Source organism: Mytilus edulis, chromosome 9, assembly GCF_963676685.1.
Source record: "Mytilus edulis chromosome 9, xbMytEdul2.2, whole genome shotgun sequence".
Lineage (NCBI taxonomy): Eukaryota > Metazoa > Mollusca > Bivalvia > Mytilida > Mytilidae > Mytilus > Mytilus edulis.
The window spans coordinates 33,131,822-33,252,305 of record NC_092352.1 but is presented as its reverse complement, the minus strand read 5'-3'; the positions used below and the strand labels follow the sequence as shown (position 1 = coordinate 33,252,305).

General features: G+C 32.5%; 3 protein-coding genes across 3 annotated transcripts; 1 reads left to right on the top strand and 2 right to left on the bottom strand.

Annotated features, from left to right (window-relative positions):
• Positions 1-4,819: 4,819 nt before the first annotated feature.
• LOC139488179 (transient receptor potential cation channel subfamily M member-like 2) lies at positions 4,820-67,829 on the bottom strand. Its single transcript, XM_071273628.1, has 31 exons — positions 67,765-67,829; positions 65,335-66,151; positions 64,749-64,810; positions 61,064-61,184; positions 59,968-60,148; positions 57,669-57,832; positions 57,052-57,259; positions 55,830-56,007; positions 54,067-54,217; positions 53,228-53,297; positions 50,359-50,465; positions 47,666-47,800; positions 46,277-46,339; positions 42,866-42,995; positions 40,503-40,514; positions 36,954-37,028; positions 35,937-36,083; positions 34,831-34,930; positions 33,932-34,157; positions 32,944-33,270; positions 32,180-32,320; positions 27,613-27,867; positions 26,477-26,651; positions 24,614-24,770; positions 19,773-19,960; positions 19,214-19,349; positions 17,879-17,974; positions 16,557-16,577; positions 8,770-10,833; positions 7,492-8,269; positions 4,820-6,807 (listed from the first exon to the last, which is right to left on the bottom strand). The coding sequence occupies exons 2-29, from the start codon at positions 66,136-66,138 to the stop codon at positions 10,635-10,637; spliced, it is 4,629 nt and encodes a 1,542-aa protein (XP_071129729.1). The 5' UTR covers positions 66,139-66,151; positions 67,765-67,829; the 3' UTR covers positions 4,820-6,807; positions 7,492-8,269; positions 8,770-10,634.
• A 3,440-nt stretch (positions 67,830-71,269) lies between these two features.
• On the bottom strand, positions 71,270-78,143 carry LOC139488154 (WD repeat-containing protein on Y chromosome-like). The gene is made up of 2 exons (XM_071273571.1): positions 74,577-78,143; positions 71,270-72,047 (listed from the first exon to the last, which is right to left on the bottom strand). The coding sequence occupies exons 1-2, from the start codon at positions 78,072-78,074 to the stop codon at positions 71,700-71,702; spliced, it is 3,846 nt and encodes a 1,281-aa protein (XP_071129672.1). The 5' UTR covers positions 78,075-78,143; the 3' UTR covers positions 71,270-71,699.
• Positions 78,144-79,601: 1,458 nt separating this feature from the next.
• LOC139488178 (mitotic checkpoint serine/threonine-protein kinase BUB1-like) lies at positions 79,602-116,063 on the top strand. Its single transcript, XM_071273626.1, has 24 exons — positions 79,602-79,830; positions 87,612-87,671; positions 88,201-88,345; positions 89,023-89,219; positions 92,910-93,058; positions 94,489-94,673; positions 95,039-95,118; positions 95,532-95,573; positions 95,997-96,208; positions 96,733-96,889; positions 97,666-97,761; positions 98,921-99,356; positions 101,020-101,158; positions 103,103-103,193; positions 103,550-103,640; positions 104,864-105,117; positions 106,050-106,393; positions 106,672-106,796; positions 108,772-108,858; positions 109,490-109,579; positions 113,615-113,769; positions 114,209-114,398; positions 115,089-115,195; positions 115,761-116,063. Exons 1-24 carry the CDS (start codon positions 79,697-79,699, stop codon positions 115,933-115,935), a joined length of 3,741 nt encoding a protein of 1,246 aa, XP_071129727.1. The 5' UTR covers positions 79,602-79,696; the 3' UTR covers positions 115,936-116,063.
• Positions 116,064-120,484: the final 4,421 nt, after the last annotated feature.

Here is a 120,484-nt window from a genome sequence, read left to right as displayed (position 1 = left end):
TTGTGTCGCTCACCTGTATTTACTGATGCTTTAGAAATCATGTAAAATAAGGTTAAAATCATAATTTATAGTATAAGATATCATTAGATACTATAATAATATCTATTAAAGATAACAAATTAAACTCCATGTGGTGAACCAACGCCTGTGTGAATCATTTTGTTAGAGTCCCTGAAGTGGATACCTTGGTATGCAGGGTTGTCAAATTATGCAAATAAATGCAACATTAAAATAATACCCAAAATTGACAACAACACTTCGAATGGTCTTCATTTTTATTTGCTATGGTCTACATACCAACTACTGCAGACAATCCAACAATTATATATAGTCACCAAATAATTTACAAGGGAGCAATTTTTGACAATTTTATTTTCCATAGCGGCGACAATAATCTTCCTATTGCGCTAGGAAGTAGTAACCTCCAACTATGGCCAGGTTGGAAGAGAAGCTTTGCGAAGTGGTAGGAACCATGGGAAGTTCGTCCAATTAGATACCAAGCCTTTAGAACAATTTCATGTATCATATAATAGTAAAATGAACTCAAATTACATTGTAAACAAACTTTAATTTTCTATATTTATCTTATCTATTTATAACTCTGTATTGCAACTTTCACTTTTCATTGTTTCTCTCACCATGTCAGACGGCGTCAAATTCAATGCACCACTTTGAGTACTTCAGGGATTAATTTCTGTATAAAAATTGTCCTGATGAAGCCTGCCTTGCAGGCGAAACATGTAGACCATAGCAAATAAAATTGCAGACCATTCGAAGTGTTGTTGTCAATTTTGGGTACTATTAAAGATGATAGCAAAAAAATGCAAAATTTCCATAAAATTACTAACTGAGGGGCAGCAACCCAACAACTGGTTGTCGGATTTGTCTGAAAATTTCAGGGCAGATATATCTAAATCTAATCATTTTTGCCATCAGTCAAATTTTCTATAAATGCTTCAGTTTCAGAGATATAAACCAAAAACTGCATTTTACCCTTTGTACTATTTTTAGCCATGTCTGCCATCTTGGTTTCGCGGGCAAGGTCAATGGACACATTTTTAAACTAGATACTTTTATGATAATTGTGGACAAGTTTGATTACATTTTGTCTTAGTAGTTTCAGAGGAAAGGATTTTTGTAAAAGATTACAAAAATTTAAGAAAAATTGGTAAAATTGACTTTAAAGGGCAATAACTCCTGAAGGGGTCAACTGACCATTTTGGTCATTTAACTTATTTGTAGATCTTACTTTGCTGAACATTATTGCTGTTTACAGTTTATCTCGATCTATAATAATATTCAAGATAATAACCAAAAACGGCAAAATTTCCTTAAAATTACCAATTACGAGGCAGCAACCCAACAGCAGGTTCTCCGCTTCATCTGAAAATTACAGAGCAGATAGATCTTGACCTGTTAAACAATTTTCCTCCCATGTCAGATTTGCTCTGAATGCTTTGGTTTCCGAGTTATAAGCCAAAATCTACATTTTACCCCTATGTTCTTTTTTTTAGCCATGGTGGCCATCTTGGTTGGTTGGCCTGGTCACCGTACACATTTTTAAAACTAGATACCCCAATGATGATTGTGGCCAAGTTTGGTTTGATTTGGCCAAGTATTTTTAGAGGAAAAGATTTTTGTAAAAGTTTAACGCTGGACGCCGACGCTGGACAACGCTGGACGCAAAGTGATGAGAAAAGCTCACTTGGCCCTTCTGGCCAGATCAGCTCAAAAGCAGACTTCACCAGGAAAACCTAACATTGTCCAATGAGAAACTAACCAAATAAAAAAAATCATCATTAAGCAAGAAACTATACTCCAAATACAGTTCAGATATGCTTACAGTATCTGAGAAAACAGACCCAACAAGGAATTGATTAATAAAACAATGAGAATAAGGTCAAGGTTAGATGAAACTTGCATGAACCTGTACACCTTACAGTTGTAACATATGCCAAATATAGTTAGTTGCTTATAGTGTCCATTAGATGAAACTGATTTCAGGGTCAGATGATACATGGAAGACAAGAGTTGCACACCCTACAAATAATGCATTCAATAAATACAGTTGACCTTAGTATCTTGTAGTATTTTGAGAGAAAAACTTGCACCACAAAAAACTTAATATTGACCAAATGATCAATGAAGATGAGGTCTAGTTCAAATGAAACTTGTTAGAAAGACATGTACACCTAACAATCATTCCATACACAAAATATAGCTGTCCCATATATAGTATACAAGTTCATGGTTGTCTCATTGGCAATCATACCACCCTTTATTTTTATAAGAAGCAGACTAAACCATGAAAATTTAACATTGACCAATGAAAATGAGGTCAAGGTCAAATGAATTCTGTCAAACAAATATATCATTTCATGCATCAGATATAGCTGCCTTAATTGCTCATAGTATCTAAGAAACAGAATTAATCAAGAACACTTTATATTGACTAAAGATCCATAAAAATAAGGTCACGGTCAGAGGAACCTTGCCAGACAGACATGTACACCATATTGCATACACCAAATATTGTTGACCTATTGATTAATGCAATAGAAAAACAAAGACAACCAGATGCTCCGCAGGGCGCAGCTATATACGACCGCAGAGGTGGAACCCTGAACAGTTGGGGCAAGTATGGACACAACATTTAAGCTGGATTCAGCTCTAAATTTGGATTGTGATTAAATAGTTGACACAGCATAGGTTTCTGACACAGAATGAATGTGGTCTAATGAACTTAAAATATTTTTTTTGCCTTTGAGCAATTCACTATGCTGTTGAATATGAATCCTCTCAAAAAAATGTTTGAAGAAATTTTCTTTTTATTTGTGAAATCTGAAATGATAAAAATTTAACCCCCCCCCCCCCATTTTTTTTCACACCCCTCTTTCCCTTTTTCCAAAACTGATCTCAATTCAAATTCTTAATGAAGTTTGCAACAATAACTACTCATTTAAATACATCATAAAATATTAAAATGTAAAATAAAGTGCTTGTTATCACTGAATGGTAAAGATTGTTTTAATTTATCAGTTGGTAGTAAAAGTGAATATACATTGTATATTGTATAAAACAATGATTTAAGTTGATTCAACTACTATTCTGGACAAAGAAAGACAACTCCAATTGAAAATTTCTTGCTATTGCACAATATTGTGCAATTAGATAATTCTTGCTATTGCGCAATACTGTGCAATTGAAAATATTTGCTATTGCACAATACTGTGCAATTGAAGATTTCTTGCTATTGCGTAATACTGTGCAATTGAAAATTGCTTGCTATTGCACAATACTGTGCAATTGAAGATTTCTTGCTATTGCTGAATACTGTGCAATTGAAAATTTCTTGCTATTGCACAATACTTCATATAATAATTTTGGATCCTGATTTGAACCAACTTGAAAACTGGGCCCATAATCAAAAATCTAAGTATTTGTTTAGATTCAGCAGATCAAAAAAGCCCAAGAATTCAATTTTTGTTAAATTCAAACTTAGTTTAATTTTGGACCCTTTGGACTTTAATGTAGAGCAATTTGAAAACGGGACCAAAAATTAAGAATCTATATACACAGTTAGATTTGGCATATCAAAGAACCCCAATTATTCAATTTTTGATGAAATCAAACAAAGTTTAATTTTGGACCAACTTGAAAACTGGGCCAATAATCAAAAATCTAAGTACATTTTTAGATTCAGCATATCAAAGAACCCCAAGGATTCAATTTTTGTTAAAATCAAACTACGTTTAATTTTGGACCCTTTGAACCTTAATGTAGACCAATTTGAAAACGGGACCAAAAATTAAGAATCTATATACACAGTTAGATTCGGCATATCAAAGAACCCCAATTATTCAATTTTTGATGAAATCAAACAAAGTTCAATTTTGGACCTTTGGGCCCCTTATTTCTAAACTGTTGGGACCAAAACTCCCAAAACCAAACCCAACCATATTCATAGATTTCTATTTACTAATACTAAAGTTATGGTGCGAAAACCAAGAATAATGCTTATTTGGGCCCCTTTTTGGCCCCTAATTCCTAAACTGTTGGGACTAAAACTCCCAAAATCAATCCCAACCTTCCTTTTGTGGTCATAAACCTTGTGTTAAAATTTCATAGATTTCTATTCACTTTTACTAAAGTTAGAGTGCGAAAACTAAAAGTATTCGGACGACAATAGCAACGTGATAGCAATATACGACGAAAAATTAAAATTTTTGCGGTCGTATAAAAACAATAACCATGACATTAACCAATGAAATGAAAATGAGGTCAAGGTCAGATGAACCTGCCAGTCTGACAAGTAGACCTTACAATCTTTCCATTCACCAAATATAGTTGACCTATGCTTGCAGTATATAAGAATATCACCTAACGTTAACCTTGATCACTGAACTCTGAAATGAGGTTGAGGTCGGGTGAACTCTATTTGACGGACACTTAGACCCTGCAAGAAACCCATATACTGAATACAATGTATATCTATCCTATTACTCATAAGTAAGAATTTCACATGCCAAAAAACCTAGGTAAAATAAGGCATCTTTATACAAGGTATTAAATCTCAATGTCTTCTACCTACCATCATCTCTATTACAAGACCTACTCATTGTATTTATTGTTAACTTTTTCTTGTCCTGAACATGCATGAAATATTTGCCACTGGACATTAAGCAAACAACAATCAATCAATCAATGTCTTCTACCCTCTGAAATATAAAGTGTAATACAAACAGTTGATGACGAGGTTTCCTATGTCTGGCATATTGCTACCTTGGTCAAAGTAAAACAAAAAAGTTAAAAACACAGCATTTTATTCATTGTTTTATTTTCTTTCTATAATCAACAGTTTTAATAGGAGTAAGTGTAAATGTGTAAAAAATTGTAACAACCATGACATAAAAACAATTACATGTATACATAAACACTAACCCACAAAATAAAGAATGGTAAGTTTTCCCATTTATAGGATGCAATTTTGTCAGTTGACAGATATCTAGGTTAATAATATATGAGGAAAAATGTAAAAATAGTTCATCAACACTGACTTTTGAACTCTTCCAATAAAAATATGACAATAAATGTATTCATGAAGCGTTACAATGCAATTTCCAAAAGGATTGATATTTCCAAGGGAAATAACTTGTGTAAAAATATTTGATTGGTACAGATTTTTAAAACCTGTCTGTGACATTGCTGATATATACCTTTGATATGAATGCACACTTATAAAAAAGAAGATGTTGTATGGTTGCCAATGAGACAACTCACCACAAGAGACCAAATGACACAGAAATTAACAACTATAGGTCACCGTACTTAACCTGCTTACAAGACCAGACACATGGATTTGGATTGTTTTGGACAATTAAAAAAAAGAGCATAGCTAAACCGACTAGGTACATTTTGGTTCTTATCTTGCTCTAAAAAAATTTTTTTTTTATCAATTCTTGTCATTACAAATCAACTTCTTCAGGCTTAAAATTAGCTCTTAAAATTAAAAATATTAATTTGCCAAGCTTGATTTTACCATTTTGTCGTAAACATGATAACAGTGTGTTGAAAGGGAGTTTTTCAGGTTTGTTCATGATGTCGGTCATTCCAGATATTTTCTAAAATTACAATATTTGTTCTTGGTATAGGTACCTAAATTAACTTCTTAAAACTAACATATACATAAATTGAAATTAAATATAGTGAACCAACATCAAGTGGTAGGGTAACATATACATAAATTGTGAGGTAACAATAACATGAGTTAATGCCTGCTTGTGACAAAATAAAAAAAGCCCTGAGTGCCATGACCTCTTGTACATTTTTTAAACATTAAAACTATTGTATATATTAGATATAATGCAATCCTAATTTAAAACTAACAAAGATGTATACATAATATATAGCAAGAGGCTCTGTATCACTTACAAGACTTCTTTCTGTATTGAGGCCTTATAAGTTATTTTCTTAATCAAAACCAATATCATTCAATTGACGTCAATGCCTAAAAGTCTTGCTGAGAAAATAAAAATATATACTAACACAGACCAAAAAATGTGTGCCAAGTGATATTAATAGGTCACCCTAGCACAATTGGCCAGATTAACAAAAACAATTAGTGCCATCATGAAAAAATATTTCCTAATAAATGCCAATAATTAAAAGTACAAACAAGTTTTACCGGTAATGTTATGGCACTTTTTTTAAAAACAAAGCACTTTACTCTTGTTCAGAAGTAGTCCAACCTTAAACACACATACACACTTTTTTTTTATCAGAATCTGAGTCTTCCAAGAAAGATGCGTGTTTCTGCTAGGGTAGCCCTGGGCCCGCCCCCCTTCTGTGGGAAAAATTTGGTTGCTTATATAGAGAATCACTGACGCATGACTGAAGTTCACTCAGAACAAAAATAAACAAGACTGCACACACTGAAATAACCATGTGAAATGCAAATAGACTGATTTAGTCTATGCTATGAAGAAATGCAAAGGTTTCTATGAAGAAATGCAAAGGTTTCTTCATAGGTTTTATATTTCACTAGACATTTAAAAATACATGTATCTACAGTGATAAAACACAACCATTATAAAATAACTAAAACAACAACCTTAACATGATTGTACTACTAAAAAACTGATGCATATATGAATTATTAATATCACAGTCTTACTTGTTTATCTATGAAATCAATGAACAGCATGATTCATTTCTTAAATTTTAAGATAGAAAGAAAAAATTCAAATGAACCTGATTATATGATACGAACTCTAAATGATTTTTCTTGTTCAGTTTGTTATATTAGGGCTTAAAGAGGCACTAGCTGTCAAATTCATTGTAACCGATTTGACTCAAATTCTCATATTTGGTTTATAACAATGTAAAACATTTATCCAAACTATCAAAAGTCTAAAATAAACAGTTTACAGAGCATGGGGTAGATAATATATAGGTTCGTTTCGTGTGTATTTTAGTCCAGACGCCATCTAATTAACTATCGATTTGACCTCAGATGACCATATAAGCGATGTAAACAAAAATAAAGATACGAATAGATTAAACCAACACGTGCAATTGCATTTTTATAGGTCTGTTTGATTTTATTTTATAGATTAAAAATAGATGTTTCTCATTGTTCTTAACCATATAAGAATGATTTTATGTGCATCGAATTAGTAATCAAATGATTTACCGTAGTTTCACTTTCATTGTTGACATTCTTTTTCTTAAATAACCAGTACACGTACAATGCATGCGTTGTCAATCTCTAGCTAGGGGTTAACTTGAAGTTCACATGAATACCGGTTAGAATGATGATGACGTTTTCACTTGCAAGTGAATCAGTCAAAAATTATGTTTAATCGCTTATTTCAACAAAATTAAAGGAAATTGATTGCTAAAAGCAAATTATTATTTCATTATTCCAATTTGATTAATGATTGATCTAAAAAAAATCATACTTTATTTTTTTATATATATCGTAGCTAGTGCCCCTTTAAGGAAACAAAATGCTTACTAGTGTTCTTAAAAAATCAAAACGGACTATTTTTTAAAATTTGATCAAAATATAAAACAAACAATATTTAAACATAAATGCATATAATTACTTGTACTACATGTATCAACATATTTTTTTTTTATCTCTGGTTGTACAAGTCACAACTGTTTTTTAGTATCTATATGTTTTCCACTTATTTGTACTGTAAGGTAAAAAAACTAGAGGCTCTGAAGAGCCTGTGTCACTCACCTTGGTCTTGTGCATATTAAACAATGGACACGGATAAATTCATGACATAATTGTGTTTTGGTGATAGTGATGTGTTTGTAGATCTTACTTTACTGAACATTCTTGTTGCTACAATTATCTCTATCTATAATGAACTTGTCCCAGTAATTACAGTGGAAAATATTTTCTAAAAATTTACAAAAATTTATGAAAAATGTTAAAAATTAACTATAAAGGGCAATAACTCCTTAAGGGGTCAATTGACTATTTTGGTCATGTAAACTTATTTGTAGATCTTATTTTGCTGAACCTTATTGCTGCATACAGTTTATCTCTATCTATAATAATATTCAAGATAATAACAAAAAACAGCAAAATTTCCTTAAAATTACCAATTCAGGACAGTAACCTAACAACGGGTTGTCCGATCCATGTGAAAACATCAGGGCAGATAGATCTCGACCTGATGAACAATTAAACCCTGTCAGATTTTCTCTTAATGCTTCGGTTTTTGAGTTATAAGCCAAAAACTGCATTTTACCCCTATGTTCTATTATTAGCCGTGGCAGCCATTTTGGTTGATTGGCAAGGTCACGCCACACATTTTTTAAACAAGTTACTCCAATGATGATTGTGGCCAAGTTTAGTTTAATTTGGCCCAGTAGTTTCAGAGAAAAAGATTTTTGTAAAAGATTACTAAGATTTACGAAAAAATGGTTAAAAATTGACTATAAAGGGCAATAACTCATTCAGGGGTCAACTGACCATTTTAGTCATGCTGACTTATTAGTAAACTTACTTTGCTGAACATTATTGCTGTTAACAGTTTATCTCTATCTATAATAATATTCAAGATAATAACCAAAAACAGCAAAATTTCCTTAAAATTACCAATTCAGGGGCAGCAACCCAACAACAGGTTGTCCGATTCATCTAAAAATTTCAGGACAGACAGATCTTGACCTGATAAACACTTTTACCGCATGTCAGATTTGCTCTAAATGCTATGGTTTTTGAGTTATAAGCCAAAAACTGCATTTTACCCCTATGTTCTATTTTTAGCCATGGCGGCTTTCTTGGTTGGTTGGCCGGGTCACGCCACACATTTTTTAAACTAGATATCCCAAAGATGATTGTGGCCAAGTTTGGATTAATTTGGCCCAGTACTTTCAGAGGAGAAGATTTTTGTAAAAGATTACTAAGATTTACGAAAAATGGTTAAAAATTGACTATAAAGGTCAATAACTCCTAAAGGGGTCAACTAACCATTTTGGTCATGTTGACTTATTTGTAAATCTTACTTTGCTGAACATTATTGCTGTTTACAGTTTATCTCTATCTATAATAATATTCAAGATAATAGCCAAAAACAGCAAAAATTCCCTAAAATTACCAGTTCAGGGGCAGCAACCCAATAACGGGTTGTCGGATTCATCTGAAAATTTGAGGGCAGATAGATCTTGACCTGATTAACAATTTTACTCCGTCAGATTTGCTCTAAATGCTTTGGTTTTTGAGTTATAAGCCAAAAACTGCATTTTACCATTATGTTCTATTTTTAGCCATGGCGGCCATCTTGGTTGGTTGGCCAGGTCACCCCACACATTTTTTAAACTAGATACCCCAATGATGATTGTGACCAAGTTTGGTTTAATTTGGCCCAGTAGTTTCAGAGGAGAAGATTTTTGTAAAAGTTAACGACGACGGACGACGAACGCCAAGAGATTGGAAAAGCTCACTTGGCCCCTCTGGCCAGGTGAGCTAAAAAAACAATGATACCATTTAATCAAATACAAAAATGTTAATAAATGTACAATAGGATTATATTTTTCCTGTCAGGAAATTAATATCATTTATAAGTAGTTATTGTATGAAAAAGTAACTATAGATGTTGTACTGATTAGTAAAAATTAAAAATGAAGAAAATACATTAGTATTCTATACAACTAGATACGTCTACTTACAAACTTGACAAGATAAAATATGCTTAGAGTTATAAAATACTTAATAAATAAATAAATTAACTAATTACAGAATTTTATACAAATCATACAAATGTACATGTGTGTGATAAATCAAAATTGTATTGTGTAGTTTCTTTATATCTGTAACTGCCATTTCTTTTAAGCAACACAATAATTGGTGAAATAAGTATTTGATTAATTTAGATTGTTTTTCCTTTCGATGTACTGGTATAAAAACGTAAAAAAATTCAGATCTTCTAAAATAAGGGTTTAAAAAAATTTAAATTAAATTTGTATAGATAAAGTTTAAAACTAGTAACAATAATATCAAATACATCTAAAGAAATGTGAAACGTAATGTATAAGTTTTCAGAATGAATAGAGCATTATAAAATCCCATATAAAAATATAAAATGATATGAAGTGGCTCGGATTTATCAATTTGGTAATCATATAAAAATTATATACTTTTGTAAGTAAATAATGAAAATTTGATTTAATAAACATGAGAATATTGAACATTTATAATTGAAAATTTGTAAAAGATTTTAAAACCTTAAAGATCATATTTGTTATTGGGTAAGTCATTTTTACTACAAAACATTCTTTACAGAATTTGTCAAAGAAAACTTTCCTAAGTGATATGTCATCTCTAAAAGTGGCTATATGTAAAATAAACTAATGACGCCTCAGTAAGAACATCTCTGTTATTATAGCGGTTTTTTTTTCAAAATAAATTTTGTAAAATACAACTGTTCAAACTTCAATACTAAATTGATTGTTTAGCAACATAATTTGAATCTTCTTTCTTTCTTTCTTTTTTTTTATTCTTCTTTTTCACAGTGATTCATAAATCTTTTGTAATTGGGACTTTTTTTACTGTATTCTCAGAGTAAGATGAATAATTTACAAAGTATTTTTTTTTAATGTCTACCCCCTTATTACTAGGTATCAGGATGCAGATTAGTAATATCCAGTGATGGTGTCTGTAGCTGACTCTTCTTTAGATCTATTAATAACTTCTCCATCCTGCCCATTGCTTTGGTCATATCCTGTACTTCTGAATTCACATAGAATGCTAACTTTTCAATCTGGTCTTGTAAGTTTGGTCCCTGTACAGAAGCTGTTGTGGCAGTGGACATCCTGTAGATAAATAAGTGTTTGTATTTAGCATGGCATGGAATAGTTAATTATATTATTTGAAATATAATTCATAGGAAGTGTAACATAAACATTGCAAATTTATATTATCCTCTTTCCTTTTATGAACCCTAATTTGTATGTGGATAACTCATGATAAAAACTTAACAGATTTTCATGATCAAATAACCAGATTTGGATATGATCTATGGCTAAGTAAACAAATAAGATATGTCAATATCATCAATAATGTTTGAAATGTAGATATATTTTGCACGTAATATTTGTGTGTAGACAAGTTTATCATATGTTTAGTAGTAAATACAGTAGTTTTGCATAATTGATAAATAGCCTGCTGTTTAATCCATATCGCCCAACTTAGATGCGCACCCTTTATCGCATACCCTTTATCACACCCCTACTTTTTTTTTTTTTTTTTTTTTAAATAAAGTCAGTTTTGTTTTTCATATTGTATGTGACGTCACGAACGTCAAGTTTCCATATTTTTTGGCACACTAAATGCAACTATAAAAAATTCTAAACACAAAAATAAATACAATAATAAACAAAATATTTTTAAAACAACAGCACGCAAATATTAAGGTAACCCAGGTGCTTCGGATAAGTAATTGAGCAGTTCTTTTAAGGCTTTTGAAACAAGACAAAAGTAGAACTGAAGGTAACCCAGTGCTATGGATCAGAAAACATTTCATATAATATAATACTCTTCTGTTGAAATATATGATAAAGCTTATAATACATGGCTAAATCCGTATCACATGCCGTATCACCCTCGACCAATATCATTCCTCGGGCCTAAAGGTCCTTGGGCTGATATTGATGTCTTGGGATGATACGACATATGATACGGATTTTGCCATGTATTATTCTCTATTTTATGAATAATGTATAATAAATCTCAAAATATTATGCATATTTTTCTTCCTTGTCTCAGGCATAACTGATGAGCATTATTCTAGAAACAAGATTCTGAGATTGGTATTACAGATTTACACTATATCTAAAGACATGTGACAATGACAGGTTAACTGTTTCATAAGTATTTGTGGTTATTTATAATAAGTAGAGCCAGGCGCGGATCCAGAGGGGGGGTTCCGGGGGTTAGAACCCTCCATTTTTTTGGACGATCAATGCATTTGAATGGGGACATGTAATTGGAACCCCCCCCCCCCCCCCCCCCCCCCTTTGTCCTGTGTTAGGAACCCCCCCTTTTTAAAATGGCCCCTGAGAGCCACGGGGGCTTTCTATTTGTGAAAATCATTGAAAATAGAGAAAATCAAATAAATTAATCAGGAGCATAAATGATTGTTCTGTTCATAGATTTTTTTCTACATACATTGGTAACTTTTTAATCTTTCTATAAAAATTGTGATACTGTGGATTCATTATTATCTGCTGGATACCATTTTCATGGGTTTCATGGGTACAGGTGAACCACAAATTCAAATGCTCAACAAATAACATATTTTCATTTTTAAACAGAGATTGGCAAAACCACTAAATCCAATATCTAGGAATATGCTATTTTTCACCAATCCACGAAAATTGATACCCACGGAAATATATCATATCATCAGGAATTATAAAATATCCTATTTAAAATTGTTTATGATACAGATACTAGTATCTATGGCTAAAGTTACCATCCCCATCTTTAATATATAGGAGATTGTTTTCACTGTTTTGTACAATTCAAGAACAAAAATGCAGTGACGTAGCTAGGTCATTTTTACGTGTACAACCCAAACCTTGGCGAGGAGTCCGAGGACCCCAAACTTGTCCATGTCAAACAATTTCTGGTAGTGGATTAGATCTAGGGAGTGAGGCCCCTGGAAGCTAACGAGTTGTGGAGAATGGACACCATTCCTGTCATTAAAAACTCATCAGTATAGCAACATACTTTAGAATCTAAATGGTTTATTTGTTATGTTAAATTATTCATTTTGTTAATTTGAAATATAATGGTCATTGGATTCAGAGATAATGTCAAAATCAGTAGCTTTAAAATATGTTTTAAAAGAGCTGTGGGGGTAAAGCAATTAACCAACAAAATCACCTTTCTATTTCCAAATTTTTTAAATGAACATTAATCTTCAAAGATGTTCAGGTGCAATATTAGATATTGTAAAGGGTTCTGTGGAACCCTGTTTTTTTTTGTCATGGATTTTCCCTGCAAAAAGTGAATCCATTTATCAGTCCATTACAGGATTTTAAAAAAATCCAACATTTTCTTTAGATATTTTTCTTGATCTGGAATACTAGTTTCAACCCAAGTTTCATGACAATTTATGAAGATTTATGAAGATTGATGCATTGATAATTTATAAAAAGTCATACAGTCTGTCAATCAGTATAATACTGAAAAATGAATAAACAAATAATTTACTTTCAAAACTTTGCTTCAGACAAAAATTGTATAAAATGCTTGGATTCTGCTGAAGTTTCATTTAATTCGATGAAGTTTTGACAATGAAATTGTTTAATTTTTTTAACCCCACACTATAACTGAGTACCCATTATTTTGTCCGTAAAACAGGAAAACTAACTTTAATATTATGCTCTCAGTCAGTTTAGTCTCTTGACCATAAACAGTTTCTGTTCAACTTCCGTAAAATTTCCACAAAGGTTTGGCAAATTTATTATTATTGATAAAAAAAGTTTCTCAACATACTAAACCTAGATATTGACGCCGCCGACAAAATTTAGGATTGCTCTGGCATCATAAATACAAATGTATGTCACAGGCTTGACAAAGCTGTAAACCACAAAACCAATCTCAGCAGATAATGGATTGCTTTAAACAAAAAGGAAAGGAGTTTAAAACTCACAATAGCTTCAGACTTGACAGAAAATGAACAAATAAATAATATGATACCATTTGACTGAAAAGTAAATTTCAACAATTTGATCCGCAATTACAAGCCAACGAAGAAAGAATTATGAAGCTGCTGTGCTTCTAACAAGTTATTTTTATTTTCTTCAGATTAATTTTTTTTTAGGCTACGTGCCTGAAATGAATACTTTTTCTAGAGAAATATTCACAAGCAATGTCATTAAAACCATTCCTTCTGAAAGTGTAATATACTCAGATAAGATGTCACAGATTAATGGTGCAACCAGAGACTATCCATTTCTGAAAGTTTGTAACGCTGGAATGAACTATGATATGATACTTATCAATAAAACTTGTGCATTGTCAATTCAAGTACATGTGAATTTCCCCAATATCTATACTGATTTCATACAAAATATCAATAGCACCAACAAATGCAAGAAAAGGACAAGCATAAATGAGATGTCACACAAGACCACACAATGCAAATAACATCATACCCAATGTTTGAAACATTAGATTTTCTGAAAGGCAAGTAAAGAGAATAGTCAAAAAATTATTATGAAAGAGGTAACTAAGTTTACCTGAACAATTAATGACTAAAAAGGGAGGTTAAAGAAGTTAAAATATGTGTTAGTACATGCCTAGCAAAAAAACACCCTTTCCTGCTTAGATCATGTTGTCAATTTTAAACTAAGAGTCATTCGTGTGTAAAAGATAGGTTACAGTATTTAGGTCATTTTATAAACCTCTTTATCACAATGTTATGTTATCATTCAGATGTTACACTGACAAAATAGCATTATGAACTGCAACTTCTTGGCAGAGGGGTAGACAGTGAACATTATTTTAGCTATGTACGAGATTAGGAGAATGTAAATATTGACACACAGTACAGTGGTTGATATTAAAATTTCTGATATTATGATTTCAATCAATTTAATTTAACTTTGTTTTCAAAAAGTCTTTGATTCAGTTTAATTCTATTTTGGATTATTTACTTGTTGCTGTGTTTTTGTTGCCTCAAACACTAACATTAGTTAAATGAGAGCTTAAACTTGTATATTGTTGAAGGTCCAATTAGGGGCACCTTTAGATATCTTTTTTGTGACTTGTGCTGTTAAGTTGCTGTTGCACATATCTTTTTTGTCACCTTCTCTGGATACAGTATGAAGAATACAAAATGACCAGTAAGGCCAACTAAAATTAATTAGTAGATTTTCATCCAAATTTTTGAAAAAAATGGGGCGGGTGGGAGGATTTTATTTTTTAAATTTTATTTCATATGAAACCCTTGTCACGAGTTCTTCATACCGCGGGGTATATGCTAGTGGAAAACAAGCTTGTATAATGTATATACATGCTGTATAAGGAATCCTACACTATTTTTTAAACTCTTAAATAAAAATCCCTGATTGGCAACCACTGTTATACAATGGTCATGTAATTGCCGCTTTAGAAACCTATTTATAGTATACATCAAAAAGAAAATAAATGCTCTCTTCAGTTGGACTATACCTACACCAAATTTATTTTGCTTTCTAAGCAATGGTTTGTAGTCCCCATAAAATCAATAAAATGTATTGGTACCATTGTATGCAACACAAGTATTATGAGTACAGAATAAAATGTAAACTCAGTGTTGAAAGTAATTATGATGTAAAACATGAACTTGACCAAAAAGTAGTTGTTGTTTAATGACTAAATTGAGGGTATTTGGACAGTTACAGAGGGTGTTTGCTGTTTGTCAACAAAAGCAACAGCCATGGGTAAATATAAGGGCTTGTTATAACTAAAATGCGTGTTTGTCGACTTTTTTTCCTCAATATACTGTCATAAATCAAACAAGTTCGTGCTTGTGTCAATTTCTTTAATCCAGTCATGTTTTTTGTACCAATTTGTTCTACGATTCTTGCGCTTTGGATATCATTCACAGTCCAAATTTCCTGACACCAAGTCATTGTATAAATAAAGAAAAAAACACGGTTTTCGATTCACTTGTGACTACCGCAATTTGCGTTCAAGGACAAGGCGTTTTACTCGTAACTCGAATATTTCATGCCCTTCTTGTTATCAATCTATATTCTCGGTAGATGATGTTGTCATCATAGAGCAGCAGAATATGTCTACTTAAGCATTTTCGTTAGATTACTCGAAGAAATACAAAAACGATTTGAAACAGGAAGTTTTGAATGAAACGAAATTATCGATGGTTCCCGGTAACGGACCTGCACAAATTCCGGAAATCGTATTTTTTGTTAAATAAAAAAAATCGGGGCGGGACGATTTCAGAGGGGCGGGCGGGGATGAAAATCTAGCAATTAATTTTAATTGGCCTAATAGCTCCTTAGCCACAGGCTTAGTGTATATAAAGCAAAAATCATTTAAGGGTTTAATCTGACCTAAGCAAATATCAAACCCCAAATTTTAAATTTCAATGGAAAATCCTATAAAATCATAAGTTCATTTGAAGTTTTTTCAATTTGAACTCTTAATAAATAAGTCAATTTTTCAGCCATTAATATAATAAATGTAAGGTTGACAATTGTAACAACCAAATTGTAAATTTTATATGTGCAAAGTGAACATGTCTCATATATGGTATAAAACATAAGTAAAATAAACACATTTCTTACTTTTGTATATATTGAGAATTTGAAAAAAGGCAATCACAAAAGACTTTGGAAAGTTGAGAATATAAAATAGAAGTGCAACAAGGGTTAAAGGTTAGCTTTGTTGAGTGGTCAATCCATGCTTCAATAATCTATTTGATCTATTTCAATGTTATTGGTTTTTTTTTATGTTAGTGAGAAGATTAAAAGCAATAATCCATAGAATTTAGAATAAAAGAGATTTTTCCCTTGAAACATACTGTGATGATCTGAATGAAGTTCTGAAATCAAAAGAAACAAGGATAAAAATAACATATATATACCATGAGGTTAAATAATTTCTTTCACTTTTATGTCACCTTGGCATGACCTTGCATGTTATTACTGAACATATATACTTTGGGTAAACAAGTTGTTACATTGTTGACAAGAATATTTACATACCTCATCAGACAGACATTATAGTGAAGACGCAATCAAAATGGCTTTCTTTAACTTTAGGGGTCCCAATCCATAAAGACCTGTACTAAACTATTCTTAACCCCAAACCTTACCCTAAACAAGACCTAAACCTAACACTAGCTCTAACCCTAAAAACTTAACCTAAAAAATCCCCTTACCTAACCATAACCACAAATGAACCTTAAATCTAAAGTATGAGGACCCTTAAAGTAAAAGAAGGCCATAAATATGCAGTGTAAAAAACGAAGATAAACCTTGATTAATAGTTATAGTATGTTAGTTGTGTCTGGAAATAATTCAGGTAATTATTGCACAACTTACTTTACATCTCTGTATAAGAAAAAACAAACACAATTAAACCCCCATTAGGTACCTTCCCTGTTATTAATTGCAAAATATAATGTATGCAGGTCATAAGAAAAATTGTAAAATTCTACAGTAAAATGAAATTCCTCTATGATTTGACATCATATTAGTTTGATAACTTCAATAAGATTTATACATTTGATAATCAAAGTTAAAAGAAAATCATTGCAAAGGTGCAGTATGATGTAACAATAGAGATTTCAACATTAATTAAAAAAAAATTCTAAGTGGACCCATAAAACAGGGAATACAAAAGTTTGCAAGAACCCTGTATTATTCAATTTTTACTTGAGTATTAAATATAAGTTGACTTTGAATTTAAAGTTTCTTTTTTCCAAATACTTGTTTTGCTGCTGTCTTTTTAACTTTCAATCCCACTTATTTGTAGAAGAGAAAAAATATTAAGTCTTAAGCAGACATTTAAGAAATAGAGCTATGAATTATGAAAGCTTACTTTAATTTTACTTGCTCAGGAAGACAAGTGCATATGTGCAACATTTTGCTAAATTTTAGGCAATTAAGTGGTTTGAACTTGCCACCGACAGAAGATATAATTTTTTTTATTCTAAAATCATACAATCAAAAGTGAAAGTTGTTTTCCTGAATGTCCATTTTCTAACTAACTTTCTTCTGTATATCATCTTATTATCTAAGTCCAGCTTTTCATATATTGTTACATTTTAGAATATTTTTTTCTAAATCATCTACCTCACATTAAGGTGTCTATTTTACAATGCATTTTTGTAAGACATACCTTGCAGTCAGTGGAGGCTTGCTGTCACTTCCTTCCATACTACGGCGTGATACACTTTCTTTTATTTTATCTAATTCATCTATAACTCTCTCCAATCTAAAAAAAATTGTATTTTTACACTCACAGTTGAAAAAAGAAGTCTTTTGCAATAAAAAGATAAAAGAAACTATTTCATACATTGATCCAAAACACAATTTTAAACAAATTAAAAATAAATTGATTCCAAAATTAGACACAAAGTTTCCAAAACTATCAAATCTGCCAGTTAATAAGTTGGCGCAATTATTTTCATGTCTGTTTTACAGTTGGCAAAAACTTCAGATTAATATATAATAATTTTATTTTGGATGTAACATGTCTTCTGATTGGCTGACAGTGGTTTTTTTTATCACAGTGTTTTGTTTATCAACTCATAGATATAATTTTGTTATTGACCGTGACGTCATCCACTTTTTTCATGATTTACGCCTGTTTGAAATGGAATTTAGAATTAAAGTATAAGGAATGACTGTAATTTTTTTCAGTCTATTCAAAATAACATAAACAAGAGGCTCTCAAGAGCCTGAATCGCTCACCTTTATTTTTTGGTGTCCAATTTCAAATTAGTTTTTTTATTTAAACAAATTGTGTAAAATTGTCCTTTAAAGGGCAAAAACTCTTTAAGGGATCAATTGACAATTTTGGTCATACAAAACTTATTTGTAGATCTTACTTTGCTGAACATATTTGCTGTTTACAGCTTATCATTACCCTTAAAACTATTCAAGATAATTACCAAACACTGCAAAATTTCCTTAAAATTACCAATTTAGTGGCAGCAACCCAACAATGGGTTATTCAATTCATCTGCAAATTTTAAGGCTGACAGAACTTTACCTTATAAACACTTTAACCCCATGTCAGATTTGCTCTAACTGCTTTGGTTTTTGAAATATAAGCCAAAAACTGCATTTTACCTCCTATGTTCTATTTTTAGCCATGCCAGTCATGTTTTTTGACGAAATAGAAAATAAAACACAAACTTTATTCTAGATACACTATGGATCATTCAGCTTACATTTGGTTGGAATTGGTTTAGTAGTTTCAGAGGAGAAGATGTTTGAAATAGTTTACACCAGACGGACGACAACATCGGACGTTGACGGACGACCAGTGATGGCTAAAGCTCACCATTCCTTCAGAACGGTGAGCTAAAAATGTGGTGCACACTTAAAAAAAACCCGCTATGTGGGTTATTCAGTGTGCACCACATTTTTTATGTTATTTCCATAGACAGAAAAAAAAATATAAGTCATTCCTTAAATACAAAACTAATTACAGAAGTAAGATGTATACCTATCTGATGTAGTAGACACCTGGAAGTTTAGATCATTATTCATCGCTTGCTTAGTATCATATATATAAGTCTCCATAGCCTCCTTTTCAAACAAATGTAATCTTACTTTGTCTTCCTCATCCTGCACTCCCAGTCCTATAGAAGTTTTTCATAATATAAATAGACATTACGCAACCAACAATCAATCAATCAATCATAATATAAATTAGTAAATATCTTAGTAAAGTTGTCACCCTTTTATTCACTACATAAGAGAGAAATTTATCCTAAAGTCAACTGATTCAAATGACAATGACTGATTGATGGTTCATCTGTGTAATGTCAGGAACAAATATATAAATTAATTCAAGACACATAATTGGAATATTCATAAAATAATGAAATGTAAATTTGGAGCTGATTGGGAAAAAAAACAAAATCGCTCTGTTTTATTTTATTCTACATAATTACTTTCTATCCCATGTAAAATTATTTGAAGTCAGAACTTAAAAATAGTCAAATGTAATCATATTTCTTCTAACTTTGTAACTCATTATATATACAATATGTTATACTCACTAAAATCATTATAATAAGGCCACTTCCCACAGCATATCACTATCATATTTCTGACTATTCTGAATATATGATTCAGAATAATAAATGGTGGAACCAATGCTGGTCTGTCGTAGTACTCATACACCAGAGAAAACTTGTAAAACTTCCAAACTTGCTCAGATTTATCCTGGACCTTCTGGAAGGTATCTCTGTAAAGACAACATAGATCAAGCTCAAATGAGTGTTTTAATGTTTAAAACATAAAAATGAGAAAATGGCAGGAGATAGGACATCACATTTTACCAATTGTATCAAGGGTTGACGTCAATGTGAGACATAGCCTTAGCAGCTCTTTATATATGAAGGAAAGGTTAAACTGTATGGTTGTTTTCTTTCTGTATAACAATAGTGGATATACCGTAAACTGTGTTATTTTCACGGGTGTAGAATTTCGTGATTTTCATTGAAAAAGGTATATGAAATATTTTGGCGGTTATTATTTTGGCAGATTCAAAGTTTTTATCAATACTTTTACATGTACACTTTTAAATTGGTGGAATTTATTTTTGGAATTTTTTTCTACCCGCCAAAATAAGCCAAAAATTTCCACTCCGCAAAAATAACCCGCTATACAGTATCTGGTGGTCCACAAAGTTCTTCAGGAAGACATGCCATATTAACCTGACAGATAACTGTGACTCCTAGCCGCCCACAAAGTTCTTCAGGAAGACATGCCACCTTAACCTAACAGATAACTGTGACTCCTAGCTGGCCACAAAGTTCTTCAGGAAGACATTCCACCTTAACCTAACAGATAACTGTGACTCCTAGCTGGCCACAAAGTTCTTCAGGAAGACATTCCACCTTAACGTACCAGATAACTGTGACTCCTAGCTGGCCACATAGTTCTTAAGCAAGACATGCCATATTAACCTACCAGATACAAGGCCGTAACTACCCTTGAGGCAAGTGCCTCACTAAAATTTCGACACTGATTATTTTTCTTATACTTTTTTTAAATATAATAGTCATTTGTTGATCTGTCTCAACCAGTAATTTCTATAACTTGTCATCATAATGACATTCCTTTTAAACTATTCCTCCTGGATATAACTCAGCATCTCTATGGGTGATGTTTCTCGATCACATTAACCTAGTAATGATAATCATCATGGATCTCTAGTTAAAAACAGGCTCTTGAAGAAAAAGGAAAAGCGACACTGAAGGTAAAGAAGGAATAATTCTAGTAACTGACTAGTTTTTTTTGTGAACAGAATCTGAGTATTGCATATAACTTCATTAGAACACTCCAAAAACGATAAGTAGACTGACAAATCAAGTACTGCATGGTCTTCGGAATGGGGCTGTCCTGTCTGCATATTCATTTCTCCGTTTCACCAACTTTTGACAAATCAAGTACTGGGCATCGCAAGGGGGCAGTGCTGTCTGCGTATTCATTTCACGAACTTTAATCTTTCTCTTTACAGATGAATAAAATATAAATTATATGAAGCATGCATGGATTAGTTTTTATCCATGTTTCTTTAACCTTAAAAATTGAAAGAATACCCGGTATCCCATATTCCAATTTGATTTTATTGAGGAATGGTAGAACCTTTAACACAGGATTTTGTCTTTACTTATTCGGGACTACGGAATTTCATTTCTTTATATTCGGGGTTTCGGCCGTTATCGGATATCCCAACCCCTAACCCCTAAATTTATAGATTCTGGAACTAAAATACCACCAACTATTCCCAGAAATAATTTGAAATTACGGACCTACATGTAAACGTCATAAACTCCATTTCAATTCCCCTGTCCCCATATCATATATACTTACTCTATAGAAAGAATCATATACATGTATCTTATTTCATTCTATCCCTAGTTTGTCTACTCTTTGTCAGCATAAAAGCGAGTTGAATATTTGTAACTGCGACTGTATGATGGTGCTTACAGGGAAGCTTAATTCCCTTTTGCAAACAAAACTGTTACTACCGATGCTGCTACCGAATTGCTGATGGAGAAGGAATTCGAAGAAGACATTGATCATTGTGTTGATTATAATGTGCACCTAAGTCCTTTAGAAACACAGACTGCCCTGAAATGACTGAAAACTTTGAAAAGAGCATACATGAGTGGCGAGAGATTGTGCGGTCTTGCCATGCTCCATGTTCATCGCGATAAGGATATCAGCAGACCAAATTATGGTTCTGAAACGATTTGACTGAACCGGTCATAGAAAAATTTGACAAACTCTACTGAATCGATGTTTGTTCTATGTTCTGGCAGCAGACTCAAATCAGTGATATTTGGATGATTATCTTACATATAAATTTAAATAAAGTTGTTAAAAATTTGGTGTTAGTAAAAGTCTTAAAATATGAAAAATTTATATAAAAAGTGTCCAAATTCAAAACATTATCAAACTCTCTAAAAATGCCTAGAATGCAGGATTTTGCACCATCCATTTCTTACCCTCGAAAAAAATTTTTCACCTCGCTTCGCTCGGCTCAATTATTTTGCCTCACTAAAATAAGATGCCTAGTTACGGCCTTGAGATAACTGTGACTCCTAGCTGGCCACATAAATCTTAAGCAAGACATGCCATATTAACTTAACAGATAACTGTGACTCCTAGCTGGCCACATAGTTCTTAAGCAAGACATGCCATATTAACCTACCAGATAACTGTGACTCCTAGCTGGCCACATAAATCTTAAGCAAGACATTCCACCTTAACCAAACAGATAACTGAGACTCCTAGCTGGCCACAAAGTTCTTCAGGAAGACATGCCACCTTAACCTAACAGACAATTGTTACTCCTAGCTGGCAACAAAGTTCTTCAGAAAGACATTCCACCTTAACCTACCAGATAACTGTGACTCCTAGCTAGCCAGTTCTTCAGGAAGACATGCCACCTTAACCTAACAGATAACTGTGACTCCTAGCTGGCCACAAAGTTTTTCAGGAAGTCACGCCACCTTAACCTAACAGATAACTGTGACTCCTAGCTGGCCAGTTCTTCGGGAAGACATGCCACCTTAACCTAACAGATAACTGTGACTCCTAGCTGGCCAGTTCTTCAGGAAGACATGCCACCTTAACCTAACAGATAACTGAGACTCCTAGCTGGCCAGTTCTTCAGGAAGATATGCCACCTTAAACTAACAAATAACTGTGAATCCTATCTGGCCACAAAGTTATTCAGGAAGACATGCCACCTTAACTTAACAGATAACTGTGACTCCTAGCTGGCTACAAAGTTCTTCAGGAAGACATGCCACCTTAACCTAACAGATAACTGTGACTCCTAGCTGGCTACAAAGTTCTTCAGGAAGACATGCCACCTTAACCTAACAGATAACTGTGACTCCTAGCTGGCCACATAGTTCTTAAGCAAGACATGCCAACTTAACCTAACAGATAACTGTGACTCCTGGCTGGCCACATAGTTCATCAGAAAGACATGCCACCTTAACCTAACATATAATTGTGACTCCTAGCTGGCCACAAAAGTCTTCAGGAAGACATACCACCTTAACCTAACAGATAATTGTTACTCCTAGCTGGCCACAAAGTTCTTCAGGAAGACATGCCACCTTAACTTAACAGATAACTGTGACTCCTAGCTGGCTACAAAGTTCTTCAGGAAGACATGCCACCTTAACCTAACAGATAACTGTGACTCCTAGCTGGCCACATAGTTCTTAAGCAAGACATGCCAACTTAACCTAACAGATAACTGTGACTCCTGGCTGGCCACATAGTTCATCAGAAAGACATGCCACCTTAACCTAACATACAATTGTGACTCCTAGCTGGCCACAAAAGTCTTCAGGAAGACATACCACCTTAACCTAACAGATAATTGTTACTCCTAGCTGGCCACAAAGTTCTTCAGGAAGACATGCCACCTTAACTTAACAGATAACTGTGACTCCTAGCTGGCCAGTTCTCCAGGAAGACATGCCACCTTAACCTAACAGATAACTGAGACTCCTAGCTGGCCACAAAGTTCTTCAGGAAGACATTCCACCTTAACCTAACAGACAAATGTGACTCCTAGCTGGCCAGTTCTTCAGGAAGACATGCCACCTTAACCTAACAGATAACTGTGACTCCTGGCTGGCCAGTTATTCAGGAAGACATGCCACCTTAACCTAACAGATAACTGTGACTCCTAGTTTGCCACAAAGTTCTTCAGGAAGACATGCCACCTTAACCTAACAGATAACTGTGACTCCTATCTGGCCACAAAGTTCTTCAGGACGACATACCACCTTAACCTAACAGATAACTGTGACTCCTATCTGGCCACAAAGTTCTTCAGGAAGACATACCACCTTAACCTAACAGATAACTGTGACTCCTAGCTGGCCACAAAGTTCTTCAGGAAGACATGCCACCTTAACTTAACAGATAACTGTGACTCCTAGCTGGCCACAAAGTTTTTCAGGAAGTCACGCCACCTTAACCTAACAGATAACTGTGACTCCTAGCTGGCCAGTTCTTCGGGAAGACATGCCACCTTAACCTAACAGATAACTGTGACTCCTAGCTGGCCACAAAGTTCTTCAGGAAGACATTCCACCTTAACTTAACAGATAACTGTGACTCCTAGCTGGGCAGTTCTTCAGGAAGACATGCCACCTTAACCTAACAGATAACTGTGATTCCTAGCTGGCCACAAAGTTCTTCAGGAAGACATTCCACCTTAACTTAACAGATAACTGTGACTCCTAGCTGGGCAGTTCTTCAGGAAGACATGCCACCTTAACCTAACAGATAACTGTGATTCCTAGCTGGCCACAAAGTTCTTCAGGAAGACTACTAAGTATATTATAAGTATACTTACGAGAACATGGCAATCAACAGATTAACCAATAAGATATTTGTCAGCACCATATAAATAGCTAAGAGTAAAGGCACAATGGCATTCTTTTCGGGACATCTAGTCATGGTCCCATTTAGGTATAAGGCAGGATCACTTGTACATGATGATGGCTCTTCTCCTAGTTGAATATAATAAAAAAAAAATACATTCTCTTAGGGCAAAAATATCTTTCAACATTTTGATAAAATAAATTATTTTTCATATAAAACTTTATTGTTTTTGCTGCTGTTAAGTATGAAAAATTCCAGGTAGCATTCAAAAATATCCACCTGTCCTAAGTCAGGAATCTGATGTACAGTAGTTGTCGTCTGTTTATGTAGTTCATACATGTTTCTTGTTTTTATATAGATTAAACCGTTGGTTTTCCTGTTTGAATGGTTTTACACTATAAAATTGAGAATGGAAATGGGGAATATGTCAAAGAGACAACAACCCGACCAAATAAAAAACAACAGCAGAGGGTCACCAACAGGTCTTCAATGCAGCGAGAAACTCCCACACCCGGAGGCGTCCCTCAGCTAGCCCCTAAACAAATATATACTAGTCCAGTGATAATGAACGCCATACTAATTTCCAAATTGTACACAAGAAACTAAAATTAATAATACAAGACTAACAAAGGCCAGAGGCTCCTGACTTGGGACAGGCGCAAAAATGCGGCGGGGTTAAACATGTTTGTGAGATCTCAACCCTCCCCCTATACCTCTAACCAATGTAGTAAAGTAAACGAATAACAATACGCACATTAAAATTCAGTTCAAGAGAAATCCGAGTCTGATGTCAGAAGATGTAACCAAAGAAAATAAACAAAATGACAATAATACATAAATAACAACAGACTACTAGCAGTTAACTGACATGCCAGCTCCAGACTTCAATTAAACTGACTGAAAGATTATGATTTCATCATATGAACATCAGGCACAATCCTTCCCGTTAGGGGTTTAGTATCATACCATCATAACATTTATGAGAAGAACATAACCCGTGTCATGCCAACAACTGTTTTTAAAAAAAAATAATGTGTTTAGTTCCGATGCAAAGACCTTATCAGTGACTCAATATTAACGCCAAAATATGCAATCTTTAATGACTTTTACACTAGTATTTTTTGGGGCCCTTTAAAGCTTGCTGTTCAGTGTGAGCCAAGGCTCTGTGTTGAAGGTCATACCTTGACCTTTATAAATTGTTGCTTGGATGGAGAGTGGTCTCATTGGCACTCATACTGTAACCACATCTTTCTATATCTATATATGAGCTTTTGAGTCATATATAACTTTTATACAGTAAATTTTACCATTTACTGTAGTATTTTTCATTCATATTAACATTTCAGAAAACTTCTAGATACATTCTGTATGCCATAAAGAAAGCTTTTCTCACTGTTACTATTCAACTTATGCCAAAAAAAACAGCATGTTTGACAGTAAATTTCAATAAAATAAATAGAGAATGTTTCCATGGGACAAAGATAATGCCACTGCTTGCATATAATTTTATAAAGGTACTTAACTCTAGCAAATAAAGGTGATATCACCCCAAATCAAAAATCATATGAGTTGTGTGCTAATAAATTAAGTAGTATGTTAAAGTTTCATAATATTTTTGTTGAGACAAACTGATTCAGTGATTTCTCCGTTTTCGAACTTCATCTAGATCTGTGTTTTGAGGTAATAATCTTTGGGTAACGTTTTTAAATATTTGGTTGAGGCAAACTAAAGTTAGAATTCGGAAACCAATATTGGAGACCTCGCACTAAATGAATATATTAATCTACAAAACTAATCAATAAAAAAAACAGTAAAAACAACAAAATCAACTAACCTTCGATGTTTTCTATGAAAAGTTCCCCATACATCTGCCAATATGGTAGGTAAACAATATCCTTGAGTAGACTCCAGGTCTGTGGAGCATTGGGAAATAAGTTGGCTTGATAGGTCACCCCAAAACTAAACACAAATACTGCTAATATCAAGAAGAAAAACTGTAAATCTGTGATCTGAAAAAAGTATAAAACATGCAAGTTAACAGAAATCTATTGTCATACCTACATTGATAAAAATATATCAAATATCAAATATTGTTGAAAAGCTATTTCCGTCTTCTGTCAATTTTGTCTGTGAACATAAGAGTAATTTCAGAAATTTTTGCCAGGTTTTTATTATTGTGAAAATTACCAAGGAATAAGTTGAGCAAAAGCAACAACTCACAATTTTCAATTTTGATAGCATTATTTGTCAGCAAAATTTCCAGAAATAGACACAATTAATCTTGCATGTTTGTCTATTTTTCAACAACTGCAATAATAAATGCAAGCCAAAATTTCTGAATTACACTGTAAACATATTTAAACAAGTTATTTAAGATTCCCTCCTGCCTACCACTAATAGGAAACCTGTTTTCCGGTAAATAAACCAAATTATGCAAACAAATCTTCAACAATAACTTAAAATTGAACAATTTAGCAGGTGAACTATGATAAAATAAATGTTTCATAATTAAATGACCTGAATTAATTGAACCACTTCCACAATACAGCAAACTGATTGGCAATTTTCAGTTAGTAAAATTGAGTTCTTGAATTTGTTCATCCAAGGTTAAACTAAAGTCAAATAAAGATTAAATATCATAGTATTATCTTTCAGTGCAGTCCCCACTAACACCTACAGGACTTCCTCTTATAAAAAATTTGGATCTAAATATTTAGCTTCCATGACAATATAATAAAGCAAATACTGTGGATTCATTTATTTTCGTGGGTTCCAATTTTCGTGGATCAAGGAAAACTTACGTGTTCGTGGATATATAATTTCGTGGTTTTGCCTAAGACTGCATACAAGCGTATACAAAATTTGCTTTTCGTTGCACATTTAATTTTGTGGTTCATCTGTAACCACGAAATCCATGAAAGTTGGTATCAAATTAATAATAATGAATCCACAGTACATAAAAATACATACCATTTTCCTGATCATAATCACTTTTGGTCCAATATTTTTCTCTACAAAAAAGAACTGCATTGACCTCATGATATACATGGCTAAGGTTATACTGTAGGTCATCCTAGCCCAAAGAAAGTCCTCCTTTGACAGGGAGAACCTCATAATAAATGATGACAAAAACAATATGTACATGACAAAGTCAAATTTGTTCCATACACTCCCCCACCAACTGCGTAGTTTGTACAATAGGGATAACTGTTCTTTCATCAGTATCTGAAGAGAAAACAAAAATGCATTTCAATAAGGTTATATTCTACAAATTCTATTTTTGACTTTAAGGTGGCTCAATGGCAATACATTTTGCACTGTATTGGAGGTCATACATATTTACATACCTGTACCATGCAGACAAAAACAGCTTTCAGTAAAGAATATAAACTTGAATACTGAGTATTTGATCAATTAAAAATGTTGAATCATTTGCTTTTTGCTATTAAACTTGAGAGCATTTCATTCTTGATGAAGAAGGAGAACAATCTATTATCAAATTTGGTGAAATTTATTATTATAAGTTCTAATGTCATACATTTGCTTTAAAAGTGAATTATCTAGTCTAAGTCATCCATTTTAATTTTGATTTTCCTACTAGGATCACTTTATCAATTGAGAAATTTGAGCAAAATCTTACATTGATTTTTTTATATTTAGTTTAAATATGTCAACACCTCTATTTTTGCTTATATTTCAATCTAAATGCTTTCATGCTATTTTTTTTAATCTTTAATATCCTTTGATCCCCTTATCTTTTTTCTCAAAAATGATCTCCTGACATAAACTTTCAAAATATGGAAAAACAAGTTGACCAGGACATAATTGCTTTCCTTATGATATCCTGGTACATGTATCAGCATTCAGTAAACAGGAAGTTGATAGACAATGGATGAACATCATACAATACAGCCTCATGAAGCTTGATACCAAATTTCAAGAAGCACTGATTTAAAGTCTACAGCAGCGAATGTGAAAACACATCACACAGTAAAACATGCTTGCTTATATAAAACATTGTAACAAAATTTCAGAAGGTTCTGATTTGTAATTCTAGAGAAAAATGTAAAAAAACACTTTTGGGACTACACAACAACCTAGGGACAGATAAAGGGAAGAAACAACTGAAATACAAACATATATAACCAATTTACCTCTTTGGAGGAGAAAACCTATGTTTTTCTGACAAAAGTTCTTATATCCTTAGGGAACCTTAAATCTATAGTGAAAATTTATCAATAATAAACCATAATACACTCCTCTGTAAAGAAGAAACCATTTACATAGTTAATAATAATGTCAAATGTGGATACAAATCATTTATATAGCAGTACAATATCAAGTGTCATAAAACAAGCTACATCATTTGAGGTCATTTTAGCTTTTTTGCAATAAGGAAAATAAATTACAATAATTTATGTTCTTTTACATGTAAATCATGATTTTTTTCAAAAACACTAATATGATTTGATTATAATAATCTCACACCATTTTCTTTTTTCAAAGATATACCATTTTTAACCTGATTTCCAAAGAAAAATATTGGTTATTAATTTGATGAAGTACAGCAGATAAGTGTAGCAGCTGAGAGGTCAGGAAGGTCGTCGGGCAGGTTGCTGCTAAACAGTGTCCTTGCATTAACTTGAAAACACTTCCACAAAATCATTTCAAATTGAGATATTTTGTTTTTCTGTGAATAAAGGTCAAATTTGATTTTCAAGATTTTCGATTTTATCTTTGTTGAGTTCTAGACCTTTATACGTAGCGAAAAGTTATACTTAGATTGGTTTTGGCCTTTTCATTTTTGAACCCCTTTTTACTTGATCTTATTAATGAAATCAGATTTGCAAATCTGGTTTGCTGTCAATCTGACAGCCTCTTGTAGTCTTTATTCTTAGAAATGCACAAAAATATATAGTATAATATATAGAGGCTAACACAAAACTTGCAATCCCTACCTTAAACCTTGTAAGCTAAGAATAACATATGGATTATGGCTAGCAAACAGACTCTGACTTTTGATTATAGAACACAGATACATTTTAATTGTTATTCCTTAAATATGAATTCATTGATCAAAAAGTGATTAAGACAATACAAGTTGTCAACATCAACAATATATCATCTACCATTAAAAAGAGACTATTAAACAATAATGTTGTTCAGATTACCATATGGATTGTTGACACATTGCTGTAAATAAAAGCAGGCATTCTTTTATAGTATCAGCCATTCATATTTCATTTTCTTCTATCAAAAGTACATTAATAGATTACAATCAAAGTGGACATAGTTGTGGGTATCTAATTAGTTTCACATGTAAAACAAGTGAAACTGCGAGCTACTGCTCACTGATGATACCCCCGCCGCAAGTGGATAATATTAATAGTGTAAAAATATGCAAGTGTTTGGTAAACAGGAAGTTGTCAAGTGATGAATCGGAAAACGCATCACACGGTATAGCTGACTTATATAAATCCTGAAACCAAATTTCAGAAATCCTTGTATTGTCGTTCCTGAGAAAAATGTGACGGAAATTTTCAACTTGGCTATCATGTGTAAAATCATACAAGTGTTCGGTAAACAGGAAGTTGTCGAGTGATGAATCTGAAAACGCATCACACGGTATAGCTGACTTATATAAATCCTGAAACCAAATTTCAGAAATCCTTGTATTGTAGTTGCTGAGAAAAATGTGACGAAAATTTTCAACTTGGCTATCATGTGTAAAATCATACAAGTGTTCGGTAAACAGGAAGTTGTCAAGTGATGAATCTGAAAACGCATCACACGGTATGGCTAACATATATAAATATTGATACCAAATTACAGAAAGGGTGGATGTGTAGTTCCTGAGAAAAATGTACGAAAATTTTCAACTTGGCTATCATGTGTAAAATCATACAAGTGTTCGGTAAACAGGAAGTTGTCAAGTGATGAATCTGAAAACCCATCACACGGTATGGCTAACATATATAAATGTTGATACCAAATTACAGAAAGGGTGGATGTGTAGTTCCTGAGAAAAATGTGACGAAAATTTTCAACTTGGCTATCATGTGTAAAATCATACAACTGTTTGGTAAACAGGAAGTTGTCAAGTGATGAATCTGAAAACGCATCACACGGTATGGCTAACATATATAAATGTTGATACCAAATTACAGAAAGGGTGGATGTGTAGTTCCTGAGAAAAATGTGACGAAAGTTTCATGGGACGGACTGACTGACGGACGGACGGACTGACGGACGGACTGACAGACAGAGGTAAAACAGTATACCCCCCCTTTTTTAAAGCGGGGGTATAATTAAATTTATACTATTATCTATAATTGTCCAATATAGCATTTATTACAAAATACAACAGTAATTTTTTATCCAACTGGATAACCTAGAAGATGAAATGAAATAATTTTCCTAGGCCATGCTTTCTCCATACTCAAACAATGAATATTTCAATGTTAAAAATACTGATGATTGAGAAAGAACAGATTTATAGTAGCAAAATATAACTAGCTGTATTAACTACAGATATCTGGCTTGAATCATATCATTACCGATTCATGTTCAACTTTGATGTAACGACAACATAAAATCTATATTGAAAAGGAACAGAAGTTAAATACATTAAGTTTTTTTTATTATTACTAGGCTAAGAAAATAAGATTTGATTTACATAAAGGGTCATAACTCTAGCATGTTGAAAGTGATGCCATGGTAATAAGCATTGTATACAAGTGTCATAACATTTGGTTGAGGCAAACTTAAGTGAGAGAACAGAAACGAAAATTTAAGCAATTTTTCCATTTGTAAAAGGACATAACTCCTGAATGGTAAAATGGACACCACCAAAACTTAAACTTAATCTGTGTTTTGAGGTAATAAGCATTGTATATGGTGTAATAAAATTTGGTTGAGGCAAACTTAAGTGAGGGAATGGAAACAAAAAATTCTGTATTTTTTCAATTATAAAGGGCATAACTCCAGAATGTTGAAAGTGACGCCACCACAATTCTAACTTGGTCTGTGTTTTGTGGTAACCTTTGGTTGAGGCAAACTAAAGTTAGAAAACAGACACCAATTTTTGGAAGTACAGACGAACAGGCGGATGTACAAATAACAGATGGACAAGTGTAAATTTGAATGCCCCTCTGCAGTGGCATAACACTAACGAATAGAGAATAACAGGGTGAAAAAATATAAAGTATAAAATAAGGAATGGAAATGGGGAATGTGTAAAAGAAACAACAACCTGACCATAGAGCAGAGAACAGCCAAAGGCCACCAATGGGTCTTCAACACAGTGAGAAACTCCCACACCCTGAGGAGTCCTTCAGCTGCCCCCTTAACAAATATGTATACATGTACTAGTTCAATGATAATGGACGTCATACTAAACTCCAACAGGCAAAATTTATAAAAAAAATAGAGAAAAATGGCATAAAAAATAAAGAATACAGAAATGAAGAACCCTGTATCTTGCCCCTTATTCATGGTATTGAGAATTTTCTTAAATTTAATTAACAAGTTGAAGTACCTGTCTGACTTCCTCTGTCGCCATGGTGACTGTCCACCCCCAAGTAATATACTCATACACAGATATTCCACCATCATCTATAGCATGTAAATCTGTCAGCACAAACAAGGTAAATATTCCTATAAACGCCAGGTAGGAAATCTGAAAGACGCAAAGATTAATTTTCATTTGCTATTTTTATAGCATGTAAATCTATCAGTACAGACAATGCAAATATTCATATAAACGCAAGGTAGGAAATCTGAAAGACGCAAAGATTAATGTTAATTGATTATTTGTAGCATGTTTATCTGTCAGCACAAACTATGTGAATATTCCTATAAACACAAGTTACGAAATCTGAAAGTGGCAAAGATTTAAGTTCTACCCTCATCGATAGCATGTAAATCTGTCAGCACAAACTATGTGAATATTCCTATAAACACAAGTTACGAAATCTGAAAGTGGCAAAGATTTAAGTTCTACCCTCATCGATAGCATGTAAATCTGTCAGCACAAACTATGTGAATATTTCTATAAACACAAGTTACGAAATTTGAAAGTGGCAAAGATTTAAGTTCTACCCTCATCGATATAAAACACAAGGTTGGGAAACTAAAAGAGGCAAAAATTAATGTTACAAATTATATAAGCTATCAACAGAACTCTTAATAATTTTTTTAAATGAAAGCCTTCATAAGGCACATAAGTGCAAAAATAAAATCATAATCTGATCTAACATACTTTTTGCAAAGTAAACTCATAAAAAACATTGTACACCTTACCAAATAGATCCAGAACTTAGTGACTGGTGCTGTGTAGAAGTAATAAATAGCATAAGGTATGCTGATTGTGTCCTCAGTATTTCCACAGGCACACATGGCAACTTTGTAAAATTTTCCATATTTGTTAGGCTTTAATTCTTGCTCTGTAAAGTCTATTGTGTTTTCAGGTGTTACTTTATTTGTCGTGGCATGAGGATCTTCTGACATGGCCATACATTCTTCCTCTATTATCTCTTCTTCCTCCCTTTCTTGATCTTCACCAGGAGCTTTACTGGTAATAAACTTAATCGCAGGGATCAGGAACGGTATAAAAATGCTGATAATAATCTGCAAATAAGAAAATGGTAAAATTAAAGTTTCAAGAAGATACCTCCAACAATAGTTTTGATTCAACAATTTTAAATTTGCATAGTCACTTAAAAATCTCCAGTTTTGAGGCCCGAACTCCAGCTGAAAATTTTCAAATCTCAAGTTGTTACAAGACAAATCTGTCACATATATGATAGTGGTTCCAAAAACCATTAAAAAATTATGAAATCGTAATAAATAATGTTTTTGGTAAAACCTACTTGAATGATGACACGATATGAAATGACAAATTGACAGCAAACCAGATTTTCAATATTTTCAGGGTAATTTAAGTTTGTTGAACTTAAAAAAAGCAGATAGTATGAATGAAATTGATGTATTCTGATGTATGGCTTTTAGGCCTTTTTGACATGTCATACTCTGCCCCTCTTTCAAACCTTCAAAGATCATGTCCTGACAAGCAAAAGTAAAAAAAGTCAATATCAAATTTAACCTTCATTTTGTCAACAGTAACAATATATTTAGATTTGAAATACATTCATTAATGGGTTCATAAGTAATCACACAGAAATTGTTGGAAGCTGCCAGCCACCTGCCTGCCAGCTAGCATGCCATACTTCATGATTTGAAAAAGAAGATTTTTCATTTGGAAAACTGTTTAAAATCATCTATAATATACCTTCATGTTAGATGTATAAAGAGCCATTCTACCCTTCCAGATACTGTTGAGTTTGGCCATACATGCTGTTTGTCCCATGAAATCCATCATCTCATTAGCATCAGCTAGTGTAAACTGTGTGGTATTACCATACTGTTCTACTGTCTGTACTAGCATGGATGTGGCTAAATATCGGTTCTGTATGTAACACTCTGTTATCAAACTACATGCTAGACCCTCATAAAACCTAAAAAAAACACCCATGAGCTCTTTAGAAATTGAATACCATATGTTTTTCACTTTAAGTTTAGTTAAGATAAGGTAATCATTAAATATATAAATCACTCATCATAATTAGTAAGGTAACAGCATCATTTTACTCTTTTCTGTACAATCTGTTGTGCTGTGCCTGCTTAGTTGATCTGAACTGAATGTGAACAATGACATTTTTTTGTGGATAGTTTCATCATACTTTCTCAAATAGTTTGAAGTTACTGCCTATTATTAAAATTTGTGCAGTTTGTTGCACCATGTTCTCTTTAAGCAGGTTGTATCGCTTGGACAACAAATCCTGTGTTGTGTTTAGAAATAGTTTTATCTCTTTTATTCTAAAATTAATCAATTGGGTTTCGAAAATTTTTCTCAGTCAATGTTAATGCAATCCACAAGTTACCACATTCTTTAAAATTATTATTCAAATTTAGAACCCATTGATTGATTGATTGATTGATGTTTAACGCCACTTCCAGAATTATTGTCTATTTTCCAGAGGTCAGTTTTTATTGGTTGAGGAAGCTGGTACACCCTTGGACAATTTAAGACTATTCAACATTCACATCAAGGAAATAGATAATTTGAATGCAAGGCAGTTCTTGAATGACTAAAGCACCATTTCAATAATCCATATACAAGATAGTTACTTTGAATTTTCCATGTATGACAGGCTAAGCTCCATATCTTCATCAGAATCTGCTATATTTGATAAAGCTTTGGCCAAAGCACTGGCCATCAGAGCTGAACCTAAAAAAAAACCATTGCCTTTTAGAAATTTCTGTACATATACTATAAGAATATTATGAACATACAATACAGAAGAAGGGAAAATAAAATACTTTGAATTCATTCTTATTATTATTAGCTATAGTGGGATACCAATTTTTGTAAAATTTCAATCTAATTAAAATTAGTTCCCAGCACTTGCTCTAATTGTTTCCCACGCGCGACATATTAACAACAAGGAGGAAGTGCAGGGAACTAATTTTTATTAAATTGGTAAAATTTAAATGTTCAACAAAGTACATGTTCTCTATAGGCTCGTGTGCAGATTTTCACAAAACCTCGTATTTCAGCCATGTTGACTTATTTGAGATCTTTTCTTGCTGAGCATTTATATATTTAAAATTTCTGCAATCTTATATAATACTTTTATCATATTCACTTGAGGGTCGGGCTAGGGAACAGCAAGTAAACACAAAGTCTCAGTGTTAATCATATTTTAGAGGAATGGCTAGCTTATTGTCAGATAACAAATAATTCAAGTATTTGAAGTCAAAACCATAAGCAGCATAAAATATTGAACTACTTTTTGTCACTTTACTAAACAGAGTGCAGAAATAATGCATTAAAATGGTTCTCCATTGTAATTCTACATATAACAAGCTATTGTTTCATTTTTCACAATGTATTTTGTATAGATAATGTGTGCGCCGCACAGTACAGTCTATTTAAAATATGCTATCTTTTTTGTAATAGAAAGAGTTATGCGCCACACAGAACATTAAAATACAAAATATACATGGAATTAATTAAATTCAGAAATTATCGCGAGGTTTTTATTATTGCGAAAAATGCGACAGAGTTGTAAACACAATAATTTAAACTCGCATTTTGAAATATTTTATATAAATTAAACACAAAAATCAAAATCCCATTTAAGTCAGAAATGACAAAATCGCAATAATAAATGCACACAATAATTTCTGAATTTACAGTAGCCTGTTACATGTAAAACAATAAACTAACTTACATGTATAATCTCTTCCACGTTTCCAGAAAAGCATTGCTATATCTTTCCTATTCATCATCACTGCCCATAGGAATAATTCTTTGTCTGGATTTTCAAAATAAATCTTCATTTTAGATCTTCTTTTGGAAAACGCCATATGTTTTCTATCTGTAAAAGTTAGCAAAGAAATTTAAAAAAAACAACAACAAAAATGTAAAATCCTGTAGATAGTATTTATATAATATTTCTTTATCAAAGTTGAAAGTACTACTACATTTTTTTTCCGTTTGTATTCTGATTTTCATGCATTTTAAGATGCTGCATTTGCAAAACTTTGGCATAGCATTTACTGTTGAACATTAAAACAAAATTTCAGCTGCTAAAGATAGATATAGACCTTATGCAAATGATTATAAATACATCTGACTCTTATTATATTACAGGTTGAAAATAATCTCTTCAAAAGATCTGTAGCTGTTTAGAATTTATGCAGTTATTTCATTTTGTCTTTGACTGTTCCAAAATCAAACAAAGTCTTCTACATGTACATGTATACTTTCACTTGCATAAGGGTGATAACTATCCTAAGCAGCTCATTTCATTCAAATGATTTTCATCCGGTTTTTATACCTTTTTCTTTTGACATCTCAATTTTATTATATAGATGTAGATGTTATAAAATAATTCTCTGCATAATCCTAATTATTTATTTTTCAATTACTTTATATGTCTAAAGGTCATAACTCAATATTATCAGTCAGTGCTTATTTAGAAACCCATTTTTAGACATTCTAAACCTTTTATTTAGATTGCCTTTATACATATGATTGTAAAGTATTAGGGGGACTACCGGTATAACTTGCAGTGCTACTCATGAAGACAAATAGCTTTTTTTTATTTTAAATAATGGAAAACTTGGTTCTATGATAAGAAGATATTACACTACAATTTAAATGGTTGCATAGTCCAGAAATAATCTATAACGTGCATTGGCAATAGCCTACCTTAATAAGATCTATAATACATAATTTGACTTACTTTCTGTTTCTTGTGTTTTAATATATCCTAATTTACGTTGCACATTTTCAACAATGTAAGTTGAACTGCCATGTCCTAAAATTCATTAAAAATAACATTAGTTGATAACAAGCAAAAATTTTACCATGTTTATTTATGAAGAAAAGGGTAAATAAGCAGAATACATAAAGCTGTCTATCAGGCTTGGTTTAAACTAATGCTTTGGAATTCTTGACTAAGTCTAAGTTTCAGGATTTATATTTTTTAGGTTTTATATCATGTTAACTAAGTAGGTTTACATCTGAATTTCTAAGTTCAGTTCTATAACAAAGCTAGGTGTACGGGAGAAAGATAAAGTTTTAGACACTTGTTTTAATTCATTAAAGCATATTCATAATTATTTTCTTTTTAATTGTGTTGACTTTGAATCAAACAAACATTTGGATTGTCTTTGATATAAGGGAACTTGGTCAAATGTAAATGTATTGGTATGAATTAATCAAAATTTTGACCAGTAAGTGTATCAAAAATGTGTATGTCTTCTAAAGAAGGTGGATATTAACTTTAGTTTCATCTCAAATTCCAAACTAGAGGCTCTAAAAAGCCTGTGTCGCTCACCTTGGTCTATGTGCATATTAAACAAAGGACACAGATGGATTCATGACAAAACTGTGTTTTGGTGATGGTGATGTGTTTGAAGTTCTTCCTTTACTGAATGTTCTTGCTACTTACAATTATCTCTATCTATAATGAACTTTGCCAATTAGTAACAGAGGAAATTATTTTGTAAAAATTTACCAAAATTTACCAAATTAATGAAAATTGTTAAAAATTGACTATAGAGGGCAATAACTCATTAAGGGGTCAACAGACCATTTTTGCCATGTTGACTTATTTGTAGATCTTACTTTGCTGAACATTATTGCTGTTTACAGTTTATCTCTATCTATAATAGTATTCAAGATAATAACCAAAAACAACAAAATTTCTTTAAAATTACCAATTCAGGGGCAGCAACCAAACAACTGGTTGTTCCATTCATTTGAAAATTTCAGAGTTATAAGCCAAAATCAATATTTTACCCCTATGTTTTATTTTTAGCCATGGCGGCCATCTTGGTTGGTTGGCAAGGTCACCAGACACATTTTTTAAACTAGATACCCCAATGATGATTGTGGCCACGTCTGATTTAATTTGGCCCAGTAGTTTCAGAGGAGAAGATTTTTGTAAAAGTTAATGACGACGGACGACGACAGACGCCAAGTGATGAGAAAAGCTCACTTGGTCCTATGGGACAGGTGAGCTAAAAAGTATTAGCAGAACGTTCATATTTGCTATGTATGCTGTTTTGTGGACTGTCATCTTCTTTTCATTTTCCAGTGGTGTTGTCTTTCTCTTCCTTTGTTTTTTTTTTAACTGTTTTTACTAATGTCCCTACTTATATTCCTACTTTTTTACAAACAATCCCATAGAACTTTGTTTTTCAATGATGAAAAATAATACAAACTAAATTAGAAAATGGATAAAGCATGCCCATTTTAAATCTATTACAAAAAGGATACAATACACTAAAGTATATAAATTTTGGTGAAGATATATGTAAAAATTATGATACCATGATGTACATTATCATATTATTTTATGAATAAATATATTTGCTTTTAGTAAAAGAAAAGCTGAAGCCAGTATATTAATAACTAAAATGATGGTTATAGTGTTTGCTTCTGTCACCTGACTTCAGCTTCACCTATCAGGTGTATAATAATCACTTCTATAAATATAACACCACAAAACAGTAAAATAAGCAGCAATGGACAGAAATGTTTGTAAATGCATATATACATATATGACAGATTTTTTGTGTCTTTGAAATTGCCACTTCACACATTCTACTTTGTGAGAACCACCGTATCATAGACATTTTATTCCAACTGATCCAATTAATTCAAATTGTATATATAAAAACAAGAGTGCACACGCTGAAATGTCTCGCCTTCTATACTAATCATTGATATTATGTTGATAGTCCTAAGTATAAAGCTAAGCTTTATTACAACTGTCACATAAACTTAACATTAACCAAGATAACTAAACAAAGACCAATGAACCTTGAAAATGAGGTCAAGGTCAGATGAACTATGCCAGGCAGACATGTACAGCTAACAATGCTTCTATACAACATATATATAGTTGACCCATTACTTAAAGTTTAAGAAAAATAGCCCAAAACACAAAAACTTAACACTGTGCAATGAACCGTGAAAATGAGGTCAAGGTCAAATAAAACCTGGGCGACTGACATAAAGATCATAAAATATTTCCATACACCAAATATAGTTGACCTATGGCATATAGTATTAGATAAAAAGACCAAAACTCAAAAACTTAACTTTGACCACTGAACCCTGAAAATGAGGTCAAGGTCACATGACATCTGCCCGCTAGACATGTACACCTTACAATCATTCCATACAACAAATATAGTAGACCTATTGCATATAGTATGAGAAAAACAGACCAAAACACAAAAATTTAACTATAACCACTGAACCATGAAAATGAGGTCAAGGTCAGATGACACCTGCCAGTTGGACATGTACACCTTACAGTCCTTCCATACACCGAATATACTAGCCCTATTGCTTATAGGATCTGAGATATGGACTTGACCACCAAAACTTAACCTTGTTCACTGATCCATGAAATGAGGTTGAGGTCAAGTGAAAACTGTCTGACAGACATAAGGACCTTGCAAGGTACGCACATATCAAATATAGTTATCCTATTACTTATAATAAGAGAGAATTCAACATTACAAAAAATTTGAACTTTTTTTCCAAGTGGTCAATGAACCATGAAAATGAGGTCAAGGACATTGGACATGTGACTGACGGAAACTTCGTAACATGAAGCATCTATATACAAAGTATGAAGCATCCAGGTCTTCCACCTTCTAAAATATAAAGCTTTAAAGAAGTGAGCTAACGCCGCCGGATCACTATCCCTATGTCGAGCTTTCTGCAACAAAAGTTGCAGGCTTGACAAAAAACCAATCAAACTAGATATTAATGTGCAAGAAATGGACATCCTTTTATCAAAAGTGTTATGTGAAATGCAATCACATGCCTTGTATAATCACAACTGATTAAGCAAATAATATACTCTTGTGTATCTTTCCAAAGAAATACAATACTAATGGCACACCCCTTTGGACATTATACATATGATATGAATTCACTCTATTATGAAATGTAGGTCATGATCAAAATTGATTTGTACTAAACAAAATGAGTCTGAATATGTCATTAAAATACCACAATAGCTTTCTGAAATATGTAGATTCATGCAAACTTGAGCCAAGTCAAGTGAATTTAAAACTGGTTACTGAACATTTTTCATGACAATGAAATACTTAATATTGCTATCATAGAAATTGGGTACAACTAAGTTAAAGCCACCTAAACCAGTAAGTTTTACAGCTAAACTTGTTTTAAATAGCTGTAATAACAATCAGATCAGTTGCAAGAAAATGTTGTGGTGATTCTTGGGATAAATGTCTAATCTACTTACTGTCATCTGGCCCTGTATTATTAAACAATTGATAGAAATATGAAAATGTTTTTGACCTACATGTGATGTTTAAAGAGCATAACATGTTTTATTAAATGATATGAGCAACTAAGCCCTAATACAAATAATCAGCATGCGCAATACTGAAAACGGTCCACTGTCGATATAAATCAAGACTAAATATTGGTTTTTCGAACTGGGCCAATACGGGAAAAAAATGTATTTGCCCATGGGACGTTCACTTCTGGTTTCAATTTTCTTACGCCATTACTTCACTTTGGTGGTATCGTTATGCATAAAAACTTTTGTACTTGATTTTCTAAATTAAAATCCTAAAATAATCTGGTTAAGGGGGCTCCTGGGTATAAATAATTTTTTTTTCTAATATAGGATTTCGCTATATTTTTTTATTAATGAACTTTATCATATACTTAAAAGAAAATGAAATCAAAAAATGGGGTCACCGTTCATTTACGTTCACAATCTGCCTCCGAAAGAAGCATACATTTTTGTTAACGTCCTTTTTTTCTGTTGAACTAATAGGAGAAATAGAGGTAATATCGAAATAAAAAAAATAACCTAATTACAGAAATCACTTAAATTTTATAATTATTTAGTTTATGTACAGCTTATTTGAAAACAATAATAAAAAATATAGGTCACCAATGAATTAAAAAAGATATTTCAAATTTAATGCCAAAAAATGGCATTTTTGCACCAAAGGGATATATTTGGAGCTTTTTCAGTGATATAAACATCTTAAAAGTCATCTGGGGCCAAACCGAATCGATTTTTTGGGTTGATTTTTGTACCATATCATAAAGTAATAACTAATAGTGTAATAAATAAAATTTGTAATGAAAAAATAAAGGTTTAATTTTTTGCTGAAATTTTTGTACCCATGAGCCACCTTAAATGATGTGCAATGTTTTGTAACGTCTTAAAGTCTTGAAACTGATAAAAACAGGGCCAATAGGGAAAAAAAGCGTATTGGCCCCGTGACGTTCACTTCCGGTTTTTAATCTTTATGCCTGCAATAGTAGAGGGGCATTATGTTTTCTGGTCTGTGCCTCCCTTTCGTTCGTTGGTCCGTTAGTCTGTGCGTCCGTTCAGCCCGCTTCAGGTTTAAGTTTTTGGTCAGATTTTTTTTGATGAAGTTGAAGTCCAATCAACTTGAAACTTGGTACACATGTTGTCTATGATATGATCTTTCTAATTTAATGCCAAATTAAAGTATTGACCCCAAATTTCAAGGTCCACTGAACAAAAAAAAAGATAGTGCGAAGCTCAGGTTAAAGTTTTGGTTAAAGTTTTTGGTCAAGGTAGTTTTTGAAGAAGTTGAAGTCCAATTAACTTGAAACTAAGTACACATGTTCCCTTTGATATGATCTTTCTAATTTTAATGCTAAATTAATGTATTGACCCCAATTTTACGGTCCACTGAACATGTAAAATGATAGTGCAAAGCTCAGGTTAAAGTTTTGGTTAAAGTTTTTGGTCAAGGTAGTTTTTGATGAAGTTGAAGTCCAATCAACTTGAAACATAGTACACATGTTCCCTATGATATGATCTTTCTAATTTTAATGCTAAATTAATGTATTGACCCCAATTTTACGGTCCACTGAACATGTAAAATGATAGTGCGAGTGGGGCATCCCTGTACTATGGACACATTCTTGTTTTTATAATCATTGAATAAAAGTGTTATTAACTGGCTGTTTCTGTATTTGCCCTATTATAGATTCTCAATTCATAACATTTGATTGAGGCAAACTTAAGTTAGAGTACAGAAATCATTTTTGGGACGAACGTATGTACAGACAGACAAGGGTAAAACTTAATGCCCCCGCCACTACGGTATCCATATTGGAAAAAAATAGTGATTTGTAATGTATCATTACGAGAACACATATCAAAAAATCAGATTATAGGCACAACAGAAAATGCAATGCAATTATATTCCTGAGTGATGGATGATAGAGGTACAAAACCAGCAATGTTTGCAAACCAGGGGCTGATTATAATTAAATTGATATGAAAATTCTACCAATATGGGCATATCAAAATCTGACACAAATTTCACCACATTGTTCAGGGCTCCTATTTCAATGAATATGATAATAAACAGTAAGCATTTATTGATTGACCATCATGTAACCATTGATCAAATAGTATTCAAGTTGATAGAGATAATACTTACACATATAAAACTATATATCGTAATAAAAAAATCCTTTAAGTTGATTTATATTTTTATCTGTAAATCAAAACACAATATAAAACTGCAAATCACAAAAGATAATAATCACATATATGATCTATACAAATCTACTTATATTTACATAAAAAGATGTAGTTATTACCTTTGTAAGGGTTTAAAGCCTCGTCTCCCAGAAGATGTACAATAACTTTACCAATCTGTACTAGTAAATCTGGAGGCTGTTCTGAGTATGCACTTAGTGGTCGGCAACAGAAATAAGCTCCCCAGGATTGCTGAAAAAAAATAAATAGTTCAAAATGATCAGTTTTATGCAGTGTCTATAATTGATAAAACCATGTCTAGGTTTGACTGGATTAATTATTTTAATACGTAAGTGGTGGTTTGTGGCAGGAGGGAAAACCTCTCTATTTCTGTATACATGAAATATCCTGATAAGAAACTAGCTACAAGTACTACCATCTGAAGCCATCAGAAATCATGTTTGGGTACATAGTTTTATAACAGTAACTATACTTTTAAAATAAATTAGGTACCAGTACTTCATTTCTAATAAATTAAATCAAACTATTCTGTAGATTTATAATAAGACTATATCAATAATAAAATGTTGGTTAATATAGAATTCATTTCTTTAAACTCTGAGGTAGCACATACAGTAATTTACCATGGTATTTTTTGTACACTTTAAAACCATTTTCAGGATAACACCATAAGGTCTCAATAAAAGTTGATTAGTAATTGCTTTTAAACAGTTTATTTATGTAAAGCTCTTGTTCTGTAACACCAGATGATTAAGCTAGATGAAAGAATTGTCCAGTGATATGTTATTATATGATATGGATGAAAAACATAACTTTAAGCTTTAAGGGCATACGATACAGTTACAGGGGAGGTAATGACGTTGCTAACGTAAAATATTATTTTCGCAACGTCAAACTATGACATATCAGGAAAAGATGCATTTTTCGACTATTTTTTATCATTCAAACTGATTTAATTTGAAAACGAGTGCATGGACCCCTATTTTTTAAAACGACATTTTGTTTCATTTTGCAGGCAGATTATGTGGACCAAATTTTATAAAACTGTAAATAGAGGAATTTTTTTAATTTTGATAAATATACAGCAAAAAAATTCGATTTTTTCTTAACTCATGACCATTTGATAAATATGAGTTATTTCTGAATAAAAAATGCATATTTTTTTAGGATACTTATAAAATACAAAAATTACAAATTATTTAACAAAAAACAGTTTGTGTTTATCTTTTAAAACAAAAAAGTTATGGCTTTCTTTCGAAAGGGAAAATACGGCCACAAATCCGAATTTTGAGCAAATATACAAAATTTCGACCTCATTTAACTCAAAAAGTAGCACATGAATGTATTTTTTATTACATATTTGATTTAAGCAGGCAAAAACTAGCCTATATGGAAATTTTCATCAAACTGTAAATACAAGATCAAAACTGTATCATATGCCCTTAAGAGGGCTCACGGGTCTAACACAATTTTTTTATCTAATATAAGATTTCGCTAATTTTTCCTATAAATGAACTTTATCTTATACCTAATAGAAAAATAAAAATAAAAAAGAGGGGTCACCGATCTTTTACGCTCACAATCTGCCTTCGAAAGAAGCATACATTTTTGATAAAGGTATTTTTTTTCTGTTGAACTAATAGGAGAAAAAGAGGTAATATCGAAAGAAAAAAAAAGAACCTAATTACAGCAATCGCTTAAATTTTACAATTATTTAGTTAATGTATAGCTTATTTGAAAACAATAATTAAAAATATAGGTCATCGATGAGTTAAAAAAGATATTTCAATTTTAATGCCAAAAAATAGCATTTTTGCACCAAAGGGAGATAATTTGGATTTTTTTCAATGATATTAACATTTTAAAAGTCATCTAGGGCCAAACCGAATCAATATTTTTGGTTAATTTTTGTACCATATCATAAAGTAATAACTAATAGTGTAATAAATAAAATTTGTAATGAAAAAACAAATGTTTAATTTTTTGCTGAAATTTTTATACCTGCGAGCCTCCTTAAGCAATTCCAAACCGATTCATTACATGAAAATGGCCAGAGTGTGTACATGAAATATGATTTTATTGAAGAAAATTTCATTTGGGATTATTTCAATAAATGATCTTTGTTCATATTCAAAATGCATTCGTAAAATTGCTCAGTGAAATATTGAGATTACTTTTGGTGGAAGATGGTGGTCAATGCTAGCATGCTATTGTAACATGCAGTAAAAAATAAAAGGTTCAGTAATATAATGCTGAAGTGCTTGAAATTAAAACATAAGAAAAAAAATAAATAAGAAAAATTTTCAAATCTGAGATCATACATTAAAGGTTCCATCAAAAATATAAAATAATTGGTTAATAATGTTGTGAAATGTCAGTGAACTATAAGATCACTGCATACATATGAAACGATTCACTCATGTGATGGCTGCATACTCACCAATTTAGAATTCTATATTATCAAAAATTCAAACTTTGAATATAAAATATTACTTTTGCCAAAAAAAAAGAATTGTTACAAATGGTGTGGGGAAAATTCCTTCACTAATAACCAGTTATTGTGGATTTATTATTTTTGTTGGTACAAATTTTTTCGTGGATTGAGGAAAACTTGCATTTTCGTGGACATTGAATTTGTTGTTTTGACTTAGTCTACAAACATTCCTTATTAAAATTTGTAAATCATTGAACTTGAAAATTTAAATTCATGAATCCACTATACCAAGGAAATCCATGCAAATTGGTTTCTAACGAATATTAATGAATCCACAGTACATGTGACATGATTCTGACCAATAAAAATCCACACACTTAGTGTATTAAAAGAGTATTAAGCAAGCTATTCCTGATAATTAAGAATAACAATCAATGTCAATGGAGGATTATGTATTAATTTATGACCAAAATTAATTGAAAGACATAAAAAAAGAATAATTAAAAGTAAAAAGGTAGAATAACTCCGTCATTTAAGCTGTCCCATCATTAAGTCTTGATACAAATAGGAAAACATGGGAACAAAAACAATTTCATAATTTGTATGAACTGCAAAAGAAATGAAATAGGATGTTCAAACAGAGTATCTCCTGAATGATAGCATCACCCATCATATGATTCCAAAGTTCACTAAAGTATAGTTATGACAAACACAGGTCATTAACAACCCAGTGATTAACTCAGAATCATGTATATGGGATCTATAACAAAGTAGATGTTTTTTAGCTGTTATCATCAACTTTTACTGGTTGGGTTACTATAACACTCACAAACTAAGTTTAGAAATTATAGTGCATATGAGATTATTTAATGATGGTTTTATCAGATATCAAAATTAAAACCTCGCAATTATTACTGAATTTATAGTATACCCAATTTAAAACATACATCTTCTAGATGTAAATTCAAGATAAAGACAACAGATATAAAGATCTTGGGTTGAATAGACACTATTAAAGCTAAAAAACAATTACTATATAATATCAAAAAAACCTCTAATTATACATCAGTATATTTACCTTTAAGTATGTCATGTGATTTTTTAGAAGCTGGGCTGCCCTGTCTGACTTGTCCATCATACACTGAAAATAATGTTTAAATACAGTGGTTAATGTATTTTAATTTCTTCATCTTTCTATCTTTGACAAAATAAACATTTTTAATTTCCTGAGGATTGATTTATTATCACAGGCACTATATTTTATGGATTGAGGAACAATTGTAATTTTTTGGAGGGTATTTGATTTGAAGGTTTCCAAAACTTTGTATACAAGCCTATACTTTATTCATTCTTTGTGGAACCTTTAAATTTCAAAGTTTCCATTTATCCAGAAATGGTTCTGACAAAGAACCACAACTTTTTACTTATGTGGATGCATGTAAGTTAAAGGATAACATCAATTATATGACTTTATCTCATTCTAACAAAAGTGCAAGCCGTAATTTCCTATTGTACATCTTAAGAATAATTGAATTGAATATGAATATGATTATGAATATAAAAAAACAAAACAAAAGCTATTTTCATTCAAAGTTTTCTGCATTTAGGTGTTTTATCAAGGATGTGTTCTTCTGACATTTCAGTGTCGTTCAGTCTCACTGAAATCTTGTTTTGGAATTATTTCCAAAACATGTGATATAAGTGGAAAATAGCAATAAATTTGATAATTATCACAATCAATCTTAACTCTGTGAAAGAATTGTGTATTTTCAATAAGTAGTTTTTGAGTTATGAAATTTTCAAGTTTTATTACTAATCAAGTCAGTCTTTTTTAGTGAAATTTTGAGAAAAATGGATGAGGGGTACAAAAAATGATTTTACCAAAAACATAAACATCCCATATAACTTTTTCTTTTCAAATTTCATTGATATGTAATTTTTGCAATCATTTATGACAAGGAATTTAAAAAAATATGCATTTTGTTCTTTAAACAGAGAAAAATTACAAATTTACAAAATTTACAACATGGTAAATTTGACACGAAAAAGCATCAAAATATGATAAAACTTTCTTATATTAACACCTACCTATAGTTTTTTTGAGTTGAATTTATTCAGATTGGTCCCCTTCATCTTTATAGAGAGTATGAAAAAAAGTTTAATTGTGGATTTTCACGATAATAGCCCAAAAATGGGTAAAAATTGATGAAAAATGGAAAAATCATCAAAACAGGGTACTTTCAGAGGGCCGTAGCAAAACAAGAAGCGCACCACCATTTGATTTTTTCTTCACCTATTATTGTTTTACAGTCATATAAACCCAAAAATCAGGTTAAGAAAAAAAAGTTTAATTCTAGAAATTTTTGGCTCCTCAGAGGTGTTTGTCATGACTGATTTTGTAATTAACTGGACAAGTCTATTGATTGATTTTTTCGCTTAATGGATACAAAATTCTTTTTTTACTTACATTAGCATAAATATTCCACAGATTGTTGATATCTAAGAACTGTTCCATATCTGTGGCATTCTCTAAGAATAACTTGACAAATTCTGTTCTGTTTTGGATCAATGACTTTACCATTCCATCATCAAGATTCATTTCCTGAAAGAAAAGTAAACAAATCCAATGGCAGGCGCGGATCCAGAGGGGGGGTTCCGGGGGTTGGAACCCCCCCTTTTTTTTGGACGATCAATGCATTTGAATGGGGACATGTAATTGGAACCCCCCCTTTGTCCTGGGTTAGGAACCCCCCCCTTTTTAAAATGGCTGGATCCGCCCCTGAATGGAACCTTTCAAGTTTATTTCTAAGGAATAAAGAATACTTCACGAATAATAAACCTGTTCAATGGGGTTGATTCAATTTTGCAATCTTGCATAAATAATAAAATGTCATATATATCTATGTAACATTTTAAAGGCACAAGTTTTCAACTATACACAACTTAATCAATCCAGAAGTTTTGAAAAAATTCTTAAACTTACCTTACTACATTTACAAAATATATTTTTCTGACATCTTTTAGTCAAACTTTTTTTAATTCAATAGGATTTTCAAATAAACTGCTTTGCTGAGCTCAGCTGGATATGCCCGCAGAGTTCCAACCCTGAATAGTTGGGGCAAAAATGGACACAATATTCAAGCTTGATACAGGTCTGAATTTGGATTGTAATTAAATATTTGACATATTATAGGTTTCTGAATAAATGTAGTTAAAGAACTTGAAATGAGTTATATGAATTGAATTTATATTCAAGTACAGATTTCTTGCTGTTGTGCAATACACTGTGCTGTTGCGCAATACTTAGTAAATATGTTGTGAAATTATAAACAAATAAAGTTCAATTAATTCTCAATGTCATATTAGAAATTTATGAAAATCAAAAGGGAGCTTACATCAATAGATTTAAACAATCAACTAAAGTTTCATGAGAACTGCTGACAGCATTTTTGAGTTATCGTCCCAAAACTGAAAAATCCCCCATTTTTAATTAATAAAACCCCACAACTCAGAAATGTAAAATGTAAAATTTATAAAATTCTAAAGGAAGCTTACATCAATAGATATAAACATTTCACCAAAGTTTCATAAGAACTGTTGAAAGCATTTTTGAGTTTTTGTTTGAAAACTGGAAAATCCCCCTTTTTTATGAATAAAACCCCATAACTCGGAAACGTAAAATCTAAAATTTGTAAAAAATGAAAGAGAGCTCACGTCAAAAAAATATAAATAATTCACCAAAGTTTTATGCAAATTTTAGTTAAAGCGCTTTTGAGTTAATACAGGGGTTAAAAAATCCACTAGCCTGACGCCCAGGAGTACAGCCTATAGGCCTCGGGCAACCAAAACTTGTAACCCAATATGCCCGACGGACTAGTAACAAAAAATTCTTAGCGCTTCCAAAATAGAAAGTGGAAAATCCCCTCATCACTATTATATTTTAGCCAATCAGATTTGACTACGTCATCTGGGATTCCCAGAATTTGAACTGATTTTGTATAAGGATCCTGTACTTTCAATATCGATTTTTCAGTACAGGGGGTATTGTACATTGCTTATTCAACCAGATATATATAATGTAACCAGATTATACCTCCTCATGAATAATTTATTGCAATATAAATGTGAATCCCTTTTGACAGCAGAAACCTGACTTTTGTCAGATATAAATATGTAACGTGTGCACATGTTATGGCAGCCATTTTGTTTTTGTTTAGTAAAGAAGCCTCTAGAATCATGACCTAAACATTAAGTCTTCAGAAAACTTAAATTTGATGCAAAAATATTTCATCAATCATGATTATCTTCATTGATATTCAAATGAATTTGTTTTTTAAAGAAATAAAATTTATAACAAATACAATTTCAGTTTAGAGACTGTGCTCAGTTTGTAATTTATTTATAGCCCAAAATTATCTTACCTGTGATAAATGTAAATAGGGATATACTGTACTTCGCTTATAAAACAATTATAAAAGACACAAACTATGAATGGTGATATTTATTCACATAAATATTTGTGGTCATTTAATTTATTTTAAAAAATAGGATTTTAAAACTGAAAACAAATATGAGTATTACATATAACCAGCTGATATTTCTTTTACACAAAAGCGGTGATGTATCTCATAAAAATTACTCCAATCCTTTTATGCAAGGCATGCCTTTATATAACCATGTTTAGAAGTGGTCAATACTTGTACCATCTCTGGTTTTGGTCATATATATTTTATGAATATTCAATTATCGATTAATTGAATATATTTGCTAATGGGATATGTTTTTGCTGTAAGTTTTGGGTATCCAATTTGAAAAAATCTACTGTACATCGGATAAAAATTGTTAAGTTTATAGAATTCATTGTATATTGCAGTAAACTCTGAGTTTGTCAGGCATACTCGGGCCAGTATGTCAGTTTTGTTGGGCTATTAGTTCTTCCAACAGGGTTAGTAAAATCCTGCAACCAAATAGGCCCTCAACTAGTGAACTTTACAAAATTTCTTAACCCCTGTAATGTTCGATATGTTAACGACTATGGACGGAGGGACAACGGTATGCTATAATATGTCTTAGTAAACGGGCGTATAAAAGTGTAAAAATAATTATTCCAAAACCATGTATTTTATAACTATAATTATGTTCCATTAAAGTGTGACTTACCTGCCATTTATCTCTACTTGCTAGTTTGAAGATTTGATTTTTAGCAATGTCACTCCTGTTCCAGGTAAGTGCTAGTGATAACTGAGCGTCTGTACTGGACTTATTAGCTGAAGGAGATCAACTTTATCATTATCATTTTAAGACAAGATCACTAAAAAAATTTCAATTATTTAAAGCAGGTCCTCAATTTAAGATACAAAATTACATAATTCTATGTTCCCATTTAAAACCATACTTCTTATTTTTTATTTTTACTGCAGGGTTTGTTACTTGTGCCTGTAGTGTATGCCCTTATATTTTACAGATAGTGTTATCTGCTTGTGAGAGAGTAAAAATTAAGAAATAATTCCTTCATGTCATGCTCTATGTTCATTTTAACATGGGTAGGCATTATATTTGTTGATATTTTACACTGAGCGTTAGCGAGGTGTAAAATGTGGTCAAATATAATGCTTATCCATGTTAAAATGAGCATAGAGCATGACACGAAGGAATTATTTCGATTCTAATAGGACAAATACAGTATTTTTATAGGTCGAAGCGTACGAAAATACCGTAAAAATGTGTGGCTTTTCAAGTTTCCTCCCCGAGGAGTCTGTGCATTACATTTCATATTTGTCATATTTGATAAGTTTAATCAAAGAGCTGAATAACTCTGAGGGGAAACACGCCCCCCTTCTTCTTTTTTTTGGGGGGGGGGGGTATCTTTTGATAGCCTTCATATAAAGAATGAAAAAAGGAACAGCTAGAACATGTAGAAAGGTTGACAATATTGAAGTCAATTGTTGTTGTTTAATCTAATTTTCTTTCCCTAGTTTAGGATTCAATTTGGACCAAGAGATCTGCATCTTCTAAATCTAAACATTCGATTAAAGTTGATAGTTAATTATGTAAAATTCAACTGATTTCTGTCATTTAACAACAACTACAATGTTTTCTGAAATCTTAATTGTGTACCACTGAAAAATCCATTTAATTTTAAATTTCCATTGATAAAGTTCCCAGTTACAACTCTCATCACAGGGATACAGGTACTAATAAAAAATAATATGATTGATGTAAACTGTGTGAAGCTTGTTTCCAGATCCTACATTTTGAAATATTTGTAAATTTCATGAATAAATAGTTTTAACTCTTTCACCGATTGCTGCCCAGACAGAAGCTACTCTGAGACGATGGCTTCCCTGGCTACTACTACTCAAGTGGGATATCTTCATAATAAATGTCAATAAAAACTTGTTTGTAGTTATTTGTGTATTTATTTCATTCACTAACACCATGTTCACAGTTTTGTTCCATGTTTTGATAATTTTTTCCTCATAAAATGTTCAAATTTTCAAATTTTCGGCATTATCTAGGTGAAATTCTCAAAATTCTGCTCTTCCAACCCAAATCGTAATATTTTAACCCAAAATGGCAAAATTTTGAAAAAATTTATGAGGCTGTACAAATTCCTCACACTGAACGATGTCCATTCCAAGTGTTTTGTACATAAAACGACATTTTATGTCAAAAAAGTATACTAGTTTGGCTTCAATTCTTCCATATTCTTTCAAAAAAAATGTTCCCTCATTTCAAATTCTTGTATATTCCGTAAATTTCCTCTGATTTTGACACGGTTTTCAACAAACGGAAGCGCCATGTTTACACTTTCATCAGGGTATTCATCATGTTTACACTGTTTTGAGCGGGAAATACAAAAGAGGTATTCCGATCCCAGTAAAACGGGACTCATCGTCAGCTGTCTGAAGCATGAATCCTGGTAAACCGGGACTCATCAGCGAAAGGGTTAAACTATAAAATGCAACTTTTTGTTAATTTTTTTTTTTTACCATTACAATGATTTATTTGTTGGTACACACAATTTAGTTTTAATGGAAGACTACTAATCATATACTAAATGTCACATTTTCAAGTTTTATTTTAGTGGATATAAATTACTCATCAATTGAGGTGCTCCTGATTTGGAGGAAGGTTCACAAAACAGAATTTTACAGAAAATATGAAAAAAATCGTTTCTCTCCCCAAACTCATGTTTCTCCACGAACTTTGTTTACTTTGAAAGTTGTTGACCTACAAATTAAAGTATTGCATGTTGATGTTTGAATCATCTACAGCAAACATAATTATGTTTAAATTTAAGAAATAACAATTTATATAATTAGTGTACATTCTCTGAGAATGATTTAAATAACCAATGAAGGATATCCCTGCTTCTGCATAGTGTGGCATTCCAACAATGACGTCATTATAAAATATAATGTAGGTTGGATATATTTAGAATATCTCGTCATACTGATTTTTCCGGATTGTAAAAGAAACGTAAATAGTGTAAAAGAGAGCTCAAAATACGATATTTTCGCTAGAAACAGAAGGGAAATGTGTAGAAAAGTGTTTAAAGTCAATCTATTCATTTGTGCATTTCCTTCTCATCAATCTCAGTAATATTTGTTTGGGGGTTTTCCACACTATAAAAACAAAATGAATGATGTGAGGGAATGTCACTCTGGTCAACCCCATAGGGGATTGATGGCTTGAAGCCGTCTTTACCCAAAAACTACGAGCAGGGTAAATATATGTTATTTTATAAAAATATATATAAAGTTTATGCTAGCTGCTTAAATGTATATATTTTAAAGGATAACGATGGAAATAACGTTAATATACACAGTAAGTTTGTGCGCATGTGTCAAACACATTTTGTGCTCATTAGAACACGGCTTTGTTTACAAAGCGTAATAAGGACGTCATATTAGAATTAAAATTAGACTGGATGACAAATAGAAAGTTCATGTTCTTCTCAGTGTGACTTGTATGTGTTCCAAAATATTCATTAAAACCTATATTTCATTCTTTTTCATAAACTCACCCTTGAATAAAGTCAGAAGGATAGCTTCATCCATTTCCTCTTTAGCATTTTCTAAGTCATATATATGAATCTAAAAGTTAAAATATAAAAATTGTTTATTAAAATTTAGACAATCTGCATGCACAAATACATAATAAAACATAAATATTTACCTACAAACAGTATTTAAACTTCATGCTAGCTTTAATCCTGTTATCAGGATATGAATAATACAAAAAAAAAGATAATGTAGCTTCATTACTTTTATAATTTGAATATTTGTTGGAAAAAGTTTCATCAGAAAAAAATAAGAAAAGGCTCTTCCCCAAACAAGATTAAATCAGATAAATAAGAATGTGTCCATAGCACATGGATGCCCCACTCGCACTATCATTTTACATGTTCAATGGACCGTGAAATTGGAGTCAATACTTTAATTTGGCATTTAAATTAGAAAAATCATATCAAAGGGAACATGTGTACTAAGTTTCAAGTTGATTGGACTTCAACTTCATCAAAAACTTTAACCAAACTTTAACCTGAACTTCACACTATCTTTTTCTTTGTTCAGTGGACCGTGAAATTGGGGTCAAAACTTTAATTTGGCATTAAAATTAGAAAGATCATATCATGGGAAACATGTGTACTAAGTTTCAAGTTGATTGGACTTCACCTTGACCAAAAGCTTAAACCTGAAGCAGGACGAACAGATAAACGGACGGACGAACGGACTAACAAAAGGACGCACAGACAAGAAAACACAATGCCCCTCTACTATCGTAGGTGGAGTATACAATTGAAATATAATTAAACATTGCTCAATTTCATACTTCTTTCTTCAAAAATGAAATCTTATTTACCATGTTTCGCTTTTCCAAGCATGCCTTTAATTGATTTATAGCAGTACTTATAATACTTGATTTTTTATCATTTGGTCTCCAATCAAATAATTGCTCTGCAGCTGCTTCCATTGCGTCTCCAAAATTTTTGTTAAAAAAACTTTTGTCACTCCTAAAATAGATTTTAAAAAAAACAATCAAGAATGATAAATAAATAAATAAATATATAAATATAATAGGGATATCAATAAGGATCACTCACAATGTCCTAGACAGAAGATGAAGCTTATACATGTTTACTTGATTTATTGTATACATGTTTAATTTAGTGTAAATTCAGATGTTTTTATTATTGCAAAAAGTGTGACTGGGTTATAATCGCAATAATTTAAACTCGCATTTTGAAATTTATTATATATATTAAACGGGATTTTTCACAATATCCCCAAAATAACAAGAGTGCACACGCTGAAATGTCTCACCTTCATTACTAATCATTGATATTATGTTAATAGTCCTAAATATAAAGCTTTATTACAACTATCACATAAACTTAACATTAACCAAGAAAACTAAACACTGACCAATGAACCATGAAAATGAGGTCATATGAACGATGCCAGGCAGACATTTACAGCTAACAATTCTTCCATACAACAAATATAGTTGACATATTGCTGATTTAAGAAAAACAGACTTAACACTGAGCACTGAACCTTCAGAATGAAGTCGGGGTCAAATAAAACCTGCGGGACTGACATATACATCATAAAATATTTCCATACACCAAATATAGTTGACCTATTGCATATAGTATAAGAAAAACAGACCAAAACACAAAAACTTTACACTGAGCAATGAGCCATGTAAATGAAGTCAAGGTCAAAATAAACCTATAGGTTTAACATATAGTTAAGTAGATGTCCTATGTAGGTTTAACATATAGTTAAGTTGATGTCCTATATAGGTTTAACATATAGTTAAGTTGATGTCCTATATAGGTTTAACATATTGTTAATTTGATGTCCTATATAGGTTAAAGATATAGTTAAGTTGATGTCCTATATAGGTTTAACATATAGTTAAGTTGATGTCCTATATAGGTTTAACATATAGTTAAGTTGATGTCCTATATAGGTTTGACATAGTTAAATTGATGTCCTATATAGGTTTAACATATAGTTAAGTTGATGTCCTAAATAGGTTTAACATATAGTTAAGTTGATTTCCTATATAAGTTTCACATATAGTTAAGTTGATGTCCTATATAGGTTTAACATATAGTTAAGTTGATGTCCTATACAGGTTTAACATATAGTTAAGTTGATGTCCTATATATGTTTAACATATAGTTAAGTTGATGTCCTATATAGGTTTAACATATAGTTAAGTTGATGTCCTATATAGGTTTAACATATAGTTAAGTTGATGTTCCTATATAGGTTTCACATATAGTTAAGTTGATGTCCTATATAGGTTTAACATATAGTTAAGTTGATGTCCAATATAGGTTTAACATATAGTTAAGTTGGTGTCCTATATAGGTTTAACATAGTTAAGTTGATGTCCTATATAAGTTAAACATACCGTTAAGTTGATGACCTATATAAGTTTAACATATAGTTAAGTTGATGACCTCTATAGGTTTAACATATACATTTGTTTATTATTATAGCTAACTTGCAACAAGCTGATTTGATATTCTCTGTCAATTAATGAATAGGCCATGCATCTGGAGTATTGTAAAACACTTTGTTTTTGCGAACAGCTTAAACAAAACTCACGGTCTATTTTTTAAGGCTGTCATTTGTGTCTGTTTATAACCTTCAGCAATAAAATCAGCAGCTCTGCCTGATCCATCTAAAACTAACACTGGAACATCATTTTCTATGGACTCATATACTGTCTTCATAGAATTAATACCGCCTTCAACAATGATCACCACTACTGGTACATGTACACCTACATTTATTAACAATATCATTAAAATAAACTTCCAATTTCAACTTGGAATAAATATCTATGATAAATAAAGAAATACAAAATAATTTTGGACATGACTATCAAACTTTTTTTATTTAAAAAACTAAATACTTAGGTGTGAAACTGTGACAACATATAGAAATATCACACAAGCCCTTTAACAAAATAAGCGAAATACTTGGATTTTAAAATCGCCTGTCTTCCTAATTTTTTTTTTCATTCCTTAATATTTGTGCTTAGGGAACCATCACCAAGATATATATGTATTAAAAAGAAAAATGTATGCTAAGTTGGAACTCAGGGAGCAACTGCAACATTGCAGTGTAACCCAGGGGGATTACTGACTATCCTTTCAGTTATAACTGTGTCGACAGCACTTGCCAAATCATACCCTGTTTTAAGTTCTAACCAGAAAACATTGAAAAACATACCCTGATCTAGACACAGTCAGAAAAAATATATAAAATAGTTGCTGTTCTAGACTCAGGTTTTAGACTTGATATCACACAGAGACATGGAGAGGGACCCTGTTCTTACCAGCAGGGCATGAAAAAGGTACCCTGTTTAGCTGCAAACTCATACCACTAGAAATATAGAATGTACCCCCACCCCCTTCCCCGTCATGTAACCCTTGTGTTGAAATTGAACATATACATTTCTGAAGAAACCAAAAGATTCTCAACTTCTTAATTACTTTTATTTCATGTAAGTTTGTTTTTAGTATTGTTTTATTATAGGCATGGAAGTTTGTCAATAAATACTCATGCTGCAATCCCTTAATGTTTTCAAAAGAGATTATATTATATTCTTAATATCATTATGTTACCTTTGTAAAATGTTCATCTCTTTTACATTTGAGGCTTGAGTAATATTAGATGAAACACAATTATTGTCATAGTATTGAAAGCTCAGAGCTCAATATTTATGGAATTTTACTCTGATTAAAAGGAGTACACAGTCAGTGAAAATAAGGCATACAATAATTATCTATTTAATATGTAACACCTTTAAAATTGAACATACATGTTTCTGAGTCTGGATCACATTCTTGTTGTGATATATGGCCCTGAAGCTTAGATCTAAATTTGATTTCCCCTCCAAATTTACATTCCGTTCCATCATCCACCAGTAGAAAGTGGGTATGGTTATGATCTAAAGGTACTTTCTTTCCAGTATCAGACTCTACTGCATGTTTGTTGTATACTGCAGGAAATAATCCATCTTTTAGATCCTTAAATAAAACAAATATTAAAAATGACACTATTTGATATTCAATTAAAAGGAACAATTTATTTGTTTAACTGTATTTTCATCAGATTTATTTATTGTCAGAAAACTGATCAGAGAATAATTGCTGCTTTTTAAAGATAAATGTGATTTTATTCTATTCTTTTACTTGTATTCACAAAGGTGCTTTGGGGAAGCCCCCCCCCCCTTTTTACTTTCTTTTGTTTTTTCTACATTTTTTTATTTTTTTTTATATTTATATTTCTTTTATCTATTTCTTGTGCATTATCTCTTAATTGCATAATCTAAATAAAATAACAGGTTCCATGCCCAAAGCACCTGTGGTTTGTCACAAAAGACAACTTCTTTAAGAGTGCAATCTTAAAACAAATTACAAATCCCTATCCTCTTACATCATCTCCATCTAAGGACTCATTGCCAGCCACAGCTCCCCAGGTTGGTATTCCAAGTGCTACAATATTATCACGTTTTCCAAATGTAATAAAATGGTCCCTGACAGCCTCCCCTACAAACTCCATTACTCCAGTACCTGTACCTCCAGTCACAATCCATGCACCTAGAATGGAGGTTAATAAAATTAGTCTCCACATTTTCAAGGGCTGTTAATAACTGATAATGAAACAAATGAAACAAATGAAAATAAAACACAATCTGTAGACCTGTAAATGTAACAAGAATGCGAAGTCACATTGTTCTTCGAATACATGTACTCCTGCTCATAATTCAAAGTATAAGAAAACAAGGAGTAGGTTCATGAAAAAATCCAATATAGAAAAAAGTGCACAAACATAACAACTAATTTCTGATCAGCTGTTGTCTAAACATACTGCTTAAAGTATCTGAGTTTATGTATGAAAACATTAAACAATAAAAACAGAAAAACTGACTACATGTAACTAGAGGCTCTAAAGAGCCTGTGTCGCTCACCTTGGTCTATGTGAATACTAAACAAAGGACACAGATGGATTCAAGACAAAATTGTGGTTTGGTGATGGTGATATGTTTGTAGATCTTACTTTACTGAACATTCTTGCTGCTTACAATTATCTCTATCTATAATGAACTTGACCCAGTAGTTACAGTGGAAAATGTTAGTAAAATTTTACAAATTTTGTGAAAATTGTTAAAAAAAAATGACTATATAAAGGGCAATAACTCCTTAGGGGTCAATTGACCATTTTGGTCATGTTGACTTCTTTTTAGGTCTTACTTTGCTGTACATTATTGCTGTTTACAGTTTATCTCTATCTATAATTATATTCAAGATAATAACCAAAAACAGCAAAATTTCCTTAAAATTACCAATTCAAGGGCAGCAACCCAACAACAGGTTGTCCCATTCATCTGAAAATTTCAGGGCAGATAAATTTTGACCTGATGAACAATTTTCCCAATGTCAGATTTGCTCTAAATGCTTTGGTTTTTGAGTTATAAGCCAAAAACTGCATTTTACCCCCATGTTCTATTTTTAGCCATGGCGGCCATCTTGGTTGGTTTACCAGGTCAGCGGACACATTTTTAAAACTAGATACCCCAATGATGATTGTGGCCATGTTTGGTTTAATTTGGCCCAGTAGTTTCAGGGAAGAAGATTTTTCTAAAAGATGACTAAGATTTACGAAAAATGGTTAAAAATTGACTATAAAGGGCAATAACTCCTAAAGGGGTCAATTGACCATTTCAGATATGTTGACTTATTTGTAAATCTTACTTTGCTTAACATTATTGCTGTTTACAGTTTATCTTTATCTATAATAATATTCAAGATAATAACCAAAAACAGCAAAATTTCCTTAAAATTACATATTCAGGGGCAGCAACCCAACAACGGATTGTCTGATTCATCTGAAAATTTCAGGGCAGATAGATCTGGACCTGATAAACAATTTTACCCTTTGTCAGATTTGCTCTAAATGCTTTTGTTTTTGAGTTATAAGCCAAAAACTGCATTTTCCCCCTATGTTTTATTTTTAGCCATGGCGGCCATCTTGGTTGGTAGGCGGGGTCACGCCACACATTTTTTAAACTAGATACCCCAATGATGATTGTGGCCAAGTTTGGTTTCATTTGGCCCAGCAGTTTCAGAGGAGATTTTTGTAAAAGTTAACGACGACGGATGACGACAACGGACGCAAAGTGATGGGAAAAGCTCACTTGGCCCTTCAGGCCAGGTGAGCTAATGATACAATCATGCATTATCAACATTTATTCATCATTTTCTAAAGTATTCAGTGGTTGTGGTTTGTTTATGTGTTACATATTTGTTTTTCGGTTCATTTTTTAAAAATAAATAAGGCCATTAGTTTTCTCATTTGAATTGTTTTACATTGTCATTTCCGGGCCTTTTATAGTTGACTATGCAGTATTGGCTTTGCTCATTGTTAAAGGTTGTACGGTGACCTATAGTTGTTAATTTCTCTGTCATTTTTGTCTCTTGTGGAGAGCTGTATCATTAGCAATCATGCCACATCTTCTTTTTTATATATTTAACTTTTGATAATTGTCATTTGAGAGCAATTATTTTTTCTCTCACAAAATTCAGATTCTTACCATATTCTATAGGTAAATTGAATGAAATTTACAAAATGCTTCTGAAAAATGATAAACGTACATTATTCACAAATCATATTTACAGATCTGAAGCACTTTTCCTAACAAGAAAACTGCTGAGCTCTAAATAAAATATCTTACTTGTTGAAATGGCTGCCTTCATTAGACCTCTTTTGAATCTATTAGCTAACCTTGGTTTCAGATCAAACCTTTTAGCACCACCTGTCACGGATATTAACAACTGAGGATGACTTAGCTCCCATATGTTTAGCATCATATCATACATTATCTTTGGACTAGTGTCAGGTGAAACTCTAATGTACTGAAATAAACACAATATAAGTTAGCTAGTACAAAATTAAATATGAATTGTAAATCAGCTTAAAGCAATTGCATGTAAGCAACATGATTTCTATTCCTTGTTTTCAACAAAAATTCATGTATTTTCCCATGATAATACATAAAATAATTATTTTTTTTTAGGATATAATGAGAAGAAAAAGACAAAGAAACAAGAACTTACTTTGACTGTATTACATTTAAGTTGGTAGTAATTACAAATAACATAAAAATAAGATGTGTTATGATTGCCAATGATAACTCTCAAAATCTTCTTTCTTACAAACACTCCAAAGACTTTTTATAAACATAGTTATTGCTAGTTACTTAGTGCTGTAATCAAAGACACAAAAATCCCACTCTTAAAAAATGTATTAACAAAAATGTGTTCCAAGTACACGGATGCCCCACTTGCACTATCATTTTCTGTGTTCAGTGGACCGTGAAATTGGGGTAAAAACTCTAATTTGGCATTAAAATTAGAAAGATCATATCATAGGGAACATGTGTACTAAGTTTTAAGTTGATTGGACTTCAACTTCATCAAAAACTACATTGACCAAAAACTTTAACCTGAAGCATGACGAACAGACCGACGAATGAACGAACGGACGGACCCACAGACCAGAAAACATAATGACCCTCTACTATCTTAGGTGGGGCATGAAAACTAAATGATTTTGAAAAGGACATAGAGAGGGAAGTAACATGTGCTATCAGTGCATGTTAGCAAAACTGATGCTAAAGTAATTACAAACCAATCCCATTATTAACTTTTGTTGGTGCTTCTTTAGAAAAATTTGGTGACTTTGGATGCAAGTAAGATAAAAATAGTAACATTTGTAAATTACATTGAATGGTTCAAATGAATTAAAGCCAAACTAATAAAAATACTCACTGGTGATTTGTCAGTATCATGGCCATATCCTACAAACATAATTTCTCCAAAGGAATCACATAACTCAGCAGTACTGTCTGTATAAAAGTGGGGAATATGTTTGTTTCCTGGTGTTGATTCCCTGAAATAAAAACAAAATCATAATTAAAAGTAAAAATCTCCTTTGCACCTGAACTGCTCAGGATGCAATTATAACACTGTAATGCACTTTATGAATGATCAGGCCATATAAAATATTATTGTATGTGTTTCCATCTAAAAAAAAAAAGTAAGGGTACGTAGGTAGGGATTTTTTTGTATTTTATGTTTATTTTACATTGAGCCTAGATAAGGGAGCAACATTTTGAATTAAACAATGCTTTATGCAAAAATGACAAAAAAATATTTAGGGTAGGCTCTTATTAAGACTAAAAAGTAGGGTAGGTAGGGTAACTGGAACCAAACAAACATACATTTGTTTTTGGCCTCAGGGATTATTAAGGTAATATTTTCTTTAAACTGATAATTGACATATGTTTTTCATATTTGTATACATCAATCTTATGCTTATCATTTGAAATAAAGTTTTCCAATACCTCTGAAGTCCATATTAATTCTGAACAAGGCTCATATCATATTCTCCTTTCTGAATATGACTTTAAAACCAGGGTTGGCAAAAACCCGGGTTTTATGAGTATTGCCCAGCCCAGTGGGAAATACTGGGAAAACCCGGGTTTTACTGGGTTTTAGTGGGTAATACTGGGCAATACTGGGTAATATAAAATACTAGTCTGAATTTTATAGAGGATTCAGTGATCAAACACAAATTTAATACAATTAAGATATATATAACCTTTTCTGTTAGTCAGAATTGGTAAAAATGTAAATCATAAAGCAAAAAAACTTATATATATTTTTGAATAAACATAACTCCTACTAAGAATTAACAATTACATGTAAGAAAAATTACATTTAAATAATATATATGTTCTGTCACTAATTAGTAAGTAATTATTCAGATTAGAATGCAGATTTGTTTATGTAACAATAATCATCCCTTTCAATTCTATAAGTGTTAATGGCATGACCCCTTAGGGTGTTTATTTAGCAATATGACAAATGTATGAATGTAAAACATTTGAAATTAACAATTCACTTAAACATTGCAATAATTTTTTTTTCAAAGTATGGATTATTGAAACAATGCTTGGTACATGTGGTAATTAACAAGGTTTCCTTAAATGTGCAAATCTTGTATTCCGGCTACATAGAAGGGAATGAAATTGAATTTTTCATTCTTATAGAAATGACTGTCAATGGTTATCTGTATAAAAAGTATATATTTAGCTGAAATACTATGAAACTACACCAAGACTATACTATTTTGTGTTAAAATAAGCTTAAACCAGATGCTCCGCAGGGCGAAGCTTTATACGACCGCAGAGGTTGAACCCTGAACGGTTAGGGCAAGTATGGACACAACATTCAAGCTGGATTCAGCTCTAAATTTGGATTATGATTAAATAGTTGACACAGCATAGGTTTCTGACACAGAATGAATGTGTTCTAATGAACTTAAAATTTTTTTGTTTCTCTTAGAGCAATTCACTATGCTGTTGAATATTAATCCTCTCAAAAAAATGTTTGAAGAAATTTTCTTTTTTATTTATGAAATTTCAAATGAGAAAAATTGAACCCAATTTTTTTAATCACATCCCCCTTTCCCTTATTCCAAAACTAATCTCAATTAAAATTTCTAATGGAGTTTGCAACAATAACTACTCATTTAAATACATCATAAAATATTAAGATGTAAAAAAACTGCTTGTTATCACTGAATGGTAAAGATTATTTTAATTTATCAGTTGGTAGTAAAAAGTGAATATACATTGTATATTGTATATAACAAAGATTTAAGTTGATTCTGGACAAAGAAAGATAACTCCAATTAAAAAAAAATCTTGCTATTGCACAATATTTTGCAATTAGATATTTCTTGCTTACTATTCTGGACAAAGAAAGATAACTCTAATTAAAAAAAAATTTGCTATTTTACAATATTGTGCAATTAGATATTTCTTGCCATTGCGCAATACTGTGCAATTGAAAAGACTTGCTATTACACAATACTTAATATAATAATTTTAGATCCTGATTTGGACCAACTTGAAAACTGGGCCCATAATAAAAAATCTAAGTACATTTTTGGATTCAGCATATCAAAGAACTTCAAGATTTCAATTTTTGTTAAAATCAGACTAAGTTTAATTTTAGACCCTTTGGACTTTAGTGTAGACCAATTTGAAAACAGGACCAAAAATGAAGAATCTACATACACAGTTAGATTTGGAATATCAAAGAACCCCATTTATTCAATTTTTGATGAAATCAAACAAAATTTAATTTTGGACCCCGATTTGGACCAACTTGAAAACTGGGCCAATAATCAAGAATCTAAGTACATTTTTAGATTCAGCATATCAAAGAACCTAACTGATTCATTTTTTGTCAAAATCAAACTAAGTTTAATTTTGGACCCTTTGGACCTTAATGTAGACCAATTTGAAAACGGGACCAAAAGTTAAGAATTTACATACACAGTCATGACAGTTAGATTCAGCATATCAAAGAACCCCAATTATTCAATTTTGATGAAATCAAACAAAAGTTTAATTTTGGACCCTTTGGGCCCCTTATTATGTTGGGACCAAAACTCCCAAAATCAAACCCAACCTTTCTTTTATGGTCATAAACCTTGTGTTTAAATTTCATAGATTTCTATTTACTTATACTAACGTTATGGTGCGAAAACCAAGAAAAATGCTTATTTGGGTCCCTTTTTGGCCCCTAATTCCTAAACTGTTGGGACCTAAACTCCCAAAATCAATACCAACCTTCCTTTTGTAGTCATTAACATTGTGTTTAAATTTCATTGATTTCTATTTACTTAAACTAATGTTATTGTGCGAAAACCAAGAATAATGCTTATTTGGGCCCTTTTTTGGCCCCTAATTCCTAAACTGTTGAGACCAAAACTCCCAAAATCAATCCCAACCGTTCTTTTGTGGTCATAAACCTTGTGTCAAAATTTCATAGATTTCTATTAACTTAAACTAAAGTTATAGTGCGAAAACCAAGAAAATGCTTATTTGGGCCCTTTTTGGCCCCTAATTCCTAAAATGTTGGGACCAAAACTCCCAAAATCAATACCAACCTTCCTTTTGTGGTCATAAACCTTGTGTTAAAATTTCATAGATTTCCATTCACTTTTACTAAAGTTAGAGTGCGAAAACTAAAAGTATTCGGACGCCGGACGACGACGACGACGACGACGACGACGACGACGACGACGACGACGACGACGCAGACGCCAACGTGATAGCAATATACGACGAAAATTTTTTCAAAATTTGCGGTCGTATAAAAATCATATTGCCCAGTAATGCCCAGTATTCCCCATTTCTGGGAGTATTGCCCAGCCCGGGAAAACCCGGGTTTTCCTACCCGGGAATTCCCGGGCGGGTAATACTTTGCCAACCCTGTTTAAAACACATAAGGATGAGAGTCCTAGTAATCTATTTCTTATGACTGTTTTTCTATGCTATGTCTTATATATATTTCAATCTTAAATGAGCAGAATTACATATCTACATTCTTAAGTCATTGTTTCAACACATTTCAATGTTATCAAAATACAGATACTCACTTAATGTGTTTTGATCTTCTTTGCTTAATATTTTCCTGATGTACAAAGTCCTTAAAGATAGTCTAAAATAAATAAAGAAACTTTTAAAATACTATTACTATTTTTCTTAAGAACAAGGAAAAGACACATTTTTACAGTTACATGTAATTATACTTGATCAAAGGCTGGAGGTAGCTTCAGAAACCTACATGTAAGAAAATTAATATAAGTATCTATTGAATCCCTCTTTAACCTGCAGTATATGATAAAGTAAACTTAATTGAAATGTTCCTCAAAGCTACAAATGAACTCTTACATGTAGAATGATTCAAAAATCAATGAAGATTATATATCTGCATGTATGATGCTTTTCAAGTCTATATTTTCTACCAAATGACTGGTTCCATATTACAATTACAAACACAAACTTTAGTATTTAACTTCAGTCTGTCATTTTAGTCAATGATCTGCATTCATATAGGCACACAAAATAAATACATACATGCAAAGTCAATGTTCATATTGACTCATGAGAGCTACATGTATCAGTAAATCTAAATGTGTTACTTTAACTTGTAAATATGAAATTATGTTTTTTCAAACTTACTCTGTCAATCCCCATTTTAGTTCGCTTAGACTTTCTGGATTTTCTTGATCTATTAAAAACAGCTGATGCACGACTGGTGGAGCGTGGTGACTTCCCATAGCCTATTTCTGGAACAGTAAATGTACCATTACTTTTAACAGAAGCTTTATCAGTCTCTGCCAACTTGAATGACTGATTAGTATTGCCTTCTATGGTAAAGGTACTTGTACTCTCCAAAGAACCATGTCCCTTTTTTTTCTTTTTACTTTTCCGATGTTTAAGTGTTTTTTGACTGTCATCTTTTGCAGGTACAGGTATTTTGGTGTGTCCTTCAGGTGATTTATCTTTTTTTGACTTTTTTCGCATTTCATACTTTGGTTTACCTGATGGTGCATAATCCCCATCAAATGGATCTTCAGGATCTAGATTTTCCAACATTCCTTCATATGAGGTATGTGTATTATAACGAGGAGTACGTAAATTACTTTCTAAATAGGCATCAGAATACTCTCGCTGTACTGGGCCTATAGTAACATTTTTTTGTTTCAACTTCCTAACTGGTGTGTCGTCTGCTCCATCTTTACCATGTGACTCTAGTGTTTCAGCCACAGTTCCAAATTCTGAAGCCCAATGTCCAGTTCTGGGACCTCTACCTTCTCTTGGAGTTCTCCTTTCTCCATGTTTATCATATGATGAACTGTCCATGTTCTTCCTAAATTCTACGTCACTATGTGATGTATCAAGATTTCTGATATTTGACAAGTTATCTAATTCTCGATCTGATCCTATGCTGAAATTCCTACTGTAGGCATCATCATTGTTCATTATACAACATGATCTACAATTAAAAATTTCATACAATGTGTATTCCCAATTTCTCTGAAAGTTTCAAATATTTTAAAATGTAACTTTACTGTTAAAGCTTTAACAAAACATAAACCTAACTTGAGTATTATGGTATCTAGGTGAATTTTATTCATAACAAATTTATTTAGATTTGACCCGAGTGAACATATTGAACCTACACATGCTGAGTTCGGAGTAAACATAGTCTAATTTATGTACATTTTGTAGTTGAAGTTCGTATTTGACTTCAAACTTTACTTTTCCTGAGAAACAAGTTTGGGAGTGTTACAACAAAAACAGGATATCATTACAATATTTAAGAGCTTTGCTAACTTCAACACCTTTCAGATTTTACATCTGCGTCATACAAATTTCAGGCAGTGACTTATTGACGTTAAAACTACTGTCAATAATTCAGTACACTCTGTCTCTTATATGTCAGCCTTCAGGCTAAACTTTCCAAGTCCACATCATGCCACATGCCCAAATTGGTATCAGGTCCGTTCGCGCCCAATACACTTTCAAACCCTACACGTTCTCACCTTGGTTGTTTACACCCAAGGTCCGTTCGCATCCAATTTTAAATCAAATTCCAGTTGAAAAATTAGAAAATAATGATTGTTGTTTTAAATTGCTATTATGTAAATACTGCATGTACAAATGTATGTAGCTTGGTATGAGTAAGATCAGTACAACATTGAAGATTTTAAATGAAAAACACAAAAGATAATTGTTTTAACAGCTTGTCCCCTTTGATCTGAAACAAAAAAATATAGCAATACACTAACCAAAACATGATTAAAATTTATTCAACACAAAAAAAGACATGGTCAGAATAGCACTTTTGAAACAAGGAAATAAAGTTATAGCAATACACTATCCAAAACATGATTATATTTATTCAACAACAAAAAAACGTTCCAGAATCTCACTTCATTTAGAAACAATGATTTTTTTTTAACAATACACTATCCATGATAGAGATTTACTCAAAACAAAAAAAAACCCTGTCTCACTTTATTTTGAGACAATGACAACAAATATACTTATGTTATAGGAATATTACACTTGTCATTAATCAAAACTATATTACAAAGTTATTAAACACAAAACCAATAAAAATTGGGCGCGAACGTGTCAGGTGCCAACAAACTTTGGGTGCGAACATGTATGGTGCGAAAGTGAAAGTGGGCGAAAGTGATTGGGTGCGAATGTAAATTGGCGCGAACGTGAATGGGCGCAAACTAAATGGGCGTGAACGGACCCGGATTCCCCAAACTGAAGCTCAATTTTTTGAAAATTTTAGTTGGATTCTATATTCTATTGGCTTGTAAACAAAAAAGGAACTTAAAAGCCTGAAAGCAATTTTACAAGGCATGGCTGTATGACATGTGGTTAAGCGTGAAGACTGTTAAATCTCAATTACATTTGTAAGGTCTAGTTCTACACTACCAAGGAACACTTCAACTGCTCGAGCAGTGTCAGTGCAGAAATAAAATTGCTTGATTTTTTTTTAGGCGATATAATTATTGTCGCTATTGTAGAGTTTGGTGTTTCACTGTATAAAAAATTGTATAATAGTGATAGTTATCTGTGGTTGTTTACCGTTTGTCGTTGTTTCCCTGGTAGACCGCTTATGCTACACAAAATTACCGCTTATATCCACAAAACTGGTATCTGAAATATAAACGCACATGAAAGAAACCAGTTTATAGTCTATTTCTTTTAACTTGATTAAGCGTGGGTACGTGGCCACACTACACTGTATACAGATAAAGGTTAACTATCCTAAATAAAACCAGCAAACATGCAGAAGAACGATTTATGCTGATCATATATATATATATACATGTAAATAAACTGTAAATATCGAGGAAGTATTTTAAATTTTAAATTTAATGACGTTGAACTAGCTCATATTTTTATGCCGATACATGTGTATATACAAAACATTTTAAATATTCCTTTTAATGATGATAGATATCTACCTGTGTGACTTTTATATTTTAAAGATTAAGATATATGTACTTTTGAACTGGTGGTGGAATACTCATTGATTGAGGTGCTCCTTTATTGGAGGAAGTTATGCAATACAAGTTACAAGATTAAGGTAAATCATAGGTGTATGTTTCCCCAAGATAGATTTTTTTTTATTCTTTGCCTTAATAATGACTTTACTATGTTCTTTCCAAAATTTAATGAAAGAGGGACAGTCAAACTCATAAATCGAAAATAAACTGACAACGCCATGGCTAAAAATAAAAAAGCAAACAGACAGACAATAGTACACATGGTACAAACTAAAGCCTACAAGCAACACGAACTCCACCAAAACTAGGGGTGATCTCAGTTGCTCCGGAAGGGTAAGCAGATACTGCTCCACATGTGGCACCCGTCTTGTTGCTCATATTATAACAAATCCGGTAAATAGTATAATTCGGTAGGTCACATTCATGAAAGGGAAGGGGATTGTAGTTATGACGTAAGGAACATATCCGATATCATTTGTGAAACGGTAATTCCATAACGGTCAACCAACTCGTGATGGTGTCTGTAAAATTTACGATGGGATGATTTCAACTTCACCATTTGGAACTCTTGGTTGAATAGCTTCCTTGTGAGCAGCAACCCTCTATCAAGAAAATCATGATATGAAATGCATCCATGGGAATATCGTATCAATTGGGAGATATATACCCTGTATGCAGGTGCTGCTGGAATGTTCCTACTTAAAATGGAAAGTTCACAATTGGAAAGCTGAAATCATCTCTTTTGTCGTAAAGTTTTGTTTTCAACCGACACTTATTTTCAATTTTTAGATGCAAGTCAAGATATGAGGCAGACTTAACAGTATCTGTTGTATCCTTTATCTCTAGTTTGATGGGATAGATGTGTTCAACATAGCTAACTATATAGTCACCAAATTTTGAATTATTTAGTGAAATAACATCATCTTTATAGCGAAAAGTAGAGTTAAAGGTCATTGCTAACGTTTAATCTTTCTTCCTAAGAAGTTCCTGTATGAAGTCAGCCTCATGATAATAAAGAAACAAGTCGGCAAGAAGAGGGGCACAATTGGTTCCCATTGGAATGCCGACAGTCTGTTGGAAAAACACACCCTCCGAACGTAACAAATATGTTGTCAATCAAGAAATCAAGCATCTTGATAATGTCAGTTTCAGAGAATTTTTGGTTTCAATCAGAGTGACCCTTTACAAAGTAGGATTTATCCCTCCCTAAGACAAGATACTTGTTTCTACGTTGGCCATTCTTTTTTATGAAACAAAGCAATACCAACTATTTCAATTTTTCTTTTAGTTTGGAATGTGGAATACTTGTGTAAAGTGTAGAAAAGTCAAATGTTTTAATACAATTGCCAGATGAAAGAGAGTTAGATTGTATGTACTCTAAAAGATCTTTGGAATTTTTAAGCCGTATCCACATCTGATTCACGCCACCTCTAGAATAGGCAGTTTCACAATAACTTTGAAGCCCGTCTTTCATTGCTGATAAAATAGATGTTAATAATTAAGAAATAGGTTTCGTGGAGCACTTAGAAGAAAAGGATGGGTCACCGTGCTATTTTTCAAGCTATAAGGTTTTTTTTAAATTGCTTAAATTTGCTTACAATGATCATGCAAAAACACATTTTTGTGCATAAAAAGAAATCTATGAGATAGAATTTAAAAATAAATTGTGAGAAGATCGGTTTTATAATATGCTTTAAGAAAATAAAAAGAAAAGATGATGGCAACGAACTTGTTTTCTTGCTACAAGTAAAAAATTGAATACAGATTGTATTGATTGTAAACTCGCACTGTTTATGGAAAAGTTTATTTGTACTAGCTACGAAACAGTTTCTAAAGCTCCAACACATAAATTTTATATTTTCCGACAATGTACTCCTTTTAAATTCACACCAAACACTTGTAACTTCAGCTGTTAAAATCTAAATCATTGTCTCTAATTTTTCCAAGTTTTTTTTTTTGTATTTTCGTGTATGTACATTGTCAGTGTTGATCTGAAGAGGTAAGCTTTCTTCAATTGATGTCTGTAGTTTATTCTTAGTTTGTGCTGTTACACCACTGTCCTAGGCTAAGGAAGGATTGAACACCTGCAAACATGTTCAACTCTTCCACATTCTGTGTGTGTCTGTTCATAGACACTGACAGAAGCCTGTTATTCAGTGGTCGTCCTTGGTTGCTGTTTATCATAATTGATTTTCCTAAAAATATTATTGTTTTATATAAATAGGGCTGTTGGTTTGCTCGTTTATATTGTTTTATATTAAGCCATATCGGGACTTTTTATAGCTTACTATCAATATGGATTATGCTCATTGATGCACGTAGTGTGAACTATGGTTATGCTTGTTCTTATGTTGTTATGTTACACCACTGTCCCATGTTAGTGAAGGATTTGCGCCATTAAAATAGTTTAACTCTGCCACATTCTGTATGTGACTTTCCTAAGTCAGGAGGCTGTAATTCAGTGGTTGGCCTTTGTTGCTGTATATCATCATTGTCCTCCCCTAAATCAGAACGGTATTGTTCTCGTTTGAATTGCTAAAAATACATTTGTCATATCGGGGCCTTTTATAACAGACTATGCGATATGGGTTTTGCTCATTGCTTAAGCCGTAAGGTTAACTATTCTTATTTTAACTCTATGCCGTCATTTGGTCTCTTGTGGAGAGTTGTCTCATTGGTAATCATGACAAATTTTCTTATTTTCACACTGTAGCCCTTGCTGAAAAATTAACTACAAATGAGGCCATGTCCTAGCTAACCATGCAAGTTGGGGTGTAGCTAGAAGAACATCGCCATATGAAAGAGGAACTGTTTTTTTTTATAAAATAGTTAAAATCATCTCTATTTTTTCGTAAATTTCAATTTCAGTTCTATCATTTTGTATTAATACAGAATGAATCATGTCTAAAAAGGGACAATATTGACTGTTATTGTTGGTAAAAACGTACTAAAATTAATGTGCGGTATTTGTTTTGCTCATTGACGAAGGCCCTACAGTGCGGACCTATTTTTGTTAACGTGAAAATGCATGTGAGTAAAAGGAGATTGAAGTAAAAACTATATACAATAACATCAGACAATTCTAGTACTAAAATTTGTTTTCACGAATAAAACATGTTAGTAAATGTCAATTTGACAGCAACACAATAACACATTTTGAGGTGTTTCCTTTTATACATGAATTTCTGTCAAATCGCACTGTTTTAAAGTACTGGTAAACGCCGAGAGAAGAACCCTTTTTTGGTTCATAATGTCTGGAAACATTTAGCCACAAAATATATCTAGGTATGAAATTGGAAGAATTCAAGCATTTTAGAATATTGTTCATACAAAGCCTGTCTACATATTTTAGTTGTGCCACTATCTGTTGCGTGAAACATCGCACTTGTGTCGTTATGGTCTGTGTATAGCAAGAGTCTGTATGCGGTAGCGTAATAATACAGCTACGCTGTGCCACTGTGCACTTGTCAGTGCAATCGATCCGTAAATTGAATATGATGCTCTTTTGTGCTATTTTGTGCCCTCAGCCAATATTTTATCGATAAGATCCGTCTCATGGGGTGCTTCTTTAACTTTTAAATCAGCAAATACAGAATCTGGTTTCTTCTGAATCTTATTCTGTGCTCGCTTGATTCTACCCATTTGATTTTTACCCTTTGGCAACTGGGGTTTGTTGGTTATTTTATTGAACAGTCCAATAAGTGCAGGTCCTTTATCCTGTTTTCGAGGTTCTCCTTTCATTTTACTTAGAACCGTTCCACTATAATACTTTGCTCTTATGTCTTCAAGAACCTTCATTTGTTCTGCGTCCATGTCCAGATTAAGGTCAGAGTATGGTAAACATCGGAAGACAGAAATCTATGGAAAAAAGATAAATCAATTTAATTATGAATAGGGCACTCTGAAATATTAAAAGTTAAAACATTTATTGTTATGAAAGTATTTATTAGTCAGGTGCAACATGGCGAATTTCACTACATTATCGTGTATTATCCAAGCTAGCATGCGTCGGTTTCGCAAAAAAGCTTACGACTAAGATTGATCGAAAGTCATGAACAATTCAGCATGCTTACGATCAAACTTAGTCGTAAGTTTTTGGGTTTTTTTTGTGAAACCGACTCGACTCTAGGTTTCAATGTTGCTTGATGTTCTGTTTAACAGTGTCTTTGTGTGATCAGTTTTATGAATTAGTATTTTAAAGATGATTCTGTGACATCAACATATGTTTACATGTGATCAGAAACACGATGGGGTCACTTGTGGAGCAGAAATTGATTACAACTCCGCTACACCTTAGTTCAAACTTTTTTTATGTGGGGTTTGTGTTGTTCAGATTTTTTATTTTCTGTGTTGAGGTTTGATGACTGTCGTTCGTCGCTTTTCTTTTGAGTGTGTACTGTGATGCTGTATGTTTTTCTTTGACTTTTGGATACCATTTGCCCCTTTGGTATCTTCTCCCCAATTTTGCCATGTGAAATAATCCATGACATGTTTTGTCAACGGGTGACACGCTCCTTTCTGTTGTCTATCCCTTGTATTGTAAATTCTTTTAACCAAATGTGAAAGTTGTCACGCATGATCGCTAAGGTAATAAACAGCTGCGCCATGAGCATGACATGCCCGATGTCTTGTGTGGAAGTTTTATGCAATTATAATAAATAGTTTCTGAGAAAGTTTTAAGCAATAACCATATATTGTTTTTGAGACACGGCGGGACATGTGAAACCCCCTACCCTGTTTGGTTTTTTTTTACAAAAAAACTAAATATATTACTCAAATAAAATTTTGAATCAAAACCAAAAAGTATACAGATCTTTAGATTAATATAACAAAGAAGTGTGTAAAGTTTTAAGCAATAATCATAAATCATTTTTGAGATACAGCGCGACATGTAAAAAAAAACCCTCCCCTGTTTTACAAAATACTCAATAACTCCAAAATAAAGTTTTGAATCATCACCAAAAAGTATACAGATCTTTAGATTAATATAACAAAGACATGTGTAAAGTTTTAAGCAATAATCATAAATCGTTTTTGAGATATGGTGCGACATGTAAAAAAAAACCTCCCCCTTTTTTACAAAATACTCAGGCAATAACTAGAAAATGAAATTTTGAATCATCACCAAAGAGTATACAGATATTGAGATTAATATAACTACGAAGTGTTTAAAGTTGTAAGCCATAATCTAGAATCGTTTTGGAGATACAGTGCGACATGTGAAAAAAAAACCTGTTTTAGTTACAAAGTGCCATAACTCAAAAAGTTTAAATCTTATTTTCACCAAAAAGTATACAAATCATTTGACCATCATAAGAAACAACTATATTAAGTTTCAAGAAATTTGGATAAGTCGTTCTCAAGTTACAGTGCGACATGTTTACGCCGGACAGACAGACAGACGGACGGACGGACAGACATACGGACACCGGACATTTGTATACCATAATACGTCCCGTCAAAATTTTGGCGGGCGTATAAAAATCGGTTCCTCTCATTGTATGAATCTCCAAAGGTCTTCCTGAGCACTACTGTGTTAACTGAGGTCAAAGGAGCAGGTCCAGTAAGACCCCGTTTTGGCCCCAAAATATAGCAGTTTTACAAAATTATTAAAATGTAAACTTTAAGTTATTTATTGAACAGTAAAATGCTTCTGCTACACAGATATGTGCTGATTTTGACAATACAATGCACATATATCGGGTACTAGCACCATTAAGTCATGCTAAATTACTGAAATCTTCAGAATTCTAGCATTTTAGTTAAATTTTAGACGGTTTCCGTGTAAAACGAAAGTGGCCGCATTCGTGTTCCGATCCTTAATATTGACATGTAAGTTGTATTTGATGATTATACATAACATATATAAAGGTTGAGGATGAACACGGATGCGGCCACTTTCATTTTAGACAAAAACCATCTGAAAAGTTACATTTTTCGGCATATTTGGTAGATTTTTCATATTTGAGCTTGAATCGGATCGTTTTTAATGACTAAATTAGTTAAAATCTTTCACATAAACTAATTGAATCAAATGAAATAGACACTTAAGTGTTTAAAAAGTGTTCAAAATCTTTCGTCAGATGAACCTGAAATTTGAGGCCAAAATCGGTCCTTACCGGACCTACTCCCTTGGCCAAAGATTGGTTAATATAAAACCTTTTACTTGTAGTCAATGTGGGGAACAATTGGTTGATTATATTGGGAATCACTGAAACATGAATGAAGCGGTCCCCATTCTATGTTCAGTCAGTGCCCCTCCCCTACACACACTTATAAAAAAGTTCAAGATCCGTCACTGATCAGAAATGACGCAGTACTCAATTACAAAATGATAAACCAATAGAAAAATAAACCACACTTTAATCAAATACCTTTAAAACTTACCGATGAGTTAATTTGAACAAACTTGTCCATGGTTGGAAGCATTCTGTGTCTCATTGTTTTCTTGTAAGTTTTTCCTAGTATCTCACTTCCACTACACTTTTTAGCTTTTGTTCGACCTGAATGAGCTGATCTCGGCTTATCGTGTTGGTCGCTCTTATCACTTGTGTCAGAAACCAAATCGTCAGTTCCCATTTCGAATTCGTCCTCTTCTTCCTCCTCCGCAGACTTCGTTCGAGAAAGCATCACAGCTGCATCAATTGCTTGCGTCCATAAACCCGAACGCCCTTGGTTAAGGACCTTCAGAGTACTGGATGAACCGATACGATGTAAATCTGAAGGAATGCGAATTCTTGCTGTTGGTACACGTTCTAAGACCGTGGGGATTGACTTCCAAGGCTCGCCGAACGTACCGATGTAGCATCCATTCAAAGTCCAAACTCGAATTGCGCAATCACTGCTCGCAGTAATAAGAAGTTTGACTTCTTCAACATATTCAATCTTGTTAATTATTTTGGTGTGAGCACGAAATGAGTTTACTAAGAAAGGCCATTTCAATGTAATTTTTGGCAACGTTGACGATGGCGGTGGTCTAGTAGCAATACTGGGTGGTCTCTTTTCTGCCGTAACAAGACTGGCTGGTGGTTCTTCAGAACAATACATAAGTCTAACATATGTGAAGGTCTCATTGAGGTAATTCCATCGACTGGCTCTCTGTGACGCTGATAAGACTGATCTCGTACAGTATTCTGTTATATCCCAAATTTTTACATAACCACAGCTATCTGCAGTGAACAACAATTTGTTGTTTATATCTGTACTCATTGTATGCACACTTTCACCAACTTTGTGAGAAGCATTAAACTGGCCTAACAGTCCACCCTGGTGATGAATTGACCAAGCACGAACCCAACCTTCAGCACCGCTTGTCATCATGATTGCTGTTTCTCCGTTTTCTCGATCACGTGATTCCAAGAACAGAATGCATTCGATCGCTGACTCATAGAGTTTGCATAATTCGTCATACTCCTCTCGCCTGCTCAGTTGGTTTTTGTTTGACTCTTCGGATACTGGCGATTGATTGTGAAATAATGGGAGTAACGGGTGATCTACCTGTGTTTCATCCACACGATTCAACTTCCGAGACCACTTGTTTTCTTTAAGCAGTACGTTTTCCTTCACTCTACTCAAAATGTCCTTATTTTGTTTCAAGAAACTTAACTTTCTAGTTTTCATTTTCATCATTTCTTCGTTTGCAACGGATCCAAATGTCTTCAGTATGTCTAATGAAATTTCATCTTCTTGAATCTCATTTAAAGCTGGCTCTGGACGAATTTCAAAGCACTTTGTTTTGTTTTCTCCGATTGGTTGTGTGCTTTTGCTAGCATTTAAAGTGCAATAAAGTTGTCCTGTGTCTCGTGACCAAACGATTATGTCGCCATCATATGAACCTGTAGCGATGATGTTTGGACTCAGGTGTGTCATGCACAAAATGTCTTCGTTATGCTTTTGTTTCCAGTCTTTTCTATATTCTTCATCTCCACCATCAAGAAAAATGTGTACTTGTCTTGACCATCCAGCTACAATTATTCGATGATTTACACTGGCTACTCCACTTACTTCCATATTCTCGGGTGTAATGAATGTTTGTAGACAATTTCCATTATTAAAGTTCCACACCTTGACACTTCCGTCTCTTGCACCGGTGATGACACGTCTTTGTGGTCCATCAAACGTCATTGTTGTAATCTCTACTGGAACTTCAAATCCTCTTTCTGTTCGCGAGTGTGCGTTTACTGTCTGTATAACTTTCTCTCCGCTGTGTAAATCCCATACGCTAATAACAGAATCTTGACATGCACTAACAATAAACCTGAATGTCTTGTTGTAAATTGCTGTTACCACTGGTTTGTTATGTGATCGTATCTCTGCTACTTGTACTTCTTCGTCCGTTTTCTCTAACATGGCAAGCTGATTTGTGGCTATGATTAGAGTCTGTAAAACAGGGTTAAAGTATGCTGCAGACAAAGAATATTTTCCGAGTTTGACAACTCTGCCACCGACTTGCTGGAGACAGGCTTGGTCTTTTAAGTCGTACACACGTATGTTTTTTGCTTTATCAATGCTTATCGTCTGATTTCTATGAGAGTTTATAATCACGTGACTGATCGGTTTTGTGTGCCCCTTTAGAACGGATATTGCTTTGCTACATACATACGGGTTCCATACTCTAACCCAATAATCCATACCTCCCGTGACCAGTATGTTGTTTTCCGGACAATAATCGAAACAAAGAATTCCCTTGTTAATTTTAAAAACAGACTGATTTGTTCTTTTCTTTTCAAATTCGAAAACACACAAAGATGTTTCTGTGGTTTGACAGCAAGATACTATGGAAGACAACTCTGGAACGTATTTAACCTGTAATACCCAGTCCGAATGTAGTCTGTTAAATCTATATCCTTTGGCACCTTTAAAGAAACCTCTTATAATTTCTGGTACACTTATCTGTTTGCATGCATTCCGTTTTGCACCAAAACACCCAAAAAGACCTCCAGTGACACATTGGTCGAACACAAAAACGGTGACACTCCCAGACGTGTCTCCAAAAGCAAAAATTGCATGATTAAGATCTTGTAAATTTACCCAGTAGTCCATACATGTAATGCAGTCGTCTAGTCCTGTTAGATAGTAACGCTTCAAAAAATTATTACCATGAATGTCATATAAAGTAATGTCACGGTCCGTTGAGGATAATGCAATCATACCAACATTATACATGCATGCCATATCAACCATCCAGGGGTGTGTTGCTCGATCTGCGACATCAGTTATAACATGGTAACTTTCTAAATGTTTCATGTTCATGTTCCATGTCGACATCAATCCTTCTTTGCTAAGGGTTACATATTTACCGTTTGTGTGATCTATGAAGTTTTTACCTGCCTTTTTCTGAATAGAGGGATAGAATTTAACAGCTACTATACTTTCCCGGTGTTTACTAGGTATTGGAGTTGTTTCTTGTGGGAGTGGTCTCTGGCGCATCATCTCAATCATCAGCGTTTTCCCTTGATACTCTAGTAAGTTATATGTAACATATTCTTCCCAATCCACCTTTTCATCACAGTTTGCGTCTACTTTCATGAATAGGAATTCAATTTCGGTATCGGTCATTCTATGTCCGACTGTCTTTCTCATTGCATCTTTAAATTCGTCAATGTCAAGCCCGTCTTCGTCTGCAGCAAATATAGCTTGAAGTTGTGCATATCTCACTGCGGCTGCTATTTTATCTGGATCAAATTCTTCTTTTTTATCGCCCTTCTTTGTAAATTTGCGTTTGGCACTGTTAGTATTCGTTGATTCCGACTTCGGAACGGATTTTGTTGAACCTGTAAACTGAACTGTTTGTTTTATTTCTGGTAGGTTTATTGACGACTTATCTGATCCTTTGTGAAGGTGGTGATTTGATGATATGGCTTTTGAGGCTGGTAACGTAAGCATTTTCTTTTCTATCGTATTTTACAAGAGTCCTTCATGACAGCTAAACCGTTGCGCAGGAAGTTACGTTTGCCGATATGCACAAAATGACGTTATGTTGTTTAGCGGAAAAAATACGATAATCTTCATTGAAGTTTTTTAGGACAGGATGCCCAGCGCCATTATTGTTATTTATATGTTAATATTGTCATTATAATCATTGTCATTCTTATTGATAAAACGTAAAAAGAATTTCGATCAGTGTATATGACGAAGGCATATTATAAATATTAACTTATGCGGATAATCGATGCACATACGTGAGACAACAACACTGAATATGAGGGGGGTCGAATATGCAATATAAGGCTGTATTTGGCCTATAGGGTGACATGACTGTAAAACAAACGTATTGAATATTTCGATTGCTAATAAGAAACACAAAACCACGCTAATTAAATTTTGCACCGAAGTCTTGCGAATAATTTACATTCAAAGACAAACAACAATTTTTTGAACAACATATTGTCAAGATAGCCTGAAATGGTACATAGTACACACAAAGTGGTGCGGTTTGACCAATTAAAGCAAATGACTTTAAGGTAGCATGCTACCTGAATATTTTTTCTTATTGATAATATTATACAAAATTATGATATATATCATTTTGATCAGGGAGGAGTTCACTATCATTCAAGGTGCCATCATTCAATAAGTTTGAAAATTTTTAAATCGCCCGTGCTGGTTTTTTTTTTAGTGTGAAAAGCTAAAAGAAAATCAAATATTTTTTGGGGAACATTTTATTTTAACTTTGAATTTAAATGATTCTTATTTTAAGTGATCATGTAATAAAATATATAAATGGTAATTGTAGTCCATTCATTAACAGTAAATTACACACTTCCTTCTTATTGTTATTCTGTCATTGTCATTAGCATCAGCCGGGTATTTCTTAGAACTTTAAAATGTATATTCACTTCCAACCAATATTCGTTGTTTATATTAATCGATTTCAAATCAATCGTTCTGGTTTTATTAAAATTCAAGTATAATAAAACTTTTTAATGACCTTTGTATTTGTTCCCTTGGAGGACAATATTTAATATATAAATATATAAAAATATATTTTGGTGGGTGGACAATATTTCATACTTTTTCAGTATATTCTTTCCACTCGAGGGACAATATTTCATGGCAATGGACATTATTTACTACCAAAATTCGACAGGCACTTGTCTCAGATCAAACATTTCCTATATACCATAATATAACACAAGGTGTTATATTCAGGTAGTCGAAGTATATAGGATCATATAGAAATTTTTTTTCTGAGACAAGTGCCTGTGCAAAATTCTATGAAAAACTGTCCATGTCTTACAATAGCACTAAATTATACGTATCATTTACAGATATCTGTGTTTTAATTAATCACTGTAACGTGTTACAAAGCAAATAATTAAATACAAAACACAATCTCAAAAATACAACAACAAAAAAACACCATAAATAACCGGAAAAATATAGTGTCCCTATCGTCTGTATTCTAATTTTACAAATCTTAGAAGCGGAAGTGCGCATGCCAGAAGGCGGAAATTTTGAACAATTTTTGTTTTGTTTTGAGGGACTGTTTTTTCTTCTTCTTTAAAATGAGTGAGGAGAATGAATGGGAACTCAGTAAGGAAAATGTGCAACCAATCCGCCAAGGGAGACACTTTTCAAATCTTTCAGCGTCGCTGCAATCATCAGAAGACCAACTGGCACAGATAAGAAAAGAGAAACAGTAAGCATGATAAAATTTATAAATCCCTTTTAGAATTCTATAGCCTGAGCTATTTTCCAAATTTTGCCAACCTTAGATTGACATCAAAACATTGATGCATGTCTTTGAAATCTGACCCACTAGCTTACCACCCTGGCCAAACTTCCCATTTGCATCAGCAAGGCTAGTCAACAGGTCAATGTCCTCTTTAAGGTACAGTATTCAACAATCGATTGATTTCGACAAGAGTTGATTTTTATGCCCCACCCAAGATAGTAGAGGGGCATTATGTTTTCTGGTCTGTGGCTTCGTTCATCCGTCTGTGCGTCCGTTCAGGTTAAAGTTTTTGGAGGGTGGTAAAGGGTTATTTTCGTGCAACGTGACCCCCGTTTTTTATTTGACGTTCAGTCGTGTGCAAGACGGGTGCCTCGTTCAACGTGTTCTGCTTATTTAATTTAATGTGCATCGTGATTTTCAAAGTCTAATTTTGCGTGCTCGGTATTTTTCAAATAAACTTCAAACACTTGACAGGGATCGTCAAGAAATACTTTTTAAAAACAGTAAACCAATTATATCATAAATTTGTATACTAAATCGGGAATATCAAGTAAAACAAAGAGTTAATATATACAAGAAGACAGTGATTCAGTCACAAAAGGTTCACATAAAAGTATTTATTTTTCGTGCAACGTTCATTACAGAAATTATTTCACGTTCCAATGGCGGATCCAGAAATTTTCATAAGTGGGGGCCCACTGACTGACCTAAGAGGGGGCCCGCTCCGGTCACGCTTCAGTGATTCCCTATATAAGCAACCAAATTTTTTTCCAAAAAGGGGGGGCCCGGGCCCCCTGGGCCCCCCCCCTAAATCCGCCTCTGCGTTCAACGTGAGATACATGTAATGTCTTATTTCACGTTTTTTTCGTGCAAGTACCCCCCCCTTTACCACCCTCTTTTTGGTCAAGGTAGTTTTGGATGAAGCTGAAGTCCAATCAACTTGAAACTTGGTACACTTGTTGCTTATGATATGATTTTTCTAATTTTAAAATTAGACTTTGGACTCCAATTTCACGGTCCACTGAACATAGAAAATGAAAGTGGGAGTTTCAGGTTAAAGTTTTTGGTCAAGGTAGTTTTTGATGAAGCTGAAGTCCAATCAACTTGAAACTTAGTTCACTTGTTGCTTATGATATGATCTTTCTAATTGTAAAGCCAAATTAGACTTTTGACCCCAATTTCACAGTCCACTAAACATAGAAAATAAGAGTGGGAGTTTTAGGTTTAAGTTTTTGGTCAAGGTAGTTTTTGATGAAATTGAAGTCCAATCAACTTGAAACTTAGTACACATGTTCCATGGAACATGGAAAAGGATAGTGCGAGTGGGGCATCCATGTACTTTGGGACACATTCTTGTTTCTTCAGGTTTTAATTCAATTCAATTAAAAAGAATGAATTGAACAGACACATTAATGATCGATTTATTCAACAAATCTTTAATGATACATGTAGATACAATCGATAATGATTGAACATTGTTTGTCGCTTCAATGAACTTAATCTATTAATGATGGAGACTCGATCATAACGATTGATACGATCGATAACGATTGAGCAATGTTTGTCAATTCAATCAACTCAATGCAGATGTGTTATGACAAAGACTTGATTGTAACGATTGAAGGTCATATGTCGAATCAATCAACTCAATGTGTTTTGATGAAGACTCGATCGTAACAATTGATACGATCGAGAAAGATTTAACATTGTTTGTGGATTAAATCAACTCAATGCATATGTGTTATGTCGAAGACTCGATCGTAACAAACGAAACGATCGATAACAATTGAATGTCATATGTCGAATCAATCAACTCAATGTGTTTTGATGAATACTCGATCGTAACGATCAATACGTTCGATAACGATTGAACATTGTTTGTTGAATCAATCAACTCAATGTGTTTTGATGAAGACTCGATCGATACGATCGATAACGATTGAATGTCATATATCGATTCAATCAACTCAATTTGTTAATGGTAACTAATATGAGGCAGGCATTACCTGTAAATGGGGACGAAGTCTGTATGAATAATTTTTTTGTAACTTAAATATTTGTTAAAAAAAAGAAACGGAAATACCGTAACGTTTCCGATTTTGGTTCTGTTGTTAGGGATTTTAGTTGTGACGTTATTTAAATTATGACGTTATATGTAATGTAAACAAAGAAACGCTATCACCAGGTAACGTTTTTTCATATCAAGGAATTATTAAAAATGAAATTGGTATTGCGCGTTCCTTCCTATTTTATACTAGACTGATAAATATATATTTTACTCAAAGTTTCATACAAACGAGACCGGAAAAAGGAAGTACATTGTACATTTCTGCCCAGGTCCGGGATTTCAAAACACGACAAAAAAAATTTGAACGATTTTGAGTTCATTAGTACAATGAAAAATTCGGGAAATTTTCCCGTATTTTTTTTTTTATTGAATTTTCTACTGTTATTGGGGACTCCGTCCCCATATTATAAATTTTATCAATAAAGATAAACAAAATAAGTTGTATTACTGTATTTCCCACTTCAGCACTGATGGAGATAAGCTCTATGAAAATAATATTTGTCAGAATGGGTACGGACAGTGTTCCAGCTAGGATTTGAAAATAGAGGGGCGCGTTTTTAAAAAGGGCACTTTAACGCTTTCTCACTGAAAAAAATGAAATACTTAATATTACCACATAAAGACATATTTTTAGCAAGCATGTAGCTATGTTAAATAGCTATTATATACAAGTTTAAAAATCATTTATTTAGAACATACAAGTTAAAATCAAACTGATAGCAATAATAGACATTACTATATTCCTTTCTCTTTCAGAACTACAGATTTTTTCAAAGAAGAGTTCAAATGCAAATAAATATTAAACAACAATGGAAAATCTTCTGTTTTTCTTTTTGAAGAGGGTTGCACACATTGATCAAGATTTATTTCAAATTTAGTTTCATCACAATTTAATTTTACAGTTAATATTTTTGTTAATGTCTGTCATGTCTGTGTTTTCAAGTTTGCCCTGTGACTTGTCTTTATCAATTTGACCTGAGAGAATAGTTTCTCCACCTCTGCTGTACTGAGTGGTTGTACATGTCATATTGCAACACTGAATAGTTTTGCAACAAGAGGGTACATAGATAATAGGTTTTTATCCTAATGACAAGGTGAATGAAATAGCTCTAACAGATTAGATAAGGGACTTTCAAGTGCTCCATACTCGGCGGAATTTACAATAGAAGAACAATTGCGATATTTGATAGAAACCTTTCTTCTGGACTTCTCGATTTTTCATAAAAGTAAAGAATTAAATTATTTTTTTTACTTTTGATGGTCATTATTCTTGAAAAAAGATGTAATAGATTGGCAAGTCTTTGATATTTTCTTCTTGTCAATTCCGAGTTGGTCAATTTTTCTTTTTTTCGTCGGCATTTTGCGTGTTGACCTATTGGAATGTTTCTTTTTAAATGAACGTTATTTTATAAATAACAAATACAATAGAAATGAACACCTTTCACATTTATTTTATAAATTCTATTTTGCATCGTCAGGTGTTAAAATAATCAATTCATTTAACTTCCATGTTTGGTGCTTCAGGGCAAAGGGATTAGACAGGGTCCTATATTTCACCTGATTAAGTAATTGACTGTAATCAAATAGGTGATTATATACAGGTAACAAGTGTCAACAATTTTAATCTGTTGTCTTAATTAAGTGTGCGTATAACATGTATAAAGAACTCAACAAAATGGCGACGATATGAGGAAAAAAGATGGCTTTTTAAACTTTTTTTCCAAAGGGCACAGAGGGGCGCAAAATTTTGGGGGCGGGGCGCGGCGCCCCTCCATTTTATGCTAGCTGGAACACTGGGTACGGAGATATTAGTATTGTAAACATAAAATGTACACACAATTGAAAAATATACAAAAGTTGAAGCATAGGAATTTGCTGTTTCAAAGACTTTTAACACTGTTAAAACATTTTTAACATTAATTCAAGTTTGAAGAAGGTTCACAGCACCAGTTTCAGGAGAGAAAAATATGTATGTGACAAAAATGTATATTGTAGTAGCCAGTTTATGACAGTAGTATATATATAGAACATAAAAATGAAGAAACTGAAATGAGTAAACCTACATGAGAATTATTTCTAAATTATTATCAAATGAATATTAAAGGAAAGAGAGTTTAATGTGCCTGCTTGTGCTGTAGTATGTAAAGATATGCCGGCTTAATTGCGCCTATACAATTTTTTTTTATAGCTGTATTAAATATAAGCCATATAGTGTCGTTGACAGAATTGATGTGCCTTCTTAATAAGCGCCATAGGCTGTGTCAATTTATCACCTAGCACAGAAGTCTATGTTATTGTGTCAGACTGAGGTTAGGGTTAGAGTTAGGTTTAGTAAGACTGTAATAATTACGGCTTCTAGCACCATAGGCTGTGTCAATATGCCGCCTAGCGCCGTAAGCTATGTTATTGGATCATACTTAGGTTAGGGTTAAAGTTAGAGTAATAGTAAGACTGTATTAAATATGCCGCCTAGCGCCGTAGGCTGTTTCAATATGCCTTATAGCACCGTAGGCTGTGTCAATATGCCTTATAGTGCCGTAGGCTGTATCAATACGCTGCCTAGCGCCTTATGTGTATGTTATTGTATTAGACTATGGTTAGGGCTAGAGTTAGGGTAATAGTAAATCAGTATTGATTATGCCCTCTTAGGCGGTAGGCTGTGTCAATATGCCGCCTAACGTCCTAGGCTATGTTATTGTGTCATACTAAGGCTAGGGTTAGAGTTGGGGTAATAAAAAGACTGTATTGAATATGTCATCTAGAACCGTAGACTGTGTTGATGTGCCTTCTAGCGCCATAGTCTGTTTGCATATGCCGCCTAGCGCCTTAGGCTATATAATTGTGTCATTGTCAGACCAAGGTTAAGGTTAGAATTAAGGCAACAGTAAGACTAATAAATATGTAATCTACCGCCGTAGACTGTTAATGTGCCTTCTAGCGCCATAGGCTGTGTGAATAGGCCGCCTAGCGCCGTAGGCTATGTTATTTTATCGGACTACAGATAAATTATCACGTTGTGATTGGTTAAACGCCGTCACGTGGTGACCCCCTATGAGACCGTATGGGGTTAGTAAGTTTCATAGGGGGTTCATGACGTGTTAATGGTGACGTCATCTATTGATGTTGTTGTGTTTCATTGTTTATTTTTCAACAAAATGCAGCAGAAAAAGTCTAGCGTCCCATAAATTCGTTATACGGTTAACTACTGACCCTCTACGCATCCATAGAGGGTGAATAAAATTCAGAGGGGATTCGGCCTCCGGCCTCACCCCCTATGGATTTTACTAACCCTCTATGGATCCGTAGGGGGTCAGTAGCGAACCATATAACTTATAGTATCTACATGTAATTGTGTTTAGGGTTAGAGTTATGGTAATAGTAAGACTAATAAATATGCCATCTTGCGCCGTAGACTGTGTTGATGACATCAACTTGATGTGCCTTCTAGTGCCGTAGGCTATGTTTATATATAGCCGAGCGGCAACGTAGGCTATGCTATTGTATTAGACTTAGGTTAGTGTTTGATTTAGGGTTATAGTAAGACTGTATTAAATAAGCCTTCTAGCGCCGTAGGCTGTGTCAATATGCCACCTACATGTAGTGCCGTAGGCTATTTTATTGTGTCATACTTAGGTTAGGGTAATAGTAAGACTGTATTGAATATGTCATATAGCGCTGTAGACTGTGTCTTTATGCCACCTAGCGCCGTAGGCTATGTAATTGTGTCAGACTCAGGTTATGGTTAGAGTTAGGGCAACAGTAAGACTGTAATAAATATGCAATCTACAGCCATTGACTTGTTGATTTGCCTTCTAGCGCCGTAGGCTATGTCAATATGCAGCCTAGCGCAGTATGCTTTTTTCTTGTGACATAATTAGGTTAGGGAAAGAGTGAAGGCTGTCAACATGTAATAAAAATGATTAGACTGCATGATCCGTTTTTGTGTCAATATACCTCCAAGCACCGTATGTTCATTGCTGTGTGCTTGAGTTAATAGTATAGTAGAGTTAAAACTAGAGTTAAAGTTAGGGTTATAAAAAAGAAGATGTGGTATGATTGCCAATGAGACAACTGTCCACCACAAAAGACCAAAATGAGGGTCGTAATTGGGGTACATTCATGACAATAACAGTAAAAATTCTTGCAAAATGACGTTCATGATTATTTTTGGTGCATGACAATAAAATGTACACTTTTCTTTTAGACGATAAACAAATGGTCTGATTTTGACGAATCATGATATTTTTTTACAAAATAGTGGTCACAATAATCATTTGAAACCTCTGACGAATCACTATAAGGATATTTTGACGAATCACAGTAAACTTTTAACCAGTTTAACGCTATCAGAAGCCAAAAATTATATCTTGACGCCTGATGGTTAAGGGCATTACTACATTACCCTCCAATATTGCAATATTTTGATTGAAAATTGGATTTTGCATTATTTGTTCATCTTGTACAAGTATATGGTTATCTGGTTATGAAATGATTTCAATATGAAAATATAGTTGTAGCAGGGAATGGTGTTAAATAGATGCTGAGCCATAGCTCATAGGTCCTTATGATATTTTTTACCATTTGCAGACAACATGAAAATGTATACATCATATAGGTTTGCAAATTGTCAAAAATATCATAAAAACTGTATGTGCTTTGTTTTAAATTGTCATAATTTTTTCTTTGCTATTAACAACAATATTGCTGTCCCACAGACTGGAAAGTATAACTCAATGTGGATATCAGTATCCCAATCCACATTAACAGTCATTACAACTGGAAGGACGTGCTGGGTCAGCTCCACTTTATGCGCTATCTACGATGCGGGTTTACTGATAGATGGTTCAACAACACACTACTTTCGATGACAGAAACCAATCCAATGCTGCATGTAAAAAAGAAGACATGGTATGATTGCCAATGCGACAACTCAAGAGACCAAAATGACACAGAAATTAACAATTATAGGTCACTGTATGACCTTCAACAGTGAGCAAAGCCCATACGACATAGTACGTTTATAAACTTGTTGTTTTGCGTAATACCCACGTTAGCATATGGTCCGTAACACCCAATATGGACATATTATGCCGACTGACATCCGAGGGTCTGTATTGTAGGTGTTGGATACAATGGACCATTATTTCAGTGCCTTCATCTTTGGTCCTGATAATGCTTCCTGTCATCGTTATTACTAGGTCCGAGACTCATCGACTAGTACTCTTGTCATCGTGATAATCAGGCTGCCAAGCTAACCAACCTGGCCCTGAATGGAGCCCAGACGAGAAAAAAAACCAGCAAAATAGTAAACAAACCAAACAACTACTCACGAAAAAACCAAGGTGGCCGTCTACCAAAATGGTGCCTTCCATCTGTTCCTGACCAACTGTAGAAAATATTTAAAGCTCACCAAACAATTCAGACACAGAGCCAACAGTGAGACTCAGAGGGCTGTAAAGCCAGTCAAGGTTGTTAAACACTTCCATCATCATAACTGAATGTTGAAAAATAAAAAGTTAACGATTTTGTTTAAATTCACTAGTACAATGTATATTGAGTTTTCTACTGAAAAGAGGATTTCATTGTCTAATGTTTGACAGGATAATGAGGTTTACTTTGTAAATTTATTTAGATTAACTTATCATGTTTTATATATATATATATATTTTAATCATAGACAATTTGAAGATGAACTCAGAACATACAGTGGAGAAGATCCCTTGGAAGTTTGGTATAGGTATGTAAAATTAATACATTGAAATTTAAAAACAGAAACATAGATTCTTTTTCATTGGCCGAACTATAATTAATGCATACAAGCAGGCTTATGCTAACTGATAACTAGTGCAAAGAATTCGCTTTACGGTCCGCCACTTTGCTTTTCCCAACTGTCAATAGCCTCATCTAGTGGCTCTGATATCCACAAGAGTCATTTTAAAACTAACTGATGTTCTGATACAAATATAATTGGCAATCCCATATCCACATTTAAAGTAACATTTACAAAGTTTGATTGCCTTTGCAATGAATCTATAGTATCCATAAATGTAAATAATTTCTTTTTTATTATTGTTCATCTTACAGGTCTTAAATTAAAATGTTATTACAGGTTATTAATATACATTTTGATATACGATCCAAGATAAACGTAAAACCATGTCTCTTCAAATTGAAATAATTCAAATATTTTGTCAAAATGGTTTTGGGGAGGGGACATTTACCATGGGGAAACCCTGTTATTTCATAGCTTTTTCTATGCTTTTCAGATATTTGGTCTGGACAGAACAGAATTGTGTTAAAGGTGGAAAAGAAAACAACCTTGAAAAGTTATTAGAGAATTATCTGAAACAGTTTACAGAAGAGAAAAGATACCATAATGACCCTCGATATGTGTCAGCATGGATTAGATACGTAAGTTTGTGTATAGTTTATTACCATTTATGAGACCTAATCTACATTTGAGATCACCCCTAGTTTTTTGGTGGGGTTCATGTTGTTTATTCTTTAGTTTTCTATGTTGTGTCGTGTGTGTTGTTGTTTGTTTGTCTTTTAATTTTTAGCCATGGCTTTGTCAGTTTGTTTTAGATTTATGAGTTTGACTGTCCCTTTGGTATCTTTCGTCCCTCTTTTGTAAGACTTGTGACACTAGAAATGTCTCCTTCATATTAATGGCCATTGAAGTTACTGATACTGTGTATAAAATGTTATATACCATCAAACTTATGTATGTCATATTCAGTTTCATATGGAAAAGGATTGAAAAAATATCCCCTTGAATTTGACAGTTGCAGGAACTTAAGCCTACATTTCATTGCTTTAAAAAAATCTGATCTTGAATATATATCTTGGGTGTTACAAAGCATCATGATAATTCATCATTTTCATTATTTATTTGGTGTTTCTAAAATTATTTAGAAAATGTAAGAACTAAGCTTTTTGTAGTCATTATAACATCTAGAGGCAGTCGATTATAGTTCATTGACCTTTCAAAGGTACAAATGATCACATTTTTTAGAACATTAAAAACAAAAAATGCACAATTTTTCCTTGATAATCAAATAATTTTCCTTATTTTCTCATTCTTACAGGCAAATATGTGTAAAGATCCTTCCGACATATTTAATTATATGTTTGATCAAAAGATTGGGAATGAACTTAGCTGCTTCTATGAGTCATGGGCCTGGATTCTGGAACAAATGGGAAATACTAAGAAGGCCAATCTAATTTACCAGGAGGGAATTAAAAGAAGATCAGAACCTATGGACCTTCTTGAAAGGAAATACAAGTAAGACTTCAAGATTTTATGTTATTTTGATTAAATGAGTTTTATATATAAAAAAATCCCATCCCTCTGATTTTCAACTAGGTATACTTTAGCTCAGTTGGATTTTATCCTCCTCACACACCCACAGTTACATGAGTTAAGAGTGAGCACATGCTTGGACAAACTTCATTAGACCACATGTAGAAACAGTTTAGAGAATTAGAGAAACAGACAGATCAAGTACATAACTTCCTTTTAGTTTTAGATGAAAATACAACATGTACTTCTCATCATTCAAATTATGCATATATAATAATAAATCTTGGAGAGAAAAGTAAAACTTTCTTAATTAATATTTTCATTATTCCCCTTAGAATCCCCTAGCTCGATAAAGTCAGAGTAATAAGTATGTGGAAATTGAAATTTAGATGGAAGGTTTGGACCACAAAATAAGTTTATTCCTAAAAAAAATTTTTTTTTTAAATCAACCTGGTTTACACCACTTTATTAAATGTGTATATAATTTACTATTTCACTCCTTTTAAAGTTGAAATAAATATTTGAAGGTGTGGTTTGCTTTCTTTGTTTGTCTATCATGTCTATACGTTAGCATTCAGATGAGTACCTCACTCAAATTGAAATAAAGACAGCATTCAAGTAAGGTCTGTTTCTTAGGTAATAATTGCATTCTACTGTTTTCATCATATACAGTACGCCCAAGGAGTTTGTAATCCCAAACTCCATACTCCGATATTTTTCCTGGTGTAACACCAGGAAACTCCGACATCCCTCCAAAAATTCTCGGAGAAATTTGGGAGTATTCCCTCCGACTTCCGCGTAAATCCGCTACCTTTTGTTTATTGTATTAGCGACATCTCTCCCAGTCTGGTGAGACGCGGTGTGACACCAGGTAATTAATTGCCCTAATCCGTCTGATCTATGCCGGCACGCGACAGTCAAGGTATGTGAGATTTCTAATGTAATTAAACAATTGTATTTCCTGTCTATTGATTATCAGGTTATATCTGATTGCTTGAAACAAATGAAAGATTAAAATAAAAAGCAAAACGTTGTTGTTAATTCTTTCAATTACTCTGTACAATTTAATCAAGTTTTTAAACAACTATATTTGATTTTGACTTCCGTTTTTTTTATCAGTAAATAAATATTTAATTCACTAAAAGAGATATAATTGTGCAACAATAAACGGAGACTAACGCTGAATAAATGAGGGCAGTTTAAAGAAAAATTACACGTCTCAAAGTTTTTTATACTACAAGTAAAAAAGAAAATATTATTCCTTATCTGTTATGCTAATAATTCTACGCCATTTCCATTTTACGATTACAAAATAAAAGTTTTAAAATCCAAAACGCTGTTGTTAATGCTTTCAATTGCATTAAAGTTTTATAAAAAAAATCTATACTTGATTATGACCTCGTTTTTTATTTATCGGTAATTGATATAACTTACGAAAAGAGACATACTTGCGTGAAAATAAACGGAAACTAACGCTGAAGGTATAAAATGTGAGCAGTGAGTTTAAAGAAAATTACGTGTCTTAAAACTTGTATATGCAAGTAAAAAAGAAAATACTATTCACCATTCGTTATGCTTAATAAGTCTACGGCATTTTCTCTTCACGATTAGCATTACTTTAGGATATAATACATTTCGGCTACAACAGGAATACTTCTATAGCTGCATCAACTCGTCGTTGCATAATATTCATTTACACACAATGAATTTAAACCTTTGTGTTGTATTTAGAACAGTTATCTTTAAATATTTTTAAAACAATTAATTGCCGTGGGAAGACGACACGCATCTCAGTGATCAACAGTGCGTGATTGAACTTGAACTGGACTTCGCTCACAATATTGAATGCTAAAAATAGTGACATCAATTTTGTCCACGAGATTTTTATTTGACGGGAAATAGTATCATGTAACAGTAAACTCAGGTGACCTTTCTGGATAACCGTGGGAAAATTCATGTAATGATTGACATTTGTGTGCGTTAAGATTGAGGCTCTAGAAGGTCCTTTTACAATTGATTAACCGGATTCTAAATTGTATTCCTTTTCTGAATAAACGAACATCAGCCTTTTATTTATACGTTTCTCAGTCAACAGAGGACATAAACCTGGACATTATTTATACTTCCATAGTCAACACTATACATTAATGGTAGATGAAAACAGGATGCATGTCGTTCAGTTCCTGATGGGCGTTGGTAGAGATCCTCTGTGAAAATGTGTCGATCGTAAAAATCCGATCCACATTTTTTTTTACATATTTCTTTCTTGTACGATATAATTTCATTTTAATATTCTATAGTATAAATTGTTGAAATACTTCTTTTTATATTTCGCCGAGGACTTTTAACGAGCAGTAAAATACGGATTGCGCCAATCCAATTTTATTTTAAATAATAAAAGATCAATAACAGATCATAACAGATAAAAAAACACATGATTTTATTTCTTCATATAATTAAATAAGGTTGTGATGATTGTGTTGTGTCTGGGCGGGGAATTATCTCAGTATTTATGAATATAGGGCTGCCACATTGCATACAAAACTATTTGTCACTTTACAGTTTCTTTTTTAAATTCAAATATTTCAAGTCGGTAATCTACCGAGGTAGTGAAACATAATATTTTACATTTCAAAATAAATTGAAAGTAACAGAGTTCACTTGTTGGTCCGATAAATTAACTCTAGGGTTTGATTTAGATTGGACAAATTACCGTAAAAACATCATTTTGTTTTAAGCCAGTTGATATTAATTATATAATATTGAACTATTAATGAACCGGATATTCACTGAGTAGGTCATAAAAGGTTCTAATTGTGGTAAAATCATCTTTGTTGAAACTTTGTTGAAAAAACAAAAATTATGACCTGATCGGACTATAATGAAAATACTAAATAAGTGTTTTATTCGTATTTTTATACGTTTTTACGTTTTATTTAATATGACAATGACATGGGCATATACATACAAGAATAATTATCTTATTTTAAATAAAAATGTCACACTTTTATCTGACAATGAATGGACATTTAAATAACGTATTTTAAAGCACACAGGTGCAATCAAGATCGATTAAATGTACAAAGGTAATAAATCTGGCTAATCCGATTATGTTGTCACGCGTCATTAATTTTCAGTTCATCCGATGGGCAATAAACCAATTAACAGCCACGCGGTGTTGGGAGAGAATCTTTGGAGGAAATTGGGAGTAGAATCCGTGATTCGCGGTGTCACACCGCTACACTCGGAAATCGGTGATAAAAGTTCGCGATTACAAACTCTCTGGGCGTACTGTATATCTAATATATATAGAATTGCATTAAACTGTATGAAAGAATATGCGAGGATGCATGTACAGAAAATTTGTAAACATATGCACTACCTTGGAACTATGGCAAAGATATTACTAAATTTTATACAATTTTACAGTAAAAAAATCATAATCTATCTAGTTTAATTTAAAGTTTGAGTGAGTTTCTTGTGGTTGTCAGATAGAAATGAAAAATATTTTGAGGTGTAGTATAGTTGTGACATTTACTGAGAAAAAGATAAAGTCAATGAATTACTTTCTTGTTATATTTTGTACTTTTTCTTGGTCATGTAGCTGTGATATAAAAAAGAATGCACATGGTCATGAGAATACATATTAAAGATATAATGATTTTTTTTTAGCAACTTTCAAATGAGGGTAGCAAGAGGCCTAGCAGGTAAAATAATGGATGACGCACCAGAAGAATCAGTTGAGAAAAGGGCAGCACTTGGGCAGCTCAAAACAATGAGTAGGAAAGTGCCAGTGAATAGAGCAGATAACACAGCACTAAGTAAGTCATATAGGCAGAGTTCTTGAAAAGTGGTGGTCTGAAGGTCCTGACTACCAAAATTTCCAAAGGACCAAATCCATTTTGAAATTTTATAATAGAAATAATAGCTAGTACTTGCAGTTTTTTTTAAGCAACCCCAGGAAAAAAATATGAATGCTAGATCTCTGATACAGAAGGATCATATTCCAAGGGTGTCCATTTAGAGACATTAGCATCATACAGTGTTCTAGGATTCCCATTACCCGTTACCCGGGGTAAGTGGATTAGGACAACGGGTAAGTCATTTTTTAGCCTTTGTCACCCGGTGGTAAGTCAATTTTCAAGTTCGGGGAAGCCGAAAAACTCTTGAAATTTTCCGGTCCTCTTCAATTTTCCCATATCTGCTTTTTATTTTTATTAAATCACGAGAAAAGACTTTGATAAAAGATCGAAGATTTTGTCGATGTCTATCGGCGCTTTTATTCAAGCACTCGTTTACTAGGTGTAATCAAGCGCAAAAGAGACCACATTCTTCTCCTATCATTCTAAAAGTCGGTCACGGTGTCGGTAAAATCGGAAAATCCGGATTGATAACTGGTGCTTAAATCGGGACATAAACGATTTTTTTTCTTGTCATTGGAGGAAAATAAACTTACAGTTGCATTTATTATAGCTCTTAATAAATGACATAGTTATAACTATAACATATTTGTCAAATTTAGTAAGAAATCGTTTTTTTTTAATTTTGTACAAAATTCAATCGTATCCGAATCCAGCTTTGTTCAGTAAATTACAATATTCAAAGTTTCATGAGTTTGCATAAGTTTGGATTTACTTCAAAAAGGCTAAACGATATAAATCAAGCATCACCCCCACCAAAAAAGCCCAAACTTGACAAAAAGCAGAGAGACAAACTGTATGATGTTGAAAAAAGGACCAGGGGGTATGCTTTGCGCCGTCCGCATTGGTTGGCGGATTTAACTTTTAGATGTGGGTAAGTAATTTTTTTATTGATCTTACCCGTGGTAAGTCAAGGTGCCAAAAAAATCCTAGAACACTGATCATAATCTCTCAATGTCTTAACTTTAAAGAAAGCTTTTAATAGAAAGCTATTGTTTAAATATGAAATTTGCTTTAGTCTAGAATTTAGTTTATTGAAGGACCTTTTGTCTGATTTTAAGATACTCGTTGAAATGTGAAAATATTTGAATTAGCTCTCACCGTGATATGGCCTTTTTGTGCTAATGCAACATAAAGCAAACAACAATCAATCAATCAATTTAAATACGACATGCACAACTTGTCTAGACTCAGAAAAATGATTTTAAACTATACTAAGATCATAACAACTGTGCAATTATTACTTCAAATTATTACCACTTAAAATTGAGTTATTAACTTATCATTAGAAAATTCATGATGTTTTAATTTTTCCTTCAATTTATCAATAGAACCCAGAGGCCTTGGTCTTCAGTCTATAAAACCAGCACAAGTTGGACAATCATTTCAAATATTTAATGATGAGAATCAAGACCCATCATTGCCAGGGCAACAAGGGGACTGGTCTGATGTTCCTACTAAATCAGCTGTCAATAAAGAAAATGAAAGAAAAGCAGGAGTATGGAGCAAAGCTAAGGTGAGATCACAAAGACAAGTGGATTTAAAAAAATAAAAATTTAAGTTGTAGATAGAGAAAGGTGAAGAAGGTAAATATGATCACATGCTGTATATCGAACAACTTGAATTTTAATTATACCCAAACTTAGCAATGAACAGTTACTGCTGAAGTCATTTAATGTACCTTTTGGTTGTAGTTTAAAAAAAATATAAAATGATTGTTAGTTGGGAGAGCAAACTGATGTTTTTAATTGTTATTTGGGAATATTTTTCTTTTTAATCCAATCAACCTTCTTAGCTGACGACACTATTTATAAAACTATTTTGTGAAAATATGAAAATGTTTTAGACTTTCTTTCAAACATTTGACAATCTGCATTGTAGATACCATGCAAAACAGTGGCACCACCGCCGACACCATCCTTCACACCATTTATTGACGAGACTGCTGATCAACCAATGGCGTAAGTAATTTTTACTTACCTAATGTTTACATAAGGGACAGAAATGTCCAAAGATTTGATTCGTTTATAGATATAGTAAATAAGTTATTGACAAATTTCCACTAAACTTCATAGCATATCTATCATGTGAAAATAAATTTACCTAGTAATGTAAGATTTTAAGTGGTCTTTAATGACTGGTCAGTCTGGTCTCTCAAATGTCATTTTCATGGTTTGTTGGTCAATTTATGTTTTTGTGATTTTTACACCATACAACACTTCCATACACCATGTTGACCTATAATATCTGAGAAACTAAAAGAAAATAATACTGTTAATTCATTTAGTTGGCACTTCCGTCTTACATAGAACACTGTATTCAAGGCCATCAAAAATAAATCTATAATTAAATTGATATTATTATCTATTTTTAGGACACCAAGGAAGTTACCTGAAGTTGGAAATCAGGTTTTGAGGTAAGAATGGATTTCATTCTGCAAAAATTTCTTTGTCATATATATGTTCTGTAAGAAACACAGAATTAATTTTGTTTGTTTATGGATTTTTTTCTCTCGCTGAGCCACAACTTGCAATCCCAGCATTTAGGGAGTTAATTTAATTTGAATTGTATGCAACTGGAGAAGAAACTTGATGATTGGCTTCCCATATCCTGAATACTGTTGAAAAGAACTTTCTTCATTTTATGTCAGATTTATATACATTTGCTTTAATTTGAATTATCATTCATTTGCTTAAAAATCCTTACAAATTGGCATCAGTCAGTTTTGAGATAGTCTGTGTCAACAGAGTTTGAAATATGTAAGAAGGATGAATCTCAGCTATATACTTGTACTTAAATGTGAATATTCAATGCCACAATGATATTTCTTATTTTCCAGTGCTCGTAAACCTCTCAAACATACTGACAATTTACACAATCTAAGACATGAGACAAATGATCCTACTCAGCGATCTATGTATTGTAAAGATAAGGTATATTGTGGAGCTGAAGAGTATTCCTTGGAAGAAATTAGAGCTGCTAAATGGTTTTCCAAAAAGAAGAAAGAAGAAGACAAAAGAAGATTGGAGGAAGAGCAACAATTGATTGATGGTAAGCATATTTTATAAGTCATTTAATACATGAATATTCTTATCCTATTTGCCAATATATTCTTGTATCCGATATTCGATTACACGATAAAATTGGCATTTAATATATAGGAAAGTGTTTGGTGTTTTGAAATAATATTACAATTGTCGATATATTCGTTTAGCCGATATCGGATTAGGTAGAGTCTACTGTATTTACTCCATATTATGTTTTTGTGAATTATTAAATCAAATGTCATATTCTTGATTACTGAATACTCTTGATCTCTTTTCTATCAATTACCATTTCTACACCAAAATTAAGACTGCTTAAAAGATCTGAGAAAAGAACAAGGAAAATTATGTCTTTTCTGGTTACGTTAGATTTTCAAAATTATGTTAATTGACTGAAATTTCAATATACATTGATGGCGATTCAAAAAAATCTCCCAATAAAATGACCTGAATCATTTCTTAACATTCAATAATTTGCTGTTCTCCCTCCAGTAATTCATTATTTATCTTCATATTTTTGTATCCTAACAGAACAGAGGGAGCAGTTAAGACGTAACCAACTGATGCTACAACAAGAGGCTGAACAGTTCAGAATGCGTCAACAAACATTACAACAGGAACATCAGGCTATACTAGAACAATGTAAATCAGAAATACAAAGACAACAGGAGGAATTCAAAAGGGAAAGGTATTTCATTCTTTTTTCATTGAAGAGTTTGACTGCATTAATTGATTAAGTTTTATAGACCAGTCTGTATCTCAGATACTCACTCAATATGTCAACTATATTTGGTGTATGGAATTATTGTAAGGTACATACATATCCATCAATCAAGGTGCATCTGTATATGAATTATTTTCATAGTTAATCAATTTTTGTTAAGTTTGTGTGGTCAGGTCCATTTCACAGTTACTGTAAACAATAAGTCAACTATTACCTTGAGAGCTTGCGCCTTATAAATTGATACTTTGAATTTTAAGTTGAGTTAAGGTTAGCATGACGTGCGTCACATTAGACCTTTCATCAGTTGTTTGTTCTCATCAAAGTTCAAATCATTCATCCATCTATCAAGTAATTTACTTGCCAACTTCCTCAAGCAAAGTCAACATGAACTGTTTTTGTTTGTAAATTTCCTGTTCATTTAATTATATATATAATGTACTGGGTATTGAAACTGCTATTCTATCAGGCAAAGTTGACCTAAGACAATTTTGAATGTGCTTTTTGATGTTTTACATTTTGACTTCAGAGTATTTAGTCCTAAATGTAACTGATGAAGGTTTTCCATGAAACATGACATGTGTGCACAGAAATCATTTTGAATTAAAATATTTATGAATTATGTATTGTTAAATTCTAGTTTTCCAATTCTATTTACATCAACATCATCATAACATATATTTATTATACTATGTTATCAATTTGTAAATAATCAGTGTTAAATTTCAAATGGTATAATTTAGAGAAATGATGATTCAAAGACAAAAGGAAATACTTGAAAAAGAAATAGAAGAAAGAATGAATGCAGGTTTAGCAGCAGCTGGAGGTGGTGGAAATAGGTTTGTCTTATTTATTTATGCTGGTTTAGATATTCAATCCATTTTATACTTAAGTTACTAAGGGGAATAACTCTGATGTATGAGTTTTATGTAATGTGATAAAATATGAACAGTGTTCCAGCTAGGCCGTTTTCAGAGGGCGCGGCGCCCGCCCTTTTCCGAGTGGCGCCCTGTGCCCTTTTTACAGTTTCCAGGGCGCCCTGCCTTTTTTGAAGATCGATTGCATATTAATTTGCGTATTGATATGATACGCTAATTACTAAATTTTACCTGGGGAAAAGATTATGACTTTGTTTACCACCCCAAGCTAATCAATGGTTGCAACTGGTGTCATAATCTGTTGTTATAGGTAATCCGTTTATCGGATGGGTCATTAATGATCATCAACATGAATTCGTTCAAATAGAATCGGTCAGTCGGCAATTATCTTTGAAGAAATGTGCATACAACAACTTGGGCACAATTTGCGATGTTTACCGTAGTTTCATGGAAGAAACGTAATGACAGAAAGTTGGAAAACCATTATAAACTCGTTGAAGACATTGTTTTACTTGTTTTCTGTATAATAAACAGAAAATTCAGACGTATTTGTCATTGACTGCCTTTATTTTTGATACGAAAATAACGAAATCGGCCGCCATATTGTGATCATATTTACATCATATTTACGTACTGTTTATAATCCTCCAAAGAAGGAGCACACCCGAATAAAGAAAGATAACTCAATCTGATTTTTTTCCTAGCATTGAGTAACCCATTTACATATTCTAAAATGTGTCTCCATACTTCTTGCTTAAGAATATATATGTTTAGGTATTTATTTTGGGCTAAAGATGTTGTTCTTGTATAACCTGTGATTCAACGAATAAACACAAATGTTTGATTAACATCTTTTATTAAAATATGCCCTTTTCATATTATCATATCGCGCGTTAAATGCCCTTTTTCAGGATTGGCACCCTGCCCTTTTGAAAACCTAGCTGGAACACTGATGAACTATCTGAACTTTAATTTGATTTATATATTCAACTGCCAACAAAGGGTGAAAATATAGTAGTGTCAAGGTAAATCAATATGTGTTATAATGAAAGAGATAAATATTGAAAACATGACATTGTTTGTGAATCATGTGAAGAGATTAATTTTTGGATCCTTACAGGGAGAAAAGCAGCTCAAAACAGTTAAACTTTGTTGAAATGAATGAATCTTCATCAAGACCAACACAGAGCAGCATATTACAGACACAGAGCCCCCTTGACACATCATCAAAGAAGCCATTAAATTCTCTGAGTGATATGACTGATACTAAAGTTTCTCCTTCTCTCTCTCATGGTTACCAGGAGAATTCTTCAGAAAGGCCATCGCAACGGTGTACAGTACCAAGTATTTCATTTCAGTCAGAAAAACCTTCCTTGCCTAATGTTTTCCAGCCAAGAGCTAAGCAAGATTGTTCTTCAGTGAAACCTGCTGAGGAGGTCCATCCAGCACAGGGTCATCTTAGCTTGTCAGAAGTTCAAAATAACAGCTACAGAACACCTATAAACAAGTCAATGGCTATGAGTTCTGCAGGAGGTAGAAATAGTGGTGGCAGACAGGTATATACACTTCACCTCTCATTATGAATATTGGTTCCTGACACCTTTTGTATGGATTATACAGAGTAAAAGCATAATTAATGTGAATTAAAGGATAGAATTTAGAAATAAAATATAAGATGAAAGCTCTTCAGATTTTTTATAAAGAAAACTGGGTTCATAGTTTGGCTTTTTTTTTTTTTTTTGCATTAACATAAAATAGAAAAATTACCTTTATAAATTACTCATTTTTATAAGTTTCCTCCCCTTAATATGCTTAACTTATAAAGGAGTAGGTCCAGTAAGACCCCATTTTGGCCCCAAAATATAGCAGTTTTACAAAATTGTTTAAATGAAAACTTTAAGCTATTTATTGGAAAGTAGAATGCTTCTGCTACATGAATATGGGCTTGTTTTTGACAATAGAATGCACATATATCGGGCTACATGAATATGAGCTATTTGTGACAAAAGAATGCACATATATCGTGTACTAGCAGCATCATTAAGTCATGCTAAATTACTGAAATCTTCACAATTTTAGCATTTTAGTTAAATTTTATACAGTTTCCGTCTTAATTGTGTTCATTCTTAATATTGAAATGTAAGTTGCATTTGTTGAGTATACATAACATATATAAGATTGAGGATGAACACGGATGCGGCCACTTTCATTTTTGTCATGAAAATTTTTGACATATTTGATGGATTTTTCCTATTTAAACTTGAATTGGAGCATAAAGTGTTTAAAAAGTGTCAAAAATCTTTCGTCAGCTGAACCTGAAATTTAAGGCCAAAATTGGCCCTTACCAGACCTACTTCTTTAAAATCAAGCAAAAATATGAGTAATTATATCTTCAGATTACATGAAAATGGCTAATTGCATTCCTGCATCAAAAGGAGTAGGTCCAGTAAGACCCCTTTTTGGCCCCAAAATATAGCAGTTTTACAAAATTGTTAAAATGTAAACATTTAGTTATTTATTGGACAGTAGAATGCTTCTGCTACATAAATATGGGCTGTTTTTTACAATACAATGCACATATATCCGGTACTAGCACCATTAAGTCATGCTAAATTACTGAAATCCTCATAATTCTAGCATTTTAGTTAAATTTTAGTTTTCATGTAAAACGAAAGTGGCCGCATTCGTGTTCATCCTTAATATTGAAATGTAAGTTGTATTTTATGATAATACATAACATATATAAAGGTTGAGGATGAACACGGATGCGGCCACTTTCATTTTGACCAAAAACCATCTGAAAAGTGACATTTTTTCGGCATATTAGGTAGATTTTTTCATATTTGAGCTTGAATCAGATCGTTTTTAATGACTAAATCTGTTAAAATCTTTCACATAAACTAATTAATTCAAATAAAATAGACACTTAAGTGTTTAAAAAGTGGTCAAAATCTTTTGTCAGATGAACCTGAAATTTGAGGCCAAAATCAGTCCTTACCGGACCTACTCCTTTACTGAATTTACTGACCTGATTAAAAATCTAGATCTTTTATGTTCTGCTTGTTTACAATCCAAGATTGCTGAAGACACACATACCACTTAAAATAGAAAAAATATAGATTTTGTGGCATATATTGTGGCATATTAGAATTATTTATAACATTCATAAACAATCAGATTGATAAGTTATATTATAAAACAATTTTTAATATACTTTAGAGCATGTCTGAACCTTCCCCTACAGTAAACACAAAGGAAGCCATGCAGTTAGTGATGGGAATGTTTAATGCATCACTAGCCATTGATGCAAATCTTGGTTGGGAAGATGATGATGACAATATGGTCACAGCACCCCCAGGTAATATTGATAGAGAAGATGAGAGTTGAAATAAGTTTGGGAAACTAAATTCTTCTGGAGTGAAAATGGAAAAAGAATAAAATCTCATTGTTCAGTCTATGGTTTCAAAATGGTAGTATTATCTAGATTATCTATTAACTTTTAAAATTTGAAAAAAAAGTTATTTCTCTAATTTTTGTGCTATTTTCTCATTTCCTGACAGGTGTGAGAAAACTAGTGAAAAGATCTGTTCTCGGCAAATGATTGGTTGAAATTTAATTGTGACGTTAAATTTTCTTGTTTTCTTCTGAATTTTCTTATTGTGACGTCATGAAAAAAGGCGACCATGTCTGATGACGTCCATCAAAAGTACACAGCTTTCCTCAAATCTTTGAAAAGGATAAAAATCATAAAAGAAACAGATTCCACCACTGTAACTCGTGTATTACAATATTTCTCCACTCTCAACAGTTATATTTTAATTATTTAAAAAGCTCAGCAAGCCTCTTGCTTTTAATATTAAAATTTAAAAACTGTCTCGAGTCGTGAACAGGGCCGTAACTACATTGAGGCAAATGAGGCAAATGCCTCATGTTAGAAATTTCAAAAAAAAAAAAAAATATGAAACAAAAGATTGTCTTAATATCACATTGTTATCACAGAAAGTGTCTAGCAAGAAGCAAGTTCTCTTCACTCTCTGGTGTCGCCCCTGCATGTTTTTCGTGATCCATGTTTCTATTTTTCTTTTAGTTTTCAGAGTTGATGGTCAATTGTTTGTACTGCTGTGTCCCAGGTTCTGTCTTTTGTTCAGTTATTGTCCTACTTTGTGACTAAAGTCTGAGTGTTGATTTTCATTTGTAAACGTGTGGTTTTGCAATGTTGCATGCCCACCGATGTACAGATATTGTGCGAGAAAATATTTTAAGAATATACGATGCTACAAGACACAGAAAAAAATGGTCGTTTCTGCATGGAAAATTAAACTTGATATCAAAGAATACAAAACTGTCTTTTTTGGTAGATAAAACTAGATAGCTGACATGGTTTAAATTAAAGTAAGGTCACCAATTTGCCGGTATCAAATAAATTGAAGAAAAAAAACAATAAAGTATTGCCATATGACCTTTTACATTGAAGGGTTAAACTTGCATTAAATCATGTTCAGACCTAAGTTCAGTCTAAGCACAATACAAGACAAGGACAGACAGACAGATCCGGTATTAATGATTATGAAAATTACAATTTTTGCTTTATCATACACATCGTTCTTTTAATGTTGTCCATAGAACCTAAAAGTCTTGAATTACAATGAATCTATGGTTTTGCTTTGAGACCAGAATATTGTCTAAAATTAGCTAAAAATTAATTGCGTTTCCATGCCAGAAAGAGTCTGGGAAACGCTCAGAATGCACGATTTTGCGTTATTTTTCTCAGAGAATCTGGGGGCTTTGAGCAGACCCCTCGCCAAAATTTTTTCGGCAAATATACTTTGCCTCACTATTAGAAGTGGCTAGTTACGGCCCTGGTGAAATATCATAATACACTTGTTGCAGTTGTGGAATCTATATTTCTCTGTGTAATGAATACTGTGAAAACCTGTTCAATTTTTCAAAAGTGTGGTTTGATCTGTTTCTCAAGTACTAGAAGCAAAAGGACTACTTAATTTGGTGTATGATATGATTGAAAGGTGTTTATATTTGTCTACCTTCATCTGACCTTGACTTCATTTTCATACACTATTGATTATGTTAAGCTTATGTGCTACTTGTAGTGAAATCTTCATATCACAAACTTCAACATTAATTTAATCATATTTCAAACAGGCGAGCCATATCAGTATGTGCACTCTTTCTGAATGTTTAATTTTGTATATTTATTTATTATTTTGATGTTTGAAAATTTATTCTACTGTTGTTTGGTAAACTTTAGATATACATGTACTATAAAAGTACATTTCATTTATAGTATCACAGCCTCCAGTTTCCAATGCTCCATTTACAATATTTACTGATGACCAAATGGATACTGGCGAAAGAAATGAAAATGCTGTAAACAGGTACTAAAAAGTGTTTTAAAAGATTTTGGCAATTATCAGATACTTGTCCTTCATTTGAATAGTAAGTATTTTGTTGCTAGAAAGATCATATAGTTGGTTAGATATATATGTTTGTTTCATTGATAAAAAAATGAGATAATACTCAATTACATATCAATTGTACTTTGCCTTCAACCAAATATCAGTACTCTGTTATAATTGCAATGTACTAAGACATCTTGTTGGATCTTGCTATCATATACTAGCAATGTTTTATTTAACCATAATCTATTGAGATGGTGAACATTTCATCATGTAACCATTTCAGTTTATAATAAGGTTATTATATTATGAGTTACTAATGTTTTTGTTTGTAGGTTATCCAATAAATCAACAGACTTCATTGGTCAAAGGAAGAAAGGTTTAAACCGAGGTGGACTACAGTCAGTGAGTAAAGACAACTTTGAGGTATTTAGCATCATGATAATGAAGATCGTTTTTATTTCTTTAAAAGTAATATTGACAGTTATTCACATCTGTTTTTGTCCGTGCTATAAAGTATAGGCAAATATTTGAGATTTGCAGTTTTCCTTTGTGTATTCTCTTTAAATCGTTCCATGGCACAATCTAGTGAAATTCAGGAAGGATAACTTTGATATCTTGCTTTGGAAATATATTTTATTCTTTCGAACTGCTTTTCTGTAAATTGAGGTATGATACATGTAGTTATAGTCCAGTCAAACTAAGTTTTAACCTCAAACTAATTGCAACAGAAAAAGGGTTTAGTTCTAATCTATAGCATAATTCCCTTAATATACACAGAAAAAGTCCCAGAAAATCTAACTTGAGGAAAACTCAAATTCAGCATTTTTAATTTCCTATGGAAATTAACACTGGAAGGGAAGATAATGCCGCAAAAATGAGTCTTTTTGGGGTTAGTTTTTGGTTGATTTTCTTGAAATTTATGTAAAGTATGATACTTTGATAGGGTTATAAAGTTGTACATGCTTGATTATTTTTATTAAATTTAAGATTCTTTACCTTGACATGTTGAGAAATTGAATAAATGGTCAACTAATAAATTACGAAATCTAGATTAAAGCTTGATAAAAGATATGAAAACACCTTTAGAGTTGTTTGTTTTACTTTATAGACTGCTTAAAAATCAAGAATCAATACATTGTGATGAATAGAAGCGGTAAAACTAATTTTGTATAAATTTTTATTGATATTTCTGCCTTGTTTGCAAGAGTTATCTCCCTTTTCAATGCAAATCTCCATAAAAATTTTATATGGTGATTTCTTTAGTCTTCCTCAAGTAAGATTTTATGGGACTTTTTCTGTGTATATTTGGGGTATAATGCTAAAGATTAAAACTTAAAAATCTTCTGTTGCAATTACTTTCAGGTTAGGGTCAAAATTATGCTACATTGACTGGACTATTAGTGTTGCACTATTTATTCCACAGATATTTTTTACTAAACATGTTCTAACCTTTAATACATATTTTTTCTCTCTTTAGATACTCAGTAAATGCAATCAAACAGTGTATTAAATGCTAATAACCATATATAGTTATTGAAGTAATAAATATTATATAATAGATTGAAATAAAGTTGTAAAATGATTTTATTAATAGTATAATTATTATTTTTGTTTATTTATATGACATTTCTATTGATTTTCACCAGACAATGGAGTATGAAGGTAAAATGGAAGCAATTGAGTCCCAGGCCAGGGATGACATAACAATATGTCCCATTGGTACAAACCAAAGCTTTGCTGCTGCAGCCAGGGTAGCCTCTACACCATTTAACAGGGACAAACCATTAGATTCTCTCAGTGATGTATCTCGTATCTCTGCTCATTCTGATGCTAAAACTTCTCTACAGATTTACACCGACAGTCATCTTCATACATCAAAGGAGGAAATCAAGGATCTTAGGTAAAATATAATATTGTAAGATCATTAGATGGCAGTAATAGGAAAATTTGACTTTGATCCACTGAGAAGTGCTGATTGTAAAGATTCAAATCTAGAAATATTATATTTACTGTAGAAACATTGATTTTCGTGGGGTTAAAATTTCGTATTTTTGTCTCTATGTAAGATTTCATGGGGATTTAATTCAGTGGTTTCAAATAAATAGAAGTGATATTATACATTATATGTAGGTTAAATTTTTGTGTGGAATTTAATTTAGTGGATATATTCTTTTCACGAAATAAACGAAATGTAATTCTCCACCAAAATTTCTGCTTTTACAGTAATACCCATAAGAAAACTACTGTTTCGAAGAAGGGATTAAAAAATAAGAAAAATCTCTAATTCTATTCTACTATTTAAAGTTTGTAATTAGATCTGTTTAAGAGAAACTACTAATGTGGTTAAGTCAATGCTAGTATTAGCATTTGCAAGTCTTCTTTTCCATGGAGATTAATTGGCTCCACCCCCTATCAAGGTCCATTGACTTTGAAACTTAAACATTGTTTACATGTTAAAGTTTGTATTTAAGTTAATGTTTGAGAAACAAACCACTTATGATAAGTCAATGGTATTTGGTATGCAGATTTATAAACATTGGTATTTCTAATTTTCATTGAGAATATTTGGTCCTGCATCTTAAGTCATGGTTCATTGACTTAAAATGTTTTGCATAATTTATATGTTTAAATATTGCCATTTGGATTCAATATTTGCATTATACTATTTAAATTACAAAAAGGAGAAACATACCTCTGTGTTAATAGTTTCTGAAAAGAGTGATTGCTTTAAGGGCATTATAATTTGCAATAAAATTCACGTTAAATATGCACACAAGGCTTAAGCTGAAAGATTTATTGTTGATTTTCTAGAAAATAATTTTTGTTTTCTAGCCCAATCATGGAAGGCAGTAATGAAGAATCATCTGGAAATCATGGACAGTCAACTGTAAATAGTGTTTTCGCCAAATCACACACTTCACATGCTGCCATGGAAACAGACTTTTGTGACATACCAAAATTTGAAGACTTAAACCAGTCAACACATGTGATAGATATTACAAAATACACTCCATCACCTTCAGTTCACCTTCAGCTTAAACCTAGGAATCCATTTGATGAAAATGACATTGATAAATTTTTGCACACATCATCACCACCTTTGGAATCAAAGTCTAATTATTACGAAAGGGATGAACTCTTGCCAGAAATCAGAGTTGCTAATATGATTGATTTAGGTAAGGTTTTAACTTTTATTTAACCACAACAAAGCCAAACCTCTCATTTTAAATTTTGAAAATAAAGTTTCTTGAATGTATAAATATTGTTATTATCAGGGTACGATATAGAATATCTTCTTCATGTTATGATTTATAGATACTTCTTTTTTGTAGCTTGTCTAAATAAAGACATTTGGAATTAACAGATTAATGAAACTTTATTGATATCTAAACGATAGTAGTGATTTTTTTTTATATTCAACAAAATTGATTTAATATCTTATTTTACTAAACAGGACAGGATACATTTATTGCTGAAGAACTGGTTGGGAAAGGTGGTTATGCTAAAGTATACAAGATCTCAAGTTATGATTATCTCAATGAGTATGGTGAAGACAGTCCAGAAACATTGGCTTTAAAGGTATAATGTGCATAGTTTTAGAAAGTTATTTTGTCATGCCTTATTTTCCTGTATGGAGTAAGTACCATATCATCATACCAAAAATGTTCACAAAAATGTTCACATCTGCGTAGGATGTTGACTGATTGGAAACACTCAAATTATACATTTTTTGCAATAACTGTTTGTATCTTTATAAAATTTTCAAAACTATGTTAACTGTACCAGAAAGAAAAAAAAAGTAAAGTCAAAGACTACGTATTGAATTACATATGTCGCATGTAATTAAAGAAAAATTGCTTTTGATTTTTAGGCCATTGTGATTAAGGTCAATGTTATATATATTAAAAAGAAACCTCAATTAACTTATAATTAGAGTTTTGGTATTATAACCAAGGGTCCAGAAATGGTCATTTATGCCAGTCTTGACCTAAACTGAAAGTATTTTGTCCTAAATGAGTAATTGGGATTTAGGACAAATTTTATTTTTTTACAGAAATAATTTCGGTCATTCAATGTCATATCGTTGAGATCGAGTTTCTAACATTGTCTAAATCGCCATTTTGAACTTATGTTTTGTTTGTTATCCTTTTCCTGTAATAAAACTGCCACTCCAGTAAAGTGTTATAATCCTGAGGGCCGTCCTAATAACTATAGTAATGCCTCGAGGAAATATTGGCTAATGATCGCTAATCTCTTTACCTGTGTTTTAATTAAATTTTCTATTGATCACAAGCTCAGAACTAATATTTTAAAGAAATTAAAAGTTCATAAAAACTGTCTGCATTATTTAATTACTTTTCTCAGCTTAAAATTTAAAATTAAATTAATTTTTCATTAGAACAAAATATTGTTTCACTACAAACACACGTGCTTTGTTTACTAATACGCATGCTTGAAATTCTCTTCCGCAAATTAGACACTAAATCGTAAATTCAAAATGATTTCATGCTTAATTAAACTAGTCCAACTATTATAATTAATATTCAAACACTACTAAAGCCGTAAAGGTAAAACAGTTAAAAAGCCAACGATTTCCTGTGAATTTGATAAACAAAACTAATCCCGGAAATGAGTCCGGAATTGGTCGTTTTACTATTGTCGTAAAACATCCGGTTATAATTTTGTCTTCAAATCGAAAGAAACGTAAGCGAAGTTTGAGAAATTTATCGTTTTGAGTTATTAAAATCATTTCATTTTTAGACTGTTGCCTTCCTTTTATTCCTCAAGATCGTTTTTAAGGAAAATGGTAGGGAAATTTCTGAAGTAAATGCGATGCAACAGTTAAAGAAGTTCGTTGATGCTACGAGTATGACTGTATCATGTATGACCAAACACACAATCTTGGTTTGAAAAAGGGCACCAACTTTTAAGTTATCCCAAAATGACCGAAATTAGGTGAAAAAATTTCCGGATCCTTGATTATAACTATAGAAACATAAAGTGAATTGGAACCAAACATCAATAAATGGTCACATATAAAGAGTGGATGATCCCTATTAATTTGAGATTACTGTGTCCAAGGGCTTAAATAGGTGCAGAAAAGGATTTTCAGTGTTATTTCTAAAAGAATACAAGAGGTCAAATATTATGAGAGAACCCCAATTGATTTTAGATTATTGCTCCTACGGTGAAGATATTAAAAACTAACTAAGATATGCAGAAAAAAGCAAGTACAGAAAAGATGGTTCTTTCCAAAAATTCTGGACCTTAATTGGGATTTACACAAAACTTTCTAATATGGTAAAGTACATGGCGAGGGGATTTAAACATCCTGCTCAGCTAAATGCACACTCCCTTATCAAACTTACTGCTGGAAGGGAGAGGTACATACAACAGTATTTTTACCAGATATGCACATAGAAATTTAAATTTACTTGGATTAAATTTTAAAGATAACATATGCAAGTGTAGAAACCTAACAAAAAAAAAAGTTTGTTAGGATAGTAAACCAATGTTATATTTATTAATTATGTTACTTTATTTTTTATTTCAGGTTCAGTCTCCACCTTGTCCTTGGGAGTTTTATATATGTAATGAACTACAGAACAGATTAACACAGATAAATAATCCTGTTGATATTGTAGGTTTTCTTAGTTTACATATCATGACCTTTATATTGAATATTAGAAAGTAAGAAATCTTTTATCATACCGCCTTTTCAAAGGAGGGGGAATACTGTTTTAATCATGTTTTTTTTTACCTTATCTCAATTTGTGTGACCCATGAATATTCTGTCACATTTTTCTTAGGAACTTCAAATCAGAGCTTCTTCTAAATGTGGACAAATTAAAGAATTTTCTTTAGAAATAAGTATATGTACATAAGTTTATTATGAAAACTATCCATTTAGTTATAAAAAACATATGCATCATTTTTTTAATTTGTTTTGTGATTTCATATGTTTTTAAATATTGTTAACAGGCAACTAACAAACAAGAGAAATAGATGATATGAATTATTAAAGATGAATAAATCACCTACCAAACTTGGAACAACATACAAGAAAAAAATGAAAACACAGATACAACCAATAAAGAACTATTTATTACCCTTTTTCATTTTATAGACCTACTTTATAGAGAACTAAACATGCATTTCATGGAATTGTTCTCTAGATAGCCTTTCCAAAAACTATTTTTCTAGAACATATATCTTTACAGTAGCACACAATAGAAACAGAACAATAATTTTGCTATTCTGTATACTTGTAGAAACCTGCCATGATGAATGCTAAGAAAGGATACTTCTTCAACAACTGTAGCTGTATTCTGACAGATTACCATGCACAAGGCACACTTTTGGTATTTGATACTTAAAGGGAAACTTCGCAAAAAAATCAAAAATTGATATTATGTTCATTGTGTATAAAAATGCTCAAATTCATAGATATTAAAGTTTTATTCCGCTAGATAAGCGATCACCATCGATTTTAAATTTAGAGTATCAATTCTCTGCGATCCGCCATTTTGTCTTCTTTCCCGATTAATAAAAACGATATGTCTATAAACCACAAAGAAACAAAACTACAGTAACCGATATAGTCGTAATTGCGTGTCGATATCTTGTCAATCGTACGGTTGTTTTATCCGACTAACTAACTTGATACGAAAAATATTCTTACTTTTTTTAAATTACCATGGTCTGTTGTTTTTAAACTGTTGATATTGGAATTAGGTGAAAAGTCAAAGTTGAAATCATAAATAAGTGTTCCGTGAAAATTGTTTTCGAAAATCTAATTTGTTCATAATTCTTTAAAGTAATAAACAAATATATTTTGATCTTCCCTCATCTGATCACCAGCATGGCTAAAGGTATTACTTCTAAAGGTATTGTGAGGGGTGTGAGGTGACACGTCCAGGTATTCAAGCGATTTCCTGTCGGGCTTGCAAGTTCATGCATCGTTTCACTTCTGCAGGTATTGATCAGTGTACACGGCTGATAACTTATAACTTATAACTTTCCATTTTGAACTATCAGATGAATAATATACAACTCTGTCTTACTTGTCATTACTAAACTCATACGCTTGTTTATAAATAACATTTCTGGTGTAAAGAATATAATTCATAAACATATAAATAATACCCAAAAAATAAGATTTGATGAAATTAAAATCTATTTAAATATTTTTTCCAAGGGTGAATTTGGGAAAATGTAATATATAGTCATTGTCAATAGTGAAGGACAGATTGGAACAGACCAGAAATATTGATTTTAAAAAATGTACGCACTTGCCGACGATTCGTTTATACGACTGGATAGAAAGTTACGTAACTAGCGCAATTTAAAATATATACATGTATACATTGAACATAAGAAAAAAACATATATTTTGAATAAATAGGGGTAAAAGTGTTGTAAATAGACTAGTCCACGTATGCCAACAGTATGTAATCATCGAATGTCGATAGACTATTGTATACCAGAAGAAGAAGAGAACCAATTTGATTTAAATACAGGTCGATGTATAACTTTTGCTTTGGTTCATTGAAGCTGTGGACCTAGTAAAATCACAGATTTATATTTCAATAAGATTGTTCTCGAACAAAGGAAGTAATTCGTCATCACAATTGTTATATATGCCACTGGACGAACACTAATTATCCCCAGGGAATGTGAATATTTTGCTGGGAAACTTTTGCGTATCAAAGTTTCAAATTAATTTCGGGATTTATTTTCTTTCTTGGTATTCAATAACAGAAAAAAGAATAAATTACTTGTTCGCTAAATAGGGGTATTCTTGTCCGATAAAAGACTTTTAGTTATATTTAAAAAATAGGGAAATATGACATTAAATTGGTTCTGTCTTTTTTTTAAACATCGTTAAAAAGATGTGTGTCTAAGGTGAACGCCACAAGAACCCTGTAATACTAGTACGAGAGTATAGCATGTAAACATTCCTTCTCAATAATATGGTTGTATTGGAAATCTTTTCATACAGATTGACAACTCATTGTCCGATATGCATGTAATATTTGCCACATGACGCCCATAGTTCTTTCTACCATCATCATCTTTTTCTGTGATATTGCTGTAAACATCGATGGTTCACACCCAAACAAAATGGGAGTAATGGACCTTCAGAGCTTCTCCGTGTTGTACACTTGTGAAATATATAGACAAAATTTCTGTATTGAAATGAATCTACATCTCACAAACAGGATTTTCAAATAACGATTGTGAGTAATCACCTTACAAACCAATATAAACGTATGGCAAGATATAACCATGAAGGAATTTAGTTTTTGTCAGACGCAAGAACTCATCACTATATATATCATAAACGTATACGTATATATATGCATACAGTTTCAAATATTAAGAACAAGCGGTCGATGTCGATAGTCTGTTTTCTAACTGTTCAGAGTTAGACATGTCACTTGTTCATTCTTGGAAGCCTTCATATTCCCCGTCTAACGATGGGAACTCTTTCTGATTGTGTTGACTATAAATGCTTGTATGGTAATTCTGTCGTTTATCTGTACAAGCGGTTGCATTTCCTCTCCTTTCCCAACAAACAAACGAACGAAACGCCACTAGTCTGATTTCTCTGGAGCTCATCCTCAATGGCTCTTATACGTCAGGAAACTTACATGTATACTAATAATGATTGTTTCAAGAACAACGATGTATGGACGAACTATTATAAATTCGTCAATATCAGTTATGCATGACTAAAATATAACTTTTATTACAACTACTGTATTACTTATTTGGATTAATGACGACTATCATGTTCAACATTGCACAAATATTATCATAGAATTTTAAAAAAAATCCTCAAAAATCCTCAAAAGAAATAATGCCTTAGCTTAGATAATTGATATTCTTTTCACAAAAAGTTTGTGTAAATGATTGTCAAATGAATTTAATTATGTAAGAATAAAATGTTAAAAAGAAACTAAAAAAAATCATGCATGTTGTATGTTGTATTTTTTTGTCAATTAAAAACTTTAAAATTGCAATAGTTTTATTAGCATTTAAACACAGCCAGATTTGAATACAAGTTAAGAAATTCCGGTAAAGTCAATGATATCAAACAGATGTACAATGGTATATCAAATTGGGTAATATTGCATTTAGTTTTTATAAAAGATTAAAACTACTATTTTTTGCTTCATATTTGAATCTTTACGCCAATTGCCGCTAAGAAAGTAATCAAAAATTGTTTCCTTTTATTTTTATACACTTTCGGAATTACGAATCTGAATTTTATTTTCAATTAATTTACACAATTTAATTATTGTATCTTTATTCTCATCGTGTATTAAATCTTAGTGTATTAATATCGTGACAGCATACTCTTTCTAATCCTTTCTGTTTATCCTTTCCAAATAACAACATTTATACCTGTGTACGCTTGAACTCACACCTGCGGCTAAATAGCTACAAGGTAAACGAATTGACCTCAAGCCAAGAAATATACAGTGACCTTTACAAAATAATATACACACTCTGCTCACACATTAGTTGCATTGAAATGATTATCAAAACAATAACGGTAAATAGAACTGAAATATTTTCAGTTCAATATCAGTAAAAATGTTCAATAAATATTTTATGAAAAAAATCTCAACAATAATTAATTAAATTTATTCAAAAACATTTACTAGAGATAATTTTATAGGAGTTTAATTCAATCAATACAAAACGGTACATGCATATTCATTTTCGTTCAATCTTATATTGTGGTTAATAACTTCGACCATTCGTCAGCTGTGCGCTTTTAATTACGTATATTGTCGATAAGCTATAAGAGTTAAACAGATTTTATTTTTTCCCAGAATTCAATAAATCGGGCTAATACGTCACGACCCACTCGAAAATTCAACCAAAAAAGTTACAAATACTTGATTTTCTCCGTTATTAGAAGGAATATAAATTTAAAACTTTGCAAATGTGTTTTTTATGTTAAGATGAACATAATTAGATGATAAGTAAAAAATCGCGGAATTTCCCTTTAATACTTTATGTACAGATTCTTATATTCTGAGGATTCTGTCATTCATGTGTCAATTGTACTTGACCTCGTGTTCATGCTTTAGTAAATGCTTTGAATAACTGTATAGTTTATTTATCACATGAATTTCTAACTGATTTTGAGTAAAGGACAACTTTATTTTTTAAATGTGAATCTTTTGAGATCTTCATGTTACCAAACAGGGTTTACCTGACATCGACCTCATTTATGGATCAGTGATCAAGGACCGTTTCTCTTGGTAAAGTCCATCTCTCAGATATTATAAGCAATAGATTATATATATTTGGGGGATGATTTTAAGGTTTACATGTGGAATGACCACAGAAAATACATATTTGAATCTTTTTCTTTTTAGGATCTTGTAAACAAATTGACCAAGTCCAACAGCACCGTGGGTGAAGCATTAGCTATGTATGTTACCATAGAGATGTTATATATGATTGAATACCTACACAAGTGTCAGATTATCCATGGTGATGTCAAACCAGATAACTTCTTGTTAATTGATATGTAAGTCCATGTTCGCTGTATGCTATAGAAATGTGTTTGTATTTTACCTCCTTTTGAATATATGTCACTACAATATATATATATTTAGAAGTCGTATTTCATCTCATAAGTATTTATGAAATAGGAAAATTTGAAGTGACTCCAATGAGATAACTAGCTATCAGGGACCTATTTAAATGAGGTGGATGATAGCCACTTAGGTTACAGTGCAGCCTTCAACAATAAGCAAAACAGATTTTTACTTATAGCTTTGAAAGAACTTAACATGAAAAAATCTGAAATAATTCATACAAAAAACTGATTTATGACATCCGCTGACAAATTTTGCATCGTTGTCTATAGCTGTTTTAAAATTATGAAGTATTTATGCTTGAAAATAGTTTAAAATTTTTAATGCATAGTTGCACATTTTTATCCAAGTGTTTGCCATTTTTTACAGACCAAAACTGAAAAGCAGTACTGATCCAAGTGTTGTTTTTGGTGGAGCTAGTCGTTGTATGCAGCTGATAGACTTTGGACAAAGTATTGACATGTCTAAATACCCAAAAGGTACAACATTCATGGCTAAAGTAAAGACTTCTGGCTTCCAGTGCATAGAAATGCAGACAGACAGGCCATGGACATACCAGGTATAACAAATAAAGAAAATTCTACAAGTCATTCCAATTTTTCACACTTCTGTAGTAAAAAAAAATAATATTTGTTTTGTTATTTCAATTTAAATCTTAATATCACTACCATAACTGTCATTTGATATAATGCTAACTGCACACAATTTTTATAGGCTACACAGGTTCCTTTTACCTCATGTATATGTCACAGTTTATGGGCATTAATATACCAAAATTGAAAAATATGACATTTCTATGAAAAACAAATTATAGTCAGAAATGTTTCAGCATTGATGTTGCTTGTAAGCGAAAGAACTTTCTGGCTTTGAAACATTCTACATTTAACATATCTCTCGATTGTAAATTGTGTAAAGTTAACATTTATTGTCCCTTGTCCAATGAGGGACATAGAAAAACAGGGCAATATCAATGTCTCAGACAATTTTAAAATCAGTTCTGATCAAATATTTTCAATGTCAGAGTTATCCTTGGAAATAATAAATATATCAGAAATTGCTCCAAAGTCTTTTGTTAGATTATTTAAAAAAAAAAAAATTATTACTAATTGCTCTTGAACGAAACAAAAAACAAATGTTCAACATAGGGGACATTGGAACTCTGTTTTTATTGTTAATTGATGATATCAGCTAAAATCAAATCAACATGTGATTGTAAGTTTTGATAAATAAATTATTTTATTGTTTTCAGACTGACTTATTTGGTTTAGTTGGTACAATCCACGTTTTAGTGTTTAGGAAATATATGCAGGTTTATCAAAGCTATGGAGAATGGAAAATTACATCTAGTCTTGTCAGGTAAGTTATAGTAGTTGTTTAGTCTAGAACAAAAGTCTTAGTGACAGAAAATAGATTTTTACCTTAACAAATAAAATACAAAAAATTTACCACTTGTATCAGACATAATTTAGTAACTAGATTGAAAAAAAAACACAATGCAAAATATATGCACCACTTTTTCAAATTACAAGCTTTTTAACAAACTGTTATAAATTGATAGTGTATGAATAATAAATCTTTGAAAAAAGAAAAATAAGGGTTAGTGGGCAACATTTTTAATGGTACTGCATGGATAAAATTAGAGAATTCAGAATAAATGACAAAAAATCCAAAACAAGAGTTGTGAACATCCTTACATGATGCTTAAAAAAATAAAAACAAAATTAAAATTATTACACATACTATTGTTTACAATCATGAAATATTATTTCATATTGCTTTGTGTAATTGAATGTTACTTTTTTATACCCAGATGTAAATATTTTTGCTTGGTTGGGGTATAATTTACCCCCTGGAAATCAACCAATCAGATTGCAAGATTCCTCCTTCATGATGAATAAGAATGTTTATTTTTACCTTTCAGATCATGGAATGTACCATTGTGGAAGAAGTTATTCCATGAATGTTTGAACATCCCTAGCTGTGATGAGATTCCAGACATTTCAGTAATCAGAAAGGAGTTTGAGGAATACTTTTGCAATAACTTGTTGGACAAATATAATAGTATACAAAATGCTCTCTCCTTACAGTTGTTGTAGTAGAGTGTGTATAAATGTAATACACAACCAGTTAACTATATGTTCATGTCTAAGTCAAATCAACTCTTATTTCATGTGCAATCTATCATAAAGTTTGTCAGAGAAACTAAAATATATTTTGAATGAAATTGTGACTGCTTACTTGTGCCAGCATAGATTATACAGACAGTATAAACAAATTTTATTTAATTTTTTTTTTAACCTATTTTCTATGAAAATAAGGCAGACTTTTTGTCGAGCCTGCAACTTTTGTTGCAGAAAGCTCGACATAGGGATAGTGATCCGGCGGCGGCGGCGGTGTTAGCTAACTTCTTAAAAGCTTTATATTTTAGAAGATGGAAGACCTGGATGCTTCATACTTTGTATATAGATGCCTCATGTTACGAAGTTTCCGTCAGTCACATGTCCAATGTCCTTGACCTCATTTTCATGGTTCAGTGACCACTTGAAAAAAAAGTTCAGATTTTTTGTAATGTTGAATTCTCTCTTATTATAAGTAATAGGATAACTATATTTGATATGTGCGTACCTTGCAAGGTCCTCATGTCTGTCAGACAGTTTTCACTTGACCTCGACCTCATTTCATGGATCAGTGAACAAGGTTAAGTTTTGGTGGTCAAGTCCGTATCTCAGATACTATAAGCAATAGGGCTTGTATATTCGGTGTATGGAAGGACTGTAAGGTGTACATGTCCAACTGGCAGGTGTCATCTGACCTTGACCTCATTTTCATGGTTCAGTGGTTATAGTTAATTTTTTGTGTTTTGGTCTGTTTTTTTCATACTATATGCAATAGGTCTACTGTATTTGTTGTATGGAATGATTGTAAGGTGTACATGTCTAGCGGGCAGATGTCATGTGACCTTGACCTCATTTTCATGGTTCAGTGGTTATAGTTAAATTTTTGTGTTTTGGTCTGTTTTTTTCATACTATATGCAATAGGTCTACTATATTTGTTGTAAGGAATGATTGTAAGGTGTACATGTCTAGCGGGCAGATGTCATGTGACCTTGACCTCATTTTCATGGTTCAGTGGTCAAAGTTAAGTTTTTGAGTTTTGGTCTATTTATCTAATACTATAAGTAATAGGTCAACTATATATGTTGTATAGAAGCATTGTTAGCTGTACATGTCTGCCTGGCATGGTTCATCTGACCTTGACCTCATTTTCATGGTTCATTGGTCTTTGTTTAGTTATCTTGGTTAATGTTAAGTTTATGAGACAGTTGTAATAAAGCTTTATACTTAGGACTATCAACATAATATCAATGATTAGTATAGAAGGCGAGACATTTCAGCGTGTGCACTCTTGTTTTTATAAAGCATTGTTCTGTATCAATTCTTTTCAATTAATGATTGTGTCTCATTATTGGCTTATTTGCTGAACAATTGGGGAAATTAGCATATATCCATTCTGTGTTCAATATGTCATCATTGCTTTAATATGTTCAAACTATGTAATAATATTATACTTATTGTACATATTTTTTTATTGCTAATGTGTAAAATTTATCTCTGTAAATAACATCTGCCATGTATAAGGTTTATACATATGTATATTTTTTGTCTGAGAGCTAGTGCTTTATTTTCTGAGACTGAACTGGCTCTTTTTAGTCCCCTACCATCATTTATCAGTTTTCCACATTTTTTTCTTGTTTTCTCTTGGTCAGTTAAAAATCAAATTTGTATTTTGTTCTGGTATGGCGATTTTGTGCAGAGTTATGGTCCTTCGACTTCATGCCAGTAATCATCAGTTTTTTGCACTTTTTTCCATTATGCATGAAGATATTAATTTCACAATTGTTATAATTCAGCCTTGACAAGTTATAGTTCAAATTATAATTTTGTTCTATGAAGATGATTTTCTTGCAAAACAATGGTCCTTGGACTTGGAAGTAATCCTTTTATGGCATTTATATTTTGATGGGGATTATATTTTGCCATCTCATATTCTCAAAGTGCTTGTTATGATACTAGTATAAGGTTTAACTAAGAAATATAGTTCTGAAATTAAGGTGGTGAAACTGATTGAATATCAATATTATGTATAATGTATATAATGTACATAAATCTCTTTTCATTAGGATTTTTCTAATAAGTCTATTTCCTCAACTATGTCAGATTATTTTTAGGCAGTTAAGCTGCCTTATGCGAGCACCCTAGATTTGTGTTCTTCCCAATAAATGCTGAAATACATGCCATTGTTATTATCTAGCTGGATATTATGTTATTTATAACTAATTGGACAGTTTTCATACTTTTAATTCTGGATTACAAAAAATATGACCAGAAAAACCTTAAATGATCGTCGAATCACCCAAGAGTTTTGCAATACTTGCAGATTAAACCAAGGAAAACAATAATTTAGCATTAAGAAAATGTACAGTAGTATCATCTAATGGTTGGTACATGTATCAAATTATATATTGTCTGTAGATCTGTCCTTATCTAATTTCTGCTTCTAATCATATTCAGTGTTTACAAGTTAATATAGCTATTTACAGACAAATAAACATTAATATACACTGTTAATGTATTATGTTATATTATTAGAATTTTGTTTTTTTGAATATTAATTCTATATTGTCTATAGATCTGTCCTTATCTAATTTCTGCTTCTATTCATATTCAGTGTTTACATGTTTTATATACCTATTTACAGACAAATAAACATTAATATACACTGTCAATGTCTAATTATATTATTAGAACTTTGTTGGTTGCAATCACTTTATTACTGCCCCTTTAAAATGAATGAAAATTCATTATACAGCCAAACCTTTTTATGCTCTATTTATGGGAATTATGTTTTCTGGTCTGTGCATCAGTCCGTTCATTTGTCTGTTTGTCTGTCCTTCTTTCCCTATTCAGGTTAAAGTTTTTGGTCGAGGTAGTTTTTGATGAAGTTGAGGTCCAATCAACTTGAAACTTAGTACACTGTCACATGTTCCCTATAATATGATCTTTCTAATTTTAATGCCAGATTTTACCCCATTTTCACAGTCCACTGCACATAGAAAATGATAGTGTGGATGTGGCATCCGTGTACTGGGTACACATTCTTGTTTCTTCTCTCTCTGTATAGCCAAGCATTTTAAAACCAGACCAGCAGTTAACATATTCCTTGATTCTCTATCAAAAATTTTGAGTCCCAAAATTTTTCTTTAGTATCATAAGTAAAATTTCTTCTTCCTAATTTCTTGACCATATCTAATTCTGTCTTTATATCTGAAACAGGCTGATCCAGAAATTTTTCAGCGTCACCAATAATACCTTTTTAAAGGTTGCAAAAATTTGATTAATATCAAGGTCATGAAAAGTGTTCCAAAATCAAAATTGATTCCAATTTCATATTTCTTGGATGTCTGCAAGTGAATTTGTCAATGATCACATCAAGATCTAAGTGTAAATAGAGTGTACCAGTGCTAAATCATTGTGTCGTTTCTAACTCATTGTTGCACACTAAGTGAGCTGACTATTTGAATGGTCATATTCACAACTGGCAAGTGGTAACACTTCTTATGCAGACAATTTTCTAACCAGCAAGGATTTCTTAATTATTTTGCCAGAAATGCAACCCAACCCCTAAACCTTTCCAGAAGATAAGACTAAGCAAGTTGTAGTTTAAACAATCAAGAAATGGTTGTAGGTTTTCAAGTATGTTTTTGTCTGGATTCTGAAATACAAACAATAGCCTACTCTTGAAGGGGAGAACACAATCCTGTCATGCTGATTCAGCCAATTTCTGTCATTTCTTTGCAGAATTGTTCCTTATGGGAAGGTAATAGTTTTTACTTGGTTGAAAGAAATTCTTTAGCAATTCTAATGTTTGTTATTTTGTAATTTGAAGTGTTGATTGCCACCAAAGTCCAATGTTGTTTTTATCTGTATCTATATATTTTTTTAACACTTTAGAATGTGTATTATAATCAGACATCTGGAACCTCACTTCATCTAGAATTAAGTGCTGTTGCAGTTTCTTGGTAGCTTTAGTAAATATTCCAACTTTAAACTTAGTATTTGATGCTTTTTTAGCTTATGCAACATTGAAGGTTAGAGACAAGAAAGAGTACTGACTCACCTTGCAAATCTCATTCATGTTTGAAGGTAAAATAAGTTGTATTTATCAGTCATCACTGTCATTATACCCCATGCAACGAAGTTGCGGAGGGTATAATGCTTTTGACCCGTCCGTCAGTCAGTCCATCCGTCAGTCCTGTTTCTTGTCATCGCAACTCCTCTCAAACCACACAACAGAATTTCACGAAACCTTTTCAGATAATAAGGACATACTATTTAGTTGTGCATATCGACGGGAAATTGCGATTCAATTTTTTTCTCTAGGAGTTACGCCCCTTTGAACTTATTTACTTTAATGTACTACTGCAACAGTTTGTCATCGCAACTCCTCTCAAACCACACAACAGAATTTCACGAAACCTTTTCAGATAATAAGGACATACAATGTAGTTGTGCATATCGACGGGAAATTGAGATTCAATTTTTTTTCTAGGAGTTACGCCCCTTCGCAACTCCTCTCAAACCACA

What these genes read in the sequence shown, in the direction of transcription:
- LOC139488154 (XM_071273571.1), bottom strand. Translation starts at nt 78,074, where the DNA reads ATGCTTACGTTACCAGCCTCAAAAGCCATATCATCAAATCACCACCTT. An exon ending in TTGTTCAAATTAACTCATCG is followed by an intron (nt 72,048 to 74,576) that starts GTAAGTTTTAAA and finishes TTTTTTCCATAG; the next exon opens with ATTTCTGTCTTCCGATGTTT.
- LOC139488178 (XM_071273626.1), top strand. Translation starts at nt 79,697, where the DNA reads ATGAGTGAGGAGAATGAATGGGAACTCAGTAAGGAAAATGTGCAACCA. An exon ending in AACTTCTTGTTAATTGATAT is followed by an intron (nt 113,770 to 114,208) that starts GTAAGTCCATGT and finishes CATTTTTTACAG; the next exon opens with ACCAAAACTGAAAAGCAGTA. An exon ending in ATTACATCTAGTCTTGTCAG is followed by an intron (nt 115,196 to 115,760) that starts GTAAGTTATAGT and finishes TTTACCTTTCAG; the next exon opens with ATCATGGAATGTACCATTGT.
- LOC139488179 (XM_071273628.1), bottom strand. Translation starts at nt 66,138, where the DNA reads ATGAACAATGATGATGCCTACAGTAGGAATTTCAGCATAGGATCAGAT. An exon ending in TGTGGAATATTTATGCTAAT is followed by an intron (nt 46,340 to 47,665) that starts GTAAGTAAAAAA and finishes CATTATTTTCAG; the next exon opens with TGTATGATGGACAAGTCAGA. An exon ending in TAAAACACAAGAAACAGAAA is followed by an intron (nt 36,084 to 36,953) that starts GTAAGTCAAATT and finishes TAACTTTTACAG; the next exon opens with ATAGAAAACATATGGCGTTT.